Source organism: Budorcas taxicolor, chromosome 10 (assembly GCF_023091745.1).
Source record: "Budorcas taxicolor isolate Tak-1 chromosome 10, Takin1.1, whole genome shotgun sequence".
In the NCBI taxonomy this organism is placed as follows: domain Eukaryota; kingdom Metazoa; phylum Chordata; class Mammalia; order Artiodactyla; family Bovidae; genus Budorcas; species Budorcas taxicolor.
The window spans coordinates 100,778,693-100,882,547 of record NC_068919.1 but is presented as its reverse complement, the minus strand read 5'-3'; the positions used below and the strand labels follow the sequence as shown (position 1 = coordinate 100,882,547).

General features: G+C 44.3%; 1 protein-coding gene and 1 non-coding gene across 4 annotated transcripts; one reads left to right on the top strand and one right to left on the bottom strand.

Annotated features, from left to right (window-relative positions):
• Positions 1-8,403: 8,403 nt before the first annotated feature.
• On the bottom strand, positions 8,404-96,365 carry LOC128053894 (protein GOLM2). 3 transcript variants are annotated; one of them, XM_052646379.1, is made up of 10 exons: positions 96,039-96,365; positions 65,095-65,149; positions 59,824-59,926; positions 58,275-58,365; positions 53,443-53,587; positions 53,067-53,147; positions 30,336-30,434; positions 29,223-29,393; positions 16,951-17,118; positions 8,404-10,408 (listed from the first exon to the last, which is right to left on the bottom strand). In XM_052646379.1, the coding sequence occupies exons 1-10, from the start codon at positions 96,363-96,365 to the stop codon at positions 10,341-10,343; spliced, it is 1,308 nt and encodes a 435-aa protein (XP_052502339.1). In that variant the 3' UTR covers positions 8,404-10,340. The 3 variants fall into 3 exon arrangements, with proteins under 3 accessions (XP_052502339.1, XP_052502340.1, XP_052502338.1); XM_052646378.1 differs by lacking the exon at positions 8,404-10,408 and adding an exon at positions 16,460-16,570; XM_052646380.1 differs by lacking the exon at positions 16,951-17,118.
• Positions 96,366-103,232: 6,867 nt separating this feature from the next.
• LOC128054882 (U6 spliceosomal RNA) lies at positions 103,233-103,336 on the top strand. The gene has a single exon (XR_008200031.1). It is a non-coding gene; the product is annotated as a U6 spliceosomal RNA (small nuclear RNA).
• The last annotated feature ends 519 nt before the right edge of the window (positions 103,337-103,855 follow it).

Sequence of the window (103,855 nt, the reverse complement as noted above, 5' to 3'; positions counted from 1 at the left end):
CCTCCGTAGCGGCGGTCGCAGGGGGAGTAGGGAGCGGAGAGGCGGGGACCCGAGGACGGTGTTCCCCCCGCGGCTAACGGCACCGCCTCCGCGCAGCGAGGGGCCGCGCTCGGCCCGGGGGCGGGGCTCGGGCGGCGCCCCCTGGCGGCTGAGGCGCAGGCCCGGCCCGGCGCGCGGAGGCCCGGCGGCTGAGGCGCAGGCCCGGCCCGGCGCGCGGAGGCCCGGCGGCTGAGGCGCAGGCCCGGCCCGGCGCGCGGAGGCGGGGCGCGGACCGCGGCGGCGCCGCGTCCGGCCGGGCCCGGAAGGTGCTCCGTTGCCGCGCGCCGCCGCGAGGGCGCAGCCGGCGCTCGGGGGTCACGTGAGCCCACGCCTCGCGCGGCGGGCCGTCCTGATGAAAGGGCTCCTCCTCCCGCGGGCCCGGGTCGGGGCGCCGACGGCCTCGCGGCGGAGCACGGACCCGTGCGGCGGTCCGGCCCCAGTGGGGAGGCGGCAGCCCGAGCGTGCGGGCGGGAGGAGCATGGTCTGCGCGGAAAGCTGCGGGCCGCTCTCGTTATTCCGTCAAGAAACGTCCTGTGAGCGCTTCGTTTGTTAGGACCGTACCAGACGCCAGGCGTGCGACAGCGAACAAGGCAGGCACTCCGAGAGTTCAGTCTGTTGAAGAAGCTCGACAAGGAAACAGAATTGAGACGCGTTGTGAAAAAATGACGGGCGTCGTAAGGGCACCGGGCAGACACGGGGTAGGAGGTCTGGAAAGGCTTTAAGACGACGTCCGAGTGACACGTGAAGAGACGAGGTAACGAAGGAAGAAAACCTGAGGAAAGGAAGCGAGATGGGAAAGTCCAAAGACGCGGGCGCGTGGCGCGTTTGGGGAGGTGGTTCTGTGCCACAGGGATACAGGAGTTGCCGGGAAGATGGTGAAGAGAGTTGAGGTGAGAGGGAGGCAGAGAACCTTGGGAATCTGGTTGGTGCTGTTTCAAAGTGTGGAGCAGGTGGGTTGTCTCCTGAAAGCCTTATATTCTATAGATCATGTCTGTCCGAACTCAGGATTCATTTGGATCCTAAATCTTCCCGGTACCAGAATGCTCTGAATGCGACGTTTATTGAGAGCGGCGGTATACAGCGTGCAGAACTGGTAATACTTCGCAATGTAAGAGTCCTGAGAAACGAATTGAAAATCAACAAATAGTTGTTGATTATCTAGTGTGTACATGGAAAGCAATAGAATATAAGCAGTTACCCCAATTGATTAATAAAATATCTATTACACCAAGGTAAAATTGGAAATATTTCTGAAACAATTTCAAGTAGTAATTATTTCAAATCTTCGCTCTTAAAACGTAAATATTGATACAATATGCTATTTACAAAGCCTTGTGTATGCATTTTGATTCTCCCAACAGAGATAGGCAGGTGATATTAGTCCCTCCACTCTTTAGTTGCAAACACTGAAATTTTTTTTAAAGCAAGGAAGAGAAAGGGAAAAACAGACACCATATCCAGAGACGATTTCAGGCAGCTGATAAATGCCTTGAGGATTCAAGTCCTCCTCATCATTACACCACATCCTGCTGTGTTCTACGGCAGTGTTGCTGCTGTTTAGATGTTAAGGTTAGAAAGGTTGATTTATTTGTCAACATATTAACATTTCAACATCATTTACATACAGTGGTCTCTTTCTACTAGCCCTTTTTCTGGAATATCTAAAGATCAAATGAGATTTATGGTGTTTTCCTTTCTTAAGTGGTATTTGTCAATGTCATTAAGCTTCAGTACCAATACTGTTGAAGATTTTAGAATAACAGTTTAAAACTTTGCACTTTTAAAAAATGTGAAGTATATTTAGATGCAAAGCATTAGCCACAGGGGAAAAAATGGAGAAAGCCAGTGGCATGTATACTGTTTAAACTCTTCGAAACTATGTTATATGAAAAGATGAATAAACTGCCATGTTCACTAAGTAATCTAATACAAGTATCTTGAATCTTCAGAGTCAGTAGATCCCTTATTCCAGAGTAGACGGAATATATATTTACCTTTTAAAAATGTATTTATTTGTTTGGCTGGATTGCATCTTAGTTGCAGCACATGGAATCTTTGTTGCGTCACGCAGGATCTTTCGTTGCTGCGCCAGACTCTCTAGCCTGTGTTGTGGCACGCAGGCTCAGTAGTTGAGGCGCTTGGGCTTAGTTGATCGACGTGCATGCAGGATCTTTGTTCCTTGACCAGGAATTGAACCCATGTCCCCTGCATAGGTAAGCGGATTCTTAATGGACAAGGTTAAGACTTCCTTGGACCACCAAGGAAGTCTTGAATTATACATTTTAAGCCCCCTTAAGTGTGAGTGTATAACAGTAAATTTTATGATTTTTACTACAAGGAGCTAAAAACTTATGTCCACACAAATACCTGCTCACAAATGTTTATAGTAGCTTTATTCATAATTGCTAAACTTGGGGCAACCAAGATGTCCTTCAGTAGGTAAATGTATTAAAAAACCTGTGGTACATTCATAAAATGGAATCAAGCCATGAAAAGATGTATGCTCAGTCCCTCAGTCTTGTCTGACTCTTTGTGATACCATGCGCTGTAGCCCACCAGGCTCCTCTGGCCATGAGGATTCTCCAGGCTGGAATAATGGAGTGGTTTGCCATGCCCTCCTCCAGGGGATCTTCCCAACCCAGCGATCAAACCCAGGTCTACTGCACTGTAGGTGAATTCTTACCGTCTGAGCCACCAGGGAATCCCTGAAAAGGTATCAGGTCAGTTCAGTCGCTCAGTCGTGTCCGACTCTCTGTGACCCCATGAACCACAGCACGCCAGGCCCCCCTGTCCATCACCAACTCCCACAGTTCACTCAAACTCATGTCCAGTGAGTCGGTGATGCCATCTAGCCATCTCATCCTCTGTTGTCCCCTTCTCCTGCCTTCAATCTTTCCCAGCATCACGGTCTTTTCAAATGAGTCAGCCTTTCACATCAGGTGGCCAAAGTATTGGAGTTTCAGCTTCAGCATCTGTCCTTCCAATGAACACCCAGGACTGATCTCCATTTGGATGGACTGGTTGGATCTCCTTGCAGTCCAAGGGACTCTCAAGAGTCTTCTCCAACACCACAGTTCAAAAGCATCAATCCTTCGGCGCTCAGCTTTCTTTATGGTCCAACTCTCACATCCATACTTGACTACTGGAAAAACCATAGCCTTGACTAGACGGAACTTTGTTGGCAAAATAATGTCTCTGCTTTTCAATGTGCTGTTTAGGTTGGTCATAACTTTCCTTCCAAGGAGTAAGCATCTTTTAATTTCATGGCTGCAGTCACCATCTGCAGTGATTCTAGAGCCAAGAAAAATAAAGTCTGACACTGTTTCCCCATCTATTTGCCATGAAGTGATGGGACCGGATGCCATGATCTTTGTTTTCTGAATGTTGAGCTTTAAGCCAACTTTTTCACTCTCCTCTTTCACTTTCATCAAGAGGCTGTTTAGTTCTTCTTCACTTTCTGCCATAAGGGTGGTGTCATCTGCATATCTGAGGTGATTGATATTTCTCCCGGCAATCTTGATTCCAGCTTGTGCTTCTTCCAGCCCAGCGTTTCTCATGATGAATTCTGCATAGAAGTTAAATAAGCAGGGTGACAATATACAGCCTTGACGTACTCCTTTTCCTATTTGGAACCAGTCTGTTGTTCTATGTCCAGTTCTAACTGTTGCTTCCTGATCTGCATACAGATTTCTCAAGAGGCAGGTCAGGTGGTCTGGTATTCCCATCTCTCTCAGAATTTTCCACAGTTTATTGTGATCCACACAGTCAAAGGCTTTGGCATAGTCAATAAAGCAGAAATAGATGTTTTTCTGGAACTTTCTTGCTTTTTTGATGATCCAGTGGATGTACCTGAAAAGGTTTGGGGGAATCTTAATGCATATTACTAAGTTAAACCAATCTGAAAAGGCTATATACTGTATGATTCCAATTATATGACATTATGGAAAACTCAAAACTTTGGAGACAGTAAAAAAGATATGTGATTTCCAGGAGTTTCGGGGTAAGGGAGGAGGAATAAGTGCAACATAGGGATTTTTAGAGCTGTGGATTTATTCTATATGAGACTACAGTTGTGATTACATATCATTATGTGAAAGTGAAATCGCTCAGTCGTGTCCGACTCTTTGTGACCCCATGGGCTGTAGCCCACCAGGCTCCTCCGTCCATGGGATTTTCCAGGCAAGAGTACTGGAGTGGGTTGCCATTTCCTTCTCCAGGGGATCTCCCCGGATCTCCCACATTGTAGGCAGATGCTTTACCCTCTGAGCCACTAGGGAAGTCCACATATCATTATTCGTTTGTTCAAACTCAGAATTTACAACACAAAGTGCGAATCCTAACATAAACTAAGGACTTTAGTTAAGAATTATGTGTCAGTGTTGGTTTATCAATTGAAACAGTTCTACACTGGTGCAGGATGTTGATGGTGAGGAAAACTGTGTGTGTGTTTCTGTGTATGTGTGTAGGAATAGGGTATATTGGGTCTCTGCTATGTTCTATTCAACTTTGCTATCAACCTGAAAGTTCCCTAAAAAGTAAAGTCTATTGTAAGTATGCTTGGGCATGAATACATAGATATACTCATTCAATTGTAAGTTCTATAAACTCTAAATACCAATCAAATATTTCCAGTGACAATTTAGTGTCCAAATTGAGATGTACTGTATGTATAAAATATACATAGATTTCAGATTTAGTACAAAAGAATATAAAACATCTCAACATTCTCTATTGATTACATGTTGAAATGGTAATATTTTTGACATATTGGTTAAATATCAGAATTTCACGTTTTGGTGGTTTTTTTTTTTTGACAGCTCCATGCAGCTTGTGGGATCTTAGTTTCCTTACCAGGGATTGAACCTGGGCCTTTGGCAGTGAAGGCATGGAGTCCTAACCACTGCCAGGGAACTCCCTCACCTATGTTTTCGAGGAGGCTACTAGGAAATGCTTGAGTTACATAGGGAGCTTGCATTATGTTTCTATCAAGTAGTGTCGCACAGGATATTCACATGGCTTGTTCTGACACCACATCTTCAGAAAGGCCCTCCCTGGTTATCCTATTTGAAATAGCACTCTTCCATCATCATTTATTTATTCAGATCTAGTTTTTCTCATAGCATTTATCCCCGAGTATAGAAAATAATTATTGCTCCCTCTGCCATGCAGGTCCCATGAAGGCAGCAACTGCCGCTGTTGTATCCCTAGTACTCAAAACAGTTCTCTGCTCTGGAAGGAACTGAAAGAATGATCCATGCTCTTTCATGATGGATTCTTTAGGCTTATGTGTTAGGGAGTGGGGTGGACAGCACCTTGAGGACTTAATAAATATTTGAAGAATGAATTCCAAATTCACATTTCAGGGTCTCAGCATTTCAGCCCTCCTTTTCCAAATACAGAAAACTACATTTGTATGTCTTCAAGTTCACTCTGCTGCCACCTCCAATCTGCTGTTTAACCCGTCCAGTGGATTTTTCATTTCAGTCACTGCACTTTGCAGTTCTGGGATTCTCATTAGGTGTTTATTTACACTCACTTTTAATTTGAGGACAATCGCTTTACATTACCGTGTTGGTTTCCACCCACGTGAATCAGCCGTAGGTCCAGTGCGTCGTGTTGCCTCCTCCTTGACCTCCCTCCCAGCTCCCAGCCCATCCCAGCCTTCTAGCTTGTCACGGAGTACCGGAGTGAACGCCCTGTGTCATAGAGCAGATTCCCACTGGCTCGCTAATATTACTTTCGGTAATGTGTATGTTTCCATGGTATTCACTGCGTTCATCCCACCCTCCCCTTCTTGCCGTGTCCACAGTCTGGTCTCTCTGTCTGCCGTCTCCAACGCTGCCCTGCAAATGGGTTCATCAGTACCATCTTTTTAGATTCCATAGATATGCGTTAATATACAGTAGTTTTTCCCTGACTTCACTCTGTGTAATAGGCTCTATCATTAGGTTTCTATAACTCTTGTTTCTGTGCTAAGATTCTCTGTTCACTCATATTTTCATTTAATCTCTGAACATGCATTATCAAATAACAGTAAAAGAGGCCATCTTAATTTTTCTAACTATGGATCACAATTTCGTCTTTGTATATCCAGTAATTTTTTAAATTGAATACTGAGTACTGTGTGTCTCTTGTAGTGATTCTGAATTCTGTGATCTCCTGAAGCTTGGTGATTCTTACTCTAGCCAGCACCAGTTCCTGGATGGTCATTTTAAGCTAGTGTAGGCTTGGCTTTATGCTTCATTAGCTCAGATCTGTGGAAAGCAAGGCGTTTCATAAGCTCTAGCTTGGCAGGACTCAAATCCCCACACTGTGACTCCCCTTGCAGTCGTGTCAGAGCACGCTAGGGCCGTCTACAGTAGGGCTCTCTCCGGGGCAGGTCTTCACACTCCTGAAGTGCAGTCTTTCTGGTGTTTTAGCTGGATACGCTGCTCTTAAGGAGAGTTCCTCCTTCGGAGGCCCAGACACCCAGCGCCCCTCAGCACTGTTTGCTGCCAGCACTGCTTGGCCTGGGTATCTCTGTTCCGTTCTCATCTCTGTCGCAACTGTGTTCGGTTAAGTGTCCGGTGGTCTTGCTGTGGTTGTATACCCTGTCCTCAGGCGTGGACTTCTGGGGACCCCTGTATGGATTTCTGAGGCCACCTCTTTCAATAGCTTCCTTCTCGGACGCCCCACCCCACAGATTCCAGCGGCTCAGCTGCTCCCCACGTGATCTCCATCTCGGCTTGCACTCCAGCCTCTTTACACCTCAGGGAGCAGGGTCTGTGGGGCTCAACTGCTCGAGTTTCTCCTCTGAGAAGTTTCAGTTTTGGGCTACCTGCAAACAGTTGCTTCATGTATCAACATCTTGTCCAATTCTCTAGTTGCTACTAATCCAGGAGGGCTAGTAAGTTACTAAATCATAGCCAGAAGCAGAAGTCGGCCTTCCCTCAGTTTCTGATGTGGATCTAAGGAAGGAGGAGCAGCAGCGGCTCTCGGGGCAAAACGAAGAGCCGCTGACCTGCCGGGAATCTTGGTCGGAGCTCTGGGGTGGGGAGCTGGCCTGAGAGAAGGACGAGCAAGTGGAGAGCAGCGAGGGCGGGGAAGCAGGGCCGCCAGCGTTCAGTGCCCGCTCAGGCGTCCTCAAGCCCAGGAGGAACTTAGCCTGTATGCCTTTGCTTACATGGACCACGAGACTTCCCCCTTCCCGCCCCGTCATTTTTTCTGGGATAGTTGGTTTAATTTTCACCTAGAACCCTTAGTGAGGGGTATCTTTTAAAAGGAATTAGATGTAGTCCAGTTAGAATTGAATGTTAACATCCCACATGTGATGTTGACTCAATAACCTAAACTTTGAAAATGAATTCATGTCACATTGCCTTTTTGGAGCCGTATGGTAAAATATGTGAAAGAAGTTTCCAAGGTCAGCCATTAGGGAAAGTGACTGCCTCACAAATATGTTTGTTTTTTTTAATTCTCTACCCTCATATTCTCGCAAATTTTGTTATCAGTTCAGTTCAGTCATGGAGGCGCGTCCGACTCTTTGCGACCCCGTGAACCGCAGCACGCCAGGCCTCCCTGTCCATCACCAGCTCCCGGAGTTCACTCAGGCTCACGTCCATTGCGTCAGTGATGCCATCCAGCCATCTCATCCTCCGTCGTCCCCTTCTCTAATGAGAAGTCAAAAAGAGCATGTAATCTTAAGACTTTTAAATAAAGGGCTATGTTTGAGAAGTGACTTTACAGTCATATTCACATTTCCTCTGGAACCATTTTTTTTCATGTATATTTTATATCTGCATTTTCTCTTTATTGGGTCAGTAGCAAATAACCCCGGAGAAAGCAGTGGCACCCACTCCAGCGCTCTTGCCTGGAAAATCCCATGGACGGACTGAGCGACTTCACTTTCACTTTTGACTCTCATGCATTGGAGAAGGAAATGGCCACCCACTCCAGTGTTCTTGCCCGGAGAATCCCAGGGACAGAGGAGCCTGGTGGGCTGCCGTCGATGGGGTTGCACAGAGTCGGACACGACTGAAGCGACTCAGCAGCAGCAGCAGCAGCAGCAGCAGCTAACCTGAACTTATGCGGTTCTCCCTGTCTTACCCCTTCCATCCTGCTTTTAGCCTCGTTTCTATTATTCTTGCTCATGAGACTCTAGCCTCACAACTGCACTGTTTCAGTTATATGAAAATCTGATTATCTGGAACTTTATAGACCTTGAACCTTGGAACTTTTTCTTTATGTTGGAATAAATGTGTTGTATATGAATAAGAATCAGAAAAATAGGAAAACAAGTTTAATTTTTAATTTATTAGAACCCAGTAAGTGATGATTTTAAAAGCAGAGTTTCCATCAAATTAACACTGAATTCAGGGCAAAAATACATTTAAAAAACATAAACTGTAAGGCAGAAGTAAAATAGTATAAAATCAGGATATCTAATACAGACTGTAGAATGTCAGGATTTTAAGAGATTTCACATAGTATTTTATAGCACTAGAATGTTAATACAGTCAGAAGTATTATCAGTTGATCCAAGATTTCTCAGTTTATAAAATGTCTAGACTGCTAATTGAAGAAATTTTGCTGTGTAAGTAATAGCTACTATATAACCAAGTGATTGTTTTTATGACAAAGGAACTAAGGCAGGAAATTCATGGTTTTCATTTGTAAATGTTTCACAGTATTTAAATATAAAGTGTCACTAGGGATATGTTTTAGGTTCATGTTCCCACCCTAACTTCCAGAAGGGAGACATCACTTCCCTTTAACTCCATTTTAAAAAATGCTGTAAACTATCACTATAGGCCTGACTCTACTCACAGCAAAAGCATGAATTACTTACTTGGATAGGGTAGAAAAAACAATTTTAGTAAATCACTACATCTTTTCTTGGTTGCTAAATAATTTTAAACAGAGATCTAAGAATTTTTACACCTCCAATAAGTGAACAATCTTTTTTTTTAACCTCTGTAAGTTTGAATTTTGACTAGAACCTGAGTTATAGGGGGGTAAAAGGAAAGCATCTCATGTTCATGTGCAATTAACAGTAGCCCTTCTGAAAAATAGAGTTAACAAGTTTAAACTTCTCATGATCAAAACCTTTTATTTAGGGGGTGGGGGATAAGATTTAAAAGTGCCTTCAATCAGAAAATAAGGATTAGCTAGCTTACATATTCTACTGAAGGGTGTCAAAAAAGACAAATGCATTTAAAATAATTTTTAAGTCTAGCAAATATGAGGTTTATGGGCTCTTAACTAACATATTAAGTAGATAGAAAGATTCTCCATCTTCATTACAAACTTTTAAGCTATTTTAATAAAATGGCTATAGACCTCACTGTATTTCTGTTTGTGCATTAATAAAAACCTGTTAAAACTGCTAATTTAATACTTCTGAAAAAGTCTAGTCAAATAAGGTCACTAAAACTACCAGAGAAGCTTTGAAATACCGACTGAAAATTCATTTCAAGGATGATTTAGCCTCTTTCGGAATCTGGCATTTAAATCATTAATATCTTCACCAACTTTAACTCCGAAAATATAAAAATTTTAGCCAGTAACAGTTATAGTTAAACAGTATTGATATTATGTGAAAAAATAAAAATAGAAAATAGATCATCAATCATGCGTTTCACAATTTCATGAAGTAAGGTAAGAATAACTCATCAATACGGTTACGTCTTTGCAGGTTTTCTCCGCTCACATCAGGCCTCAGCTGAAAGCTTATCTACCAAACGCACCAGCACTCACGTGGGACAGGAACAGGAGGGAGTTCTGCCCGTTGCTGCCCAGTGTTTGGCTTCAGGTGCCCCTCTCTCTTATGAAACTATTCTGGGTATAACTCCTTGAACAGCATGAGAAAAGAGTGGATAGAACAGAACACCTGCTGGGCTAACAAGAATATATTAGTGTATAAAACGTTTCTCAGCTGAATAATTGTTCTCACTGTGGCTCTGCTATGCGCAACATATAAACGGGACAACCATTTTTCCTGTTTGTCTATTTGTGGAAAGAATTAGGCTCAATCAAATGTAAAATATACATTAGTTTGCTTTAAATGCAAAGATTAAAGTTTTCCTTACTTTGTTTTTGGCTCAACTGTAACATAACTCCAGAAGTCTCTGCTTTAATAATACAATATGAAAAGTTCATATATGTACATGCGTACATTCTTTCATTAAAGTTTTTCCTTAAATCTGTCTCAATGTATCTTTACAACTGATACAACTGATCTTTACAACAAAAGTCAAAATCGACAAAGTAGAAATGGTTCCATTTTACAGCACTTTAGGTTATCTGAAGTTTTCCTTCACGGCTTAAAGGGCATCGTTGAAACGCTTCCCATAGTCTGCAGGGCCCATTTGAAGTTCTCGCTCTTCATCATCTATAAGGAAAATAATCAGGGATCAAGAATATTATTTTTTAAATCACTTGCAAAAATCCAATCAAATAATGTATTTTTTTTCCCTTCAGCCCACATGTAGTTTCTATTCCTTATCTTACACCTTCTGTAGATGCTGCTCTTTTTCTTAAGATGCTCCGTTAATGAGTGAAAAGTCTGCAACTGTTTTAGAAGATCACTTAATTTTAACAAATCTTTTGATGATAGAGAAGAAAAAAGCAAAGGAAGGGAAGACAGGAAGGGGAAGGGGAGGGGAGGGGAGAGAGAGAGAGGAAGAAAGGAAGATGGGGAGAGAAGATGAGGGCAGCGGAGCCGGACGGCCAGCAAAGCTGTCGGGTCCCAGGAGCGCTGAGGAGCTGGTCCCCTCACGCGCACGCTTTATTTCTGTGTACACGGAAGTCAGTCCTTCAACGCTTTGATAGCAATTGTTCTTTATACATTTTCATGCCTTTAAAAAACAAACATTTTTTCTAATAATACAATTAATCCATAACCATCATGTAAAAATTAGAAAATAAAAGGAAACTAAAAGTTACTCATAACCCCCATATTTTAGTGAATTTCTTTGCTCCTCTCCAAATAGCTTACCAGCAACTTCCAAAATGGAGTATAGTAACTAAAAAAAAAACTTTTCTTGACCCCCAAAAAAAGAGAAAAAAGTATTATGAAATGTAACTAGACACTAACATCCTCAAAGTCACTTTTAGTAGCTATATTAAGCGACTTCCTATAGCGCTTCAGAATTTGACTTATCTGGCTACTGACAGGTTTCTCTGGGTCCTTGGCTATCACCTGTCACTTCACTACTCCCAGCTTAACTACCAAGAACAATCTTCCTTCTAGTTTCATAGTTATTTCTATCTTCAGGTTTTGAAATAAGAATGCTCAGAGTATTAAAGTTAGTATTTTAATTAGAGCTTAAGAGGATCTGTATTTTTTAGTACATGGTTTTTAATGACATCTTTTGGCTCCTTCACAGCCTTAAAAATAACTTTCATTACCTTTTGGTTCAGTTACAATTACCCAATAGATTAGTCTTTGACAGACTGAAAGTATTCCTATCATAACTGGGAAATAAAATTTAAAGAAGGTTAGATGTCGGACTCCAAATTCACGTTCACTGTAGCTGTCTCCACTCTGTTCCTTGTGGCGGACGGGCTCTCTCCTCTCAGCTTCTCCAGGGTGGTCTGCGGCGACGCTCTGCTCAGGAAAGATGCCCTGTGCTGTGGGTGCTGTGTACGTAATGTGCCAAGCAGTGTGCCAAGCAGTGACTGCTCAGTCGCGTCCGACTCTGTGACCCCGTGGACCGCAGACCCCAGGCTCCTCTGTCCGTGGGGTTCTCCAGGCAAGAGTACTGGATGGGTTGCCATCCCTTTCTCCCCAGGTAGTGCATGTACTATGTATTAACTTTCCACAATGACATGTTCTTATTTCTTCTTTACAGTTAGTCATTAACAATGCCAAACAAACCAACTTTCTCTCACCCTTCAGTAACTTTCCTGTTAAATTTACAGAAATTCTCTTTTAGAATTGCAGGTGACCATTCTTCATACTCTAGCAAATTGATCTCATATTTTAAATACTGTAATTTAGTAGGAATGATAACCCCAAATCTGTTATTTGCAAAGGCTGAAATTATATCCATAATCACATTTGTATTTTAAAAATATACTAATCGTTCTCTTATTAAAGAACTCTTTGTACTTTAAGAAATTATCTTGGTTTTGAAAGAGAAATAATCACAGGCACCTCTGTGGAAAGCTCTCCTTAAGACCCATGTTATGGGAACCCACTACGTGGCTATAAACACATCTTTCAGGACTTCAGCAACTAGACGAAAACAATCACCACAGAGCAGTGGGGAAAGCTACTATATAAAGGACAATTTCTAGAAAATTAACAGGAAAATTGTGAAAAGGAAAAATGAGATTACCTTTGAGACTTTAAATAATTGTAAAGAGAAAACAAGAGCAAAGTTATGGGAACAGAAAAACTGAATTCTAGTCCTGGCTGAGGCACTTAACAAACTTGATCTTATTCCTAAGCCTCTTTAGACTCCTAATTACCTTCTTGGTAGAATACGGATAACAATTATTTTTCCTACTTCAAAGTATATTCATGCATAGGAAGGCAGTCTTTACTTCTGAAAGTCCTCTGTAAACTTAAGGAGGAATCTGTTGGTTTCACTAATTTATGCTTCACAGCACATTCTAACATGGTGTCTTCACACTGCTTCTCATAATCTCAGGACTTCCGCCTGCCCTTCTCTTACACCGAGCCAGCATCTACAGGGACTCGCGCTCACTCCCAGTGGAGCTGTTCTAACCAGAATTCACGTTCTACCAACAACTTCTTTGCATTTATCTATAAATACAACGAAATTACCTAACCAAATCTGATGTAGGAGAACAGCCACTAAATATAATTATATGGACTAATATTTTATTTCATTTTACAAAGCAGCAAATCTGTAAATAACTCAGCAACATAAAATGACTATTAAATACAAAGATACTTATGATTTATCGAATAATTTCTAAACTCGCTCTTGAGTCAAGAAAGGACCACCTCCAAAAGGCAAGCTCTACCAACCAAGAATGCCTTGGGGAAATAAGCAGTGAGGCTCCATTAAAATGTACAGGTTAATACACAGGCTAAAATGCGATTGTCCTGTAAAGCATGCAAACCAGGGGAAAAAATTCTGTAATTGTTTTATTTTTTTTAATTATTTTATTCAACAAACACTTATGTAGTGCTTACAGTGTGAAAGACCCTATTCTAAGTGCTGAATAAATATTTTAATCATGTAATCCACATAACAGTTGCTGAGTTAGGTAACTATATTTATCCCTGTTCTACAGTCGAGGATTCTGAGGCACAGAGGTATATAGGTGATTCACACGGTCACAGAGCTAGTAAGTGGTGGAGCTGCGATTCAGAAGCAGTCTGGCTCCAGAATCCAGGGATTTGGGCCCTATGGATTCCGCTCAGTGGTGTGCACTCCGTATCTATTCGGCAATATGGAGCTTCTATAGGGCTAGAGAAGAGAGGAAAGGGAATCTGCAACACCCACGTCCTCATTGTAATGAAAATGACCTAGAGCATCCATCCAGCAGGTGTGCAGTGTTTCTGGATTTCATCGCTTAGTTAACTTTTTCATTGTTGTTTCATTGGGAAAAAATGTTTCTAGCAATGTAAATAAAAAAATATTTCTCTCAGTCAGGATGCTTCAGGAAACCAGGAATTAAAAATCAAACCGGGACTGTAAATACAGGAAAAACAGGCTTCCCTTAATTCTGCAGGAAACACTGCCGGCAGTACTGACCCAAAGGACCAACATGCAGCGACAGACATCAGAGAGAGATCTGGGCTGCTTCAGCTCCCTGTTGGCAGTGAAAGTGAAACTCGCTCAGTCGCGTCCGACTCTTTGCGACCCCCATGGGCTATACAGTCTATAGAATTCTCCAGGCCAGAATGCTGGAGTGGGTAGCCGTTCCCTTCTCCACGGGATCTTCCCAACCCAGGGATCGAACCCAGGTCTCCTGCATTGCAGGTGGATTCTTTACCAGTTGAGCCACAAGGGAAGCCCAAGAATATTGGGGTGGGGAGCCGTTCCCTTCTCCAGGGCATCTTCCCAACCCAGGGATCAAACCCAGGTCTCCTGCATTACGGGAGGATTCTTTACCAGCTGAGCTAGAGACGCTGTCAAAGCCTGCATTTCATAATTCAGAATTTCAGAGACCAAAGTCGGTGTCCTTAGCTAGAACCTCTGAAGCTAGAACCTCACTCCCACAGGTAGAATCTCTAATACAAGGGACCCAACAACAGCTTGAGAAAAAACAAAACAAACAAAAAACCTGCTCCTAATCCTATGGAGAGTAGAGCGGGCCCCTAATGGGAGAACCGTTCAAGTGCTTCTAAGCGCAAGCTTCAATTTTTGACATCTCTGCCTGCAGAGTTTCGGTGGTGGCATAAAGTTCCCACTTTCTTTCCAGGGTTTGGGGAAAGACGTTGTTTTAGGCATGCTGAAATAGGAAACACATTTGTCCCTAACACTTGTATATAGTGATTCCACCGTGGATGTGACCACAGCATTTTAGAACTGAGAAGGGCCATCTGTTTATTTCAGCTCAACACGCTCACACGCGGATGAAGAAACGGTGGCCGAGCGAGTACAGAAGCCCCGAAGAGCCACGCGCAGCCTGGCTCCCGGCTCCGCGGCCAGTCGCGTTTCCGTCTACCGCCGGCTTTGGCTCCGCGTGCAGCCTGACCCGGGAGCCCACCTATTACTTCCACATGGAATCTGCGGATGAATTCTTTTAACTACTGTAACAGGAATCACTGGAAGTACATGTTGTTGATAAGCCAGAGAAGAACCATAATTTTCCCTCCCACGTTTTAGACAGCTAATACTATATCTAGGGAATCTCTGAAACCTATTTAAAGTTATCCGGGTTTCCGGAATATTCCTGTGTAGTCAGCTCACACACACTCCGCCCTCCGCGTTTGCTGGAGCGCTGCTCTGGCATCTTTCCGCCCCTGTGGTGGAGGAGTCCCGGGGAGGCTGCCCTATCCTGCTGCCGCTCTCATCTAGTGAGCCTCAAAACGGGATAAAAACAAGTCAGATGGCAACGGCCTGCTCAGGTAAGATCCACGTGCAGACGAGGAAGCCCCTGGCACGCACCCGTCCCCTCCCTCCTGAACTGCGGGCACCACCGCAGGTCGTGCCCCGTGTGCGCCACGATCAGGGGCCTCATCTTCCGGTGGAAGGAAAGGCAGGGGTGGCGGAGGGCCGGGACCGAAGCGGGCAGCGGCCGTGAGGACCAGCGCGGGAGGGAGGGGCGCGGGCAGGCGCTGGAGGCCAAGGCAGTCGCACAATAAAAGGCAGAAAGGCAGCGAGCGAGGGCCCTGCAGCCAGCACCAGGAAGGGCCGTGGGCGCCAAGGCAGCAAACAGGAGAAGCGAGTTCGGTGGTCGCTGAAATAAACGGCGCTCATAAAAACGGCAGAACGGGCCAAGGAGATGGCAGGAGAGCAGAGTGCTTAAAGCTAACCAAGCGAGGCTGTCAGACCGGAAGCTAGTGGGCTGTTGGCCAGTCACAGCCACAGGCGTAAAAGCTCAGTGGGACAGGCGCAAACTGACCAGTTAGCAGCGTCTACCAAGGGTCCTATGGGTGCTAAGGGCTATTTGGGGGGTGTGAAAATGAAGGCAGAAAATGACGCGAACAAAATAGACGGAGAAATAAATGGAAATTCCTGCCTTCCAAGAGCTTACAGGCTAATTGGCGATATGATATGCATGCATGAGAAAGCCTTAAGACATCGTTACAACAATTGCAAATAGATATAATCCAAACAGATTACAAAAGCAACGAGAAAGAAACGGTAAGATTTATGAAAAACGGATGATACTAGAAAAATGGATGAGTACAATTTTCTCAATGATACCAAAAAGTGTTTGAGAAGGTCTCATTGATATATCCTTATATAACTATAAACCTCTTTCTACTCCCAACAACCATTCTTCTAACACTAGACTGTACTATCAAAGTAATGCCTAGGTGGAAGTCAGCATCACTAGTTCCCCTTTTTCTATTAAATATGTAACATTCTAGGACAACTCTATTTTCTTGAGTTTTACAGAGATAATTCTTCTCAGGAACCGAAATAAAATTTAATTACTTTAAAAAGAGTTAAGAAAGAAATCAAGACAGGTTACATTGAAAAATACTTCATGCAATGTATTATAAAATTGAATACATCACACATTAACTTCATAATCAATTTTTATAAAGAGAAAAAGCTCCAGAAATACTACTAAATGATAAGCAGGCAGAAAACAGGCCTAAGAACTCGCAATAAGCAGCACACTCGGACATGCATGCATGGGCAGGGTGCGTGCACACGGGCGGATTCTGGACTTGCACTAAGTTAAAATCAGAAGGGACACGGTTAACAGGGGAATGTGTTGAATCTGTGTATTAAACATAAAACAGACAAGTCTTCACAAACTGGTAAGGATAAACTTTAAACCTCTCAGAAAAATTTGAACAACAGACTTCCTCTGCTGAATCATTAGTGAAATAATCTTATCTTCAGTGTGGAAGAGACCATTCCCTTTGTGGCTGTCTGGTCAAAATCTGTACCTAGAATGATGAAATGTTTTCAGATGACAAAATTGGAAAAGAATTATCTTCTGGGAGTATTTGCCTTAGGTAAAGTCTAGAGCCAGTTTAAACAATTTAGTGCTAAAATTTCTGAAGTGTTTGAGTTTCAAATTAACTAAAGTCACTAAAACATGTAACATAATAACTAAAAATGAAAACAATTAAAATGATCCGTTTAAAGATCTGTAAATACCACTACCACGAAATGGTTTTCAAAATAGAATTGAAAAACTGCACAGAATACCTCTCTGTATGAAGATCGTACTGCTAATAAGTGGGGAAAATTCTACACAAATTCAACCAAAAAATTTAGGAGGTGGGTTTCACGGTCACGGCATGGAGGCCAGGCCCACGCTCACCTTGGACGTCTTCCTCTCCACCATCACCATCTTCTTCCTCATTGTAAGCCAGCTCAGCCTGCTTGTCTGCCTCATACTCACCTACGTTACCATCATCCCCATTATAATCCGCCAGTTTAGAGCCATGCTGCGGATCAACAGGGGATTCATTCTCATCAAAGAATCGGCCTGTGAAGTAGGCAGAGGATTAAATCAAGAGTGAAGGGAGAAGAAAAGAAGGGACCTATATTGGAGGTAGATCAGAAAGCAGACAAGTGAACCCTGGCAACTTTCAGGACATGGTTATAAAAAAAGATACATTTTCTGAAGGTTATTTAAGATAAAAGGAAATAAGAATGAAGACCGAAAATAATTTTAAGAATTGCTCCTGTGTATTAACTTCAGTACTTGCTACTTAAGGTTTGAATGTTTTCTTAAAGAAAAGGGCACAATTTTCAAAACTGTTTTCCTAATAACCAACAACTTCTCTGATAAAAGTATTTGTCTAACTTAATAGTTTAGGAGAAGAACCAAAAATTTTATGAGTAGACATAATACATATATGAAACCTGTAGTCATTTACTGTTTTATAAAATATTACTTTCCAGGAATAATTTTGGTAACTTATCAGAATAAATGAGTACCATGTAGGCTTATAGAAACCATGCAGTTTCTTTTCAGAAAATAAGACAAACTAACATACTGGTGAGCTATCTTAAGTTTCTTCAGCAATAGTGATTCACCGTAGCCATGCATTTCCAAGGAGGTACGGCAAAGAGTAAATTATTAGAATCCCTAGTAGTGTGTGTTTTGAAAAACATCCCAAGTAATTCTGATCTATTCTTTGTCATTTCCCAAACCAGACTTCTGAAAGTCAACGACAGGGAGGCTTAAGAAAGTTGACCTACACAAGGCTATTATCTTGCACACATTCATAGTAACTAGAATCAAGACGAGCAATAGATATAACATGTACTGTAAAAAGCTATTCAGTAAATGGACATCAAAAATAAAAATGTTACGCAAACTAAGATCTGACTCCCAAACACAAGTTAAACTCTGTTTGACATTAAATTTAAGTAGCATAAAAGTAAATTTTATTCCAATCCCTAAAATATGGATATCATTAACTTACTGATGATTTAAGACTTTTAGAAATGATAGAAACTCTGTGATAGGTTTAAGATTTGGGGAATTATATTTTAAAAATTAACACTGCAATGAGACAAACTTCCTCTGCTTGTTAAGTGAGGTTGAGTTCAAAGAGAAAGAATTATGGAGGTATGGGCCAACCCCACAGGCGGCTCACCATGTCACCAGGCCAGTATGGTTTAATTGCTGAATAGAGAGCCAATCAGAAAATATCCAAACTACTTAAACAGCTTCTATAACTCAATATCAAAAACACAACCAACCTGATTAAAAATGGACTGAATAAACATTTTTCCAAAGACATACTGATGGCCAACAGGCACATGAAGAGATGCTCAACAATGCTAATGAGGGAAATGCAAATCAAAACCGCAATGAGGTATCATCTCACACTGATCAGAATGGGCATCATAAAAAAGCCTATAAATAATAAAGGCTGGAAAGGGTGTGGTGGAAAAGGGATCCTTGTACACTGCTGATGGGAATGTAAACTGGTGCAGCCACTATGGAAGCTCCATAAACAACTAAACACAGAACTACCGCATCACCCAGCCATTTCACTCTTGGGCGTGTATCTGAGGAGCATGCAGACACCAAGCCAAGAAGGTGGATGGACCCCCCTGTTCACAGCAGCATTGCTCACAGTAGCCATGCTGTGGGAGCGCCCTAATGTCCGTCAGAGGACAGACGGATAAAGAGGATGCGGTGTGTGTGCCTATGAGACATACACTAACTATAAAAAAGAAGGGGATGTTGCCATTTGCGACAACATGGATGGATCTGGAGGACATTATGCTTCGTAAGTCAGAGAAAGATACATACTCTATGTTCTCACTTATACGTGGAATCTAAAAATCAAAACAAACTAAAGAATATCAGAAAACAGAAAGAGACTCACAGATACAGAGAACAAGTCAGTGCTCACCAGAGGGGAGAGAGGCGGGAAGCACGAGATAGGGGAGTAGGAAGTGCAAACTGTCACGTATAAAGTAAGTGAGCCACGAGGCCGCACTGCCCAACACAGGGAACACAGCCAACACTGTATAGCAATTTTAAGTGGCGCAGAAACTAAAAAAATGTTGAACCACCATGTTGTACATGCGAAAATAATATAATACTGTAACAGCTATACAGCAAATAAAAAATAGTCCATCAGTTTTTCTTTTAACTAAAAATAGCTAAAGAACAAATCATACTCACATAGGGGTTTTGAGGGGAGCCGTTTACAAGAGGAAACTGAAGTAAAGGGGCTAACAAGAAAGCACAGAGAGTCATCTTAAATCTGTTCCAGAATAGAGCTGGGCATATACAATAAGCACGTAAGCTGATAAAAAGAGAGGGAGAGAAAACAAATGGACACACAGGAGTTAAGAAGGAAAAGAGAGCAGCATGAGAAAAGACGCTCTTGGTGAGAAAGACAACCTGTCTTCTGATGGCAGCGATGCAAAAAAGGACAATCTGGTGGCTATGATTCTCTCTTCTAATGATAAAGCAAAAGATGCCAACATAAGAAGGAAAAAAGGGATTTACAGAAAACTACCTTTTGTTTTTCTTAATATGTAATATTATGGACAAAATGCCTGGAGCAGCTAAATCATCTTTATGCAATGTGAAATTGCTGTTTTAAATACATAAACATTTTAACCTGGTGGTTACCAAGTGAGTTTCTCAAGGTACACAGTTTCCTCCAAGAAAATATTTTCATTTTTAATCAGAATTATGAAATAGAGACCAAAAATTAGTCTAAAAATGTTACTGCAAGATACAGTGAATTTAACTAATATTATCAAACATGGCATATTAATCAAAGAATTGGTCAACCTGTTCCTATTATATTCCAACAGAACAATTTACAAAGTTTCTTCTCTTTTTATTTTAAAGGTGTCTGATGTTCTGACTAGCTTGAATTCAGTCATAAAATGTTCATGCTACAACTACAGTAACACTCAAGAGATAATAAGAAAATCAACAACAAGAATGTATGACCACAATAGTAATTCATGTTGTCATATATGCAGTACGATAAACAACAAGAAAGGAAAAAAAACAGAGTTAACAACATAAGCTCGCTACTTGCCAGTCAAGTAGGGGACATCAAGCTTCACAGTGAATGAATATGACTATATACATAAAAGGTATAATGCCGAGCAATGTAAAAATTATATATTTTTATATATGTAAATGTATGCTGCTGCTGCTGCTGCTGCTGCTGCTAAGTTGCGTCAGTCGCGTCCGACTCTGTGCGACCCCACAGACGGCAGCCCACCAGGCTCCCTCGTCCCTGGGATTCTCCAGGCAAGAACACTGGAGTGGCCTGCCACTGCCTTCTCCATATAAATGTATAAATTTGTATACATGTATAAATTATATAATTATCGGGCAATATACTTACAGAAAGTTATACAAGGAGAAATCAGTGTGCGTTACGAGCTGGAAAGGAAGGTTTCAACCACAGGGGCATCGGGTTTCTGCAGTACAATGGCCGTCATGCTCACCTCGAAAGAGGCGAATGCATCACACTGTGACGGAGCGAAAGACGGGAGCATTCAAATAAGGAAGAATGAGACAGAGTGTTCAGGAGACAGTAGAGAGACTAATTTGACTGGATTTAAATTATAAAGTAGAAGAAGTTTGGATGAGCAAATTGGGAATAATTATGGAAGACCTTTAAAGTCAGAGATTTTAAGAGGCTTCCTATACCTATCTCAGAGTACATTCCAAAGAAAGTCTTGTCTTCAGGACTGGTTCTTGCCTTGATTCTGGGAGACAACTTCTGAGCCCTTGAGCCATGCTATAGCAGTTTGATTGGACAAATTTATCCTAACAAAGTGATTTATGGTGAATGTTTGTTTTTGCTAGGTGGAAATGTTTTTTAAAAATAACTTACAATAATCTTAAAAAGTTTCTTTTTAAAATTTTCATTTTATATGTTTACTGCTGACATATAGAAATGCAATTAACTTTTAATCTCATATCTAATAACTTTGCTAAATATATTTATTTAATAATTTATATACTGGTTTTGATTTCTCTACATATAAAACCATCTTAATGTTGGCTTATCAGCTTTACTTCTTCCTTCCTCATCTCTACTCTGTTTATTTTCCTTTCTAGCACTTTGTTTTGCTGAGTAGGACCTACTGTGAAAAGCTGGACAGAAGTGATGATAGTGGTTATCCTAGTCTTCTGGATTTCAGAGGAAAGTTTCTGATAATTCACCATTAAGTATGATGTTTGTGACAGGATCTTGGCAGATACTCTATCAGATTAAGGAAATTACCTTCTAATCCTAGTTTGCTTACAGCTTGCTGTTTTTAATAAATACAGGCTGAATTCCCTTAATTCTTTGGCCACTGATGTGAAGAGCTGACTCATTTGAAAAGACCCTGATGCTGGGAAAGATTGAAGGCAGGAGGAGAAGGGGACCACAGAGGATGAGATGGTTGGATGGCATCACCGACTCGATTGACATGAGTCTGAGTGAACTCTGGGAGTTGGCGATGGACAGGGAGGCCTGGCGTGCTACAGTCCATGGGGTCGCAAAGAGTCAGACACGACTGACTGAGCGACTGAACTGAACCGAACTGAATTTCCTCAAATGTTTTCTTTGCATGAATTGAGATAATCATTTGATTTTTCTCATGTATTTGATGAATGTGGTGAATTATAGTACATAGACTGCTTTTCAAATATTAAATATCCTTGCATTTTGAAAATAAATTCAACATGGGCATTATGTACATAACTTTTATCTATCTCTGGACTTGATTTACTAACATTTTTTCAAGATTTTTTATATCTCTGCTAATAAGAGGGACTGTCCTATAACTTTCTTTTTTCATAGCATCCTTAGTATTGCTAATCAACATATGCTGCTGCTGCTAAGTTGCTTCAGTCGTGTCTGACTCTTCACGACCCCATGGACTGCAGCCCATCAGGCTCCGCCGTCCCTGGGATTCTCCAGGCAAGAACACTGGAGTGGGTTGCCATTTCCTTCTCCAGTGCATGAAAGTGAAAGTGAAGGCGCTCAGTCGTGCCTGACTCTTCACGACCCCATGGACTGCAGCCCACCAGGCTCCGCCGTCCCTGGGATTTTCCAGGCAGGGTGTTGGAGTGGGAGCCAACACATGCTAGCTTCATAGAATGAGCTGGGAAGTGTGTGTGCCTTTCCAGTTTTCCAGAAGAGTTCACGCTAGATTGGTTGGATTTCTTCCTTAAATGGAAGAATTCACCAGCAAAACCATTTGGGCATGAAAATTTCATTAAGGGAAAGTTTTAAATTACAGATTCAATATTTCAGAGGGATATGAGACCATTCAGACTTTCCTCATCTTCTTGAGCCAGTGTGTATACAGGTGTTCGTCTAGGCTATCATCCATTTCTCTAAATTTTCAAGCAGTGTTTCAAATATTAATTTATAATCACTAAATGTCCTCTAATATCATTATCTGCGGGATCTATGTTAATACATTCTCTCTCATCCCTCATATTGTTAATCCATCTCTTCCTGTCTTGATCTGTGCCAGGGGTCTTATTTTCACTAGTCTCTTCATTTTGTGATTTAATTATCAATTTCACATAGTGATCCTGAATTTAGTAATCTAGTTAAACTCTGTTACTTAAAGCAGCATCTCTTTTGGGATGTGGTGAGACTTTTGATTACCTATTCAACTTATTTAATGTTATTGGTTTTTGTTCAGGCTCTTAAATCTTAAGTTAATATTTGTAATCAATTTTCCAGGAAACTACTAATTTGATCTAAGTTTTCAAATTTATTGTCAAAGTGTTAGAATATTGTCTATCTTCTAAATAGAAGAAAATGCACTAGGGGTATGTTAAAATTTTCTTCTCTCCTAATTATTCTGTGTTTTCCACTGCATTCGTGACTGCTCTTGTCTTTATTGTTTTCTTCCTTTTGCGGTCTTCAAGTTGCTCAAGGGTCACCCACAGTGTGAGAAGGGAGCACCTGACTCGATCAAGAGAGTAGCGATATGAAGAAGGGCTTATCAGACAGATGCCAGCAGAGCACAGCGGTCAGGTATGGTTAGGAGTCTGCCAGAAAGAGAACAAGACACGGAACTAGTAGAGAATTTTCCCAAAACTTCAAAAGTACTGAGGAGGTAGTGAAAATAATACAGTGGAAAACAGTGAACCTAAGGGTAGGGACCTGAGCAACAGTCCCGGCTGTTGTGCGATTTGCCTCAAGTACATTAAACTCTGGATCTGGTTTTACTTGCCTACAAAATGAGGAAACCACGTAACAGTGGAGTCTCACACCTTAATGTGAAGATAAGCGGGTCCAGGGTCGAGTCTGAGGTCTTTTTAACAGTCACAGCCGATGTGGACACTGCTAGTCTAGACTACCTGGGATTATATTACCTCTAATGGTCTGTTGAGAGTCCCTTGGACTGCAAGGAGATCCAACCAGTCCATTCTAAAGGAGATCAGTCCTGGGTGTTCATTGGAAGGACCAATAGTAAAGCTGAAACTCCAATGCTTTGGCCACCTCATGCGAAGAGTTGACTCATTGGAAAAGACCCTGATGCTGGGAGGGATTGGAGGCAGGAGGAGAAGGGGACGACAGAGGATGAGATGGCTGGATGGCATCACTGACTCGACAGACATGAGTCTGAGTGAACTCCAGGAGTTGGTGATGGACAGGGAGGCTTGGTGTGCTGCAATTCATGGGGTCGCAAAGAGTGGGACACGACTGAGCGACTGAAATGAACTGAATGGTCTGTTAGGAAACCGTTCACCAAAACCACCCACCGTGGCCAGGCATGGTAATAACAGCTGGCACAAGCAGTCTCACCAGCAGAAGGCCCAATAACCAAAGACTAACTGGAAGATTTGGGGAGCGACCAAGAGCAGGGAGGTGACACCTGTTTGTAGTATGTCCTGCCAACCTTCCAGAAACCCTCCTGCTAGAAACCAGCTTGACTGAGAGATGCACGCACCATGAGGAGAGGCCCTGGATCAGGCCAAATATGGGCATGGGCAAGGTCACTGGCCAGACATAACCAGAGAGCTAACAGTACCACCTAAACCCCGAGACTATGGACCATGAGGCAGAGCACTTCTCCTGGGTTCCCTGACCCTGCTGCTCTCGGCTTGAGCTCCCCTTTCCAATAAAGGCTTTTGCTCTGTCAGTACCTGCATCTTCTCAGACCATTTGTTTCCGAGTGCTAGACACAAGCTCAGGCTTCCCAGGTGGCGCCAGTGGTAAAGAACCTCCCTGCCAAAGCGGGAGACATTAGAGACGCGGGTTTGATCCCTGGGTGGGGAAGCTCCCCTGGAGGAGGCGTGGCAACCCACTCCAGTGTTCTTGCCTGGACAGAAGAGCCTGGGGGGCGGGTCACAAAGAGTCAAGATACGACTGAAGCGACTTAGCACAGCACAGCTTATTCCAAAGAGATCAAATAATCCACTGGTGATTAAAAAAAAAGTGAAAATTTAGTAGTATATATATGGCCAAATAAGATAGATGATTTTCTATAAAAGAAATGAAGAGTCTCATAAGTCAAGATGGATATGCTTGAATATACACAAATAAAAACCTACTGTGTTAAATTCAGCTAAGTTGTAGGACACAAGATCAACAAACAAAAACCAGTCTAACTGGAGAAGCGTGGAGGAAAGGGACCACTTACGCACTGCTGCAAAGCAAGCCAGTGCCACCACGATGGTTTTAGATAGAAAACATGATGCAGGTTCCTCAAAAACGTAAAAAAAGAATGTCCTATGATCCAGCAGTTCCATTCTGGGTATTTATCTGAAGAAAACAAACAGACTAACTTGAAAAGATACGTGCGCCTCCATGCTACATCAGCATTGTTCACAACAGCCAAGATATGGGAGCAACCTAAGTGTCCACGGGTGAGTGGATGGATAAGGAGAGTGCGGTCCGTATGTAAGATGCAATGCTATTTAGCCGTAAAAAGAATGAAGTCTTGTCATCTGCAACTACAAGGCTGGACCGTGATGCATTATGCCAAGTGAAACAGCAAGTGCCATATAATCTCTTCTGTGTAGAATCGAAAAGAAAGAGTGAAACAAACAAACAAACATAAAACTCGTAATACCAAGGATAGATGGATAGGCGGCAGAGGCTGGGGTGGGGACGTGGGAGAAACGGGCGAAGGCAGGACAAAAGCCAAAGAAAAAATGTATTTGATGTAAAATACTCATACGATTTTTGAATCATATTCAAAATACTGACTTAAGTATGTTTATATATGCTAATATATAGGACATGGGTATATTTTATAGTATATCTAAAAACAATGATTCATACCTATGATTCTAAAAGAGTGAAAATAGAATACATTCTAATCTTTGAAATGAACCCAAATATTAGCATATTCTTAGAAATTTGCATTAAAAATTTTAGAACCAAAAGCCAAGGGAAAAAAAAATCAGTCATATTTCTGTGCATTAGCAATAAACAATCTGAAAAGAAAATTAGGAGAACAACCTGATTAACAGTAACATAAAAAAGAACACAATGCTTAGGAATAAACTTAACCAAGGAGGCATAAGATTTGTCACTGAAAACTACAAAGATTGCTGAAAAAAATTAAGATGCCCTAAAATAATGGAAAGACATCCTATCTTCATGGATTAATAGACCTAATATTGTTCAGATGACAATCCTCCCCGAAGCAATCTACAGAGTTGATAAATTTCTATTAAAATCCTAACTGTCTCTTTAGTAGAAATAAACAAGCAGATCCTAAAATTCAGATGGAATTGTCAGAGAGTCCAAAAGTCAGAATAATCTTACAATGAAAGGCAAAGTTGGAAAACTCACACTTCCCAATTTCAAAGCTTACTACAAAGCGACAGCGATCAGAACAGTGTGCTGCTGGCATCTGCCACCAGTGGGGCAGAGCTCGAAGCCCAGAATAAACCCATGCACGTGCCATCCACTGGTTTTGGACAAGAATGCCAAGGCTGCTCAATGGAGAAAGAAGGTCTCTTCAACAAATAGTGCTGGGACAACTGAATACCCGTATACAGAGTATAACTGGATCCTTACCTCACACCATATATAAATATTAACTTAAAACACATCCAAAAACCTACATATGAAAGCTAAAACTATTATTGTGGTGACCATTTTGCAATGTATACAAATGTCGAATCATTATGTTGTACACCTGAAACTAATAGAATATTGAAGGTCAATTATACCTCGAATTAAAAAAAAAAAAGACCAAAAACTATTAAGTCCTTAGAGGAGAACATGACCTTTGATTTGGCCAAGATTTCTTAGACATGACACGAGAAGCATGAACCACAGAAGAGAAACAGGTGGACTGGACTTCATCAAGATGAGCCTGGTGCGCTGCCGGGCTGTCAGAGTGTGAGAGACAATCACTGGAGTGGACGGAACATTTGCGCGCCGTGTGTCTGGTAAGGGTCTAGTGTCCAGAAGATAGAAATGATGCTTAAAACGCAACAGCAAAGAAAACAGCCCGATTTTAAAATAGGCAAAGGACTTGAATAGACATTTCTCCAAAGAGGATACATAAATGGCCAACAAATACATGAAAAGATGATCACTGTCATCAGTCATGAGGGGAATGCAAATGAAAGTCGCAATGAGGTACCACGTCACACATGCTAGGGTGGCAACGGCGAAAACAACAATGATGGAAAAAATTAAGTGCTGACAAGGATGTCGAGAAACTGGACCTCTCATGCATTGCTGACGGAACTGCGAAACGGTGCAGCTGCCGTGGAAAATAGTTTTCCTTATAAAGCTAAACACAGAATCACTGATAACCCAGCGATTCTACACCTACATACATAACAACACTTTAAGAAATGGAAAACGAGTGTTCAACAAAAACTTGTCAATAAATGTTCAGAGCAACACTAGCCACAAGAGCCGAAAAGCGGGAACAATCCCGATGCCCGTCTATGGGTGAGCGGATAAACCAACTGTATTCATGGGATTGGATGATATCCAGCCGGAAGAGGAATAAAGGGCCACAGGGCTGAACCTTGAAAACGTTATGCCAAGACAAAGAAGCCAGACAGAAAAGGCCACATACTGCATGACTCCATTTACATGAAATATCCAGAACGGGTGAATCCACAGTCAGAAATAAGGTCAGTCGTTGCCAAGGACTGTGGGTGTCAGCAAACGCGGGGTGACTGCGTAATGGGCGCAGGGTGCCCTTCTGAATCAACGCGCACTTTCTGGAACTAGAGAGCAGTCGCGATGACTGCACACCTTTACAAATGTGCTGAACACCACTGAACTGTGCACTCTGGTGAATTTTATATGTATTTTACCACAAATTCAAATCTCTAGTGACACTGTGGAACTGCCCTAGAGAGCAATCTGACAGTTAGTAACAGGGGCTATATAGTTAGCCAAGTACTTTGCAAATTCAGTCAAGAGATTATACTTAAAAAAGAACACTCAAAGCAGAAGCAGGGAATGATTTGAAATAAAAGATACTCATAGTCATGACTGCTAACGTAAGACACTGTGAAATAATTTAAACAATCCATTAAAGAGCAGAGCTAGGTGACTATTCTTATTGCCTAAATACAATGGAATATATGTATATATCTTTATGTGTGTGTGTGTGTATATATTTTAATGACAACTACATAACCATTTGATAAGTTAAAACGCACGTAAGAAATAATGTCAAAGTCAACCACAAAACAGTGCTCACACTGATTTCAACTCTCTCTGTACATATTAAGATTTTAAAACTCTTTTAAAAAGAGATTGTAGGGAATTCCCTGGCTTAGGGCTCCGTGCGCCCACCGTGCAGGGGCACGGGCACGGGTGTGGGCTTGGTCCCTGGCCGGCGAGCTAGGAACCTGCACACCACAGGACATGGCCAGGAAAAAACCTGCAGAAAGTAGTGATTTTCCAGTCACAGCTACCCAAAGACTGGCTGGGAGCTAAAAGAGTGATAACAATTTTTACAGAATAAACTATAAATAGAAGAAAATCTTGAGTGATCAAATTAAGATATTTTCTCTTAGGAAGATTCTGGCCTTACCATAAACCTCTCCCTGTTGAGCTAAAAAGTTTTGAAGCCAATCCTCCAACAAGACTTGGAGGAAATATTTTTTTCACTGTATTTAAAATGTTAGCCATATCCTTGTAAACAAAAACATTTTTTACATAATATTTCAGTCAAGATACATGGATAGGCTTTAAAACATCAAGGAAGGAAAGTCAATTAAATGTAAGTAAACTATATGTTCGTATAGATGCAGAAATATGAATAACTGTCATAAGAGCAATTTTAAAATGTAACACGGTGCAGTTCTCTCCATACGAACAACCTGTGTACAAGTCAACGCCTAAACACTGCTCTGAAGAGCTGCTGCCGTGAAGCCATCCTTAAAGATAAACAAAAGCAAACTGGAGCTCTCAGACAGCCTATCTATTCAGAAGCTGAAGGGAGAAAGGTTTAAATAGCAGAGTCAGTGAAAAGGACAGTTTAAGAGAGCTGGCCTGTTCCTAATTCTGTCAGCTACCAAAAATTTTTCTTCTACAACTTGAAAATCTACCAATTAGAGAATTATGCAAATAAACAGGTATTTTCCACGTATCATAATCAATATCTCTGAAACAGTTGAGCAGTCAAACCTTATTACCCAGTACTATGACTCTGCTCCATTTTTTTTCAGTTCTCTCCTAAAACCTAAACGAAGCAAATCGCAGCGGGAAGAAATGGAAAAGCAAACAGCGTTGCGCCTTCCACCACGCAGCCTCCATTGCTCCCAGAACCCAGTTTCCAAGACTCGAGCTTCCCTCTCTTCTCATCGAAGTTCCATTCACTAGCTTAACAGAATATTATCTTTCCTCACTGCTCAAAAAATGTTTCCTTCATAAGAACTGATAGCATTTTAAAAAATCAACTCACCTAAATTTTTTTTTAATTTGTTTTTGGAGAACAAAAGAAGCCTTTGAATGTGTTCTTTAGAATACGTAAAACCTACTTTTCTTTAAAATTTTACCACCATCATGCTTTCTCTTTATATGTGTAAAACTTTACTATACATTCGTTAGAGATTATAATAATGAAGATGCAAACTGAGCCTTGTAAATCAATCTATTTGAAGAAATCTTTTCAGCATAATACTTATCAGCTGCTTCTTACTTTGCTTCAGTTTATGGAGGTCGCCAGCTCCATCCTTGGCAGCCTGTTCTAGAGCTCCTGCTTGAATCCTGGGCTCACTGCCCACGTTAGGGCCTGGAATTAAACGCTGAAGAGGATTGGAAGGGTTCTGCTTTGAAGTTCTAGAGTTTCCATTGTGGTTTATATGAGAATCTAAGGCAAAAATAATCAAATTAAGGTCATATTTTGCAGAAAAATTTCATGAGACCTACTTGGGAAAAGTAAGACACACTGTTATCTGATACTGGGTTAGCAGGTAGGGATTTTTTTTAAGCTTTATTTTATTTCTTTAATCAAAGCTTATAACCAATGTGATTTTAGTTGTGTGATATTTACTGACCATTCCCAGGGAGATATATTTATTACTGATTATAAACTTATTCGCCAACAGTATATATGATTTTCCAGTCACTCACTCTCTGAGACCTCATGGACTAATGTAAAGCCAGTGATATCTGCATCTTCCCTCCAAATTCTAAATTGCTGTCAGAAATCACCAAAATCCGTAAGGCTTTTAGAATTTCTATTCTCAAAGCCATTTTCATCTACACAGTGACACAGCTCCTGATTCTTATCAGTATCTCCTGGATATATCTTTTCTTTCCTTCACTTCTCTTTTTAACTCATCAAAGAATTGATTTAGATCTTTATTACAATGAATTTTATTCATCTCAATTCTCACTTTAGGGGAACATTCCTGTCAAACTGAGTAGGTATTCAGTAGAAAACAAACAGGACAGTGTAGAGTAGGGAGCTGAATACAGATGGATCTCTTGACTTTGCGGAGGCCTCTGGGAGATACACTTGAGCACATTCTGCAGGAGGTGAGCACGTACACCGCGGCAATGCTGAAAGGGGCGGCAGTCCAGAGCGGCAGCACAGGTCACTCTCCTGCTCTTAACAGCCCCTCAGACTAAGCTGCCTTTGTAAAGATTCCTCCCTGACTTTTATCAGTCATCTGCCAGTGCACAATGTTAACTAGAAGCACGAATGACACTTCACTGTGCTCCTGAATGACAGGTTTCATTCCCTATGTAACAGTACACAGCCAGTACACTGATTTTCAAATGGACTTTTAAGAGTAAGACTTCATACCTGGAACCATATCTGGGGAGAGAGGCTGTCCAGTTGGAAGATGGGAGATTACTTGATGACGTTCATATTGAGGGAAGGAAACAGGGGGTTTCTTTAAAGCTAAAAGAAAAAAAAAAGATCCATATTATTCCCAGTGATATTAGGGTTTATAAAACCAACCACCATGAATCTATTTACACTACATTAATCGTATGATGCTTATTCTAATTTTGTAGTCCTTAGAGTTGGTATATTAACAATTTATGGTTACTAATTGAAATATTGTACCATCCATAACAGATTTTGGTGATCAATAAATCTGACCAGAATACAAGACAGGAATTCTGTCTTGTTGACCACTACATTCTCAATACCTAGAATAGTGCCTGGCATATAACAGGAGCTCAATTAAAATTTGATGAATGAATGAATAAATGAATCTCTTCAGATACACTGAAAACTTGTTGGGATTCTCTTCTCCCATAAGAAATGAAGGCAACAAGCAAACAGGTTAATTATCGCTTATTGCACCACAACCTTGGGCAGCTTAATGTGATAGAAAGGCAGAGAACAAGATGAAAACTCCAGAGAAGGGAAACAGATAAAGAGGGGAGAACTGAAAGTCATCTGTGGACTCCCAGACCTTCAAGCTGGATATGGAAAAGGCAGAGGAACCAGAGATCAAATTGCCAACATCTGCTGGATCACTGAGAAAGCAAAAGAGCTCCAAAAACCCATCAACGTCTGCTTTATCGACTACACCAAAGCCTTTGACTGTGTGGATCAAAACAAAGTGAGGAAAATTCTGAAAGAGATGGGAACACCAGACCACCGGACCTGCCTCCTGAGAAACCTGTATGCAGTTCAAGAAGCAACAGTTAGAACTGGACATGGAAAAACAGACTGGTTCCAAATCGACAAAGGAGTACGTCAAGGCTGTATATTGTCACCCTGCTTATTTAGCTTATATGCTGAGTACATCATGTGAGATGCTGGGCTGGATGAAGCACAAGGTGGAATCAAGATTGCTGGGAGAAACATCAATAACCTCAGATATGCAGATAACACCACCCTTATAGCAGAAAGTGAAGAAATAAAGAGCCTCTTGATGAAAGTGAAAGAGGAGAGTGAAAAAGTTGGCTTAAAACTCAACATTAAGAAAACTAAGATCATGGCATCTGATCCCATCACTTCATGGAAAATAGATGGGGAAACAGTGGAAATGGTGAAAGACTTTATTTTCTTGGGCTCCAAAATCACTGCAGATGGTGACTGCAACCATGAAATAAAAAAACGGTTGTTCCTTGGAAGAAAAGTTATGACCAACCTAGACAACATATTCTTATGGCAGAAAGTGAAGAGGAGCTAAAAAGCCTCTTGATGAAAGTGAAAGAGGAGAGTGAAAAAGTTGGCTTAAAGCCCAACATTCAGAAAATGAAGATCATGGCATCCGGTCCCATCAATTCATGGCAAATAGATGGGGAAACAGTGGAAACAGTGTCAGACTTTATTTTTTGGGGCTCCAAAATCACTGCAGATGGTGACTGCAGCCAGGAAATTAAAAGACGCTTACTCCTTGGAAGAAAAGTTATGACCAACCTAGTTAGCATATTCAAAAGCAGAGACATTACTTTGCCGACTAAGGTCCGTCTAGTCAAGGCTATGGTTTTTCCTGTGGTCATGTATGGATGTGAGAGTTGGACTGTGAAGAAGGCTGAGCACCGAAAAATTGATGCTTTTGAACTGTGGTGTTGGAGAAGACTCTTGAGAGTCCCTTGGACTGCAAGGAGATCCAACCAGTCCATTGTGAAGGAGATCAGCCCTGGGATTTCTTTGGAAGGAATGATGCTAAAGCTGAAACTCCAGTACTTTGGGCACCTCATGCGAAGAGTTGCCTCATTGGAAAAGACTCTGATGCTGGGAGGGATTGGGGGCAGGAGGAGAAGGGGACGACAGAGGATGAGATGGCTGGATGGCATCACGGACTCGATGGACGTGAGTCTGAGTGAACTCCGGGAGATGGTGGTGGACAGGGAGGCCTGGCGTGCTGCGATTCATGGGGTCGCAGACTCGGATACAACTGAGCGACTGAACTGAACTGACTGAGACAACATATTCAAAAGCAGAGACATTACTTTGCCAACAAAGGTCTGTCTAGTTAAAGCTATGGCTTTTCCAGTGGTCATGTATGGATGTGAGAGTTGGACCATAAAGAAGGCTGAGTGCCAAAGAATTGATGCTTTTGAACTGTGGTGTTGGACAAGACTCTTGAGAGTCCCTTGGACTGCAAGGAGATTCAACCAGTCAATCCTAAAGGAAATCAGTCCTGAATATTTATTGGAGGGACTGATGTTGAAGCAGAAACTCAAATACTTTGGCCACCTGATGTGAAGAACTGACTCACTGGAAAAGACCCTGATGCTGGGAAAGACTGAATGTGGGAAGGGAAGGGGTTGACAGAGGATGAGCTGGTTGGATGGCGTCACCGACTCAATGGACGTGAGTCTGAGTGAACTCTGGGAGCTGGTGCTGGACAGGGAGGCCTGGTGTGCTGCAGTCCACGGGGTCGCAGAGGGTCGGACTCGACTGAGAGACTGAACTGAGCTGCTCTGTAAGATACAGTTAGTGGCCCATTGTACTCTTCTAAAACTTTGGTGTGGCAGATACGATGCTTCATGACCCTATTTCATTATATTTTTCCTAGGCATAGCGAAGATCAGCCTTCCTTATGGATATGGGCCATGAAACTGGGTTCCAGCTATGAGAATGTAAGGGAGATTGAATGTGCCACTTTAAGTGTGCCAATAAAATCTCCTGTGCAAATCAACTACAATCTCTCTTCTCTTCTGCCACGAATTTGGAGGCTACCTATGAAGATGGTGGCATCAAATAATGTAAGACATAGCTTGGAGGAGAGCTGCAAAGAGCGTAATCCAACCCGCATCCGACTGCAAAGTGAACATCTACATAAACAAAACTTTATCGCTTTAAGCAACTGCAGTTTGGACATTATTTGTTAATACACCACCGCCTTGTCAATCCCATCTAGTATATTTGGGTTATTTTAATAATCCTCAAAGGTTGTTTCAGTGACTGTATTTCATCATTTTTTCATTATTTATTATGTATTTATTATTAAATAGATTTCTAAATTTAAGGGCCCAAGAAGCTTAAAATTCACCCTAATATAGCAACCCATTCAAAGTTACAGAAAGTTGAGGTTTTCTATATCCCACTGGGTGCCCATTTCCTTGTACCTATTCCAAGCTGCAATGCTCAACACCCACATCTGTACATAAGGCAACTGAATAGCAACAATCAGCCAACATCTTTAAAGAGCAGTACTTTGGAGGCCTAACAACACAATCTTGATTTGCTAACTGACTCTGAGGACACTAAGCATCTAGTAGAAATATTGGAAAGAGGAGTTAGTCACAATCTACAAATTTGTTGATCACTATTGGACCCTAGCTGGCCTCAGTACTATATAAACCAAAAGACAAGAGAGGGTACTTTCGAGATTAAACAAGAAGTGATCATACATGTTACATGTTCTTAGTTTATTTACTAATCCCTCCTGCTCAAGAACAAGCTGACTATTTAGAGGAGAAGCTATGCAAATTTAGATAAGTAGAAAAAGCTGGATTAAAAAGAGCCTTTATATATGGATTTGATACCTGGTTGGGCAACTATGCGGCCCAGCCTTTATACAACATCCGGAAGAGTTTAGAACCGACAGACAGGCGTATCTGCTGCTATGTCGGTTCACTTGCACACCACAGCAATGAAGTGATCACAGCAATAAAGCGAGTCACAGGCATTTTTTTGGTTTCCTAGGACGTAGTAATACAGTAGTCTATTAAGTGGACAGTTGTGTTATGTCTAAAAAATCAATGTACACACCTTAATTTTAAAACACTTCATTGCTAAAGAACACTATCCGTTACCTGACCCTTTAGCAAGTTGTAATCTTTTTGCAGGTGCAGGGTTTGAATGTTGCAAAAAGCAACACAGAGACACGAAGTGAGCAAAGGCTGTTGGGAAAATGGCACCCACAGACTTGCTTGACGCAGGGTCGCCACAAACATTCAATTTGTAAAAAACACAATCTTGAAGTGCAGTAAAGCTAAGCACAATAAAGCGTGGTATGTCTGTACTAGAGGCCACACAGTCATCCCTCAGCACCCGTGGGGGACTAGTTCAGGACACCCCTACCCCACGCTCAGGTCCCTTGGTTCTCCTTATCCACGGTCCTGTATCGGAGGGTTCACACAACCAGAGTGTCGACAGTACACACTCCGGGGCAGGGTGGCTCCACTGATGAGGAGTCTGAGGACGCAGCTGTGGCAACACGGAGCCTCGTAAGTGTGACACGAATACCACATTTCCATAAAAGTCAGAAAAGCAGAGAAGCAGGAAGAAATGTGAAACGAGCTGCCCCTTAGAGATCAGCACTGCTACCCTCTCAAGATTGTCTGCTTTTTCTGTTCATTACACAATGTACCTTAAAATTATGATACGATCATATATCCTATTTTATAATCGGGTTTGTTTACTCTTTTATACATATTTTTCTGTGCCATCTCAATTTCTTCTATAACATTCCTAAATGGTATCATAGTACTGAATCAAAACTTCCGACTTCGTAGCTTTGATTTGAAGATCTGGGTAAAGGACTGCCACAGCGCGTCACAGTAGCATCCGCGTCAGCTAAGCTAATTGGTGGGCAGAGCTTTCACGACTGAGGAAAGAGTAACGCGTGCTCTGTGACTACGCTGGGTTCCACGCTCTTGCTCTGACTTCTTGTTTACTCTCCTAGAAAAGTTCCTTCAAAAAAAAACTCCAGTCTTGCTTGTTTTTTAGGGGAAGGGTGATTTATTTACACCCAAGGCAAGATAGAGGCTTTCCCAGGAGCCAGAACTAATAGCTACAGTTAGTGGTACAAAAAAAAAGTGAAGATATAAACAATCACTAGTGGACCTGGACACTTAAACTAAGACTGCTAATCTTGCTCTGCAATTTTGTACAGAGTTCTTCAGACACTTTTTCTGTACATATACAAGTATCTGATTCATTCACAAAAATGAGATTCTACTGTACTTGCTCCCTCGTAACCTGCTTTTTTTCATGAAAACAAAAAAAAATCACAGATATATTGGGAATTCCCTGGCAGCCCAGTAGCCAGGACTCCACGCTTTCACTGCCGAGGGCCCAGGTTCAATCCCTGGTTGGGGAACTAAGATCCCACAAGCTACACAGTATGGCCGAAAACAATCATAGTTATACTTCAGTTCAGATCAGTTCAGTTGCTCAGCCGTGTCCGACTCTTTGCGACCCCATGAATCACAGCACGCCAGGCCTCCCTGTCCATCACCAACTCCCGGAGTTCACTCAGACTCACGTCCATCGAGTCCGTGATGCCATCCAGCCATCTCATCCTCTGTCGTCCCCTTCTCCTCCAGCTCCCAATCCCTCCCAGCATCAGGGTCTTTTCCAGTGAGTCAACTCTTCACATGAGGTGGCCAAAGGACTGGAGTTTCAGCTTTAGCATCATTCCTCCCAAAGAAATCCCAGGGCTGATCTTCAGAATAGAGTGGCTGGATCTCCTTGCAGTCCAAGGGACTCTCGAGAGTCTTCTCCAACACCACAGTTCAAAAGCATCAATTCTTCGGTGCTCAGCTTTCTTCACAGTCCAACTCTCATATCCATACATGACCACAGGAAAAACCATAGCCTTGACTAGACAGACCTTAGTTGGCGAAGTAATGTCTCTGCTTTTGGATATGCTATCTAGGTTGGTCATAACTTTTCTTCCAAGGAGTAAGCATCTTAATTTCATGGCTACAGTCACCATCTGCAGTGATTTTGGAGCCCAGAAAAATAAAGTCTGACACTGTTTCCACTGTCTCCCCATCTATTTCCCATGAAGTGATGGGACCGGATGCCATAGTTACACTTATATGTTAATAAAAACTAGTCAACGTCATTTTTTTTAGGACTATATACCAAATTTTATGGATAGAACACATTTAATGACCTAATAAGCTTCTCTGTAACATTTATATGGTTTTAAATTTATCATGATAAATAATTTTATGGTGAGCATTCTTGTATTTTATGGTGAGCATTCTTCTAACCAGATAGAGTAAATTCTTAGCTTCCCTGGTGGCTCAGAGGATAAAGCGTCTGCCTGCAATACAGGAGATCCAGGTTCAATCCCTGGATTGGGAAGATCCCCTGGAGAAGGAAATGGCAACTCACTCCAGTATTCTTGCCTGGAAAATCCCATGGATGGAGAAGCCTGGTAGGCTATGGTCCACAAGGTCACAAAGAGTCAGACACGACTGAGTGAATTCAATTTCATTAAGCACTAGGTCAATGACTATGTGTACTTCTTAAAAAAATTAAGAAAAACTAAATAAACGTGAGCTTGAAATAAATGTGAGCTAAAGTAAGGGGAAAAAATCAGACACTGAAAGACTGCAAAGAATTACATATAATATTAAAGTTATGTTGTATGTTACAATCCTTGGAGAAGGGAATGGCTACCCACTCCAGTATTCTGGCCTGGAGAATTCCATGGACTGTATGGTATGGGGTTGCAGAGTTGGACAGGATTGAGCAACTTTTACTTCACTTCATATATTACGGTATATTTTACCCAGGACCTCTCCACTGGGGACCACTAAGAGCCAGGGGAAAATACAGAAGGCAACAGAGAACTGCTGCTACCAGGTAATATCATTACTAACCACACTGCTAAAATATACATCCCTGACAAGACCATTATTATGGAAAATTACTAAAGATAAACAGAAAGCAAAGAGGAACCAAAGAGCCTCTTGATGAAAGTGAAAGAAGAGCGTGGAAAAAGTTGGTTTAACACTCAACATTCAAACAACTAAGATCATGGCATCCGCTCCCATCACTTCGTGGCAGAGAGATGGGGAAACATGGAAATGGTGGCAAACTATTTTTCGGCTGCAAAGTCACTGCGTGACAGCAGCCATGAAACTACAGATGCTCGCTCGCTGGAAGGAAAGCGAAGACCGACCTACACAGCAAATCCAAAAGCATCACTTTGCCCACAAAGGTCCGTCTAGTCAAGGCTATGGTTTTTCCAGTGGTCATGTGTGGATGTGAGCGTTGGACTGTGAAGAAAGCTGAGCACCAAAGAATTAATGCTTTTGAACTGTGGTGTTGGACAAGACTCTTGAGAGTCCCTTGGACTGCAAGGAGATCCAACCAGTCCATCCTAAAGGAAATCAGTCCTGAATATTTATTGGAGGGACTGATGCTGAGGCTGAAGCTCTAATACTCTGACCACCTGATTTGAAGAGCTGACTCACTGGTAAAGACCGTGATGCTGGGAAAGACTGAAGGTGGGAGGAGAAGGGGAAGACAGAGGGTGAGATGGCTGGATGGCACCACCTATTCAATGGAGATGAGTTTAAGCAAACTCCAGGAGATGAAGGGAGGGGAGCCTGGCGTGCTGCAGTCCATGGGGTCGCAAAGGGTCAGACACGACCGAGCGACTGAACAACACAAGAATGGTGAACTCGTGTAGCCGTGAAGACAGGATACGGAGCCCGGAGCAGACACTTCTGTCCTGCCACTATGATGCTGGGTTTTGTAGTTTTTTAACAAAGGAGAGCTACTGATTTGGAAATTCAATCATTCAGCAGGAGTTATTTTTTAAGTACCTACTATATGCTAGGGCGTCCTGGTGGCTCAGGGGTAAAGAATGCCCTACCAAGGCAGGAGATGCACGTTCAATCCCTGGGTCGGGAAGATCCCCTGGAGAAGGAAATGGCAGCCCACTCCAGGAATCTTGCCTGGGAAATGCCATGGACAGAGGACCCTGGCGGGCTACAGTCCATGGGGTTGCAGAAGAGTTGGAATGACTTAGCGGTGGACAACAGACCAAGTTATAAAACGACAAATGAATTAATAAGTATGTATAGCATACAGTGCAAATGTCAGAGGGAAAATGTCATGCATGAAGCAAAATAGGGACATGTGATTAAGGGGCACGTAATGATGACCCTATATGCAAGGCAGCAAAAGACACACAGAGGCCAAGAACAGGCTCTCGGACTCTGTGGGAGAAGGCAAGGGTGGGATGATTTGAGAGAAAGCACTGGAACATGTATGCTACCACATGTGAAACCGATGGCCAGTGCAAGTTCGACGCCGGAAGCAGGTTGCGAAAAGCCGGTGCTCGGGACAACCCGGAGAGACGGGTGGGGAAGGGGCGGGGAGGGGGCTCAGGATGGAGGGACACGTGCCCCTGCGGGCGAGTCACATCAATGTGTGGCCAAAACCACCACAATGCTGTAGAGTAATTAGCCTCCAATCAAAATAAATAAATAAATTTTTTAAAAAAGAGTAGTGGATGTTCTATTTTAGATGGCTTGGTCAGGGCAGGCCTTTCTGAAGGCCTCTTGGGGCAGAGGTGGGAGGGAAATGAGAAGACTGTCTCAAGCAGAGACCAGCAAGTGCTCAGGTCCTGAGACAGAAGCACGTGCAGCGGCTCTGAGGAAACGCCGGGCCAGCCCCGAGAGGAGAGCGCAGCGGCGCAGGCAGAGAGGGGAGCAGGGCCCGCGTGGAGCCGAGGGACAGGGAGCAAGCGCCAGAGAGGGCCGCAGGGGCCGAGGGCTGGGATGGAGCTGGCAGCTTCAGAGGAAGCAGCAGCAGGCCCCGCTCTCCGATGCTGAGTGTGGACCAGGCTGTGATCTCATGTTGCTCTCAGAGCCATGGGAGGAGCTGGTGCCTTTCACAGACGAGGGACGGAAACTCAGACAGCAGAGAGAAACACATCTTCTACTCGACTTGAAAATTCACAGCAGCCCTTTCTGGAGAGCTGGCTGATGAGCTTACCAAGTAAGTGAAGTCGCTCAGGCGCGTCCGACTCTCTGTGACCCCATGGACTGTAGCCCACCAGGCTTCTCTGTCCATGGGGTTCTCCAGGCAAGAATCCTGGAGTGGGTTGCCATTTCCTTCTCCGGGGATTGTCCCGACCCAGGGATTGAACCCGGGTCTCCCGCATTACGGGCAGACACGTTCACCTCTAAGCCACCAGGGAAGCCCAAATAGGAATAGGAAAAAAAAGATTAACAGGAAGCTTAGGGTTAATCCTCCTCACCTTCTCTGCTAGCTCTCAGCTGCAGCCTCTACTCAGAGAATCAACAAGAAATTGGTCTTGCCTTTCACTCTCATTTCCTTATTTCAATGGCAGAGCAACAATCTTTAAAAGGTTCACACTCCTGGTCTCCTGACTGACTGGGCTTCACAGGCCAGTGCCTGTGACTACGCAGAAGGCATGGCACGAGGAAGCAGTGTGCTCAGCTCCGGCAACACAACAGTTCCACAGCTATCACCCTGACACGTGCATCCCAGCTGGCTCAGGGGTAAAGAACCTGCCTACCAGTGTGGAAGACACGAGCTGGATCCCTGGGCTGGGAAGATCCCCTGGAGAAGGAAATGGCCGCCCACTCCAGGATTCTTGCCTGGGAAATCCCACGGACAGAGGACCCTGGCGGGCTACAGTCCATGGGGTCGTGAAAGAGTCGGACACGACTTAGCAACTTATACCACAGCCCGGATATACTGAATGCAGGGATGGTCCCCAGGAAGCTGTGTCTATCAATAGCTCCAAAGGTGCTTCTGTTGCACAACTAAGGGAATAAAAGACAGGACAGAAAGTGTGGGCTCTGGAGTTGGACCAGGGCTCAAATCACAGCTCTGCAATTTACTAACTAAAAGACTCAAGTGCCTAGTTTCCTAAAGCCTGAGGTTTCAGCTGAAAAAAAGGAATAATGCTATTTGCCCCACATGATTAAAGTGAAGGATAAGTCAGAATATTTGCTAGTAGATTATGACAGATGCCTGGAAAATAGTAGGTGTTCAACATATACTAAGTATTTAGAGTTGTCAAAGTTAAGCTTTATCATTAAAACGAAAAAAGAATCCGAGATTCAGGTTGAAGGAAACAAAAACATTTAAATGTAAAACTACCAGCCCTAACCAAATTATTGAGCCTCTTGATTACATAGTTTGCTCACACTTAGGAATCCTGATGAATGTTTACTTATAGTATGTTTTTAGAACTTCATGAAACTCTGATCAATAATTACCCATTAAAATAGTAATTCTGAAGCATGAACATTAAATACAAAACAATGATGTAACATCCTTATTTTGTTCTGTGTACATGAACAGACATAACATGCCTGTAACTGCTCAAATATTGGCCAGTGTCTAGTCAAGGCTATGGTTCTTCCTGTGGTCATGTATGGATGTGAGAGTTGGACTGTGAAGAAGGCTGAGCGCCGAAGAATTGATGCTTTTGAACTGTGGTGTTGCGGAAGACTATGAGAGTCCCTTGGACTGCAAGGAGATCTAACCAGTCCATTCTGAAGATCAACCCTGGGATTTCCCTGGAAGGAATGATGCTAAAGCTGAAACTCCAGTCCTTTGGCCACCTCATGCAAAGAGTTGACTCATTGGAAAAGACTCTGATGCTGGGAGGGATTGAGGGCAGGAGGAGAAGGGGACGACCGAGGATGAGATGGCTGGATGGCATCACGGACTCGATGGACGTGAGTCTGAGTGAACTCCAGGAGATGGTGATGGACAGGGAGGCCGGGCGTGCTGTGATTCATGGGGTCGCAGAGTCGGACACGACTGAGCGACTGAACTGAACTGAACTGAGGCCATCTCAGCCCTCTAAGAAATATATGTACATGTCTACAGAGACTAATAAAATGATGTTCTCATATGGCTCTATAGACCTGGTCTATGAACTGAAATTCTTTCACACTGAAAAATCCACTTATACAACTTGAAAAAGTAATATGAATTTCAATCTCAAAAACGACAAAATGATCTCTCTTCATTTCCAAGGCAAACCATTAAATATCACGATAATCCAAGTCTATGCCCCAACCAGTAACGCTGAAGAAGCTGAAGTTGAACAGCTCTATGAAGACCTACAAGACCTTCTAGAACAAACACCCCAAAAAGATGTCGTTTTCATTATAGGGGACTGGAATGCCAAAGTAGGAAGTCAAGAAACACCTGGAGTAACAGGCAAATTTGGCCTTGGAATGCAGAATGAAGCAGGGCAAAGGCTAATAGAGTTCTGCCAAGAAAATGCACTGCTCATAGCAAACACCCTCTTCCAACAACACAAGAGAAGACTCTACACGTGGACATCACCAGATGGTCAACACCGAAATCAGACTGATTATATTCTTTGCAGCCAAAGATAGAGAAGCCCTCTATGGTCAGCAAAAACAAGACCAGGAGCTGACTGTGGCTCAGATCGTGAACTCCTTATCACCAAATTCAGACTTAAATTGAAGAAAGTAGGGAAAACTACTAGACCATTCAGGTGTGACCTAAATCAAACCCCTTATGACTATACAGTGGAAGTGAGAAATAGATTTAAGGGACTAGATCCAATAGACAGAGTGCCTGATGAACTATGGGCTGTTCGTGACACTGTACAGGAGACAGGAATCAAGACCATCTCCAAGAAAAATAAATGCAGAAAAGCAAAATGACTGTCTGAGGAGGCCTTACAAATAGCTGTGAAAAGAAGTGAAGCAAAAAGCAAAGGAGAAAAGGAAAGATATACCCATTTGAATGCCGAGTTCTAAAGAAGAGCAAGGAGAGATAAGAAAGCCTTCCTCAGTAATCAATGCAAAGAAATAGAGGAAAACAACAGAATGGGAAAGACAAGAGATCTCTTCAAGAAAATTAGAGATACCAAGGGAACATTTCATGCAAAGATGGGCTCGATAAAGGACAGAAATGATATGGACCTAACAGAAGCAGAAGATATTAAGAAGAGGTGGCAAGAATACACAGAAGAACTGTACAGAAAAGATCTTAATGACCCAGATAATCACGACAGTGTGATCACTCACCTAGAGCCAGACATCTTGGAATGTGAAGTCAAGTGGGCCTTAGAAAGCATCACTACGAACAAAGCTAGTGGAGGTGATGGAATTCCAGTTGAGCTGTTTCAAATCCTGAAAGATGATGCTGTGAAAGTGCTGCACTCTGTATGCCAGCAAATTTGGAAAACTCAGCAGTGGCCACAGGACTGGAAAAGGTCAGTTTTCATTCCCATCCCTAAGAAAGGCAGTGCCAAAGGGTGCTCAAACTATCGCACAATTGCACTCATCTCACACGCTAGTAAAGTGATGCTCAAAATTCTCCAAGCCAGGCTTCAGCAATACGTGAACCGTGAACTTCCTGATGTTCAAGCTGGTTTTAGAAAAGGCAGAGGAACCAGAGATCAAATTGCCAACATCCGCTGGATCATGGAAAAAGCAAGAGAGTTCCAGAAAAACATCTATTTCTGCTTTCTTGACTATGCCAAAGCCTTTGACTGTGTGGATCACAACAAACTGTGGAAAATTCGGAAAGAGATGGGAATACCAGACCACCTGACCTGCCTCTTGAGAAATCTGTATGCAGGTCAGGAAGCACCAGTTAGAACTGGACATGGAACAACAGACTGGTTCCAAATAGGAAAAGGAGTACGTCAAGGCTGTATATTGTCACCGTGCCTGTTTAACTTCTATGCAGAGTACATCATGAGAAACGCTGGGCTGGAAAGAGCACAAGCTGGAATCAAGATTGCCGGGAGAAATATCAATAACCTCAGATGTGCAGATGACACCACCCTTACGGCAGAAAGTGAAGAAGAACTAAACAGCCTCTTGATGAAAGTGAAAGGAGAGAGTAAAAAAGTTGGCTTAAAGCTCAACATTCAGAAAACGAAGATCGTGGCATCTGGTCCCATCACTTCATGGGAAATAGAGAGATGGGGAAACAGTGGAAACAGTGGCTGACTTTATTTTTGGGGGCTCCAGAATCAGTGCAGATGGTGACTGCAGCCATGAAATTAAAAGACCCTTACTCCTTGGAAGAAAAGTTATGACCAACCTAGACAGCATATTCAAAAGCAGAGACATTACTTTGCCAACAAAGGTCCATCTAGTCAAGGCTATGGTTTTTCCTGTGGTCATGCATGGATGTGAGAGTTGGACTATAAAGAAAGCTGAGTGCAGAAGAACTGATGCTTCTGAACTGTGGTGTTGGAGAAGACTCTTGGGAGTCCCTTGAACTGCGAGGAGATTCAACCAGTCCATCCTAAAGGAGATCAGTCCTGGGTGTTCACTGGAAGGACTGATGTTGAAGCTGAAACTCCAATACTGTGGCCACCTGATGTGAAGTGCTGACTCGCTGGACAAACCTTGATGCTGGGAAAGATTGAGGGCAGGAGGAGAAGGGGACAACAGAGGATGAGATGGTTGGATGGCATCACTGACTCAGTGGACGTGGGTTTGGGTGGACTCCGGGAGTTGGTGATAGACAGGGAGGCCTGGTGTGCTGCAGTTCATGGGGTCTCAAAGAGTTGGACAAGACTGAGTGACTGAACTGAACTGAATATTAATTTCTGCTGCTACCCATGACATAACAACTAGTATGGGCCTTACCCTCTCTCACATCCTGAACAATTCTTAATATAGTCAAAAGAGATAAGCCTGCTGTTTTCAGGTACTGGACAACCAGCAGTATAAAACCAACCCTTGAAAGAAGGGCTATCCATGAGGTGAACAGTCTCAGTAAGTAGAGGAGGCAGACTGGGTTGCTGTGTGGCTGGAGTTTGTAGGGCAAAACACTACAGAGAAAGGAGCGGTGTGCGGTGAGACGGGGACCAAAATCGGCGGGACGCTCCCCTTGGGTCTCCGACCAAGGCCTGGGCTGTGACTACACAGTGTGAGACTCTATCGGACCCAACACACAGCGCCTGCTGCAGGGTTGGGAGCTGAACAAAACTAACAGAGGTCACGGAGTGCTTGGAGCCACCGGACCTCTGAGCCATCACAGTGCAGGGCCTTCACTGAGCATCCTTCACATTCAAACGAGATGCTACAAGTCCTACTTTAAAAGTAGGGATCACAGCTCAGAGTGAAAAGCCATGTCCTCAAATAACAAGATCAACACTGACCTGCCCTTTTTCTCCTCTCAAATATCACTGTAATGATCGCTCTTTTTTTTAATGCTCTCTTTAATATTCTAAAAATATTTATTTTTTAAGTAGGTATTTCATAAAATTACCTTATGAAATTTTGAAACCAACATTCAAAAGGTTTCCAAAAGCTTATGTAATGGAAAGACGCTTTTCTATCGCTGCCCTCAGTCTTTTTCCGCAGAAACAAAGCCAATGACCAGTTTCGATCAGCACTAACGAATAGGGTTTTCTGCAGTGATGGAAATGCCCCATACCCGCGCTGATACAACAGCCAGGAGCCACGGAGACTGTTAACTACTGGACGCGAAGCCAGCATGACCGAAGACGTGAGAGACCGAGGAAGTGAAGGCGCAGTTCACTCAGTAAAGTAAGTGAAGTCACTCAGGCGTGTCCGACTCTTTGCGACCCCACACGCTGTAGCCCATCAGGCTTCTACTGTCCATCGGATTCTCCAGGCAAGATTCCTGGAGTTGGTTGCCATTTCTGCCATCTCTTCCGGCAGCTCTTCCCGACCCAGGGATCGAACCCGGGGCTCCCGCATTGCAGGCAGACACTTTCACCTCTGCACCACCAGGGAAGCCCGTTACTCAGTTTACTGAATTTAAACAGCTACCTGTGATCAGCGGCTAGTGTGTTGGGCAGTGCAGATCTAGAGAATCCCCCGAGCGCAGTCTTCCAGGTTGGCTACACAATACAGTCGCTTATGAAGCATTTAAACATTCAGAGCCCTAGCTGCAGCTCACATCAAATATGCAATAAACATCTCTGGAGTGGGACTCAGATATTGGTCTTTTTTTTTTTTTACCTCACCATGATTCCAGTATATGGCCAAGGTAGAAGCCTTCTGTTCTAGAAAATAACTTATCTTATAAATAGAGTAGCTCTACCTAACATTAGAAAACCAAAAGGAGTTACTTTTCTTTATAAATTATTAAATTAGAAAAGAACTTCCAATTGCTTAGGTACCTAAAAAATCTTTGTATCTTTAAGGAGTTTTCCCCCAAAGTAAATCATTAGAGGCAATTTTTACTGAGTTTGAGTAAATTTCCAAGTAAGAAATAAGGTTTTCCTCTCTGTTAATATGCATAACATGGAAAAATATTTGCACTGCGTACTGTTAAGGAACTCTTAAGAGTCAGTACGGAAAACACCAACAATCCAATAGAAAAATGGGCAAAAATGATCACCAGGCAAATCACAGAAGGCAACAAAAATGGCCAATACAAATATGAAGAGATGTTTAATGAAATTAATACCAAGGCAAATTTAAGGTATCATTTCAGATTGGCAAAGAGTTTAAAGTATAGCAAACCCAAATATCAGCGAGGATGTGGACAAACAAAACTGTCACATATCACTGGCAGAAATGTGAGCTGGTGTAAGAATGGTAAAGGTGAGGATACCCTGTGACGCGAGAATTTTCTTCTAGGGTCACATCCCCATGCTGAGCTTTGCAGCCACTGTGCTGGGACCTGTTTACAGATTAACAGACTGCTGAGCTGTTGATCTCAACACTCAGTGACTGGGTAGGGCTCAGGACAGCCAGACCCCCAGGCCTGACCTCTAGACGACAATAGCCTCACCTTTTTAGATCCATGTACTAATCAAGCTCTAGAAGCATCCCAACTCTCATGTGCACAGGAAAACACGCGTCTAGGAATGCCCACTGTACTATCTGTTTTAAACAACAAAAAACTGGAAGTGGCCTGTTCATTACACATGAATAGATGAATTATGCTTTATTTATATAGTGAAAGAATTATAACGGTTAAAAAGTCATAGGTATAATACAGGCAAATCTCAAAAGCAAAATACTGAGGCGAAGAAACAAGCTGCAGAATAAGACACAGTAAGACATCGTTTGCTTCTTTATTACCTCTTGGCTGCACCAAGTGGCACGTGGGACCTGAGTCCGGGTTTCGGACCCACGCCCCTGCACTGGGAACATGGGGCCCCGACCGCAGGGTCGTGGGGCCACCGGGCGAGCCCCAGTCATCGCTTAGTCAAGTTCAAGGAGCTGACAGAACAGCACTGTGCCGCTTCACAGATGTTTACAAAGGCCTTAAAGCCTAAAAAAAGTATGGAATTGATATACACCAATCTCAGCAAAAACTGATGCGTATGAACTGTGGTGTTGGAGAAGACTCTTGAGAGTCCCTTGGACTGCAAGGAGATCCAACCAGTCCATCCTGAAGGAGATCAGCCCTGGGATTTCTTTGGAGGGAATGATACTAAAGCTGAAACTCCAGTACTTTGGCCACCTCATGTGAAGAGTTGACTCATTGGAAAAGACTCTGATGCTGGGAGGGATTGGGGGCAGGAGAAGAAGGGGACGACCCAGGATGAGATGGCTGGATGGCATCACCGGCTTGATGGACGTGAGTCTGAGTGAACTCCGGGAGATGGTGATGGACAGGGAGGCCTGGCGTGCTGCGATTCATGGGGTCACAAAGAGTCAGACACGACTGAGCGACTGAACTGAACTGACTGAATCTCAGCATAGTGTATCTTCTATGTATATAGTGTGTCTGGCGAATAGATATCTGGGAAATAGATATCATAGTGTATCTGGGGAAAAGAGGCAGGATTGGGATCTGGAGGGGACAAAGGGAGGCTTCAATTGATCGGTTATGTCTTTTTCCTTTAACAATAATACCAATAACAGAAATATCTGAAACAAATGTGGCAAGATGTTACATTATTTTTTTGTTTTTTTAATTTTTAGACGGCAGTGGATACTTGACTATTCATTATATTATTCTCTATGTTTTTCTATATATTTGGAATGTTTCTAAATCTAAGCTGCAAGACTCCTGTAGAATCTTGTGACTAGCTCCAAACCGACATTAAAAACAAACCAAACCCATTAAGACCTGGCTCCCTGCCTCTGGAAGCTGAAGCATCAAGAACCGCGCCGACCGCAGGCGCGGGCCGTGTGCCGCGTGGCCGTCCCGGAGCCGCGTCTCAGGCTCAGCAGCGCCCTGCTGTGGTCTCCAGCGCCGTCCTGCATCGTCAACAACACGGCCACCAGCACGTGGGTCAGGTTCAATTCACAAGCGTGTGCTCTTTTCTCTACTTCCTCTGTGGGACTGTTGCTCTGCAGTCACTAGGGAGCCCACATACACACCGGAACTTGTGCTGGTGTAGAGGACTATTACATAGATGACTTCAGGGAGAAGAGACGATACTCCCTAACAGGAGTGACCGGGAGATGAGAGCACGTTCCTAATGACATAAGCGGTCGCGGCAGCAGCGGTGGCGGCTGGGGCTGACGGTGCGCAGCGCAGGCCACACACCGGGCGCCGCTCTTGGCGGCTGCTGTTTATTCGCTCGGTCCCGTCTGACTCTCTGCAGCCCCCTGGACTGCAGCCGCCAGGCTCCTCTGTCTACGGGATTTCCCAGGCAAAAATACTGGAGTGGATTGCTGTTTCCTTATCCAGGCGATCTTCCCAATCAAGGGACTGAACCTGTGTCTCCTGCCTGGCAGGGGGATTCTTTACCACCAAGCCTCTTCGAGCTTTACATTCAAACCTCACATCCACCCTATGAGGTTGAAACTTACAGTCCCATCTCATTGATAAGGATAAGGGCAAATAAATGGTCACATGCCTGTGAAAAGGCAGAGCCAAGGGTCCGAATCCAGCAGTTTGACTCTAGAGACCACTACCCCGCCACTAAGGATATTCTGGAAATTCAACCGCACACATTTATTGGGACCCTGGATGTGCAGGCATGAGCATACTGCGCGCTCAAGGCACGAAGACACAGCACGGCTTTGCTCTGTGTTTGCTCTGACGGACTGTACAGCTCAGAGTTTCTTTTCACCAGTGACTATATTAAAATAGTCTTTATACTCAAAATCCTTCTGTAAAAGCACCAACAGTCCAGAGATTCAAAATTAATCCAGAAGACTTCTGATTCCTGGGTCTGCACATAAGGAGCTTAAAAGTTGCCACTGTATCCTAACAACAAGGAAACAGCTAAAACAGGCTGAAAAATCAACAGCTCTTCTGGGTCCATAAGAAAGAGGAAGACACAGAGCAGATTGGTACCATCCTATAAGAGAGACAGACAAATGCAGGGAGTCTCAGCTTACAGGAGAGGCTAATGAACAGAAACTGCCACAGAAGCCAGGGCGGCGAGCCCAGAGCTGCACCTGGTTAGTTGCCAGAGGCTCAGTGCGGACAGCTCAGAGTTAAAACAGAGGCTCAGTGTGAACAGCACAGAGTTAAACTCTAGGGGGCCCAGTCACAGAGGGGGCTCCCACAAAGTCAGGGAATTTACTCCAGGAGCTCAAGTAGATTCCCAGGTAAATACTGGAGAAAGCCCCCTGAGGGTTGGGGGAGGGCAAAAGGACACAAAGCTTTCTGTCCCTAGTAAGGTCTGCCCTTTGCAGAAACCAGGTAAACAGCGCCTAGCTTGCTAGGGCATTATCAGAGTCTAAGTGGCCTATGGAAGGAAAACACCCAACTCTAGCTCCCTCGAGCCACCCTGTCCCACCTAAGAGGGGAAGGAAAAAACTGAGAAGTACTTGTGAAGTTCAGACTCCAGAGGCACAGGCCCACTGAAAGGCTGAGAGCCAACTGCAGAGCCAGGGAGTGCATGCCCTCCCCACAGCTCACCACCAGGGAACAGCAGGGGCGCTGCCCCGGTGTGCGCACCACGCCGAGGCATCGAGGAAACCCACAAGGCACACTGAGAGGCACAGACTGCCCTGAACAGAGAGCGAGCTTCCCAACAGACTCGGCAGGAATGGGGGGCTATTGCCCGGGAACGCAAAAGAACCGCAGCTACGATGCTAAGAACTCTGTCGGATCAAGTAGACAGCATGCAGGAATAGACGGGCAATCGAAGTACAGAGACAGAAACCCTAGAAAGAATAAAAAAGAAATACTAGAGATCGAAAACACTGTAACAGAGGTGAAGAATGCCTCTGACGGGATTATTAGTAGGCTGGACAAAACTGAGGAAAGAAGCTCTGAGTTAAAGGATTTATCGACAGCATCCTCAAAAACAGAAAAGCAAAGAGGACAAAGACTGGGAAAAAACAGAACCAAGTACCTAAGACAACCGTAAAAAGGGTAACGTATGTGTAACGAGAATACCAGAGGAAGAGAGAAAAGAACAGAAGAAATATCTGACGTATAATGACAGAATTTCTGCCAAATTAATGTCAAACAAAAAACTACAGATCCAGGAAGCTCAGAGAACACAGAGCAAGATAAATGCCCAACCAAACAAAAAGACTTCTTCACAGCATATCATTTTCAAATTCAGAAAATCAAAGCTAAAGGAAGACTAATCCACTGGTGCACTGTTGGTGGGAACATAACGTGGCGGTTTCTCAGACACTAAAACCAGAGCTACCGCACGGCCCCGCGCCCACCCCAGGGTGAGCACGCACGCAGCAGCACCACTGTGCGGAAAGATGCGTGCACCCTAGTGTTCTCAGCGGCGTCATTTACAAGTGCCAGGATATGGGGGCAACCTGAGGGTCCAAAAGCAGCTGAACAGACAAAGAAGATGTGGTGCGTGCGCACACACGCAGGCACACGCACACACACACGCACACCCACACGCACACATACGCACACACGCGCGCACACGCACACATACGCACACACGCACGCGCACACGCACACGCACGCACACGCACATGCGCACACACGCACGCACACGCACACGCACACCCGCACGCACACACGCACGCACGCGCACACGCACATGCTCACACACGCACGCACACGCACACCCACACGCACACACATACGCACACACGCACATGCGCACGCACACGCACACACGCATGCACACATACGCGCACACGCACACGCACGCATACGCGCATGCACACGCACACCCACACGCACACGCACGCACACCCACACGCACACGCACGCACGCGCACGCACACGCGCACACGCACATGCGCACACACGCACGCACACGCACACGCACGCACACGCACACGCACACATACGCACACACGCGCGCACACACACACATACGCACACACGCACACACACGCACACACACATACGCACACACGCACACACACATACGCACACACGCACGCACACGCACACCCACACGCAGGCACACACGCACGCACGCGCACACGCGCACACGCACATGCGCACACACGCACGCACACGCACACCCACACGCACACACGCACACACGCACATGCGCACGCACACGCACACACGCATGCACACATACGCGCACACGCACACATGCACACGCGCGCACACGCACACGCACGCATACGCGCACGCACACGCACACCCACACGCACGCACACGCACACCCACACGCACGCGCACGCGCACACGCACACGCACATGTGCACACACGCACACACACGCACACACACACACGCGCACATGCACACGCACATGCGCACACATGCACGCACACGCACACCCACACCCACACGCGCACACACACGCACACACGCACACGCGCGCACACGAACACGCGCACGCACACATACGCACACACGCGCACGCACACATGCACACGCGCACACATACGCACACACGCGCACACGCACACACACGCACATGCGCACGCGCGCACACATACGCACACACGCACACGTGCACGCACACATATGCACACGCACACATGCACACACGCACACGCACACGCGCACGCACACGCACACATACGCACACACGCACACACACACAGAGGTAGGAAAAGAGTGAACTTTTGTCATTTGCAGCAACGTGTACGGACTTGGAGGGCATTTTGCTGAATGAAGTGAGTCAGACAGGAAGATAACACTGGTGATGTCACTCACATGTGGAACATAAAAACTACAACAAACTAGTGACAAGGACAAAAAGGAAGCAGAGGAGCAGACTCACAGATGAAGAGAACACCCTAGCGGTCGCCCGTGGGGAGAAGGCAGAAAGGGGGGCATGTAGGGTAGGCGGGAAAAGACAGCTATTTTATGGGGCTATATGAAATCATGTCTGTGCAACTTTTGAAAATTATAAAGCACTAGAATTTAGAGAACCTTCCATTTAATTTTTAAAAAGTAAGCACAATATCTTTATAATCAACCTAAACCTCAGTGAGTCTAGGACTAGGGTAAGTACGGCAAAAATTCAGAAGAATACATGGTCCTTGCCCTCAATATTTCTTTAACATCAAAGCCAGTGGTTCTAAAACATTAGCAAAGACCAAAATCACCTGGAGAGCTTGTTAAAACGCAGTCTGTTTGGCTACATTCCAAGAATTTCTTACGCTGTCCGTCTGGAACGGGACCTAAGAATATGTGTTTCTGTTAAAAAAGTCCCTGGGTAAGGCTGACACTGCTGGTTCAAGAACCATACTTTAAGAATCACTGGATTACTTCGTGGCCTTATAAAAAAAACACATGATCATCCTTACTCCTTATTTATGAACTCATGTTCTTGCTCTTGCCCTGAACTTTACTTTGAGGGAATACACTGAACTGGCAACTCAAAAGAATATGGATATGAAAGAATTTGAGAAGATAGGAAAACTATACATGGAAAGGACTAATTGTTTTTGCCTTAAGAGTCAAACATATCTGAACTTTTTCTTGATGACTCAGAGTTATTGCTCATGACAGTTATGCTGTGTTCAAGCTACTTATGTTTACTAAACGTATAAGTGGTTTATTTCTTTCAGGCTAAGTGTTCCTAGATTGCAGCATTGTTGATATTCATTCATTCACTTGGACCTCAGACACTCAGCAATTTCAGCCACAAACAATGAGCTATAACTACAGAAATAATCACGGAGATTGAAAAGGAATGAAAACAGCTAAGAAGAACCAAAGGTATGCTGTTACTTCCTATTTTTCAGAATAAACTGGAGTCAGCATGGAAGGGTACCTACGATATAAGAGACAAACATAGGAATGGTGAGAAAAACAGGGAGACATGAAAAAAGCTGCATGGGGTTAGGGCAGCAGCAGTGATACGGACCGAACAGAGAGAAAGACGCAGACGCATTAACGAAGAGACGTACGCTGAGCAGAAGTGGCCCTAAGAGGGGGGAGAAAGGGAATAAGCTGCTTAAACTGTAGGGTGATTAACTGAAACGACATGCCAAGTCCTAAAAGCCTACATAGGGTATTATTCTGCCATATCAAAGCATACCGACACCACCACAATCTAGGAACATTCAGCCTGGAGAAAGAAACCACATATACTTTAAGCAGCTTGAACATATAGCGTAACTGTCATGAGCAATAATGCTTGAGTCATCAAGAAAAAATTCAAATATGTTTGACTCTTCAGGCAAAAACAAGTATTTATACACTTTAGCAAAATTTTCCATAAAAATTATATCTAAAGCAATTATATTCTGGGAATTAATCCCTGGTGGCTCAGAGGTTAAAGCGTCTGCCTCCAATGCGGGAGACCTGGGTTCGATCCCTGGGTCGGGAAGATCCCCTGGAGAAGGAAATGGCAACCCACTCCAGTATTCTTGCCTGGAGAATCCCATGAATGGACGAGCCTGGTAGGCTACAGTCCATGGGGTCGCAAAGAGTCGGACACGACTGAGCGACTTCACCTCACCTCACCTCACCTAGTTAACTGAAAATAGTGGTCCCCAAGATATATATGACTTTTCTCAGGTGTTACTCAAAAAAACAACAGTCACATGAAAAATAAGATGATTGCTTCAGTTAAAATCTAGTAACTCTTACTTACCAACAGGAACATCTTCAGCTTTTGCAAGGTCATTCTCTTCTATTCCAGGCATGCCTGCATCACCACCTCGTTTGATTTGTTCTGCTCAAGTAACAAAAACATAATTCTGTATTTTTCCTTACATACATTGAAGGAATGTAACAATCAGTTTGTAAAGCAATGGGCTACATCGAATGAGTATCTATAAATCTTGCTTTGGACACAGGTATAACTCTACAGACTTATTATTTTTTTCTTCTCTGTTAAAGGATCCACATTTGAAACAGATACCTACACATAACGGAAGTAAAATCAAACAATATTCTTTACGACCGAAAACGTTCACTTCAAAGTGAGCAGAAGTCAGTTCCGTCTTAACATAAGACAGTAGCAGCACCTTTCCCGTGTGGAGTGTGGCGACTCGAGGGCTCTCCGCTCTTGCCTGCACCGTCCTCAGCAGCTTCCGGAACACTTTTAGGCACTGCATGATTGTCCGAATCCAGTTCATTTCCACCTTTTGATTCAAACTTGTGGGCCTCTTGCTGTAAGAGTAAGATTTGCCAACAGTAAGTATTTTTCAGCTCAAAATGTTAAACGATTGATACAACTAAACATTATTGTGTTAACTAAACATTCTGAAACAATTCATTTTTTTGGAAATACATACCACGGGTCCAAATTCCAAATACTTAACATTCTGAAACAGTTCATTTTATTAACTAAATGTTAATATTTAGTTAATATTAACTAAATATTCTGAAATAGTTCTTTTTTTGACTAAATATTCTGAAATAAACTAAATATTCTGAAATACATACCATGGGTCCAAATTCCAAACACTTAAGAGATATGGGACGTAATATTATTTTTTTGTTCAGTTTTTATACCTCATATGAAGTCAAAGAATAAGTATTTTTTTTAAAGTCTCTAATTACAACAAATGGCCTAAAACGTCAGGCAGAGATAACACTTTTCGGCTATGCTGAGGGAGTGACTGTCAGAAGACAGTCTTGCTGAGCGCTGGCTGCAGAGGCCTGGGGGGAGCATGGCTTCTGGACGGCATGTTTTAACCAAGCAGGAGAGCAGACAGCAGGAGGCCGGCACCCAGGTAGCCCCTCAAGTGGGATCGGTGGCTATCGACACTCAGGTTCTTCCCCAGGCAGAAACAGCAAGGTGGAAAACAGGCAAACTCTTCCCAGGTGCTCCGCCACTCAAGCACAGGAAGGATGGCAGAACAGTACGCAAGCCAGTGCTCCCTCTAACCTCCCTCACCTGACCATACCGCCTCCGGGGAACCTTGAATCTTCAGGTTATGATTGCTGCTGCTGCTAAGTCGCTTCAGTCGTGTCCGACTCTGTGCGACCCCACAGCCGGCAATCCACCAGGCTCCCCTGTCCCTGGGATTCTACAGGCAAAAACACTGGAGTGGGTTGCCATTTCCTTCTCCAGTGCAGGAAAGTGAAAAGGGAAAGTGAAGTCGCTCAGTCGTGCCTGACTCTTAGCGACCCCATGGACTGCAGCCCACCAGGCTCCTCCGTCCATGGGATGGTCCAGGCAAGAGTGCTGGAGTGGAGTGCAGGTTGTGATTAAGCCTGAACCAATCCTGTGGGGCCTAGTTTTCTCTTAACTGGTTGAGCTGTCTCACAGAAAACTGGGAGAGGGACGGATCAAGTACACATGCTTGGGTTGCCATAGTAATATTTAACGCATAATAATATCAACATTAAATGCTTTGCCAACTCTAAAGCACTATGCAGTGTAACCACTGGAAACGTTATAAAAAACAACGGTGCTACGAAATCCACAGGAACTCCAGAAACACAGGAGCCAAGTGGCGAGAACTTGTCACAATGAAGAACGGGCACTTCGACCACCAAGTGTAGGTATTCCGGTGGACCAGGCAATACTTCTGCCATGTCTCACAGTTTGCAACTTGTTTTCAAGCCTGTCCTCCAGTAGAGATAGTGAACAGTTTTAAGGAAAACAAAATAAAACTGAGGCTTAAAGAAGTTCTATAGTTTGTTCAAGATTACAAAGATGGAGACGTGTGGAAAGGGATTGAAACCATCTTTCTTACTCCCACAGGATTTGGGAACTTGATCAGCAATAGCCAATTTTCAGAGCTTAACTGCTGGTGCATGACATGATAAACTGAAATTTCTGAACATATCAGTATAAAGACCAAAGGTGAGAAAATCCATGAGGTACACAACCTAAGCCGTCCTGCATCTCTGTGCATTTTCGCTGTAATGCCACATTATAAGGCAACCTCCATAGTACGTACTCCACAGCTTTATGATATGGATAAAACAAACAAACAAAATTTAAAAGTCAACAAACTACTGGTCCAAAATACTTCTCCATTTAAAACACTTAGCAAAGATATTGTCCTTTGATTCACTATTAACACAACAGTTTTCTGCGAATGGACAATAATAAATACAATTAACAAAATAGGATGGCTTTCTAAGTGCAATATTGTTGATTTGGTAAGGGGGCACCTAGTTCCTTCTTAAACATAGTTTTTACTCTGAAATAATTCAAATTTATAGAAAAGTAATTACCAATCACTCAATTTCCCTTAGTGTTAACATCACATTAGCATGATACATTTGCAAACCTAAGAAAACAGCGTTAGTACATTATTAACTCAACTCCAGCCTTCATTTAGACTTCACTACTTTTTCCATTAAGGCCTTCTTCTGTTCCAGGACCCAATCCGGGACGTCACGCTGCGTGCACTAATTCACTCACTCGCATTTCACTGCACCACATCTCAGCACCAGGCCTTCTTAAGTCTCCTCTGCGCTCAGTTGTGCCCGACTCTTTGCGACCCCAGGGACTGTCCCCTGTAGGCTCCTCTGTCCAGGGGATTTCCCAAGCAAGTATGCTGGAGTGGACTGCCATTTCCTTCTCCAGGGGATCTTCCCAACCCAGGGACAGAACCTGTGTCTTCCAGGTGTCCTGTGCTGGCAGGAGGGTTCTTCACCACTGAGCCACCTGGGAACCCAAGTCTCCACTGGTCTGTAACAACTAACCTTCCTTTATGATAGCAGGAAAGCAGTACACAAATGAGGGTGGCTGTGTTCTAATAAACTGTATTTCTAGACACTGAGATTCGAGTCTCTTACAGCTTTCCCATGTCATAAAACAGTCTTTTGATTTTTTAACCATTTTTAAAATGCAATACCCACTTTTTTTGGCCGATGGGCAGTATGGAAAAAAAAGGCAGGAGGTTGCAGTTAGTTTGCTGACCCCTTCCTTAGAGTAATTTCTAAGACAGGCATGTACTTGGTTAAGAAAAAAAATCCCTGAACACACCTTATGCTTGTTTCTTATAGCTTATAATGGATTTGTACCTGTGAAAAACAACTCAGATTTCACAGAATTAAGTCATGGTAGCTGAAGAATACAAACGGAGGATGAGGAGCAGAACGAGGCGCTGGTGTGTCATCCTAGAAAGACGTTCTCTTAAGAGAACTTAAGGTTAAGCACCTCTATTTCTCTCCACCTTGTTCCATTTAGGGCAGGATAAGGGCAAAGAACGGGACAGGATATTAGTTAATTAACAATATAAAAATAGGCTAAAATAGAAGAGCAGAAAGAGAGAACTACACTTGCCAGGAGAAAGGAAAAAGCTGACATACTGCTTCTTGGGAGCAGAGAACGAACTTCTCCCATTATTTATACACTGGGCTCGTGACACCGCGGTTCCAACAGCAAGCCTCTGGTCCTCGTCCTTTTGTGTTCTAAGCTGCTGCTGCTGCTGCTGCTCAGTTGCTTCAGTCGTGTCCGACTCTGTGCGACCCCATAGACGGCAGCCCACCAGGCTCCCCCACCCCTGGGATTCTCTAGGCAAGAATACTGGAGCAGGTTGCCATTTCCTTCTCCAATGCATGAAAATGAAAAGTCAAAGTGAAGTCACTCAGTCGTGTCCGACTCTTAGCAACCCCATGGACTGCAGCCCACCAGGCTCCTCCATCCATGGGATTTTCCAGGCAAGAGTGCTGGAGTGGGGTGCCATTGCCTTCTCCATTTGTGTTCTATGAAGTGAAGTGAAGTGAAGTTGCTCAGTCATGTCCAACTCTTTGCGACCTCATAGACTGTAGCGTACCAGGCTCCTCTGTCCATGGGATTTTCCAGGCAACAGTACTGGAGTGGATTGTCATTTCCTTCTCCAGGGGATCTTCCCAACCCAGGGCTCGAACCCGGGTCTCCTGCACTGTAGACAGATGCTCTACTGGCTGGGCCACCAGTTCTGCAGGGTTGCTCAGAGACCTCGCTCAGGTTTCCCTGTTAAGATCTTACAGGAAAAGCGAACAAACTCTCGGCCAAACCACTGCTATGCCCCTCTGCGCACGCAGGGTCCCGGCAGTGTCTACTGGCTGCCCCTGGGCCTCAGCCCCACTAAGGCAGCTCACTCATGCCTGCCATCTCCCCGCAACCTACCCCACGTCTCAGCAAGGAAGGCTGCAGACAGACAGCAGCTGTTTCACTTTATGGTTAAAAAAAAGATGCCCTCAATATCATGTTGCAAAATGGTGAAAAAACAGAGCATGGAAACCTGGTTTCCTGAGCTTCTAGTCCTTTAGATGTGAGACCACCAAAGACCAAGGAAAACACTGTTCACTCTTCAGCCTCTCTTTACATCACAAGCCTTTATGCAGACGATAGCTGGGCAGACTAAACTGCAGCGCGTGAAAGACGAGTGTCGTCAAGACTTGTAAACTTAAAATTCCTTCTGTTTCTACCAAGACTTCCATAATATTTATCTACTGGAACTGTATGACTTAACAAAAGAATTTGCCATCCCCAAAATATGAAAATAGTGGCTAGCATTTCATTTCTGTATTTCAAGAAAGGAATCAGAAACAACAAAGATTGGTAAGTAAAAGTTTCTCAATTTTTTTTTCCTATTTCTCAAAAGCATAAAATACGAAGTAACTGATTTTTCAGTAACATGATTATCCACTTACAAACTGAGAAATAAACAGCAAAAATTACTTTTAAAAGTTTGGTAAAAGTTATTTAGCTCAAAGTTAGTTTTAAGAGCTGAGGTTTTATTTTTGCAGATGTTTAATTTACTCAGTACTAAAGCCACTGAAGTCATTTTTAGAATTACATAGGCTAAAATACTTAAAAATATGTTTTATGACAAAAATACAAATTTTAACTTCTAAATTATAAGATTTATAACAAGAACATATTTTAAGTATTTTTAAAACTTACCTTTTGTTCCTGCAAAAACTGGGCTGCCAACTTTTTAATATTTTCTTCATGCTGAGCTCTTAACTCCTTGATCTGTTGTCCACACTGAAAACTAAATTAGAAAGTCATTCTTTTAGACTATCATATCTTGGGTAGATTCTCAAAGATGTTTAGAAGTTGAAAACATACATCTGTATGGATAAAGCATTCAGTCAGCAGGAGAGTGGATAGGAGAGGGCAGAGAGCAGACGTGAAGACAGCTCACAGTCAGAATTCTTAAAGTACCTGAATCCTTAATAGAGGATGAAAATATTGATAAAGCTAATTAAAAAAAAAATTAGAAAGATGAATTTTTAAAAAGAAATTTTAAGCAGTTGCAGCAGACGAGTCATCAAATAGTATTGAGTTATCCAAAAAGTTTGTTTGCGTTTTTCTGTAAGATGTTATGAAAAACTCGAACTAACTTCTTGGCCAACCCAATACTTTCAACACAATAATAAAAGCCTAAACCATAAAAAGAGCAAGAACGGAAAAAACTAATAAAAAAGACAGAATGCAACCAGCAAGACAAAATGTAAAGGCACAAACAGATAAAATTATGAATTTCAACTGGACAAGCAGGCAAAGAACACAGAAAGATCATTCATGTAAAAAGAAACAACAGATACACAGAAAAATGTTACCTTCCACCATTTAAAATGCAAATTAAGCATCCTGTATGTATATATAGTACTTTCCTTATTCCTATACTAGTGAAATTAAGTTAGAATTATAAAAGTCAATGTTGGTGGGGCTACAGGGAAACATTTACAGTATAAATTAGTATAGTCATTTTACAAAGCAATCTTTCATATATGTGATAAGACCAATAAAACATTCTATCTCAGAAGTTCTGTATTAGAATATAATCAGTGAAATAACCTAAGAAGAAAAAAAAATCCTTTTTGCACAAAGATTTTTCCAGTTGATAATCATAACAGTGAGAAAAGGAAAACTCCTACAGTGGTCCAGCAATTGGGAAAGAGTAAAAAAGCTCTAGCATACTAATATACTGACTAATTTATTACCTCTAAGTATGTCAATCTTTAATCCTAAAGATACATGGAAAATTACTGAACACCATTAGATTAAAACCACGTATGTAGTAGACGCATACTGACAGCCGGCAAGAGTAAGATGTCAGAAATGGATAAACAGTTTAAAATACGGTGAATCAATCTAATTTTTGGTATGCAGACCTAAAAAATACCTTTTACTGTAAAACCGATTTCTTACACGATTTCCTGTCTTACAAAGTCTACAATGTCTTACAATGTCTACAAGGGTAGATTCAACATGACTTGTATGAGATATTTTCATGTTCTTCAAGCTATCAAAATAAAACAGATTTCACAGACACATACAAAGACAATAGAAAAGGAATTTATTATTGTTTTTTTAGAAAAGGAATTTGAAAGACTTAGTAAAATTAAAGAAGAGAAGAAAAACAGACTCTAGAAAGGAAATGAATTGCCTGAATGTTGGACAAATATTCAAGGTTCATAGGTACTTACTGCATGCAGAATCTTACCTCTCATACTCTAACCTCTTCACAAGGTAAGTATTGTTCTTCCTGTAGTCTTGCAGTTGGTCTTCCTGTCGAAGAAACTCCTGACGAAGCTCAGCAAGTTGCTCTACCCACAGAACGCAGACAAAACAGAGCACAGGAATGAGGCCTCCTCGCTCTACTGCTTCCTGTTAAGAAGGGATGGGGCTCCGAAACCCACACACAGGCCTCAATTGATGCTTTCATCCTCTCGAGAAGCTAAATTACGTAACTAGTACCATATTTAATTGCCTTTCGTACACATGTATAGACAATAAAATTTATTTTTAAAACAAGACAGCCTCAGTGGCTTTCACATCAATCAGAAATATTTTAAAATTATACATCTTTACACATTATATAGACCATATGCTAAGTTGTGGAAGCAAACCATGAAGAGCTGCCTCTCTTTCTAAACCTAACTGCTTTAGAAAGTAGGGGGGAAATCATATTTTTTAGATGTGTTGGCTATGGATGCAGAATTCATTTTAAAATCACATTTGATTCCCAACTTAGGTACCAATCTCTTTAGATCTGACTTCCAGTTCTGCTACTGAATTACATCCACATACACCAAGATTCCATTTACAAAGCTTATAATCTCTGGACCAGAGCTAAATGTTTCAGTTGTAATGAATAATATGACATTTCAAACTGGATAGTAAATTAAAAGCTGAGCCAGATGCTCGTTTGTGAACATTTAATCTATAACCACTGGCGTCACGTTTTCTAGAGTTGTTCCATCGAATCCTACAAAAAAAAATCCAGCCAAGGAAGAGAAAATCTGCCAACAGCCTTATCAGTTAAGCAAAAGCAGTAATTAAGAGAGTCTTGATTTTCATAAATGGGAACAGAGGTCTATTCTATATAAGCAACATCTACTTATTAAGACTAAAATATAATTTCTAACTATAATATGCCAATATTATAACATCTGCTTTTCACAGAAGGCTTAACAAATTAGTCTTATTACTTTAAAGGCACCCAGAAATCCTTGTAAGTTTTTAAAAAGCAGATATAAACATAAACTTTTAATATAAATATATCCATGTAAAAAATAAGAATAAAATTACATCAAAATGCTATCAGTGATTAAGCTTAGTGGTGGGATTCTGAGCGCATTTTTTTTTCTCTACAACTTTTATTGTGGAATCATAACTACAGTAACAATAACAAATAAAAATGTTCAAGTCACATGAATGCTTGATGAGGTATATAAAGTTTAACAACATGCATGTAATAGCTATTGTACAGGATTAATAATCAAATATGAAATGTAAATGATTTACATAAAATGCTTGTAGTTGATAATTATGCTTGCCTATTCAAGCCACATTTTTTATTATTTTAAAACTTTAATTAAGGTATAACACTATGTGAGTTCACGGCATACATGCTGATTTGATTCACCAACACGCTGTAAAATGACTACCCGATCACATCAGCCAACACCTCCACCGTCTCACATAACTACCATTTTTTGTGTGTGGTGAGAACATTTGGGACCTACTCTTTCAGCAACTTCCAAGTATACAATGCAGCGTTGTTATAGCACAATATTGTTAACTGTAATCATCATAGATCACCAAACCTTACTCGTCTTGTAACTAACAGTTTGTACCCTTCAGCCAACACCTCATGTTCCCCACACATCTCCCAAACCCTGGAACCACCATTCTACTCCCTGTCTCTGTGAGTTTAGCCCAAGTCACATTTTAAATTTCTCGACCTGCTCTATTAACTCTACGATATGCAAACATGGTTGATCTCTGTAGTTTCCAGTCATGTCCCCTACCTCAGATAAAAGTAACAAATGAGGCCAGGTATCCATGAAACACATACTCAGCTTGTCACCTGCTCCCTGGTCCCACCTACTAAGAAGCAGAGGGTAAGAGGGAGCAGAACCCTCAGCTATGGATGTTGATTCTAAAGAACAATGAGATCCTAGCAGAAGGCAGTGACAAAAAGTTTCGTAGCTTATAGACAGAGTTAACGAGCAAAGATTCCAGAACTGAAAAGCTACTTCAATTTAAAAAAAAAAGGTCAAACCAGAAGGGTAATGGATCCCAACTGCTGATCTACAAGACCCCTTCAGGCTTCTTTTTCCTATACAGTAAACTCACTAAACAGCTAAGTTTACCTTCAGAATGAAAGTGAGGTATGTATGATTTCTAGATTTGAAATTGCTTCTCTGCTTCCCCAAAATGCTTCTCACTAACAGTATTTGAAATATCTTTATCAGGAAATAAAGTCTTCCATTTTTAAGTGGAGATAAAAGGCTTAAAATTCAATTGACAAAAAAAAAAAAAAAAAAACAGTATTAATTTCAGTGCATGTAAAGTACCAGGTTCTAAGGGTATGGTTTTTCCAGTGGTCATGTACAGATGTGAGAGCTGGACCATAAAGAAGGCTGAGCGCCAAAGAACTGATGCTTTTAAACTGTGGTGTTGGAGAAGACTCTTGAGAGTCCCTTGGACTGCAAGGAGATCCAACCAGTCCATCCTAAAGGGCATCAGTCCTGGGTGTTCATTGGTAGGACTGATGTTGAAGCTGAAACTCCAATACTTTGGCCACCTGATGCAGAGAGCTGACTCATTTGAAAAGACCCTGATGCTGGGAAACACTGAGGGCAAGAGGAGAAGGGGAAGACAGGATGAGATGGTTGGATGGCATCACCGACTCAATGGACATGGGTCTGGGTGGACTCTAGGAGCTGGTGATGGACAGGGAGGCCTGGTGTGCTGCAGTTCATGGGATTGCAAAGAGTCGGACACGACTGAGCGACTGAACTGAACTGAACTGAACCCGTCTGAGTACAGGGAAAGGAATATAAAGCATGGAGCTGATTGGTGCTTTGAACAGTTTAAAATAAAGACTTGAAAGGGGTAACAGTAGAGCTGCCTGGGTGTGGTTAGGGTTCTACAGTCTCACTGCGGTGGCCCAGGTTCAGTCCCTGGTCAGGAAACTGATATTGCACAAGCCACATGGCAAGGCCAAGGAAGAGTGGGGGTGGGGTGGGGTATAAACAGACCAAAAAGCAAAAGTAAAGATGGGAGTTTTCTGTATCAGTTTGACTTCCAGCTGAGTGCCAAGTGTTTTATTTTGAACCCAAAGATACTCTGTCTAGTAGGCTGCTCAAGGTCAGCACAGCAGAATGCTCCGCGTAACTTAAAGAGCATCAGACCCAAGGCCGACTGTCCAGACGAGCAATAACAGCAACAGCAGCGCATGCTATAGAGGGCATGGCCAAAATCCCTCAACTTAACTTCAAAAGATTAGGGATATGGTTGAGAAAGGGGTTGCCTAGGATGAGCTTTTAAAGCCAGAAAAAAAAAAACTTACTTTTCAAACATTTTTATTTCAAATTTTCTTTCAGTGATAGGCATAAAAAAGGGTAAGTTATTCTAAATAAATCAACGTATACTAGGATGTTAATTTACTTTCTCAGGCACTAAAAACAACTCCAATCTTTTTATTTCCAAGAAAATATTAATTATCATAAGGGTTTTTTTTTAAAAGAATCTGATGTGTATTAACTCCAATATAACTGACATTAATGTCAATGAAAACAGGCAAATATGGATTATACTGTCAACTTGTCAAGAAGTTAGTTTCAGTAGAAATAGTTCCTAAGGTGCAAAAGTCACATGAATGAAACTCAATCTCACGAGTCCAAAAGTTGCACAGTTATGAGCTCAAATCAAATCTTTTTTCTTTGCTAAAGTCTATCACCTAAATTTCAAAACATCTCAAGACCTACTTCAACTCTGGACACACAGTGCGGTAAAGATTTTTACTCAGTAACACGGGCTGTCATTTTCTCCGACATATACAAGGAAAGCCCAAGTCCATCACTATTTAGTGAGAAATCGCTCTGACGACAAGCAGAATCATTGGCACAAAGTGCGAGCTGCCAGCAGCACTGGCGGGGCGCCGCCTTCTGCGCCATCCTGCACACGCCTGTGAGCCAAACAGGGGCGAGCGCGGCACAGATGCCACAGAGACAGCCGTGGCCGCCCGGAAGGCGAGCTCCTAACAGAAGACCAGAGCGGCTCAAATCCGAGACCGCGCGCCGGGAGTGGCCCCGCGTCTGGGCTGTGAGCCGCCGAGGCTGCCCCTAGCGGTTCTGCCTGGTGAGGGCCAAAGCTTGCATGAATTAGCCAGCGCAGGCTGGCTTCCTCAAGGGAGTGTTAACAACACATTACCTAATCCTACAGAGGTTCAAAACGGTTATAAAGAAAAACGTATGAAATCAGAGAGCAAGTACTACCCACATGGATAAATTCAGAGAAACTGCATGCAAAGTTTTAAAATCATAGTGTTGTAATCACAGGGTGTGAAGGAAAAGAGGGATAGTCCTTAGACCCCAAGTTCCAAAGGCCAGGGATAGCATGAAGTAACTCGAGCAGGGTATAGAGCTTGTTCTCTCTAACTATTATTTTTCATAAAAGCTTTAGACATCTCCTATCACCGCACCAACCCCAAATATTCACTGGAAGGACTGACGCTGAAGCTCCAATACTTTGGCCACCTGATGTGAAGAGCGGACTCAGTGGGAAAAGACCCTGATGCTGGGAAAGACTGAACGCAAAAGGAGAAGAGGGCGGCAGATGGATAGACAGCATCACCAACTCAACGGACATGGCTTGAGCAAAGCTCCGAGAGGCGGTGGAGGGCAGAGGAGCCTGGCGTGCCGCAGCCCATCGGGTCCTAAGGAGCCACACTTGGCTTAGCGACTGGAGGGCAACAGCCACTTCATCAGAATGAAGCAGACACACTGCTCATCTGTCCAATCCCCCTCCAGACTCCCTGATTTCCATTCCAGGCTTCCTTGTTCCCAGGGAATCTAAACTACTGAGCTTGGGGACCTGCCCAAAGCACTCCCAGAACCGAGTGGACTATTTCAGCAGGCTGGACAAAGGACAGAGGGATCGCTCCTAACCCTTTCCCCAGCAAGCTGACAGTCTCCGAAGCGACACCGCAATTTTCTTTAAAGATTCTTTTAACATTTCATTGTATGAAATCTGTCCACAGCACAAGAATAAAATGCAGACCTCAAATTTTAACTTGTACTTATTATATATAAAACAACATTAAAATTTTTTTATTATCTCTTAAGACAAAAGGAAACATGTTTTGCCATCAGAGGAGCTTTGTTCAAAACTCTATTTCATTTAGCTGTCTGAGTTGAGGATTTCTTAATTCTTCAGGATTTTAAACATTTAGTGAACTGTAATTTGTAAGTAAGTTTCTTACCCTTTAAATGATGTATGTCTGCCATCTGATATGATATGTTGTTCTGCAGTTTAACCTGAAAAAAAATTGTCTTAATTTTACTAAAGAATATGTAGTTTTGCTCATATTTACCTTTCCCCCCTCATATTCACTTTGAGCTTGATAATAAGTACAAAAGAAAAATATTTAAGTTACGTATGCCACATTTTCCAAAGAGAATTGTAAGTTCTGATTTTGTAATATTCATTTTAAATTTGCATAAGAATATTCATTTAACTTAATATATAGTACAACACTGTTTGAAAGTTTGAGGTGAATATTGCTTTTTTGAAAAAAAAAAAAAATCAGATTTTTTTCCAAAATCTTACCAGAAGATTTTCAACTCTATATTAAGAAAAGAATTAATGCCAAGTCGGAAGTACTTATTGTTCATCAAGCTCCCCCAAGAGGACAGATATTATACAGGGCTCTCTGCTGCAGTCGCTGTCCTCTAGAAGCCAGCACACAGGAGGGCCAGGAACTGAAAGCACACCGAGACACGGCTCAGACTAAGCCTTACCACTTAATTCAAGAATTAAGACAAGGCATGTCCCAGATAGGATATCAAGCAACGAACTACAGTGACTCAGTTCTTGTTTATACAGGTTTCAGCTAACTGTAAGTCCAACTACAGTATCACTACAAACAGTTCTCTTGTCAATCTTAACAGTGACATTATTTTGAAAGGCATAGATTGATTTACGTTGATCAAATGCAGTACCATGAGTGGCAAATGATTATGCTACATACCACTTAAATCTCTAAAGAAAAAAATTTTTAATTTTTCATCTTGAAATAATTTTAGGGTCATAGGAAATTGCAAAGATAGTACAGAGAAGTCCCATATACCCTTCACACAACTTCCCCCAGTGGGTACATCACAACTTCAAAACCAGGAAACTGACACTGACCCAACAGGTATAGCTCTACGCTGTCTTATCATACGTATAGATTCGTGGAAACACCACCAGACTCAAGATACAGAACTCTGCTGCCATCACAAATATCTCCCTCATGCTATCCTTTACAGTCAAACCCATCCTGCTTCCCCACTATTCCTGATCCCAGGTAACCACCAGTTTGTTCCCCATCTCTGTAATTTTATCACTTCAAGAATGTTGTATAAATATAATCACGTGGTATGTGACCTTCTGAGGCTCTTTTCAATCCGCAGAATGTCCCTGGGCTTCCTGCCTGCCAGTGCAGGAGACAGAGGAGACGGGGTCGATCCCTGGGCAGGGAAGACCCCTGGAGGAGGAAACGGCAGCCCGCTCCAGTGTTCTTGCCTGGAGGACCCCATGGAAAACCCCATGGACAGAGAAGCCTGGTGGGCTACAGTCTACGGGGTTGCAGAGTCAGACACAACTGAAGCAACTTGGCACACATCAATATTTCACTTCTCTCTATTGCTGAATAATATTCCACGCTTAGTCGCTCAATCATATCTGACTCTTCGCAACCCCACAGACTATACAGTCCATGGAAGTCTCCAGCCAGAATACCGGGTTCCCGGGGATCTTCCCAACCCAGGGATCAGACCCACTTCTCCTGCGGCCCCTACATTGCAGGTGGATTCTTTACTGCTGAGCCACCTGGGAGGTCCAAGTATTTACCAGCTGGCCCTTTATAGAAAAAGTTTGCCAATCCCTAGTCCGAACTGACAGGATGAGGACAAGAGACAAATATATGTGAGAGATCAAAGGGGAACGACGGATAGTCTGACTGACTGATTAGACTGAGGAGTGAAGAGGGAACCTTTGGGTCACGTCTCGGTTTCTAGAGGGAGGGACTAAGGGGAGTGAGACTGCAGCACTCCACCTCAGGGAAACACGGGGGAAGCAGGCCTGCAATGGGAGGGAGCCGTGGGGAGATGGCGTTGCTTCAGGTCTGAACCCAGTGAATCTGAGGCACTCATGACACAGCCAAGAGGAGATCTTTAATAGGGAGCTGGGTCTGTGAGCGTGGAGTTGACCTAAGAGCCACGACCAACCTGGACCGCATATTAAAAAGCAGAGACATCGCTCTGTCAACAAAGATCCGTCTAGTCAAGGCTATGGTTTTTCCTGTGGTCATGTATGGATGTGAGAGTTGGACTGTGAAGAAAGCTGAGTGCTGAAGAATTGATGCTTTTGACCTGTGGTGTTGGAGAAGACTCTTGAGAGTCCCTTGGGCTGCAAGGAGATCCAACCAGTCCATCCTAAAGGAAATCAGTCCTGAATACTCACTGGAAGGACTGATGCTGAAGCTGAAGCTCCAATACTTTGGCCATCTAATGCAAAGAGCTGACTCATTTGAAAAGACCCTGATGCTGGGAAAGATTGAAGGCAGGAGGAGAAGGGGACAACAGAGGATGAGATGGCTGGATGGCATCACCGACTCGATGGACCTGAGTTTGAGTGAATTCCGGGAGTTGGTGATGGACAGGGAGGCCTGGCGTGCTGCAGTCCTTGGGGTCACAGAGATGGACATAGCTGAGTGACTGAACTGAAATGATTTGAGAGTTACTAGCAATTCACTTTCGCTTTTCACTTTCATGCACTGGGGAAGGAAATGGCAACCCACTCCAGTGTTCTTGCCTGGAGAATCCCAGGGACGGGGGAGCCTGGTGGGCTGCCATCCATGGGGTCGCACAGAGTCGGACACGACTGAAGCGACTTAGCAGCAGCAGCAGCAGCATACAAATAGGAGAAGGCAATGGCACCCCACTCCAGTACTCTTGCCTGGAAAATCCCATGGATGGAGGAGCCTGGTGGACTGCAGCCCAGGGGGTCGCTAAGAGTCAGACACGACTGAGCAACTTCACTTTCACTTTTCACTTTCATGCATTGGAGAAGGAAATGGCAACCCACTCCAGTGCTCTTGCCTGGAGAATCTCAGGGACGAGGGAGCCTGGTGGGCTGCTGTCTATGGGGTCGCACAGAGTTGGACACGACTGAAGTGACTTAGCAGCAGCAGCAGACAAAAGGCAATTAAAACCATGGGAATGAGCTCACTGATGAAAAGCTGCAAGAGGCAGCAGGAAAAGCTGACACCAACAGCTGTGTGGTCTGCGATCGAAGGGCTGCTCTCTAATAACTTCTAATTAGTCTCTGTCTATTTTCTTCCCACTTCTTTTTCAGTAGCCCCCCTCCAATCTGTGATTTTGCTTTCTGTGGTTCCAGTTACCAGCAGTCAACTGTGGCCTGGAAATTGAGGAAAGAAACAATTCTTAAGTTTTAAACTACGTGCCGTTACGAGTAATGTGGTGGAATCTGGGCTGATACGGTCTGTTGCGCCTGGGATCCCTAACCATCATCATCGCCTGCTGCTAACAGCCGACTCACAGCCGAGATCACCCAGAGCAAGCGCTCCTCCTCCTAACCTATCACCAGGAGAGCAAGCGCTCCTCCTGACCTATCACCAGGAGGCCAAGAGCAGCCTAACGCTGCGTCATTTCCTCATCGCACATCATCACAAGGTGAGTCAGGTGAGAGACATTCTGGGAGGGAGAGAACACATTCATGTAACTCTGATTTCAGGATGTTGTTATAACTGTCCTATTTTATTATTGTTGCTGCTAATTTCTTACTGGCCTAATTTAGAAATTAAACTTTATCACAGGTATGTATGTGTGTACAGTGAAGTCGCTCAGCCGTGTCCGAATGTAAAAACCTAACTAATCTAGGGTTTAGGCTACCTGTGGTTTCAGGTATACACGGGCAGTTCTAGGGATACCTTCCCTGTGGATACGGGGGTTACTGCATTTCCATGATGCAGTTTCCTTTTGCATTCTTTACCCCTCCAAGGACCACAGCTATCCCTCATTTTTGTTTACAACAAGTTTTCATTTCTTTGGTTTTTTAATTCATTTTTATGATGCTATTCCGGCTTCTCTGTATTCTCTTTTAAATTGTACTCTTGAAACAGCTAGAGAGATGCTATTTTTGAATACTAGCCTATGAGGGACCTCAGCTTCCTGGACTGTCTCTTTCATATCCTAAAACTCTTAAAAATATTTTTAATAGAGAAGAGGAAATTCACTCTACAGACTATGAAGGTACTAAAGGATATTATGAGCAGTGCTACTTTATTCTTATCAGTTTAATTTTCTCGTCAACCTTTTTAATTGAGGATGGAGACGCTGATCCCAACAGCTCATATATACAGTCCTCATATTTCAAAAGCTGCTCTGGAACAATTAAAGAGAAAACCACAGCCTGTCTAAATAAAAGCCTTTCTTAATTCAAATAGAATGAACTTATTTCCCACCTCATTCTCTGGCCGGGTAAAGATTTTCCAGTTAGCTTCTCAGACCCCCTCTACGGCACATCTCATGTTCTCCACTGTCCCTCTCGGTCTTTGCAGCAGGAGTCCCACGAACATCTTATCCTCAGCGTTTAGTGCTAGCAGCAGGCACCAGTTCCCAGCTGATCTCACTTCCTGTCACCGCCAGCTCCACAGCGCTGCTCACCTCGCCTTCCATGTGCCTCTGAAAAGAGCTGCCAAAGGTCCACTCAGAGGCCTCCGGTAGATCATTAGACCCAGAAGCTCTCTCCCTTCTACAGTACTTTTATTTTGTTGTTTAGTTTCAGAGTCTAGCTGTCTGCTACTAAATTATCTGTTCATCTTTTTGACACTGCACTACCACGGGCATCTGATGCCTCCTCTCTCCACATATACAGCGCAATGCCCCAAATCCTTACGTAGCTCCTAAAACAGTTGGACAAAAAATTCTTCTAACTTTCAATCTTACCCTTTTTAAGGCAATCTGAATGTGTTCCTTACCTACTATGCACTCACTCCTTTGTTTTTGCAAAACCCGAGCGTGCAAAGCAGTCACCTAATTTCAGCTCTAACCTTGCGTTTCTGCCATCCTGGGTCTGCGTAAAGCCTTCTCCCGCTTGGTTTCTGATTTCTAATGTTTCCCTCAGTGTCTTCAATCTGTTTTTCTTCACTGTTCTGCTTTTCATTAATCATTTCTGCGTACAGATAGGTCTCTTCAGCCCTTAACCTCTTTGGTGTTAACCCTCTGGGAGCCTTCCCTTCTTTTGATACTTCCACCACCTCCTCACCTTCAACAGGAAGTTGATTATTTCTCCTCATATTTTTAATTTCCTTGTGTTCCAACAGGAATTTGTTTATCTTTGAAATGACTCTGTCAAAACCTCTCAGCTGTTGAGAAATTAATTTGAGTTCTCACCACTGCATGATTGGAAAAAAAGGTATTTCACTTTGCCATATATTCTGTTGACCTGGTGACGCTATAAAATACAGATGGTCCTCTGCACCCACCATTTTATATAAAGAATTTGAGCATCCACCTCTGCACAGGGGCTTCTGGAACCAATCCCTTCGGTACTGTGGGACGACTTTTCTTTCTAAATATATTTTAGACCAGTAACAGCGTATAAACCTTAAGAAGTATTATTTAATTCTTATTTTATAAATGGATTTTCACTGTCTGGCTTCTTGGGTTCTTTTTGGCTACTTTCACATTTTTCCCACAACATCGTTATTTACAATATGAAAGAAAGACACCAAATAATCATTTTCTTTTTTAAATTTCTTTGGGGATGAGAGGCAGGTGTGTGTAGACAGACACACGCACACACATGCATTCACAAACGTCTAACTTACACCTGTGGCCAGAGAGGCTCCAACCCAGACTTGACAGCCCCTCCAGACTCCCACAGTGCTCAGAATGCCGGGCCGGCTTCAGGCTCTGCTGGGGAAAGCCTCACATTCCGTCTCTTAAAGACCAAAGCATTCCCTCAGATCACAGGCAGTCCTGTCCCTAACCAGCGTCACTTTGTCTCTTTCTGCCCCCAAGGTTTATCAGAAACGCGCATCCACGAGAACAGAAGCTGTCCCGCGGGGCATCCCCTGCCCACGTCAGGCGCGCGGCCCGACCCCGGTGAACAGCGGCAGTGTCCGCTGGAAGCCTCCTTAGACTTCAGTCTTCCGTTTCTCTGTACTATATGCTTTCCTACCCTGAGTTGGACTTTATCCCCGCTTGTATAATTCTAATTATCCTTCAGTACTTCTGACCGCCCTCGTTTATTTCCCTTTGTTGTCAGCTTCACTGCCTTGGCTAGGCTTCGCGGCACCTCTCTCCTCCTGTAGAACTGGTGTGTCTGGTATCTGGAGTGCATTTACAAATCGGTCGTTTATCCATGCTCCCTTTGGCCTTTTCCATGTTAATCTCTCAAAATGTGTTTAGGATTCTTCCTAAGACTTTTTTCCCCTTCTTCTTCTGAGGCATGTGTTCTTTATCTCTTTTTCCGGTAAGAATTATCTTCTCCTATTTTCTTATAGCATTTCTTGCTCACCCCAGCTACTTCATCTATTTCCCTCTAATCTTTCTTCCTCTAATACCTAACACTTAATCTTTATATTTCTACCATCTCCTGCTGAAGCTCTCTTAATGCCTCCCCATCCCACATGGCTACTCTGAATTAATTCTGGCAGCTGTTAACAGCTCACTTGCTCTGCTTTTCTTTTCATTCTGGGACCTTGAAAATGGCTCAGCTGTGCCTGCTTCACTCTCATTATGACCTGTTCTCAGGCAAATCAGCTCAACTATATGACCACTGATCCCAAAGGCTACAGACAATTGGCTTTTTAGAGATGTCATTTCTGGCTCCTTTTCCTTCACATTTTTCCTGATTATATCTCATACTCAGATGATTTCTAGAAACAATTCTATCTTCAGTATTGTAACTGCCAAACCTGACTGATGCTCACAATCTCCTGGGGAGCTTTAAGAAATACATACCCTTGCCTCCCCTCCCCTACTCCACTCCCCCCTCCCCACCTCCAGTCTGACTCAGCAGCCTGGGGATGGGCCCCAGAGTCTTTTTTTTTTTTTTTTTTTAAAGCTAAAGTGATTCTGATAAATAACCATATTCAGCAGTTACTCATCTACTGTATGTCTTTGACTGGCACCTATATGAACTGGATCAAAATGGAAAATTAATAATAATAAGTACTAAACACTTATTCTGTGCCAGGCCTTGTGCCAAGCTAAATGCAACAATACAAGTATTATTGCGGTTAGTCCTCTGAGGTGGGTTCTGCATTTCACAGATGCATCACACAACCACAGTAGGTTCTGAGTATTCTTCCTCGTAGTCCCAAACCAAAGCCTGTGCTCGTGACCAGCATACCTACACCAGATCAATAGTTAGTAGGGATCTATAACCTTTTGATTTCTTATTCCTCATACACTGCACACATATAATTCAGTCAACATTCCAAACACACCTGCAACTTTTATTGATACTTGATCTGTTAAAGAATTAATCTCTCATGAAGCAAGTTTTAGTTTAAGCTATACTCAGTTACATTTTTGAAGAGAATAAGATAAGCAAGGTCTTTGGTCTTGGTTGGCTATAATGAATCATTACAAAGGTTTTTATTTACTCATTCTTTTTTTGATAAGTCATTTATAAAGCATTTACTGAGCATCCACTATGTGCTAGGCCTGAGGATATGAAGGATTTGGTTCTGGTCACAAAGAATCATTGAAGTTTGTTGATTCATTCGTTCTGTCAGGCAGTCTTGAGGAAAGCATTAACTGAATACCTAATAAGTGAACGACACTGTAGAAGGCCTAGAAATTTACCAATATACAAGAAACAGGAGAGAGGTCTGGATAAAGGATAAACGTTCTGGAGTCATCAGCATAACTGAAGTTTTCTGCACAGACATGATTGCTTCAGAAAAGGACAGAGTAAGAGAAGAGGATCTCAAATATAAAACTATGACCTTTAATACTTAACAGGAGAGAAGCCAGCAAAGGAGACTAAGAGCCGAGAAGAGGAAAACAGGAGCATCCGCCGAGATATTAGGAGCAGGAGGAGAGAAGTGCAGATGTGAGCAGAGACGATCTTCTGTTCAAGAAGCGTGACTGGGGAGGGGAGCAAAGACTCAAGTATATTTTAAGTGCCGAGGAACAAGAACAGATAAAGGGATTGAGCCTAACAGGGAGACTGGACCAGTAACAGAAAAGGGTCTTTGACAAATGTAGAGGAGACTGGATCCATGGAGCAGGAGGAGAGGCTGGTCCTTTTTTATTCTAACAGGAAAGACATGTGGGTGGAGATGTAGGTGTGCCTGCAGATTTGTTAGTGTGGTAGCTCCTGTTCAATTCTTGGTCGAGCAGGAAACAAGATTATCTGTTGAGGTCAAGGAGAAGAGGAATTTAAAGACACTCAGGGTCTGAGGACGGCAGAAGTTTGAAAGCTGTTGGAATGAGTGTGTTGACTAGAGATACATAATTTGTAAGGTGCTGCTGAAAACCCACCTGAGGCAGCTGATTAAATTTCTGTAAGTACCAGTCTGGTTATAAGAATTTCTCCAGCTGCGCTTGAAATAGACATGTAAAAGAAAAATGGCAAGACACTAAAACAGTAGACCATGGACTCTCAGCTGCATAGAGGGGAAAGGAAAGAGTAAACAAGCATCCTGGAAAGGAAGGAAAAAGGATCAGCACTCTGGGTGAAACTGAAAAACAAGGATCGTTTGTTTGGCAGTTCTAATCTTTTTTTTTTTTAATATATTCTCCCAAGAATACACACGTTTGAAGTTTCTAAACTTCCGAGGATTTGAAATCTTAGGTCAGGTTCATGCTAGAATGAAATAATGGTCAGGCTGTCTGTGCTCACTGCTGCTGCTGCTGCTGCTGCTGGGGCGCTTCGTAGTGAAGGGCAAGGTTTCTAACTCTCACCCCAGGTACTCTGTAGGACTGCTCCTCCCCGATTCTTTCGAAACTGGGTTAGGAGGGGGACAACGAGGGCGTTCCTGGAGGCTCAGACAGTAAAGAACCTGCCACAAGGCAGAGGTCCGGGTTTGATCCCTGGGTCGGGAAGATCCTCTGAAGAAGTGGATGTCAACCCACTCCAGTATTCTTGACTGGAGAAGGCTGCGGACAGAGGAGCCTGGCGGGCTGCAGTCCACGGGGTCGCAAAGAGTCGGGCACAACTGAGCCTGCAAGCATAATGAAACGTGAGGAAACGACAGGAATCGCTTCCAGGCATAAGTAATCACAGGCAGCACAATTCACCACCCATGTTTACCAAAGCCACCACGTTTCAGACGGCGGGCTGCTCGACACCGGGCAATGCCTCCAGTCGACCCACAAAGGGCACGCTGAATATCAATTTCAAGCCACATCAGAGGGTGCCAAGGGCTCCCCAGGGAGCGCCAGCGGTAAAGAGCCCGCCTGTGAAAGCAGGAGGCATAAGGGGCGCTAGCCCACCCCTGGCCGGGAAGATGCCCTGGAAGGGGGCATGGCAACCCACTCCAGTGTTCCTTCTGGGGAATCCCACGGACAGAGGAGCCTGGCAGCTGCCATCCACGGTCGGACACGACTGAGCGCCGGAGGGTGCAGACGAAGGACTAAGAGAGGGAAGGAGAGGATGAGAGGCGGGCAAGGAATGCAAGGCCGATCCGGAAGGGAAAGCAAGGCAGCCCACACTGGAAGGCATGAGAGCTAAAGTCTCCTTCTTAACCTCGAGCCCATCAGGCATTTCCATTTGCACATTTCACTAATCCCTGAAACTTGAATGTAAAAAAAAAATGAAAGGTTTCTCCACAAGCTAGCACCCTTCCTCAGCTTTCCCATTCCGTTCAGGGGCTTCTTCGTCCTTTGGCTCTCCCGCCTCTTATCTCTTCCCATCCTGCTCACCAGTCCATCGGTGCCTGCACCTATATGACACAAGCTGGCACCAAGTGCGGGGCTTCCCTGAGGGTCCCCTGGTAAGATTCACTGCTTTCACTGCCATGGGCCCATGTTCGATCCCTGGTCGGGGAACTAAGACTCCATAAGCTGTGTGGCATGGCCGAACATGATAAATTACATAAATAAGAATTATCAGCAAGTCCTGCCAGTTCTGCTCTGTCTCTCAGATCTGACCCTTAGCTTATTCTATGTTCACGCCGACCAGCTACAGGGGCCGTTTTCATACAGCTGTCCTAGAACATGAGCTCAACATTATTACCGCATACATAAATGAAGATATCGAATCTGTCATTTGTCTCTTCCCAATTTTATTTCCTAACAATAGCGAGAAACATCTTTGGAAAAACTTTATTTTCCATTAAGTCTTTCCACTAGTCAAGATCCAACAATAGAATACTATTATTCCTAGTGTGTAGAATATAAGATTCTGATACTGAAGATTCAACGCCTTCCACAAAGTGGGCACCACTTTCTCTATCCAGCTATCAGAAATGGTCTCTTTGACATGGTCAAGTTAGTTCTAACCATCTATAATGACTCGATTCCTCTTTCCTATGTCCGTTTATATCAGCAGATAGTAGTAACAGGGGTCAGGAGAACTGTCTGGGTTCTGGATATATGGATTGTGAAGCTAAGCGAACAGAATTTGCTCATAAGCTGGAAGTAGGGGTCAGAAAGGAGTCAAGAACAACTCCAAAGTTTCTGGCCTGATAAAGGAAGGAGTCACCACTAACTTCTTCAGGAATGGCTGTGAGTAGACGTTCTAGGATTGGGGAAATACCAGGGGTTTGGCTTTGGACAGGTTAAGTCCAAAACCCCAGTTGCCATTCAAGAGAAAATGAGTAGGGAGTTGAAGATGATATCAAGGGATATCTAGAGATATCAAGCCTAGAATTCAGGAGAACAGTTTGCGGTCGTTTAGTTGCTAAGTAGTATTCAACAGCTTGCAACCCCACAGACTGCAGCACACCAGGCTTCCCTGTCCCTCAGGAGTTCCTGGAGTTTGCTCAAACTCATGACTCATTTGCTGATGTCATTCAACCATCTCATTCTCTGTCACCCCCTTCTCTTCCTGCCTGCAATCATTCCCAGCATCAGGGTCTTCTCCAATCAATCAGCTCATTGTAGCAGGGGGCCAAACTACTGGAGCTTCAGCATTAGTCCTTCCAATGAATATTCAGGACTGATTTCCTTTAGGATGGACTGGTTGGATCTCCTCACAGTTCAAGGGACTCTCAAGAGTCTTCTCCAGCACCACAGTTCAAAAGCATCAATTCTTCAGCGCTCAGCCTTCTTTGAATAGATAGTATATAGGTAGTATTTAAGTAAGAGTCAGTAGGAGCTCTCCAAGAGACTGACTATAGATAAGGAAGGCGTCCCAGGACTAAGTCTTGGGGCATTTCCCTTGAGGAGAAAAAGGAAAAAAAAAAAAAAAAAAATGAGAAGGAATGGATAAAATGCAGAAGAAAAGCTTGATTTCCTAAAAGCCTAATTCAAGGAAGAGGAGGAGGGAGTGGCCAACTTATCAAATGCTGTTTATAGGTAAGTAAGGTGATGTCTCAAAATGACAGAATGATCTCTGTTCGTTTCCAAGGCAAACCATTCAATATCACAGTAATCCAAGTCCATGCCCCAACAAGTAACGCTGAAGAAGCTGAAGTTGAATGGTTCTATGAAGACCTATAAGACCTTTTAGAACTAACACCCAAAAAAGATGTCCTTTTCATTATAGGGGACTGGAATGCAAAAGTAGGAAGTCAAGAAACACTTGGAGTAACAGGCAAATTTGGCCTTGGAATGCGGAATGAAGCAGGGCAAAGACTAATAGAGTTTTGCCAAGAAAATGCACTGGTCGTACCAAACACCCTCTTCCAACAACACAAGAGAAGACTCTACACATGGACATCACCAGATGGTCAACACCGAAATCAGACTGATTATATTCTTTGCAGCCAAAGATGGAGAAGCTCTATATAGTCAACAAAAACAAGACCAGGAGCTGACTGTGGCTCAGATCATGAACTCCTTATTGCCAAATTCAGACTCAAATTGAAGAAAATAGGGAAAACCACTAGACCATTCAGGTATGACCTCAATCAAATCCCTTATGATTATACAGTAGAAGTGAGAAATAGACTTAAGGGCCTAGATCTGATTGATAGAATGCCTGATGAACTATGGGATGAGGTTCGTGACATTGTACAGGAGACAGGGATCAAGACCATCCCCATGGAAAAGAAATGCAAAAAAGCAAAATGGCTGTCTGGGGAGGGCTTACAAATAGCTGTGAAAAGAAAAGAGGCAAAAAGCAAAGGAGAAAAGGAAAGATATAAGCATCTGAATGCAGAGTTCCAAAGAATAGCAAGAAGAGATAAGAAAGCCTTCTTTAGTGATCAATGCAAAGAAATAGGAAAAGAACAGAATGGGAAAGACTAGAGATCTCTTCAAGAAAATGAGAGATACCAAGGGAACATTTCATGCAAAGATGGCCTCGATAAAGGACAGAAATGGTATGGACCTAACAGAAGCAGAAGATATTAAGAAGAGGTGGCAAGAATACACAGAACTGTACAGAAAAGATCTTAATGACCCAGATAATCACGACAGTGTGATCACTCACCTAGAGCCAGACATCCTGGAATGTGAAGTCAAGTGGGCCTTAGAAAGCATCACTACGAACAAAGAGAGGGGAGGTGATGGAATTCCAGTTGAGCTCTTTCAAATCCTGGTAGATGATGCTGTGAAAGTGCTGCACTCAATATGCTAGCAAATTTGGAAAACTCGGCAGTGGCCACAGGACTGGAAAAGGTCAGTTTTCATTCCAATCCCAAAGAAAGGCAATGCCAAAGAATGCTCAAGCTACCACACAATTGCACTCATCTCACACGCTAGTAAAGTGATGCTCAAAATTCTCCAAGCCAGGCTTCAGCAATACGTGAACCATGGACTCCCTGATGTTCAAGCTGGTTTTAGAAAAGGCAGAGGAACCAGAGATCAAATTGCCAACATCCGCTGGATCATGGAAAAAGCAAGAGAGTTCCAGAATAACATCTATTTCTGCTTTCTTGACTATGCCAAAGCCTTTGACTGTGTGGATCACAATAAACTGTGGAAAATTCTGAGAGAGATGGGAATACCAGACCACCTAACCTGCCTCTTGAGAAATCTGTATGCAGATCAGGAAGCAACAGTTAGAACTGGACATGGAACAACAGACTGGTTCCAAATAGGAAAAGGAGTACGTCAAGGCTGTATATTGTCACCCTGCTTATTTAACTTCTATGCAGAGTATATCACGAGAAACGCTGGGCTGGAGGAAGCACAAGCTGGAATCAAGATTGCCGGGAGAAGTATCAATCACCTCAGATGTGCAGATGACACCACCCTATGGCAGAAAGTGAAGAGGAACTAAAAAGCCTCTTGATGAAAGAGAAAGGGGAGAGTGAAAAAGTTGGCTTAAAGCTCAACATTCAGAAAATGAAGATCATGGCATCCGGTCCCATCACTTCATGGGAAATAGATGGGGAAACAGTGGAGACAGTGTCAGACTTTATTTTTTTGGGCTCCAAAATCACTGCAGATGGTAATTGCAGCCATGAAATTAAAAGACGGTTACTCCTTGGAAGAAAAGTTATGAGCAACCTAGATAGCTATTGAAAAGCAGAGACATTACTTTGCCAACTAAGGTCCGTCTAGTTAAGGCTATGGTTTTTCCTGTGGTCATGTATGGATGTGAGAGTTGGGCTGTGAAGAAGGCTCAGCGCCGAAGAATTGATGCTTTTGAACTGTGGTGTTGGAGAAGACTCTTGAGAGTCCCTTGGACTGCAAGGAGATCCAACCCGTCCATTCTGAAAGAGATCAGCCCTGGGTGTTCTTTGGAGGGAATGATGCTAAAGCTGAAACTCCAGTACTCTGGGAGGGATGCTGGGAGGGATTGGGGGCAGGAGGAGAAGGGGACGACCGAGGATGAGATGGCTGGATGGCATCACGGACTCGATGGACGTGAGTCTGAGTGAACTCCGGGAGATGGTTACGGACAGGGAGGCCTGGCGTGCTGCGATTCATGGCGTCACAAAGAGTCGGACACAACTGAGCGACTGAACTAAACTGATGGTGATGAATATGAATTAACAAGTGGAGTAAACAACACTGAAATTGTTGGTACCTTGAAAAGGACACTGGTGTGATGGCAGAGGCAAAAACCTGATAAGAAAGGATTTAAGGGTAATATATCTAGGCTGTCTCCAGCATAGGCTACCATAGGAATTTACTTTCAACAGTAATCCTTCTACTTAGGAGGAGGCCAATAGGGCTTTAGCTCACTCTCTATGAAAGTTATCTCAGTTACACTCATTATTTTCAAGTAAAAAAAATTGATCACAGTTAGTCCTTGGTCCTCTAGCATGGATTTTTCCAGAAATAACTGTCTTAGAAAGCTCACTTCAGTTCTTAGCACCTAGAGTGAGTACATCCTCAGTTTTCTAAGGTTTCAATTTAATAGAATTTTGTTCTATTAATGAAGGGAATTTTCTCTATGTGCAATTAAATGTGATTTAATTTTATGCCACTACAAGAGGTTTTATATTAAAGTTTCTTCTCATATTAAAAAAAGCTCATTTTCAGCTACTGGCTGGGAAGAAGGGAAACGGAATGTCGTGGAGTAGGCTCAGCGTCTCAGGTCTATGCAACGAGAACGCTCTGGGGATCTGCTGCACAACGTGCAGCTGAGAGTGAGAGTCGTCAGTCGTGCCCAACTCTTCGCAGCCCCAAGGCCTGTGGCCTGCCAGGGCTCTGTCCACGGGATTTCCCAGGCAAGAGTGTTGGGCAGCCACTCCTTTCTCCAGGGGACCTTCCCAGCCCAGGGACTGGACCCACGTCTCGCGCATTGCCGGGGGATTCTTTACCATCTGAGCCACCAGCTAACATGACTATTCAAAATGATTAAGATGTAAGTTTAATTAAATTTGATTAAAAATGATTAAGATGTAAATTTTACATTATGTGGGGTTTTCAAATCACAAGTAAAAAAATTATTTTACAGACATCACATCCTGCTGGCAAATGAATCTATCATAATAAATAACTGGAGGCACGGCAGATAGCATAACAATATTTGAGGAGTAAAACGTGTTTTGTTTGTGGGAGGGGCACCATTTAAGGAAGTAAAACGTTAAGAAACGTTCTCACTAAGCTGTAAAGTAGTTTCCTGTTTTCCCTCCAGTTAGGTAGGAGATCCCGTGCAGCATTAGCGCAGCGCGAGCTACAGGAAGGCGCCATCTGTAAGCCGATTACGCACAAGCACAAAGCTGCCTTGCAGAACTCGGCACGAGGGTTTCTATTCACATTCTTTAGTCATGTAGTCTGTCAAGGTTTTCCCAGTCTTTTTTACTTGGTTCTCTAGTAACTCTCTCTCATCCCTTGATTTTAGCTGCTCTTCTCTGGATCTTTCTTAAAACTTCAAGTAACAGCAGCAAGAACAGAGAATAATAGACTCTGAAAGGCTGATTAATTTGATATTTATCATGAAACTGTAAGGCAGATAGGGCTTGCACTTCCCATTTTATAGGGAAAGCTAAACTTTTTAAAAGGGATTTTCCTCTGATCTCATACCAAATGTTAAAACTAAAACCTAGGTCTTCTGACTTCTAATCCAGTATTTTTTCCACTATACCACAGTTACTTTCTCAGGTGAAGGATAATAAACAGCAGAGAATAAGACATTAGTTTTGCAACTGGTCATATTTAATCTTTTTAATGAATGATCTAGAAAACGTTCACAGAGCAAAAGAATGAAGTTGGACCCTCACCCTGCACGATACAGGAAGATTAATTCAAATGGATCAAAAACCTAAATTTAAGAGCTAAAACTATAAATCTCTTAGGAGAAAACATAGGGGAAAACCTTTATGACCTTTGATTTGGTAACGGTTTTTTAAATATGACTCAAAAAGCACAGGCAACAAAAGAAATAAATAAAATTACACTTTATTAAAGTTTAAAACTGCAATGGCAACCACTCCAGTGTGCTTGCCTGGAGAACCCGAGGGATGGGGGAGCTTCGTGGGCTGCTGTCTATGGGGTCGCACAGAGTCGGACGCGACTGAAGCGACTCAGCAGCAGCAGCAGCAGCAGCCCTTCACTGTGGGGACTCTCTGCAGCACAGAGCACCTTCCATTCCCGGCTCCATACCTAAACCCATTACCCCTCCCCAGCCATCAATACTAACGAAAATGCCCTGGAGGCTGGTAAGCACAGAATTACACAATGTGCTTAGTTGAAGACACCATTATCCTCCAACTGTACTACTGAAAAAAAAATTCTTAATAAAAACCTATATTTATTTTTCCTGTATCTACTTTTTCGCCTCTCTAATCACTTCTCTATTCTGCAGCCAGAGGTTTTAAGCTCAATCTACCAAAGTAACTCCTCTATTTAAAGTCCTCCCATGTTTCCAATCGGAGAAGGCAATGGCACCCCATTCCAGTACTCTTGCCTGGAAAATCCCATGGACGGAGGAGCCTGGTAGGCTGCAGTCCATGGGGTCGCTAAGAGTCGGGCACGACTGAGCGACTTCACTTTCACTTTTCACTTTCATGCACTGGAGAAGGAAATGGCACCCCACTCCAGTGTTCTTGCCTGGAGAATCCCAGGGACAGGGAGCCTGGTGGGCTGCCGTCTGTGGGGTCACACAGAGTCGGACACGACTGAAGCGACTCAGCAGCAGCAGCAGCAAGTTTCCAATTGTAGCAGAATGGCATTTAGTTTCTTGCCACTAAATGTCATGTCAGCTGTGGGGTTTTGAGAGAGACCGCTGAAGAATATGAGGAAGTTTCCTTCTATTGCTATTTTGCTGAGAGTTTTTACCATGAATGTGTGTTCAACTTTGCTAAATACTCTCTCTGCAAGGATCTTCAATCTCACGACTTCTATTTAACATTGTACTGGAGGTCCTAGCCAGCACAGTATGGGGAAGAAAAATAAAAAGCAACCAACTGGAAAGGGGGGGAAACTGTCTTTATTTGCAGATGACATGACCTTGTCCAGAAATTTTAAAGAATCTAACTGAAAAACTACTACTACTGAGTCCTAACGGCTTTTTGTCGAATCCTTTAGAATTCCTTAGACGCCGTCAGTGCTAGAACTAAGTCCTAGAGCAGGGAAGCAGTCAATATACAAAAATTAACAGCACCATTTATACACCTGAAAAGAAGACGCGGAAAATGGGACAAGCACAATTCCATTTTTTATAGCATCAAATACATGAAATACTTGGGGATAAATGTGATAAACTATGTGCGTCTTGAACACTTGAAAAGTGTAAAATGTGCTGCAAGAATACAGAGAAGATCGAAAGCACAGAGACGCTCCGTGCTCGTGGACTGTAACAATCAACACGGCGAAGGTTCCGTTTACTCCAAATCGATTCGCAGAGACTGATTACGGGTTGGTGTATTCCCCAAAAGGTTATGTTTAGGTCCTAACAGCCGCCGCCCCCCATGCTGTGACTGTGACCTTACCTGGAAATCGTGTCCCTGCAGATGTAATCACGTTAAGATCAAGTCATACTGAATTAGGGTAGGCCTTACTCCAATATGGGCTTCCCAGGCGGTGCCAATGATAAACACTCTGCCTGCTAATGCGGGAGACATAAGAAACGAGGGTTCATTTCCTGGGTCATGAAGACCCCCAGAGGAGGGCACGGCAGCCCACTCCAGTGCTCCTGCCTGGAGAATCCCATGGACGGAGGAGCCTGGCGGCCACAGTCCATGGGGTCGCAGAGTCGGACACAACCAACCAAAGTGGCCCAGCACGGAGCACACACTGTGCGACCCTCGATCAGAGCAGAGTGACTAGCCCTTGTGAGAAAATAAAGCAGAGTTAGGGAAGAGGCCTCCAGGGACGAGACGGAGACATGCAGGCATGCCGGAGACGGCCGTGGGGGACGGCCACGGAGACTGCAGCCGCGCCGCCCGAGGCCGGAGAGCGCCTGCGGCCGCCGGGGCCAGACGTCTCTCCCCAGAGGCTCCGGCGGAGGCACGGTCCCGCAGAGCCTGGGTTCCGACGCCTGCTCTCCGGAACCACGAGACAAGCAAGCTCCGTTGCTCTAAGCCATCCAGGGTGTGGCCCTTCCTTACAGCAGCCCTAAGAAGCCAATGCACACAGCGGACACACGGAAGTTACTTGATTTGTTGGCAAGATAACTGTTTTTATATATTAATAGATAATTTCGCTCTCTATATATAATTTTATATAATTTGAAACTACATAGATATAGGTACACAATGTGTGGCAATGCCGTTTAGTGGAAAGGATTGATGGAATCAAGCAGATCTGAGTTTAGGATTCTGCCATTTTCTCACCTAAGCCTGTTTCTTCAACCATAAAATGAGAAGAATTAATGGAAATACATAAAAGCCTGTCCACTACAGACTGACATCTAATAACGTTAGTTCCTTTATTTCCTGTACTGGAAGCGTTAACCTTGAAGGGTTTTTTTTCTTTTGCTGTGCCACGTGGCTTGTGGGGTCTTAGCTCCCCATGCAGGGACGGAACCCGTGTTCTCTTCAGCAGAAGCGTGGAGACCTAACAACAGGGACGTCTCTGATCTTACATTAAAACCCTAACATTTTAATTGACAAAACTATATTGATCACACAATGTACTCTGCACTACAGAGATCTGAGACACATGTCCCCGCATTTCTTTCATCTTCCTTTCTTATTTCCTTATTTCTCTGCTTCTTGCTCCCACGATAAGGGTCAGAGTAATCTCAGGAGGTTCCATGAAGATCATAAAACTGATTTTTGAAAAATGTTGGCTACAATTTAAACAGAGAAAAACCTAAAAGAACATTCAAGGGGATTCCTTCCACCCACTCTGAGAGGAAAGAAACAATTCATATAATGTGGTGATGCGTATGTGTCCTCTGATACAACAGGAGATACTTGAACTGTAACTTGATTAAGCAAGGAACGATGTTTGTGAATGAAGACCAAAGGTTTCCGCATTTTGGCTTCCTCGTAAGAGAACTAATGTTCCGTTTGACTGAAGTTTGTGTTCCTCTTGGCACAGGCAAGGCACGCAGTAATTTTAGTTTCTCACGATGCTTTAAATTTCTCTTAACGTGTTTCCCTTTTGCTGTTCAACTTCAGTGATTTCCACTACTCTGCCTTCCCACTCACAGATCCGTTCCTTGGTATCATCTAATCTACTGCTGATTCCCTCTAGTGTGTTTTTCATTTCAGTTATTGTATTCTTCATCTGGTTCTTTTCTTACATTTTCTCGCTCTTTGCTAAAAACTTCTAACTTCTCACTCTCCTCATTCAATCTTCTCCCGAGTTCTCTGAACGTCTTTACACTCATTACTTTGAACCCTCTACTGGGCAGGTGGCCCATCTCCACTTCACTGAACTCTTTTGGGGTTTTATCTTGCTCCTTCATTTGGAAGATACTCGTCTGTTGCCTCATTTTGCCTAATTTACTGTTTTTATTACTAAGTATCTGGTAGGTTGGTTTCATTTCCCAACCTTGGAAAAGCGGGCTTCTGGAGATTTCCTCTGCATCCCAGCAGGACACTGCCCTCTGGTCATCAGAGCCACGTGCTCGAGGGGAGCCCCCTGTCCGGGCCACGCGGGTCGTGGTGGTGGTCTACTGGGGGCCGTCTGACAGGTGCGGCTGGCCCCAGTTCCATTGGTTGCCAGGCCGTTCCTTGTGTGGAGGCTGCTGGCCCCTGTTTGGTGAGGCTGAGGGCCCTGGGACCCTACTGCTGGGTGGGGCTGGACACCGGGGTAGCTAGTTAAGGGGCTGAAGGTGGTGCTGGCCTGCTGGGAGGTGAATCTGGGTCCCAAGAGGTCCCCGGGGCTGGTGATAACCTGCTGGTAGGCTGAGCAGGGTTCCTGGGGGCTCTGACTGTAGGGCCTGGGGGTCTTAGGGCTGGTGGCAGGGATGGGGCCCCGGGACTGGTACTGGCCTGATGGTAGGTGGGCTGGGTCCTGGTACAGGGGGCTGCACTGATACAATTCTATATCTGATACATCTATTCTAAATATGTCTTCCAACCCATGACTTGCTTTTTCTTTCTTTTTTTTTTTTTAAATACTGCCTTTTGAAAAACAAAGCTTTTAATTTCGATAGTCAAATTTATCTATTTTTCTCTTTATGGTTCATGCTTTTTATGCCCTCAAAAACCCACACAAATCCAAAGTCACAAATATTTTCTCCTGTGTTGTCGTCTAGAAGATTTATGGCTTTACCTTTTACGTTTAGGTCCATGATCCAAGTTAATTTTATTTGTTTATGTTCTGAAGTAGCACAAGTTACGTAACACCACCACCCACCCCACCACCATAAAGATATCCAGTTGCTTTAATATCTTTTGTTGAAAAAGACTTCCCTTTCCTCATTAAACTGCCTTGGCACTTTTGCCAAAAACTAATCAACCATATATCTGTGGGTCCATCTGTGCACTCTGACCCATCCCAGTGATTTATATGCCCATTCTTTCCAATAACTCTGCAGTCTTGATCACTGTATCTATACAGTATTACATTACCATATAACAAGCCTTGAAATCAGGGAGTATAAGCTCTCCTACTTTGTTCTTGGAAAAATTGTTTTGACTATTCTAGGTTATTTGTATTTCCATACATTCCGGTATCAGCTTGTCAGTTTCTACAAAAATAATAAAATAACCTTCAAAAGGCTGCCAGAGTTTTTAGTGAATCTAATATTAGTTTCCTAGAGCCACTGTAGCAAAGTGCCAGCATTCCTGCCTGGGGCCCCGGAGGTCAGAGGAGCCTGGGGGCTGCGGCCCTATAGTCCACAGTCCTGAACACCAACAAAACAAGCCACAAGGCCAGTGACTAAACAACCAGAAATACCCTCCCAGCTCTGCAGCGTGCAAGTCCGACACTGAGCTGTCTGCAGGGCCGTGCTCTCTATCTGAAGGCCCTAAAGGAGGGCTCTCCTCGGCCCTCTCCTTAGCTTCTCGTTCTCATGGCTGCTGACGATCCTTGGCATTCCTTGGCTTATAAACGCATCACTCCAGTCACGGCATCCATCTCCAGGCGGCCTTCTTTCCTGTGTCTCTCTATGTATCCAAATTTCCTCTTCTTATAAGGACATAAGAAGCTGGATTAGAGTCCACTCTAATCCTATAACCCGTAACACTTTGTATCAGCACTAATGACTATCAAGAACTCATTGGAAAAAATTTTAAATATGGTTCTTCCTCAAGTAACTTAAAAATTTTGTTGAGAAGAGAAAGTTAACATTTAGGAAGCTATCAGTGAAAAATGAAAAGATAATTTAGAGTGCTTCAAACAATAAATGTTAACTGTGCATAAAAAAGCACACGCCAGGTCATAAGTCGGAGGGCTTCAGGGTCGATGTACCAAAAGGCTGGTGGAACAGAAAAGAGGCAAGAGGCTAAGAGTCAGATAACAGGGACAGAAGCAGGAACTGACCTGACACAGAAGGGCAGGCGAGGAGACAACGGTCAGCAAAGCAGCACCTCTGGAGCAGCCCGGCCAGGAGACAGCGGGATGGAGTCCACGGGGGCCTCCACGGCGGCCGTGAAGGCCAGACAGCAGAGTTCTGATTCGACACGTGAGCGACACAGGTGCCCCGGAAGCCAGGCGGGAGGCAGAGCTGGTGTGCTCAGCGGGCAGGGCGCACTGAGAGAAACAGAGCTGGGGAGGAGGCGAGTGAGGGGCTCCGGCTTCCTGCCCAATCAGTCCTCTGCAACCAGGGTGAGGTTTTAGAAAATTCAGTTTGACCAAGAAACTCCTCTGCATGTTGAAGCACTGAGTCTGAGATGCTCAAGGAATCAAAGATGATACCAAAATGTCTGACCCCAGTCTCAATAATGGCTGCAGGAGCATTACAGGGACCAGGAAGGCAGGAAAGGGATACAGCCTGGAAAGGAGGCAAGAGCTCTGTATGGATTATGAATAATTTGAGGTGGCAATTAAACGACAGCTAGAATTTGGCCAGGTTATGACGGGGAAGGCAAAGGCAGGAATATGTTAGAAAACCTGCACAAGGCTGCTCTCCACCCTACAGAAGCGGGCGTCAGTGGGGGAGGGAACGGCACCCCGCTCCAGTATCGTCTGGGAAATGCTATGGTGGAGGAGCCTGGTGGACCACAGTCCATGGGGCCAGAGTCAGACACTTTGCGACTCAATAACAAAAAAAAGGCAGGTGCTGGGGAGTCAGCTGAGACAGGCATAAGAGGAGTCAACCAGGCCCGCTTAGAAAAGGACCAGGAAAGCTGGCAAGGGTGGAGTCAGGCAGCCAGGGCGAAGGGCAAGGTAGGCCAGCTAAGCTGGGACCGGATCTTAAACAACACAGGTGGAATCCCATCCTGGAAGGAAGGCCGGTCAGAAATTAGGAAGCAGTTGTGGAATAACAGCTTAATAGCTGACGTATCATTTACTCAACACTTCTTTTTTTTTTAACACTACGGTATGTTCAAAGCATATAAATGAATTTATCCATTGCAACTTCACAAGAATAAGAGAGATGACTATTACTGTCCTCAGTTTACAGATGCGGAACAGAGGCACAGAGAAGTTAAGCGGCTTGCCCAAGGCTCCACTTGCATTAAATGGCAGAGCCAGGACTTGAGATCATGGTGAGTGCAAGTCGCTCAGCCGTGTCCGACTCTTTGTGACCCCAGGGACTAGACAGTCCGTGGAATTCTCCAGGCCAGAATACTGGAGTGGGCAGCCTTTCCCTTCTCCAGGGGATCTCCCCCACCCAGGAATCATGCCCAATGTCTCTGGGCACTGCAGGTGGATTCTTTACCAGCTGAGCCGTCAGGGAAGCTCTGAGATCATGGTGGTGAACGCTTACTCCGTGCCGTGGTTTTACATATATGCATTTGGTATGTATATGAGCACTGTGTACATACACACACTATGAGGCTGTTTTGGGGGGAAAAAAAGCAATATGTTTCCCACCCCCCCTTTCTGGCACACGACCTGTTCTCTGTTCAAGCAAACACACGCACCGCCCCAAGGAGGATTACGGTCGGTAAAGGGAAAAGAGGGCAGTCATTTTTGGCTTCAAACCTCAAAACTGATTCTTTTTTTTAATCCATTTGTAACAAAACAACAGTTTTGGGAAAGACTTTATTCAAACAGCTCTAATTTATCAAGCACTTGCCTGGGCCCACCATAACTGGTACAAGATACAGGCAGGAAGCGTGCACGTTAGGACGGGGAAACGACCCCACCCAGGAAACGGGAGAGAGGGTCTTCCCCACGGGAGGAGGAAAGAAAGGGCAGCGTGCGTGTCAGATTCCCTCTTGGCATGGGCTGACGGTGTTCCTGCAAACCCACACACTGACGGCTCAACACCCAGTACCTCAGAATGTGACCTATTTGGAAACAAGGTCTTTAAAGAGGTAAGTAAGTTAAAATGTGGAGAAGGCAATGGCACCTCACTCCAGTACTCTTGCCTGGAAAATCCCACGGACGGAGGAGCCTGGTGGGCTGCAGTCCATGGGGTCGCTGAGAGTAGGACACAACTGAGCAACCTCACTTTGACTTCTCACTTTCATGCATTGGAGAAGGAAATGGCACCCCACTCCAGTGTTCTTGCCTGGAGAATCCCAGGGACGGGGGAGCGTGGAGGGCTGCTGTCTATGGGGTCGCACAGAGTTGGACACGACTGAAGCGACTCAGCAGCAGCAGTAGGTTAGAATGAGGGCACTGGGGTGGCACCCTAGTCCAACACGACTGGCGCCTTATAAGAGGAGGAGGAGCCCAGAGATGCAGGAGCACAGGAGGGGAGCACGCGACGAGAGGGGAGGGGGGAGGCCCGCCGCCAGCAAGCAGAGACCAGCCTGCCGGCACGCCCGCCTCGGACTCCGGACTCCAGGGCCGGCGGGACACGGGCTTCCGCTGTGTTTAGCCAGCCAGTCTGTGGGGTTTGTATGGCAGCTGTAGACAGCTAACACCCCCCTCGAGACTGAAACCCGCTGGGGAGAAAGGTCTAGAAAAAAAACAAAAAAACAAGGTAAATATGGGGGGAATCCCAGAGAAGTGGAGCTTGCTTCTCACTTCCAAGGACAATTTCAGGCTCCCTTAAAGAATTTCTGTGTTCTTACGCTTGTTGGAGGGAAGGGGCAGTGAGGGAGTTTGGGAAGGACACGCACACACTGCTATATCTGAAGCGGAGAACCAGCAAGGACCCGCTGCAGAGCGCAGGGGACTCTGCTCAGCGCTCTGTGACGGCCTGGACGGGAAGGAGGCTGGAGGAAGAACACACACACGCACACGCATGGCTGAGTCCCTTTACCGTTCACCCGAGACATTACAACACTGTTAATCGGCTATACCCCAGGACAAAATAAGAAGTTCAAAGTGTAGGAAAAAAAGAGGATTTCTCTGTTCTAACAGCCCAGGTAACACACTGAAACTGGGAGGACAGAATAATGAATTGGAAGACATCCAATGTCACCGTCCTGATATCTGTGGAGCAGGGATTTCAGGATTTCCAAAGGTAGTCTGACAGCAGCAATGACTTTGGTCTCTAACACCATTTTCCAATCAAAGGAGCTAGGGCTCTGTGGAGAAGGATTCTAGGACTGGGGCAGGAAGTACACAGAAAGTCAGAGCATGTTGTAGTGACAGAAACGAAGGAAGGGGTTTGTGACAATGATGGGGTATTATGCCCCGAGGTAAAGGAAAGAGCTCCCGATGGCCAAAGCCGAAACGATGTGAGCAACTGCATAAGCAGAGTAGCAGGGGTTATAAAGTATAAAATGGGTGTCCCTGAGCTCATCCTGACATAAGTAACTGAGCAATAAGTAAGGGAGAAAAGACTACGGTCATGCAGAAAAACTGCAAGTAATTTACATAGACTCTCTGCCCTTAAGGAGACAGAACAGCTCCCAAGTCAGGAAGCACTGGCTGTGCATAGCAACCTCCTTTCAAAAGGGTGCAGCACGGAAAAGGAAGGAAAAACTGCATTCTTTCCCTTTACGGTAACTTTGCAGTGAAGAGACCTGACAAACACTACCTCAAGCCAGGCGATCCAGGTCAGCACTGAGTGGGAAGTCACTTTGAGAGACGCTCTGACATGATGACAAAGGCGCTTTCCCCGGCAGTCTTCCTCCCCCAAACCATGACCTGAGTCTAATCCTGAGAAAAGCATCAAACAAATGCCAACAGAGTGTCATTCTACAAAACACCTGACCAGTCATCCTCAAAACCGCCAAGATCAGGGCTTCCCTGGGAGCTCAGTGGGAAAGCCGCCGCCTGCCAGTGCAGGAGACAGAGGTCTGCTCCCTGACCCGGGAAGATCCCACGCGCTAAGCCTGAGCTCTGGAGCCTGGGAGCCACACCCGCTGCGCCCACGTGCTGCGCCCACTGGGGCCACACCCGCTGAGCCCAGGCTCCACAGTAAGAGAAGCCGCTGCGAGGAGAAGCCCGCGCGCTGCAGCTGGAGAGACGCCATGCAGCAGCAGAGACCCAGCACAGCCGAAAACAATCGGTGCAAGTCACGGAGAAAAGCAACACTGTCGAGGCCATGAAAAGCAAAGTCTGAAAAACCGGTCACAACTACAAGAAGCCCACAGAGACGTGACAGCTAGCTGCAACGTGGAGCCTTAGACGCGACCCTGGAGCAGAAGAAGGGCATTGGGGGAGAACTGAGGAAATATATGTGGAGCCTTAGACGGGATGGATCCTGGAGCAGAAGAAGGGCATTGGGGAAGAACTGAGAAAACAGACTGTAGGCTTCAGTCATTATTAATGCACCAATTGTGGGTGTTCACTCGGTTGTGTCCAACTCTTTGCCACCCCATGGACTGCAGCACACCGGGCTCCCCTGTCCTTCACCATCTCCTAGAGTTTACGCAAACTCGTGTCCATTGAACAGGTGATGCCATCGAACCATCTCATCCTCTGTCGTCCCCTTCTCGTCCCGCCTGCAATATTTCCCAGCATCAGAGTCTTTTCCAGTGAGTCAGCTCTTCAAATCAGGTGGTCAAAGTATTAGAGCTTCAGCCTCAGCATCAGTCCCTCCAATTCAGGACTGATTTCCTTTAGGATTGACTGATTTGATCTCCTTGCTGTCCAAGGGACTCTCAAGAGTCTTCTCTAGCACCACAGTTCAAAAGCATCAATTCTTCAGCGGTCAGCCTTCTTTATGGTCCAACTCTCACATCCATACATGACTACTGGAAAAACCATAGCTTTGACTAGATGGACCTTTGTCAGCAAAGTGATGCCTCTGCTTTTTAATATGCTGTTGACGTTTCTCATAGCTTTTCTTCCAAGGAGCAAGCGTCTTTTAATTTCATGGCTGCAGTCTCTGTCTGCAGTGATTTTGGAGCCCAAGAAAATAAAGTCTGTCACTGTTTCCACTGTTTCCCCATCTATTTCCCATGAAGTGATGGGACCTGATGCCATGATTTTTTAATGCATCAGTAGGGGTTGATTAGTTATGACAAATGTGCCATTTAATAACAGGAAAAACTAGGTGTGGGGCATGAAGAAACTGTCTGTACTATCTTTGCAATAATCCCATAGATCTTAAATGTTTTAAAAAAAGGGTAACTTGAACAATCAATAACCTCAGATACATAGATGACACCACCCTTATGGCAGAAAGCAAAGAACTAAAGAGCTTCTTGATGAAAGTGAAAGAGGAGAGTGAAGAAAATGGCTTAAAGCCCATCACTTCATGGCAAATAGATGGGGAAATAATGGAAACAGTGAGAGACTTTATTTTGGGGGGCTCCAAAATCACTGCAGATGGTGACTGCAGCCATGAAATTAAAAGACACTTGCTCCTTGGAAGAAAAGCTATGAGAAACCTAAACAGCATATTAAAAAGCAGAGACATTACTTTCCCAACAAAGGTCCATCTAGTCAAAGCTATGGTTTTTCCAGTAGTCATGTATGGATGTGAGAGTTGGACTATAAAGAAAGCTGAGCGCCGAAGAATTGATGCTTTTGAACTGTGGAGTTGGAGAAGACTCTTGAGAGTCCCTTGGACTGCAAGGGGATCCAACCAGTCCATCCTAAAGGAGATCAATCCTGAATATTCATTGGAAGGACTGATGTTGAAGCTGAAACTCCAATACCTTGGCCACCTGATTTGAAGAACCAACTCATTTGGAAAAGACCTTGATGCTGGGAAAGATTGAAGGCAGGAGGAGAAGGGGATGACAGAGGCTGAGATGGTTGGATGGCATCACCAGTTGGATGGACATGAGTTTGAGTAAGCTCCAGGAGTTGGTGATGGACAGGGAGGCCTGGCGTGCTGCAGTGCATGGGGTCGCAGGGAGTTGAACACGACTGAGCGACTGAACTGAACTGAACTTGAGAAAGGGCTGCCTTACCAAACTCCCTACACACATATCAATACCTAAGGCAGCTATCTTATCAGGGCAAAGGGAGTTTGGCTGGGAACATCTATGGAGTGGGCAAGGGTATACAGGGAGGCGATGCCACCTAAGGACCCCGATCTCCAAAAGACTGTGAAGCAAGTACCGACTGAGTCAGGCCTCCAAACACCACTACTGATCTTAAGACAAAGTCCCTTGAGGAACCTCAAACCACATGCAGATTTGAGGCCACTGCCCACACCGCCCTGGGGATACAGAAGATTCTACCTACATCTCAGACACGGCTGTGACGATGAGCATCTTAACAGTCAGGATGCCTTAGTTAGGCCGTAACTAAGGGACTCTCAGCGAGGCGGGCTTACACAATAGGGATTCTAACCTCACCTACTTTCGGCTGTGCTGGGCCTTCAGTGCCGCTCTGGCTCTTCTCTAGTTGCGGCCGGCGGGGGCTACTTTCCCGCTGCAGCCCGCGGGCTTCTCCCTGTGCCGGCCTCTCCTGCTGCAGAGCGCAGGCGCCGGGTGCGCCCAGAGGTCTTGGCAGCCGCAGCCCGTGGTCTCGGGAGCTGCCCCTCCTGAGCTCCAGAAGACAGGCTCAGTGGTTGTGGCTGCACGGGCTTAGTTTCTCCAAAGCATGTGGGGTGTTCCCAGGTCATGGACTGAACCCCCTGTCTCCTGCATTGGCAGGCACACTGTCTACCCCTGAGGCACCAGGGAGGCAGGCAAGCCCCAGGAATGTTTCTTTATTTCACATAACAACTGCCAATATACTATTGTAACACTCCATTCTGCCAACTTCAGGGCCTCAGCCATTTCTTAGCTAACTTTTCGGGCGCTCTGGCTACCCTGATTCCAGGTATCATGTAGTAAAGCAATGACATCTGGCAGAAGAGACCGACCGCTTCTTCAAGTGTGACTCTCTGAAGAGTACTGCTCAGGTACTTTGTAGAATGTCCCTGAATGTGAGTTCGTCCGATGCTTTCTAATAATTAGACTGGAGATTTTTGATTTGGGGGAAGAGTATCACTGAGGTGCAAGACTCTTAAGGAGCAAAGAAGCTTCCCCTCAAAATTCACTAGCCAGCCCCTTCCTAAACTAAGCGCTGGGAATAACGAAATTACCATAATCAGTTCGGACCAATCAGGACACAATCCTGAGTCATCACGAAGGATGTATACCAAGCCAAGGGGCACAAATGACCCCTGAAGGGGCCAGCGCCAGTGTGTGCTACAGGTGAGACGTGAGAGGCAGAGAGAGCCTTTACTCTAAAGAGACTCCACTAACGTGAGTAAACATTAACACAAGTCCAGTTTAAAAAGGAAGACACTCTTCATTGCCAGTTTACTTGTTTCTCCAACATTATCACCATCCGGAAGGACTTTAGATCATTTACACACGATAAATCTCTCTTCTCAGCTCTCGAGGGAGTAGCAGGAATAAAGGAAACACCTCTAAAGACAGGTTCCATCCACAGCTCATCTAGATCCCTAGGGCAACATTTCCCAAACCAGTGTGCTTTGCTCCCTTCTTCTGTACCACGGAAACAAGTAGGCCATAAAAATAGTAATCTGTGATCAAATTAACTGATAGAGACTAAGGCAAACAAAATTAAACAGGCTTCTTTACTAACACATCTCTCAGAGCCTTTCAGTTCAGTCCAGTTCAGTCGCTCAGTCGTGTCCGACTCTTTGCGACCCCATGAATCGCAGCACGCCAGGCCTCCCTGTCCATCACCATCTCCCGGAGTCAGAGCCTTTATATGCTAGCAAGATTGTAAATTTGAAGAGGAGGATATACTACTTACACTGTTTAACATTTTCCTCCAAAAAAGGTTTTCGTTTTTTGTCCTGACCGTCTATGAGCAATTTCTAGGACAGTATTCTGTTTAACACCACCTTGAGAAACACTGCTGTAAGGGGAAAACAAAGACTCAAGAATACAGTTTCTTATTATTAGACAGTTGTGGTGGGGGGAGGAATCAGCAAAAAATAAGTATGCTGAAGAAGGTAGGAAGCAAATTCAGAAAATTCAGTGATAAAGAAGCGAGAAAGCGGATAGTTCCCAAAATGTTAGAGACAGTCATTATTGAGAAATTAAACAGAATGAGAATAAAAATGCTTTTTGATTTGACCAGGAAGACTGCCATTTGTAACCTTCAAGAAAATAGCTTCAGAAAAGAGGAGGCAAGAAGGACGGTATACAGAATGAAAAAATATTAGGACGGGGATGGAAAAAGAAACGCATGAAGCATTTACAGACCACCAGTAACGAGAGTTTGGCAGCGAAAGTAAAAACAAAGACATTGGTTGATTGGGAGAATGGAGTATATGGAAGAATACAAAAATTTTAGAACAGCTAACACCTACATATGGTTGAAGATGAAAGTGAAAACCTACGGAAAGAAACTGATAATCACAGTCCAGTACACGGAAGAAATGGAATCCAGAGTATAAATCACTAGAAAAGACTTATCTTTCTTTCCAGATTGTAGAGAATTTGAATCGTAATGCCTAACCATTCAAGTCTGAAGATCTCCTTTTAATACTCCAAAATTTCATGGATATCTGTTTATTCCACCCCAGAGAACTTTTCAGTCTGGAGAGTTCAGCATGTAGTGTAAGTTCCCTGATCTCTTGCTCCTCTCAGAAGCTATGCTATGGTGAAGGGCAGGCTACTGAAAAGCACTTAGCTCAATGCTTTTGTGCCTCAACCCTCATGAAATAGGAAACAAAGCAGTGGTTGGTGCCAATAAGGAAACTGGGAGCTCAGGAGATTTTAACTTATAACGATTAACGATAAATAATTGACATACAAAATAAACTTATAACAGGAACACACGCCGACACACAAATCACTGTGGAGATGACCAAAAGAGGCTCCAGAAAGAAAGGGATCTATTACACTCATCCCATCCAGAAGTTTCCACAGGTCTGGTATATCAACAAAAACTGCATAGGTCATAAGTCAATAATATAGTTCCCAATATGCTGGTGAGAACAAAGACCACTCAGCATCGGTCTAGTTACAGTCTAGCTTTAAACTTTCACTATTTAAACTTAGTATGACTTTCCAACACTAACCCTAAAAGATAAGCATACAAAGCTGTATTTTTATTTCCTTTCAAGATCAATTAGGACAATGACATGAGATGCTGTTGCTTAGAATGTTATTTTTAGAGTCTATCTTTTGGGTTACTTTCACTAACAATTCAAGCTGAGTACATAATTTTGGATTGTCTTTGTCCAAGTCACACAAATGCGGCTCATATATGGCTCCACAGCCCACCTATAAAAATATTTTGATCACAACAAAAGGCAGTAATTCTGATGCTTTAACTCCTTAATACTTAGCCCTATAGAGATTTAAGAGAAGTTAGACTGCTTAAAAAATATATGGTGATCGCCGTTAAGTAGATGCGTTGGAGGAGGCCACACTCTTTAAATAAAGAAATTAATAATGATCCGTGAGCATGGAATAAAGAATAGGGCAACAGCACTCACACCAAACCCGGCAGCCTCCAGCCCTGTGCATCCGTAGACGCAAGGCGGCCGGCCACATGCACCGGCCAGATCCTCACGACTGCCAGCTCAGCAGCCCGGCTCGGGGAAGAGGCGGCATCCACGGAGAGGCCACCCTCGAGAACCAAACACAGTTTCGTCTGGCAGGGACCGGAAAACGTGGCCGTGGCGAACCAGTTACAGTCTGACAGAAACAGGGCTGCCAGCGGCAAGGGGGGCCTCCACGGCCGCGACTCGGGAAGGCAGAGGCAGCCACGGCCGCGCAAGCACCCCCGCCACGGAGCTGAAGGCAACTACGGGGGCTGGCGGAGGCGGCCTCGTGCTTACCTTGTCATCCTCGCATCTCTTCCCCAGGCCCTCCCGGGCCTGCAGCCGGCTGCTAAGGCGGCCGTAATCGGCCTCCTTCTGGTCAATCTGTTTCTTGTGCGAGTCCACCAAGAGCAGGAGGTCCGAATTGCGCTTCTCCAGGCGCCCGCGGGCCACCTCGGTGCGCTGGACCTGGCCCTGCAGCTCCGCCACCTCCTCCTGCAGCAGGACGTGGCGTGAGGAGATGCTCCAGTAATTGAAGGCGAGCACCGCGATCACCACCAGCAGGACCGCCAGAACCAGGGAGGGCAGGCGGCCGGCCCGCCGGTTCGCCCCGAAGCCCACCATGGGGCCGAAGCAGGCCGCGCCCGGGAGCCTCGGCGCCGACACCTGCGGGCAGAAGCTCAGGCCGCGGCTGAGGAGCTGCCCCGGGGACGCGGCCCCAGGGCCGGCCGACGCGCCCGCCCGCGAGCCGGAGAAGGGGGCGGGGCCGCCAGCCGCAGGCCCCTCCCCGCCCCCCCCCTCAAAGGCGGCCGCGGCGCGTTCCCTCGGCTTTCCTCCAGACCCTGCACCGCCGGGGCGGAACCCGGAGAACCCGGCGCCCGCACCGCAGGCCGGACGCCTCAGGGTTAGGAGGCGGGGAAAGAAGCCGGAAGGGGTGGGCTTAACTCTGGCCCCGCCCATCGCTGGTCCGGGTCTCCAAGGGAGCCATTTCCTAGTTTCCGTCGACGCCTCCTCTTCTCGCGAGAAACTGGGCGTCTCTCGCTGCTCGCAGTCTTGTCTCGCGAGGGTTATGGCCGTGGAAGTGCGTGGTCGTTTGGGCTGTGTGGGCGAGCTTTTGGACTTGAACCGGAATCCCCTCGGCTTTTACCGGGTCGGTACCCTTGACCCACGGTCGAGGCCCTCCGAGTTTTTGCTTTTGAGGACGTCTGAGGCTGCGACCGCTGTGTAGGGAAAACTGAGGGGAGCTGCGGGCAGAAGGGGCGACAAGAAGGATCTTGTACTTGCTTCAGTAGATTTTCTCGCTCGTGCCGACGTTGTGAGGAGAAAACAACCACCAAAAGAAAACGACCATGAAATAGCAGTGTCCCCAGTCTTACGGAGATAAGAAGAGCTAGAACTAACCTTCATGACTGAAAGGGGTGGTGCCAGCCTGGTTTCCAAGGTTACTGCTTTCGCACTGAGGGAAAGAACTTCAGAAAGGGTGAGCTTTTAGAAACTGTTCGTCAAGTCGCTGCTGCTTTTGCCTCGAGCTAGGCTTCCAAGTAGAAAGTCCAGAAGCTGCTGGCAATGAATAATAACTCTTGCTGTTACTGATAGCAAGCACATTCTAGGAGAGAAATAATAGCTCTCTCACAAATTGTTTCTGCATGCTTTGTTGTCGTTTAGTCGCCAATTCATGTCCCATTCTTTGGGACCCCATGGACTGTAGCCCTCCAGGCTCCTCTGTCCATGGAATTTTCCAGGCAAGAATATTGGGAGTGGATTGCCATCTCGTTCTGCAGGGAACCTTCCTGACCCAGGGATTGAACCAGTATCCCCTGCCTTGGCAGACAGACGCTTTACCATTTGAGTCACAAGGGAAACCCTTTTCTGTGTTATCCTCTCAGCAGCACAGTTTTAGGGATGAGGAATCGAAACCACAAAGATGTCCCAGAAACTTTCTCCAAGTCCCGTGCCTTGAGCCAGAATTAGGCTTGAATAAGGATCATTGGTGTCTAATATCACTGCTCTTTCCTTTATAATAGGCTTCCAGGCTAACTGTTGCTGTATGTTCAGCATTAATTAAAGTGATGCAGAACAAGCCCCTACTTTTTGTTTTTTCCTGCATATTTATGCATGAAAGTTTTAAGTTATTGGCTCTAACCTGTTTAAGGAGAAGGTGGTGCTGATTTATTTTTTTCAGACCTCAGGATGCTTCCCTGGTGACTCAGAGGTTAAAGAATTTGCCTCTAATGCGGGAGACCTGGGTTCGATCCCTGGGTTGGGAAGATCCCCTGGGGAAGGAAATGGCAACCCACTCCAGTATTCTTGCCTGAAGAATCCCATGGACAGAGAAGCCTGGTGGGCTACAGTCCATGGGGTCGCAGAGAGTCAGACACAACTGAGCGACTTCACTTTCACTTTCAGGATCCAGAACATACATGAGCATGCCGCTACTGCTGCTAAGTCGCTTCAGTCGTGTCCGACTCTGTGCGACCCCATACACGGCAGCCCACCAGGCTCCCCCGTCCCCGGGGTTCTCCAGGCAAGAACACTGGAGTGGGTTGCCATTTCCTTCTCCAATGCATGAAAGTGAAAAGTGAAAGTGAAGTCGCTCAGTCGTGTCCGACTCTTAGCGACCCCATGGACTGCAGCCCACCAGGCTCCTCCACCCATGGGATTTTCCAGGCAAGAGTACTAGAGTAGGGGTGCCATTGCCTTCTCTGATACAGGAGCATTAAACCGCCCATAGCAAAAATTTTGGTATTTTCATTGAGATCAGAGTGGTATGATTCTGAGACGGGAAGACTTATCATAGAATTATTCTGTGCTTTCTATCCATTTAAACAATAAAGTTACCTGCCTAATAGTTCTAGAGTAGACTGGAAAAACTTTTGAACCATCAGAGAGTGATGATTTCTCTCCCAGTTCAGTTCAGTTGCTCAGTCGTGTCCGACTCTTTGTGACCCCATGAATCGCAGCACACCAGGCCTCCCTGTCCGTCACCATCTCCCGGAGTTCACTCAGACTCACGTCCATCAAGTCCGTGATGCCATCCAGCCATCTCATCCTCGGTCATCCCCTTCTCCTCCTGCCCCCAATCCCTCCCAGCATCAGAGTCTTTTCCAATGAGTCAACTCTTCGCATGAGGTGGCCAAAGGACTGGAGCTTCAGCTTTAGCATCATTCCTTCCAAAGAACACCCAGGGTTGATCTCCTTCAGAATGGACTGGTTGGATCTCCCTGCAGTCCAAGGGACTCTCAAGAGTCTTCTCCAACACCACAGTCCAGAAGCGTCAGTTCTTCGGCGCTCAGCCTTCTTCACAGTCCAACTCTCACATCCATACATGACCACAGGAAAAACCATAGCCTTGACCAGACGGACCTTTGTTGGCAAAGTAATGTCTCTGCTTTTGAATATGCTATCTAGGTTGGTCATAACTTTCCTTCCAAGGAGTAAGCGTCTTTTAATTTCATGGCTGCAGTCACCATCTGCAGTGATTTTGGAGCCCCCCAAAATAAAGTCTGACACTGTTCCCACTGTTTCCCCATCTATTTCCCATGAAGTGATGGGACCGGATGACATGATCTTCGTTTTCTGAATGTTGAGCTTTAAGCCAACTTTTTCACTCTCCTCTTTCACTTTCATCAAGAGGCTCTTTAGCTCCTGTTCACTTTCTGCCATAAGGGTGGTGTCATCTGCATATCTGAGGTGATTGATATTTCTCCTGGCAATCATGATTCCAACTTGTGCTTCTTCCAGTCCAGTGTTTCTCATGATGTACTCTGCATAGACGTTAAATAAGCAGAGTAACAATATACAGCCTTGACGTACTCCTTTTCCTACTTGGAACCAGTCTGTTGTTCCATGTCCAGTTCTAACTGTTGCTTCCTGACCTGCATACAGATTTCTCAAGAGGCAGGTCAGGTGGTCTGGTATTCCCATCTCTTTCCGAATTTTCCACAGTTTATTGTGATCCACACAGTCAAAGGCTTTGGCATAGTCAAGAAAGCAGAAATAGATGTTTTTCTGGAACTCTCTTGCTTTTTCCATGATCCAGAGGATGTTGGCAATTTGATCTCTGGTTCCTCTGCCTTTTCTAAAACCAGCTTGAACATCAGGGAGTTCACGGTTCACGTATTGCTGAAGCCTGGCTTGGAGAATTTTGAGCATTAGTTTACTAGCATGTGAGATGAGTGCAATTGTGCGGTAGTTTGAGCATTCTTTGGCATTGCCTTTCTTTGGAATTGGAATGAAAACTGACCTTTTCCAGTCCTGTGGCCACTGCTGAGTTTTCCAAATTTGCTGGCATATTGAGCGCAGCACTTTCACAGCATCACCTTTCAGGATTTGAAAGAGCTCAACTGGAATTCTATCACCTCCACTAGCTTTGTTCGTAGTGATGCTTTCTAAGGCCCACTTGACTTCACATTCCAAGATGTCTGGCTCTAGATTAGTGATCACATCATCATGATTATCTGGGTCGTGAAGATCTTTTTTGTACAGTTCTTCCGTGTATTCTTGCCACTCTCCCAGAGATACAAAAACTAAAAACACCAAAATTATTAATATTTATTTCACATCAAGCTTGAGTCCTTTGCTCTGGTTTCATAAGATCCAAGAAAGGATAACCTCAAAGGACAACCATACTTTGGCAAAAAAAAAAGCAAGACAAAAATGGGAAATCCGAGCATTCTGTGAGGAGCGTTGGACCTGAGACGGGTCTGTTTATTCAGTCCCGGTTCTTTCTCACTACTTGCGACTCACCAGGGAGAAATATGAGTGGGCAAGTGGCATCAACATTGGGACCTACAGATCAAGATTCCTCCCAGCTGGATGAACCTGTGGTTCAGCCCAGTGTTGAGCAACCTGAACAAGAGGAACCACCAGCTGAGATTCAGGATATCACACCTAGAAAGGAGGAGGTCCATGGAGAGGATCCAGTGAATCGTGATGAAGAGGAGGAGAAGGATGCCTCTGAAGATTCTGGCCTGGAAGCTGATCTCCAGGAATTGTCTGTGGCAAAGACTGGGGGTGAAGGTGGAGGTGGTCCTGATGTCAGGGAGGAGTTTGCATCAAATATAGAGCCTGTTGAAATGCCAGAAGCAGGTGAAGGGCAACCATTTGCTTGAAAGAAGATAAACTGAAACCATCTATGCTGTTTTTCTGTTGTGTATTTGACTGTTAAAGTTCTGTCAATAAAGTTTCGTTTTCTACTGGCAAAAAAAAAAAGGGAAATCCTTGATTATAATGGATTCACCTATCCTTTCCTCAATTGCGTATTGGCCTTGCTTTGCTTAGCCTAGCAATTGAAAATTAAAATGTAAAGTGATGTTAACTGCTTAAGATGTTACTCTTTCTTTATAGAAAGTGTTTTCATTTTTATATGAGATTCTGGCATGTAAAAGAATTTACTACTTTCACATTCACATATATTTTTTCATCAGGTGCTTAACTCTTTTCTAGATGTGGAAGTAACTTGCCCAGAGTCTTACATCTAGTAAGTGGCAGGGCTGAAGCTGGAAAACCAATCCTCTTTCCACCCATTCCCCAGGGAAAAAAACTTTTCTTTAATAATCTGCTTTGATGGTTACCTCTTCAAGCTCTTCTCCCTATTAAAGAGCCCAAACCAGATGTCATCAAGACAGTGTATAAGTGTATTGAGTGCTTTCCAGGTGGCTCAGTGATAGAAATCCTTGTACATTGCAGGAGATCAAGGTTGGATCCCTGGGTCAGGCAGATGCCCTGAAGAAGAAAATGGTAACCGAGTCCGATATTCTTGCCTGGAGAATTACATGGACAGAGGAGCCTGGCAGGCTACAGTCTATGGGGTTGCAAACAAATACATGTGACAAAGTGGCTCTTGCTATGGGAATCGCTTGGCTCCCAGGAGGAAGGAAGGCTGTTTCATGTTCCCTCTTTTGCCTTGTCTCACGGCCAAGCCATTCATCTTCAAAAGCAGGAGCTTCCCTGAAACTAGAGCTCTCAGGTCAGTCGTTACGTTTCTCCAAATAAGCTCATGAAGTTAGTCCTGTAAAGGCTTCTGTGTACTTTTGGGATCCTCTAGGTAGTCTCGGCCACAACTGGGACTGTTTGAAATTCTACCGAGACTGAGGCAAGCCCTCCTAGAAGGGTGCCCTGATTTCCAGCCTTTGGGGAGCCCCAGATACAGGGGCACAGTAAGAGGACAGGAGGCAGCTGAAGTTTTCACACCCAAATCTGCACCCTTCGGACACAAGTCTGGCACGTCTTGCAGAGCACCACATGGGGCACTTCCGCCCATTTCTCTCGCTTTCTACAAAACTGGTCTAGTTGTAAAACAGTGTCATAACTAAGGCCCTTCAATCAGCCAGTGTCCCCCATCTTTCAAAGGATACTGTGGCCATTCAGTGTCACAGAAGATCAGGCGTGTCTTTTTAAATTCTGGGGATCAGAATTGTCCCAGTTTTTTAAAATACATTTTAAAGGAGTGGTTCTAGAACTGTTAGCTCCCGTCTGTGAGAGAAAGAAAAGTGGCACCCACAGCCATGGCTTCTGTCCACCGCAGCGTCCCTCCCTGCTCTAGATGGGGATGTAGACAGACTCTCCTCCGAAGCGTTCCTTCCCTGGTCGGACTTAGTCTGTCCCTTACCAACGCAGGTGCCGTACTCGTCCCTCCCGGCTCTACCACCGAGGCGGGGTGGCGATGCACCAGGGTAGACCTGGTACCATCCCAGGCTGATTTCTAGTTCCTTAGCACAGAGACCTTTGTTCGATTTGTCCTTTTCTCTGATGCCGCCCGGGGCGGAGCAGAGGAGCTTTCCTGTGCCACGCTAGGGCTTCTAGGGGAAGCGCCCATCTTACGTGTGCCTGCGCACACTCCTGAGTACAGGCCTGACTGCAGGAGCAGTGGTGAGTCATAAAGGGGCCAGCTGCAACCAAGGTGTCCCTTCTGAGCGTCACCACGCCAGTATAAGCCATCGCAAAAGAGACGGTGAGGGGCTGGCCAGTGAGGAGGAAAGCGGCTCTGTCCTGAAGTTACTAGGGCCAGTCCTCGCAGTTCACTCCCACAGGTTCCACAGAAAGAACATCTGAGGAGCGCGGACAACAGCCGCTGCGGAGCCTCCTCTGGTCCACTGAGAGCCAGTGTTAGCAAAGGGAGAAGCCTGCTGTGCTTCCCGGGCAAGCATTAACCTGAGAGCCTCTCTTTGAGCTAGAGCTCCATCTAGCTTCCGACTCCTAGCAAGGCTCTGTACTTCCTGACTACCAGTCCAAGTTTGGGACCTAAGTACCAGTACACAGTAACAGCACAGACCACAAGTCCCTTGGAAGCCTCTGATGTGACAGTTTAGGTTAGTAGTTCTGAGTCTTTTAGGAAAAGAAAACAAGAAAAAGTATAAGGAAGCAAAAACAAGCGTATCAACAGGGTAATCATAAGGTTTCTCTCCTAGGGTCACGTGCAAGTTAAATGAGTTACTGCATCCGTGCTTAGAACAGGCACTTAGCACATATTCAATAAATGCAGCCACTACTGTGATCACTTTGGCAACACACAGACTAGAACTGGAGCAATGCAGAGATTAGCCTGGCCTCTGTGCAAGAATGACATGGAAATTCATGAACCATTCCGTCATTTTTTGTAGAGACACGGATGGACCTAGAGACAGACTGAAGTAAGAAACAGGAAAACAAATACCATACATTAATGCATCTATGAGGAAGCTAGAAAAATGGTATAGATGATCTTATTTGCAAAGCAGAAGTAGAGACACAGACAGAGAGAACAAATGTATGGATCTCACAAGGGAAAGGAGGGGTGGGAGCAATCAGGAGACCGGGGTTGGCATACGTACATTATTCACAGTAGAGCGCAGGGAGCTCTACTTGATACTCTGGTGACTTAAAAGCAAGGGAAGTCAAAAAAGGGGATGTATGTATGTGTGTAGCTAGTTAACTGCTGTACAGTAGAAACTAACAGCCTTGTGGAGCAACTATAGCCGAAGAACAACTGATAAGAACGATGTCGCCACTGCTGCCGCTATCGCTGTAGCGGTAGTTTTCAGTTTGTGGCAGAAATGGATCTATTTGTTCACTGACGTTTGTCTATATACTGAATAAATAATTTCTGCATAATCTCGCCACCTTTTTTTAAAAGT

Excerpts from the sequence above, each read along its gene's own strand:
- LOC128053894 (XM_052646378.1), bottom strand. The coding sequence starts at position 96,365 with ATGGTGGGCTTCGGGGCGAACCGGCGGGCCGGCCGCCTGCCCTCCCTG. Across the intron at positions 53,588-58,274 it reads AGTTTTTGCAGGAACAAAAG|CAAGAGGCCCACAAGTTTGA; the intron begins GTAAGTTTTAAA and ends TTACTCTTACAG. Across the intron at positions 17,119-29,222 it reads CCTCCATAAACTGAAGCAAA|GCCGATTCTTTGATGAGAAT; the intron begins GTAAGAAGCAGC and ends CCTACTTCACAG.